The 144,179-nt window shown below is 50.7% G+C and overlaps 1 protein-coding gene across 2 annotated transcripts; it reads left to right on the forward strand.

Moving 5' to 3' along the window:
• Positions 1–13,638: 13,638 nt before the first annotated feature.
• Positions 13,639–107,095, forward strand: plgrkt (plasminogen receptor, C-terminal lysine transmembrane protein). Of its 2 annotated transcripts, XM_072517237.1 has the most exons (6): positions 13,648–13,792; positions 42,358–42,424; positions 43,119–43,206; positions 98,598–98,728; positions 105,060–105,169; positions 106,824–107,095. In XM_072517237.1, exons 3-6 carry the CDS (start codon positions 43,126–43,128, stop codon positions 106,943–106,945), a joined length of 444 nt encoding a protein of 147 aa, XP_072373338.1. In that variant the 5' UTR covers positions 13,648–13,792; positions 42,358–42,424; positions 43,119–43,125; the 3' UTR covers positions 106,946–107,095. The 2 variants fall into 2 exon arrangements, with proteins under 2 accessions (XP_072373337.1, XP_072373338.1); XM_072517236.1 differs by lacking the exon at positions 42,358–42,424 and having other exon boundaries at positions 13,639–13,792.
• Positions 107,096–144,179: the final 37,084 nt, after the last annotated feature.

Consider the following 144,179-nt stretch of genomic DNA (forward strand, 5'->3'; position numbering starts at 1 on the left):
GGATGCCCCTCGGAGGCCACAGGAGACGGAGAGGCCCGGACCCTCCAGCGTGCGACGCCCGCAGGATGCCCCTCGGAGGCCACGGGAGACGGCGAGACCCGCACCCTCCATCATGCGGCGCCCGCAGGATGCCCCTCGCACACCACGGGAGACGGAGAGACCTGGAGCAACAGGGAGACGACACCCCCGTCACGTGCGGGAGCGACCACCCAGCGACGAAGGGGGCAGCCACAGGCCCCCGTCACATCCGAGCCAGGACTCCACTACCCAGGACACCACTACCCAGGACACCACTACCCAGGACACCACTACCCGGGACACCACTACCCGGGACAGCACTACCCGGGACAGCACTGCCCGGGACAGCACTGCCCAGGACACCCCTACCCGGGACACCACTACCCAGGAAGACGAAATACCGGACAGTGACTCAGAGTGGATGGGTGGAGACGAACCCCCACCCCAAAGTGCCATGGACTCAGAGTGGGACGAAGAGCACGACACAACGCCACTGCTGTCACAAACACCCTCCACCATCGCAGAAACACTCACCTCGGTTGGGCACTTTAGTGATGAGGCGTCTGGTACACTCACTGGTGCGCACAACACAGCCATCCCGGTACAGCAGGTGGAGGTAGGAGCAGCAGAGGGGCTGGGCGGTCGGAGGGCAGCCCAGCCCAAGCGAACAGCTGCCGCCCAGATGGATCCCGGGTTCCTGGAGTTACCACACCCACACATAGATCCGATGCAACCACCGACCCGGAGACGAGCGAAGAGGGTGACGGGCGGCTTGCGGCGGCTTCAGTCGCAGGTGGAGGAGTCCACCCACGTCCAGGAGCTGGGAGTGGTGCCGGTCATGCGTGCCACCCAGGCCGACACCGCACGGGTGGCGTCCGCGGTGGAGGCAATGGGTGCGACGGTGTCAGACATGGGGAACGGTTTGTGAGGCCTGGGGCTTTCCGTGCAGGCGGCGTCTGTGGCCCAGGAAATGGCTGCCCTCTCACAGGAGGCCATGAGCCAGTGCCAGCGCCAGATGGCAGAGGCGCTCAACGCCATAGCCCAGTCTCTGCAGGCCATGGCCCAGTCTCAGCAGGCCATGGCCCAGTCTCAGCAGGCCATGGCCCAGTCTCTGCAGGCCATCACTGAGGGCATCGGTGCCAGTGGCCATGTGCGAGCCGGCGTCGCACTGTCACAGACAGGGTTTGCCAACCCCCTGGGCTCCATGGCTGCAAACCTGCAGACCCCTGTCGATACCAGCACGGGCCTCCAGGACTGGCAGCACCAGATGTCGGGGGGGGCGTCAGATGGCCAGTCCGTTCGCATCCCCCACCCATGTAGAGGCCTGGGGGCCATCGGGCACCCCGAGGGAGGAGGAGGTGGTGTGGTCCGTCCCGGCTCCCCCTGTAGGGGAGGTCCCGGTACACCGCGGCACCTCGGACTCCCTCCCTTCCGTCCCAGGTGCATCGGGTGGGCAACGGGCAGGACAGGCTGGCAGCTCGCCTTCCCAGTCGCCCGGGCTGCAGCCTGGCCCATCTAGGCCAGGATGCCCCAGGAAACGGCCGCTAAAGGGATCCAGTGTCAGAGGGCAGGAATCACAGGAGTCCACCTCCAGTTCTGCTGTACCGTCTGGGGAACCACGTAGACGTAGTCAAAGGGCCCGTAAGGCCAAACAATTAGACACTGAGTAAGTTGGCACGGTTGCAGGGCACAGATGAGTTTTAGGGGCTAGGGCACGTGCATGAACTCCTTTGGTTATTAAAGTCAATGTTACACCTACAGAAGCTGCCTTTGTGCTCTGTCCAAAGTGTGCGGGGGTGTCATGTACATTGAGCGCAAGTGTGTGTGTGTGAGGGGTAGTCTTACCTCAGCCCCAGGTGAGTCTGCCCCCTTACCCCTGGGCCGCCATCAACATCCCCCGGGCAGAGGACGGGACCGTGCGCTGCAGTGTCACAGCCGCATGCAGGGATGGTCCGGGTGGATGGTGGTACTGTGGCCATGGGTCAGACATAGTCCAACGATGTAGAGCCAGGAGCTCACCGCAGGGCGGGTTGTCATCATCCTCCATGGCCTGCAATAGACACGCGTCCACCCGTAACTGTGTGAGCCCGGCCCGTTGTGCCGCAGGTGGATCGGCAATGGGGGGGGGGGGTGTGCATGCGGGTGGGGTGGGTGGGGTTGGGGAGGGGGGTGAGGGTGCTGGGTGGGTGGATGGGTGGGGGGTGTGGGTGGTCGGCTGTTGCCATGGTGTGCGGTCTGTGGCCATACTACCCGATTCCCACGCCCATCTAGTCAGTGAAGCGGGCGGCTATCAGTCTGTCCCGTGCCCGCTGGGCCAGCCGGTAACGGTGGACAGCCACCCGCCTGTGTCTACCCCGTCTGCCCTGACCATTACCCCCATCCCCCTCATCTGGGGAGGACTGCGCCTCTTCCTGCTGCTCCTCCACTCCGCCCTCCTCTGCCTGCGGCACATTGCCCCTCTGCTGGGCTATGTTGTGCAGGACGCAGCACACCACAATGATGCGGCCGACCCTATCTGACCGATACTGGAGGGCGCCCCCAGAGAGGTCCAGGCACCTGAAACGCATCTTCAGCACGCCAAAGCACCTCTCTATCACTCCCCTTGTCGCTACATGGGCATCATTGTAGCGGTTCTCTGCCTCATTGCGTGGCCTCCGTATAGGCGTCATCAGCCACGATCGCAATGGGTAGTCCCTGTCGCACAGCAACCAGCCCCTCAGCCGGGGATGGCGTCCCTCGTACATGCCGGGGATGGATGACCGCGACAACACGTATGAGTCGTGTACACTGCCTGGGTAATGGGCGCAGACGTGCAGGATCATCATGCGGTGGTCGCAGACCACCTGTACGTTCATCGAATAGGTCCCCTTCCTATTGGTGAACACGGCCCTGTTATCTGCAGGTGGCCGCACGGCGACGTGCATCCCATCGATCGCGCCCTGGACCATGGGGAACCCGGCAAGGGCAGAGAAGCCCACGGCCCGGGCATCTTGGCTGGCCCGGTCCACGGGGAAGCGTATGTAGCGGTGCGCCATGGCATATAGGGCATCTGTCACTGCCTGGATGCACCGATGTCTGCGATATGCCGGACAGGTCCCCACTCGGTGCCTGGAATGACCCCGTTGCATAAAGGTTCAGGGCCACCGTAACCTTGACGGACATGTGGAGAGGGTGTCCCCCGCCAGTGCCACGCGGTGACAGGTGTGCCAGCAGGTGGCAGATGTGTGCCACGGTTTCCGGCCTCATCCGGAGTCTCCTCCTGCATTCCCGGTCCGTGAGGTCCTGGTATGACTGCCGGAGCCGGTACACACGGGGCGCCCTCGGGTGCCTCCGTTGCCGTGGGGCCACGACGTCCTCCTCCCCCTCCTTGTCCTGACGGTCAGGTGTCCCTCCAGCCTGGGCGGCTGCCGCCTGTCCCTCTGCGGCAGCCTGCGCCGCCTCTCTGGCACGCTCCTCCTCCTCCTCCTCCTCCTCATCCAGGGCAACATAGACATGAGCGGCTGCCACCACGGCGGCCAACATCGCTGTATGATCGGAAAACATGACGGCCTGGTGGGGGGGAGGGGAACGACGACATGACATATCCCCTCCTCCCCCCAGCCAGGTGGCATGGACCGCATGGGTCCAACTGTTGGAGGCTGGCACCTGGCCAGGTGGACCAACTCACTTGCCCTCGCACGGACCCCTCCCCCAACCTCCACCCCGGCACGGAACCCCCCCCCAACCTCCACCCCGGCACGGACCCCTCCCCAACCTCCACCCCGGCACGGACCACCCAACCTCCACCCCGGGAAGGACCCCCCCCCCCAACCTCCACCCCGGCATGGACCACCCAACCTCCACCCCAGCACGGACCCACCAATCCCCCTCCCCGGCACGGACCCCCCCCCAACCTCCACCCCGGCACGGACCCCCCCCCAACCTCCACCCCGGCACGGACCCCCCCCAACCTCCACCCCGGCACGGACCACCCAAGCTCCACCCCGGCACGGACCCCCATCCCCCTCCCCGGCACGGACCCCCCCCAACCTCCACCCCGGCACGGACCCCCCCCCCAACCTCCACCCCGGCACGGACCCCCCCCCCAACCTCCACCCCGGCACGGACCACCCAACCTCCACCCCGGCACGGACCCCCCATCCCCCTCCCCGGCACGGACCTCCCCCAACCTCCACCCTGGCACGGACCCCCCCCCCCACCTCCACCCCGGCACGGAACCCCCCCCAACCTCCACCCCGGCACGGACCACCCAACCTCCACCCCGGCACGGACCCCCCATCCCCCTCCCCGGCACGGACCCCCACCCCAACCTCAACCCCGGCACGGACCCCCCCCCAACCTCCACCCCGGCATGGACCCCCCAACCTCCACCCCGGCACGGACCCCCCCATCCCCCTCCCCGGCACGGACCCCCCTCCCGGCACTCCCCCGGAGCCCAGCCCACTCTAACCACACCCCCCCCGCCGCACACACACACACACAACCCGAGACACACCTCTCCTCACGCATTCAGACTGCAGCCACGCCATCGCCTGCCCAGAGCCAACCCCCCAGGCCGTCACTCACCTCCACGCTGGTCGGCGTGAGCCTGGAGCACCGGGTCACGCCGATGAAAAGGAGGTTTGATTTACGTCGACGTGAACGGTCATCACGTCGACGGGACTTCGGCCCATCCAGAAGGGAGAATATCGGCAGGCTGAAAATCGGCTGCCTTGCGCAGACCCGTGCCATTCTCCGACGGCAGCGGCGCCATTAACGCCCCGCCGACTTTTCTCCCTTCGGAGACTTCGGCAACCGGCGGGGGCGGGATTCACGGCGGCCAACGGCCATTCTCCGACCCACTGGGGGGTCGGAGAATGACGCCCCTGGTTCCCGAAAGAAAAAAGCACTGCACCCCACGCTGTCGTGAACTCGGCCCATCGGAGGTGGAGCATCGGGGAAGAGCCTCAGGTAATGTCTGTGCCATTTTGGAGGGGGCGGGACATCGCAAAAGCACCACCACCCCCGATTTTGGCGCCAACGGGGATTCTCCGGCCGATTGCCGAATGCAATTCCAGGTGTTTTTCAAACTTTTTTTCCGGGGATGCATTTTTACCAATCGGCCAACCTTCGGGACCCAACCCGTCCGACCTTCGAGACCCATGCCGGCCGACCTTCGCGACCCAACCCGGCCAACCTTCGCGACCCATGCCGGCCGACCTTCACGACCCACGCCCAGCCGACCATCGCGGCCCACTCCGGCCGACCTACGACCTTCGCGGCCTACGCCGGCTGACCTGAGCGACCCACCATTTTCTCTTACCTTGTTTGCTGCTGGCAAAAATGGAGGAAATGGTTTTGGGTCCCTTTGGCCCTTGTGCACGCTCCTCCAATCGAACCTGTTGGATGAAGGTGAAGCCTTCCGGTGTCGGAAATTATGGAGTCTCCATCTGTCCAAAGTTCTGCATTTTTTCATGTAAAATTATATCAAATAAAACCTCCCCATCTTGTAAAAAAAATAAAAATAAAATGAATAAAATAAATGAAAAAAATAAAAATAAAATGAATAAATAAATGAATAAAATGAATAAAACACCCCGGAACTTGTAAAACAAAAAGCTGCGACCGTTTTTTAAAAAAAGCGTCCGCACTGCGCATGCGTGCCTGATCATCGGTTTACATATGAGCGCAGATCATCTGGTATGCATGCGCAGTGCGGCCGCATGTTTTTTACATGTTCGCGGCCATTTTGAAGGCCGCTTGCAGCCAACGTTATTAACAGCCGGCTGCTGCGGCTGTTGCGCGCAGATTTGCATGATCGGAAGCGCCGCGACGGACGGCTCTGCGACCCTCCCGACACCCGCCGGTCGCGCCCCCGAGTTTGACAATGCCTGCCCTATACGGTTGGTGCCGGCGTCTTGCACATTATGCCTTCAAGAGAGGAACAACCAAACGCATTTGCTTCATACACACTCTGACCAGCGCGGAAATGAATTATGCTTGGTGTAAGAAGGTTCCACGATACCTTTATGTGCCATTTTACCCTCTTGACGGATCATCGACCATTGACTCCAATCTTTGGGTCGTATAGCGGTATGTCTTCTTTGGCAGATTGCAAAGATGGTCATTGATATTGTCATCGCAGACTTATGATACCCAGGATCAGAAGTCAGAGCAGCAAGCAAAGACTGATGCTTTATCACGATTGCCATTACAAGTCAAACATGACCCTGAAGAAAATTTTGTCACTATTTCGTATTTCTCACTCGTGTATAGTGTATCTGTGATTTCATCTCCAGATCAAAGAACAGATCCAGTGATGGGGAAGATGATGGGCTTAGTCCACAAGGAATACTGTCAGATGTTCAGAAGAAAAATCCAGACATCAAGCCCTTCATCACATGAAGACCTGAGTTGACAGTACAGGATGGAGTTCTATTGTGGGGAATCCGTGTGTTTATTCCTCCAAGCTTACGTAGTAGAGTCCTTGACCAGCTGCATGAGGGATGTGCTGGTGTGTTAAGGATGAAGGAATTAGCATGCCGTTATTTTTGTTGGCCAGGATTAGAAGCTCAAATTGAAAAGAATGTTGGGCAATGTCAATCTTGTGCAAAACTAAGGACCACTCCACCATTACAACCAGTACATCAGTGGGAATGGCTGACTCAGCCGTGGCAGAGAATACATATGGATTATGCTGGTCTACTGGAGGGTCACATGTTCTCGGTGATTGTCAACGTGCTTTCAAAATGACCATGAATCGCAATAATGAAGTCAACGAGCATATCATTGAGAAACTAGGTGAAGTATTCGCAAGATTAAGAACAATGGAGATCTGGGGCGTCATTCTCCGACCCCCCGCCGGGTCGGAGAATGGCCGTTGGCCGCCGTGAATCCCGCCCCCGCCGAAGTCTCCGCTCCCGGAGATTGGGCGGGGGCGGGAATCCGGCCGCGCCGGTTGGCAGGACCCCCCGCTGGATTCTCCGGCCCGGATGGGCCGAAGTCCCGCCCAGGAATTGCCTGTCCCGCCGACGTAAATCAAACCTGGTATTTACCGGCGGGACCAGGCGGCGTGGGTGGGCTCCGGGGTCCTGGGGGGGGGCGCAGGGCGATCTGACCCCGGGGGGTGCCCCCACGGTGGCCTGGCCCGCAATCGGGGCCCACCGATCCACGGGCAGGCCTGTGCCGTGGGGGCACTCTTTCCCTTCCGCCTCCGCTACGGCCTCCACCATGGCGGAGGCGGAAGAGACTCTCCCCACTGCGCATGCGCGGGAAACTGACAGCGGCCGCTGACGCTCCCGCGCATGCGCCGCATTTCCGCGCCAGCTGGCGGGGCAACAAACGCCATTTCCGCCAGCTGGCGGGGCGGAAATCCCTCCGGCGTCGGCCTAGCCCCTCAATGTTGGGGCTAGGCCGCCAAAGATGCGGAGACTTCCGCACCTTTTTGCCGGCGCGATGCCCGTCTGATTGGCGCCGGCTTTGGTGCCAGTCGGCGGGCATCCCGCCTTTGGGGGAGAATTTCGCCCCTTGTCAGTGATAATGGTACATAGTTTACTTTGAAGGAGATGAGGATGACTTGAAAGGGAATGGTATACATTATATCAAATCATTTCCATATCATTCAGCAATGAATGGATTGGCCGAACGTTTTGTGCAATCATTAAAGCATTCTATCAAAGCATCGAAGGACCAGAGGACATTGACAAGAAGGATAAACAAATTTCTGATATCTTATATGAACACTGTGCATGCTACCATGCAAGCGTCACCGTCAATGCTGTTTAAGAGGAAACTACAAACACAGTTTGATTTGTTAACTCCACCTGATACTTCAGAAATTGTCAAACAACAACAAGAAGAACAAAATGCTAGGAGGGAGAAAATCTCTAAAAGACAAGTATTTAACCAGGCAGTGAGAGTGTTAGCTAGGAATTACATCACCCACGAGAAATGGGTACCTGCTCTATTCCTATCGAAGGCAGGCCCAATATCATACACCATGCAGACAGATGATGAAGAAGTTTGGTGACATGATGTTGATCAGTTACTTGCTGCCCGATATACTTACAGAAACCTCTCAAGAGGTTCCACCGTTAGAAGATCCAGAGAGCTATACTTTGGAATGGAGACTAGAGACAGTGACAAAGTCAGATTCCATTTCTGAGGACTTTTCAATGCCTACATTGACAGATACTTAAGTAACTGCTCAAAAAGTACGATCAACTGAAAGAAATGAGGACACTTCTTAGGTCACAGTGAGCCATGTTCAACAACGCTGACTTCTACCAAAAAAGGAAAAGACGTCCACCACAGAGACTGTTTTATTGAATTGTTTATATGTACAGAAATGACATACCAGCGGACCTGTTGTATAAATGTTCATTGTTGTTGTTGCCCTCATGAAGTGAAGAGGAACGGGTATTATGTATCTGGGAATATATTCTAGCTGATTCTGTGTCGTGACGTCAGCTGCATGGACTTTGAGCAGTTCACCATCTTGATTGTATTGAGCAACACCCTTAATAAACCTCTCACCATGTTTTACAAGAATCCAGAGTGTCGCTAGCTCCAGAACTTCTCTCTTTGTGGCAACAAAGAAATATAACAGTGGGGTTAAGCTAATTGATAAAAATGCCAGGAATACATTTATAATAATAATCTTTATTATTGTCACAAGTAGGCTTACATTAACATTGCAATGAAGTTACTGTGAAAAGCCCCCAGTCGCCACACTCCGGCGCCTGTTCGGGTACACGGAGATAGAATTCAGAATGTCCAATTCACCTAACAGCACATCTTTCGGGACTTTAAAAAAAAATTCCACCTAACCTGCACACCTTTGGGTTATAACATAGAATTTACAGTGCTGAAGGAGGCCATTCGGCCCATCGAGTCTGCACCAGCCCTTTAAAAGGGCACCCAACTTAAGCCCACACCACCCCCCCCATCCCTGTAACCCAGGAACCCCACCCAACCCCTTTGGACACTAAGGGTAATTTAGCATGGTCAATCCACCTAACCTGCACATCTTTGGACTTTGGGAGGAAACTGGAGCACCGGAACCGGGTTGTGGGGGTGAAACCCACGCAGACACGGGGAGAATGTGCAAACACCACACCGACAGTGACCAGGGCCGGGATTCGAACCCGGGTCCTCAGCGTCACAGTCCCAGTGCTAACCACTGTGCCGCATGCCACCCTATGTCTTTCGGGACTTGTGGGAGGAAACCGGAGCACCCAGAGGAAACCCACGCCGACACGGGGAGAACGTGCAGACTCCGCACAGACAGTGACGCAAGCCGGGTATCGAACCCAGGTCTGTGGTGCTGTGAAGTGGCAGTGCTTGGAGTTAAAGTTGTGGCATCGGTTGGGCCTGTGGTTTCAATGCTGTCCAGGGGGCAGGGGCAGGGAACGAGCGGGCAGGGTCATGACATTTGCAAATGTTACACTGATAGTCCCCAACCCTTGACCAGGCCTTGGTGTTGGAGGATTACTCTGAGTTACCACTTGCAAAGGCCCAAATGACCAGGCCTGAGGCTGCCCTCCCGTTCTGGCAGAAACTGCAGGCAGTACGGTAAGTCCAACTTTTCAATGAGTACTGAATTGAGGATTTTGATGTGATTTCAGAAATCAGACATTGGTTCTGAAACTTTTGGGCTTTGATTCCTGAAGATCCACTGTTGACTTTTACACAAGTTGTACATCATTTTAAAAAATACATTTATTCGACTAAAAATCATGGGGTCGATTTTTTATACAAGATTGACTTTTTACACAAGCGAACATGAGATTCTCCGCTTCTGGCGCGGGGGCGGAAAATTAACTTTCGCGCTGAAATTGGGCTCGCCGCTGGTCTGGCGATTATCCGGGACCCAAGAAGCGACATATTCATGGAGTACTCCGCGTGGCTGGGGGGCCCATTGCCAGTGGCCCACCCAGCGATCCCCCGCTCCCAACCGGCCGAGTTCCCGATGGCGTGGTTCTAACCCCCTATCGCCGTTCAGGAACCTCACGTGGCAGCTGCGGACTCAGTCCGCGGCCCCCTGGTGGGGGGCGAGGGGGGATCGGGCACGGGGGGGGGCTTTATGGGTTTCTGAGGGACTGATCGGGATGGTCGCTTCTTCCGGCGTGCGGCCGATTGGGGGGGGGGCCTACATTTTCCAGCTGTGTCCGCGGTCCGAGTCCACCATGGCGCTTGGCGTGGACGCTGGAGGCTGCCCCGTGCGCATGCGCGGACTTGAAACCGGAAGTGCGGGGACCTGTATCCGCATCTGGAGCTGCGTGGATCGCCCTGGGTCCCTGCAGGGTTCCTGTTAGCCCCCTACAGGGCATTGAATCGGCTCAAACTTCCTTCAGGAATCTTCGGAGTGAAACACCAGTGTTTTTACGCTGGTGTGGGGACATAGCCCCATTTTTGAAGAATCCAGCCCGATATACTGGAAGGATGGGAAAAAGTCAGAGGTTCAGGCGTTAGAAGCTGTCAGTTAATTTAAATGGTCATAAAATCACATCCAGACCCCTGCTTAAATGTTCAACATTGTCCTTCGATGGCTATGGATTCACCCTCAGCGAAACACCTCTTCCCCATCCTGTTTTATATATGCTCTGATTTTTGTGAACCAATGGGTGGAATTATCCCCCAAAGTGACAAAGTGTCATATCGGCACGAACGCTGGTGAGAATTGTGCGGGCACATACGGACAACCCATGCCCATCACCCTGTTCAGATGTCGATGAACCCTCCCTGTGGGGTGGTGTTTCCAAATGTGTGAACCCGGAGGCAATGAGACGTTCCGTGCTCCTCCCGCACTGGCGCACCCTGGCTGCCGCCTGTCCTCCTTACTCTGTGTCCTCCTCAGACTCTCTCCCTTGGTCTCTGTCCTCAGAGGAAGTAGCAAGTTGCTGCTCATCCTCCGCCAGCATGTCATCCTGCTGCTGCGCCAAATTGTGGAGGGAATAGCACACCACAACAATGTGAGCGACCCTTTGGTGGCTGTACTGAATTGTGCCCCTGGACTGGGCGAGGCCGCTGAAATGCCAGGACCCCAATGTACCGCTTTATAACTGATTGGGTGGCACCGTGAACCTTATTATAATGGGCCTCCCCCTCAGTTTCAGGCCTCCGCTCTGGTATCATCAGCCAAGACCTCAGTGGATACCCCATGTCCCCCACGAGCCATCGCAGCAGTCTCAAAGACCCTGGGCATCTGTGGGTGCCCCAGTATGAAGTTCTGCACTGTAAATTCTATTCTATGAGAAGTTGTCATTCATGTTCCCAGGAAAGCATGCACCGTCGTGATTTATGTTCAAGCGGTGGTCACACACAAGTTGAACATTCAGAGAGTGGAACCCCTTCTGGTTGACAAAGGGTACCCCCCCTGATGCCACGGTGCTCTCAACGCCAGGTGTCCCATCGATGGCCCCTAGGACTAGCGGCATTCCAGCGATGGAAGTGAACCCTGAAGCCCTCTCATCCTGATGGGCCTGGTCAAGGTCAAAGTTGATATAGCCTTCCTCCATCTCAGAGTATTTAGAACACAGAACATACAGTGCAGAAGTAGGCCATTCGGCCCATCGAGTCTGCACCGAACCACTAAACCCTCACTTCCGCCCTATCCCCGTAACCCAATAACCCCTCCTAACCGTTTTGGACACTAAGAGCAATTTAGCATGACCGATCCACCTAACCTGCACTTCTTTGGACAGTGGGAGAAAACCGGAGCACCCAGAGGAAACCCACGCAGACATGGGGAGAACGTGCACAGACAGTGACCCAGCGGGAAATCGAACCTGGGACCCTGGCGCTGTGAAGCTACAGTGATAACCACTGTGCTACCCCTGTATATGGCGCCTGATCCATGTTTTTAAAGAGCAGTAGTAAATCATACACATGTGACATCATGTTGGTGGGCAGGAAGATTCAACAAGACTGAAACATCTGAGCCGGGATTCTCCGAGCACGCGCCAGGTCGGAGAATCACCGGGGGGACGCAAGAATCCCGCCACGCCGCTCCGACGCCGGTCCGAGTGCCCGCCGAATTCCCCCTAGTTCCGAAGGCGTGGTTTACATCTGGTCCCACCCAACGGGACCTCAGCGTTCTGGCTGTGGGGGCCATCCTGGTTGGGGGCAGGGGAATCTGACTCCGGGGGGGGCCTCCATGGTGGCCAGGCCCGCAATCGGGGGCTACCGATCGGCAGGGGTGCTCATTCCTGGGGGGGGGGGGGGGCTGTGTTACTCCGCGCTTGGCCCCTGTAGGGCTCCGCCATGTTGCATGGGGGCTGGCACGGTATAAGTGACACTCTCGTAAAACCAAAATGAGTTGTTGCTCACACTGGGTAACATCAGCAATGAATGAGATGCCAGCCACCTCTGAAAGGTCACTCAAAGACTGGGGGGGCAACAGTGTGTGATGGTCTGGAGGGCAACACAAGTTTTAACCCGTTCAATGAAGACATCCATGTCAATCACGGAAAAATACTGGTCGGTGACTAATGTGAGCTGATAACATGACCGATGACCAAGATATGGGTAAAGAGAGATGTCCAGAACATCACATGGAGGAGGAAGATTGGGGGAGAGAGAAATAGGAAAAGAAAGTGAAATGGGGAGATAGGCAAGAAAGATGAGTCACGAGACAAAAAGATTGGAGAGAAAGGAGAAGAGAGAAAGATGGGGAGAGGCAGACAGATGGGGAAAATGAGAGAAATGGAAAGACAGAGAGTTGGAGCAAGAGATAAGGGGAAGAGAGATGGATGAATTAGGAGAGAGAAAGAGAAATGGGAAGAGAGATGGGGCATCAGGGAAAGATGGAGGAAGAGTGATGGAGGGGGAAAGAGTGATGGAGGGGAAGGAAAGAGTGATGGGGAATGATTGAGAGGGGGAAGATGAGTGATGGGGAAGAGTGGTGGGGAGGAGTGATGGAGAGGGGGAAGAGTGATGGAGAGGGGGAAGAGTAATGGAGGGGAGGGAAGAGTGATGGAGGGGGGGAAGAGTGATGGAGGGGGGAAAGTGATGGAGGTGGGAGTGATGGAGGGGGGAAGAGTAATGGAGGGGGGAAAGAGTAATGGAGGGGGAGAAGAGTAATGGAGGGGGAGAAGAGTAATGGAGGGGGAGAAAGAGTGATGGGGGAAGAGTAATGGAGGGGGGAAGAGTAATGGAGGGGGAGGAAGAGTGATGGGAGAAGAGTAATGGAGGGGGGGGAAGAGTAATGGAGGGGGGGGAAGAGTAATGGAGGGGGGGGAAGAGTGATGGGGGGAGAAGAGTAATGGAGGGGGGGGGAAGAGTAATGGGGGTGAAGTGTAATGGGGGGAGAAAGAGTGATGGGGGGAGAAGAGTAATGGAGGGGGGGAAGAGTAATGGGGGTGAAGTGTAATGGGGGGAGAAAGAGTGATGGAGGGAGAAGAGTAATGGTGAGGGGGGAAGAGTAATGGAGGGGGGAAGAGTGATGAGGGGGGAGAAAGAGTGATGGAGGGGGGAGAAGAGTGATGGGGGGGAGGGTGATGGAGAGGGAGTGAGAGGTCAGGGGAAGGGAGAGAGTGCAGATGTAGTTCTCCCGGGTTAAAACTGGCAGGTCGAGAAGTCGAATTGTGAGAATCAATGCGGGTTGATTTTATGGACGGATTGTAGACTGTGGAAACTCAGGGAAAGCAGGTAGCTGGTTCATTCTCTGAGAAGCAGCAACAGGAAGACGGTCCTCCCCCTGCGCATGTGAACAGCAGCAGTATCCGGGACAAAGGGAGCAGTGAAGCGGACACTGCAGCACCCACACTGCCTCCAGCAGCGCTGCTCACTCACGGTATGTGCGAGCTCCAGTAGCCATTGTCTGATAGCCCACCACCCCACCCTCCCCAAGCATAAACCACCGGTACAGCCGGAGGGCAAATAACAAAGCGGCCCAAATGCTGCAACACGAATACCTTCTGCTCAGACTCCTGCCGAATACCCTTTTGCTTAAAAGAGTGATCTGGGGACTGTTGTAGAATGCTCTTTTTCTGTGGAAATGACCACATTATAACTATCTACGTCCAGTCTACCTTTGCCAAATAACTCCTGTAAATTACAACGAGGAGGCATGCAGTGTTAAGGATCTCACACCCTGAGTCGAGTTGCTGTCTGTGCTCTCATTACTTAACCAGAAGCTGCTCAAAGTACAGATGGCCAACTAATGTCATTCGAGCATTGTTGAACTTGCTGCTCTCATGAGCAGATAGCGAAGGAAAACTCCAAATACACTTTTAAAGCAAGGTGTTTATCTTTGTTCATTTAAAATATGGCCTGGCAACAAAATCTCTTCCTTTTTTAAAAAGAATAATATCTTACAAATAGGGTGGTGTAGTTGTATTGTCAGTGCGAGTAAACCCGAGGCCCAGAGAAATGCTTTGGGGCCAACGCAGCTTCAAATCCCGCCACTGCAGGTGGTGAAATTAGAATTCAATTAAAAAAATCTGGAATTAAAAGTCTAAAGATGACCATGAAACCATTGTCGATTGTTGTAAAACCCCATCTGGTTCACTAATGTCCTTTAGGGAAGGAAATCTGCCGTCCTTACCCGGTCTGGCCAAATGTGACTCCAGACTCCCTGCAACACCCCAGGTCTTTTTTGATCTATGACAATCAAATCACGCAGTCTTATGCTCAGGCAGACAGAACAGGTAACATCATCTCCTCCATACTGTAACAGCTCCCCCTGATGGAAATCATGGTGAAAGTGCTGAGGTTTGAGGACAGCACGGTAGCACAGTGGTTAGCACCGTGTCTTCACAGCGCCAGGGTCCTAGGTTCGATTCCCCGCTGAGTCACTGTGCGGAGTCTGCACGCTCTCCCCGTGTCTGCGTGGGTTTCCTCCGGGTGCTCCGGTTTCCTCCCACAGTCCAAAGACGTGCAGGTTAGATGGATTGGCCATGATAAATTGCCCTTAGCGTCCAAAAAGGTTAGGAAGAGTTATTGGGTTACGGAGATAGGGTGGAAGTCAGGGTTCAAGTGGGTTGGTGCAGACTCGATGGGCAGAATGGCCTCCTTCTGCACTGTATGTTCTATGTTCTACACGTGACTCCAGACCCACAGCAATGTGGTTGACTCTGAACTAACCCCTTAAAGGCAATTAGGGATGGGTAATAAATGCTGGCACAGCCTGTGGCGCCTATGCCCCATGAATGAAAAGAAAAAGTTTGACTGGCTCATATACTTTTTTCCCCTTCTCTATTTTATTTTCCCATTTATACATTTTCAGATTATTTGTTTCTGCAAACAGTATATTGGTATTTTGTTTTGTCCTCTGAAATTGATATTTAAAACAAAGATAACCAGTACAGGAAAATGCAAGTTGTTGGGACTCTGAGAGTGAAACATAAAGTTCACAAATTCCACTGTAATCTTACATCAAAACTGTTGTGTGCTTCTATCATTTATTACCCCCCCCCACCTCCCTTCCTCTGAGAAGTCCCAGAACTATCTGCAACGCCCTTGACAATAGCATTGCTTGGTTACTTGTTTCAAAGCTGAAATGAGTCGGTCAGAATCTCCAACTTAAGTCCAAAACTGTTTTTAAAATATCTTTATTGACCATCTTAAATCTGTGTTCGGAGACTGAGATGGGCAGGCGAGTAATTTTCCATTGTCGGCTGGCACGCCAGTTTGCTAGCATCGCCTTGTCCCCCACAACCCGAGCCATTTTGGAGCCAACCGGATTGTGGTGAGGGTGCGGTGGCTGGGTGGGGTGGGTGGGGGGTGTTGGCTGTCCACATGTTTTGAAAGTGCTGAGAGGAGCTTGCGCTTCAAGATGGAGGTCGCCTCCCTCTCCCTTACCTGAGTGCGGTGTAAAGGTTGGGGCTCCTTATTTAAGAAATACCATAATTGTATTCGAAGCAGTTCAGAGAAGATTCATTCGACTGAATCATGGGATGAGAGGATTATTTTATGTGGAAATGTAGGACACATGGGTCCTAGTAGAGTTCAGGAGAATGTTATTAGTCAAGGACAGTATTACGATGGCAGAAAGGACGTTTGATGAGGACTCGTCTACTGAGGTAGTATGGGCTGAGGTTAGAAACAGGAAAGGAGAGGTCACCCTGTTAGGGGTTTTCTATAGGCCTCCGAAAAGTTCCAGAGATGTAGAGGAAAGGGTTGCAAAGATGATTTTGGATAGGAGCGAAAGCAACAGGATAGTTATTATGGGGGACTTTAACTTTCCAAATATTGACTGGAAACGCTATAGTTCGAGTACTTTAGATGGGTCTGTTTTTGTCCAATGTGTGCAGGAGGGTTTCCTGACACAGTATGTAGATAGGCCAACGAGAGGCGAGGCCATATTGGATTTGGTACTGGGTAATGAGCCAAGACAGGTGTTAGATTTGGAGGTAGGGGAGCACTTTGGTGATAGTGACCACAATTCGATTAAGTTTACTTTAGTGATGGAAAGGGATAGGTATATACCGCAGGGCAAGAGTTATATCTGGGAGAAAGGCAATTATGATGCGATGAGGCAAGACTTGGGATGCATCGGATGGAGAGGAAAACTGCAGGGGATGGGCACAATGGAAATGTGGAGCTTTGTCAAGATAACAGCTACTGCGTGTCCTTGATAAGTATGTACCTGTCAGGCAGGGAGGACGTGGTCGAGCAAGGGAACCGTGGTTTACTAAAGCAGTCGAAACACTTGTCAGGAGGAAGAAGGAGGCTTATGGAAAGATGAGACATGAAGGTTCAGTTAGGGCGCTCGAGAGTTACAAGTTAGCTAGGAAGGACCTAAAGAGAGAGCTAAGAAGAGCCAGGAGGGGACATGAGAAGTCTTTGGCAGGTAGGATCAAGGCTAACCCTAAAGCTTTCTATAGATATGTCAGGAATAAATGAATGACTAGGGTAAGAGTAGGGCCAGTCAAGGACAAGAGTGGGAAGTTGTGCTTGGAGTCCGAGGAGATAGGAGAGGTGCTAAATGAATATTCTTCGTCAGTATTCACACAGGAAAAAGACAATGTTGTCGAGGAGAATACTGAGATTCAGGCTACCAGACTAGAAGGGCTTGAGGTTCATAAGGAGGAGATGTTAGCAATTCTGGAAAGTGTGAAAATAGATAAGTCTCCTGGGCCGGATGGGATTTATCCTAGGATTCTCTAGGAAGCTAGGAAGGAGATTGCTGAGCCTTTGGCTTTGATCTTTAAGTCATCTATGTCTACAGGAATAGTGACAGAAGACTGGAGGATAGCAAATGTTGGCCCCTTGTTCAAGAAGGGGAGTGGAGACAACCCTGGTAACTATAGACCAGTGAGCTTACTTCTGTTGTGGGCAAAATCTTGGAAAGGTTTATAAGAGATAGGATGTATAATCATCTGGAAAGGAATAATTTGATTCGAGATAGATGAGCGGAGAGATCTCGGTGTCCATGTACATAGATCCCTGAAAGTTGCCAACCAGGTTGAGAGGGTTGTTAAGAAGGCGTACGGTGTGTTATCTTTTATTGGTAGAGGGATTGAATTTCGGAGCCATGACGTCATGTTGCAGCTGCACAAAACTCTGGTGCGGCCGCATTTGGAGTATTGCGTGCAATTCTGGTCGCCACATTATAGGATGGATGTGGAAGATTGGAAAGGGTGCAGAGGAGACTTACCAGAATGTTGCCTGGTATGAAGGGAAGATCTGGGACGAAATTCTCCGACCCCCCGCCGGGTCGGAGAATCGCCGGGGGCTGGCGTGAATCCCGGGGCGCGGGGCAATCTGGCCCCGGGGGGTGCCCCCACGGTGGCGTGGCCCGCGATCGGGGCCCACCGATCCGCGGGCGGGCCTGTGCCGTGAGGGCACTCTTTCCCTTCCCCCTCCGCCATGGTCTCCACCATGGCGGAGGCGGAAGAGACTCCCTCCACTGCGCATGCGCGGGAATGCTGTCAGCGGCCGCTGACGCTCCTGCGCATGCGCTGCCCGGATATGTCATTTCCGCGCCAGCTGGCGGGGCACCAAAGGCATTTTCCGCCAGCTGGCGGGGCGGAAATTCGTCCGGCGCCGGCCTAGTCCCTCAATGTTGGGGCTCGGCCCCCAAAGATGCGGAGCATTCCGCACCTTCGGGGCGGCGCGATGCCCATCTGATTTGCGCCATTTTGGGTGCCAGTCGGCAGACATCGCGCCGTTTCCGGAGAATTTTGCCCCTTATGAGGAAAGGCTGAGGGACATGAGGCAGTTTTCGTTCGAGAGAAGAAGGTTAAGAGGTGACTTAATTGAGGCATACAAGATGATCAGAGGGTGGACAGTGAGAGCCTTTTTCCTCGGATGGTGATGTCTAGCACGAGGGGACATAGCTTTAAATTGAGGGGAGATAGATATAGGACAGATGTCAGAGGTAGGTTCTTTACTCAGAGAGTAGTAAGGGAGTGGAATGCCCTGCCTGCAACAGTAGTGGACTCGCCAACACTAAGGGCATTCAAATGGTCATTGGATAGACATATGGGGCGACATTCTCCGAACCCCCGCTAGGTCGGAGAATTACCGGGAGCTGGCATGAATCCCACCCCCGCCGGTTGCCAAAGTCTCCGACACCGGAGATTCGGCGGGGACGGGAATCGCGCCGCGCCGGTTGGCGGGCCCCCCCGCTCGATTCTCTGGCCCAGATGGGCCGAAGTCCCGCCGATAAATTGGCTGTCCCGCCGGCGTAAATTAAATCATCTACCTTACCGGCGGGACAAGGCGGCGTGGGCGGGCTCCGGGGTCCTGGGGGGGGGGCGCGGGGCGATCTGGCCCCGGGGCGTGCCCCCACGGTGGCCTGGCCCACGATCGGGGCCCACCGATCCGCGGGCGGGCCTGTGCCGTGGGGGCACTCTTTCTCTTCCGCCTCCGCCACGGTCTCCACCATGGCGGAGGCGGAAGAGACTCCCTCCACTGCGCATGCGTGGGAAAGTGTCAGCGGCCGCTGACGCTCCCGCGCATGCGCCGCCCGGAGATGTCATTTCCGCTCCAGCTGGCGGGGCAACAAAGGCCTTTTCCGCCAGCTGGCGGGGCGGAAATTCCTCCGCCGTCGGCCAAGCCCCTCAATGTTGGGGCTCGGCCCCCAAAGATGCGGAGCATTCCGCACCTTTGGGGCGGCGCGATGCCCGTCTGATTTGCGCCGTTTTGGGCGCCAGTCGGCGGACATCGTGCCGTTTCCGGAGAATTTCGCCCCTGGACGATAAGGGATTAGTGTAGATGGGCTTTAGAGTGGTTTCACAGGTCGGCGCAACATCGAGGGCCGAAGGGCCTGTACTGCGCTGTAATGTTCTAATGAGAGGTGATCTGAATGAAACATATAAGACCCTGAGGGGATTTGACAGGGTGGATGCTGAGGGGATGTTTCCCCTTGTGGGAGAGACTAGTACTAGGGACACAGTTTAAAAATACGGGGTCTACCATTTGAAAACAGTGGAGGCAGGGTCATTGAAAATGTTAAGGCAAAGGTCAATAGATTCTTGACTAACAGATGAGTCAAAGGCTATTGTGGGTAGGCCGGACGAAGTGGCATTGAGGCCACAATCAGAACAGCCATGATCTTATTGAATGGCAGAGCGGGTCTGAGGGGCAGAATGGCCTCCTGCTCCAAATTCAAATGTTCAAAGCTGCAAAAGCAGACTGCAACACTTTCTGAGCTGGAGGTGGCCATTGCCTGGCACTTGTGTGGCACAAGTGTTACTTGCCACTTATCGGACCAAGCCTGGATATTGTCCATGGACTGCTTCAGTAACTGAGGAGTTGTGAATGGTGCTGAACATCCTCACTTCTAACTTTATGATGGAAGGTAGGTCATTAATGAAGAAGCTGAAGATGGTTGATCCTAGGACACTATTAGTTCCCTTAATAGTCTTAAATACTGCAGTAATCTCACTGCATAATTTTCTAGGTTGAAGGAAATATAAGCTTAATCAATGCAACTTGTCCCGACAATCATCAAAAATACCGCTAACCCATCCTATACCACACTAACTCTTACTTTTCTGTCACCCTTCTCCACGTCAACCATCATTGACTCCCAAATCCACAACACATTGAATTGTGCCAACCTGCAAGTGGAAGGGCTTTCTGCATTCTGGTGCTATGACCTTCTCCAGCATGAGGCAGCTCCTGTTTTATTCAATTCTGCCCTCCTCAGCAATCCTTTTCTTCCAATATTTGGATGAATTACCTTCAGTCTTTTTGACCCTCCAGCTTCTGCACCAGTACACATGCTAAGGCAAAGAACATGCTTTCTCTCTCTCAACCTGCCTCTCTTTTGTCTTTAGGGTACTGTTTTTGTTTAATCTCCTCTTCTTCCCGTTCTCTTGCACCTTTCCCGCCCCCTAACTGCTCGTAAACCTGGCATCTGCAAAATGCAATTCTTGCGTTTAAAAAAAAAAAAAATTTGTCATATAATTCTTTTCATTTTACTTTTGTGTAACCCGCCCCATAATAAATTTCCCCTGCCATGTTTTTGCAAAACCAGGGGCGGGATTCTCCGAAAACTGGAGCGGTGTCCGGGACCCGGCGGCAAAAACGGCAAATCACTCCGGCGTCGGGCCCCCCCAAACAACACAAATTTTCCAGCCCCGAATGGGCTAGCAGCGGCGTGACGCCATTCGCGATGGTGTCACCCGACGTGGATGGTGACGCCGCATGGCGTGACGGCTCAAAAGACCCCCCCCCCCCAACCCCGGAAGATCCGACTAGATGGCCGCCCGCCGCGCAGCCCCGAGGTTCCAGGACCGTGACATCGAGGCGCTCCTGGACGCAGTGGAGGAGAAGAGGGAGTCCCTGTACCCCCGGACACGGCCGTAGCGTCGCCCCACGTCTCACGCCCCACGGCAGAGGCCGTCAGCGCTGTGGCTCTGACACCACGGACAGGCACCCAGTGCCACAAGAAGGTGAACGACCTCGTCAGAGCAGCCAGGGTGAGTCCCCCCCCCCCTCCCTGCCCGATGTGCGGCAAACCCCCGGGTGAAACCAACCCTAACCCTAACCTCTGCACTATACGCGCAACCGATGGCGTGCATTCATATACCTGTCTAACACCCGTATCCCCCATATCCCCCTCCCTGTATCTCCCATATCCCTATCCCCGTATCCCCCATATCCCCCCTCCCCGTATCCCCCATATCCCCCCTCCCCCATATCCCCCCTCCCCCATATCCCCCCTCCCCATATCCCCCATATCCCCCCTCCCCCATATCCCCCCTCCCCCATATCCCCCCTCCCCCATATCCCCCCTCCCCCATATCACCTGATCACCGCCTGCGTGTCTAACCATGCATGCTTCATTGTGTATCGCAGGAGCAAACGTCGAGGCACCCATCCCCGCAGGTGCCGACCGCCCGCAGGATGCCCCAGGGTGGCCACGGGAAACGGAGAGACCCTGACCCTCTGGCATGCGACGCCCGCAGGATACCGCAGGGCGACCACGGGAATCGGAGAGACCCTGACCCTCTGGCATGCGACGCCCGCAAGATACCGCAGGGTGACCACGGGAATCGGAGTGACCCTGACCCTCTGGCATGCGACGCCCGCAAGATACCGCAGGGCGACCACGGGAGACGGAGAGACCTGGAGCAGTAGGGAGACGACGCCCCTGTCTCGTGCGGGTGCGGCGACGCAGGCGTGTGCCACCCAGCGACGAGGGAGGCAGCCACAGGCCCCCGTCGCAGACGAGCCACAAAACCATTACCCAGGACAGCCCTGTCCAGGAGACCCCTACCCAGGAAACCAAAATACACGACAGTGACACAGAGTGGATGGGTGGAGACGAACCGCCACCCCAAAGTACCATGGACTCAGAGTCGGACGATGCGCACCACACAACGCCACTGCTGTCTCCAACACCCTCCACCATCGCAGAGACACTCACCTCAGTTGGGCACTTTAGTGATGAGGCGTCTGGTACACTCACTGGTGCGCACAACACAGCCGTACAGGTACAGCAAGTGGAGGTAGGAGCAGCAGAGGGGCCGGGAGGTCAGAGGGCATCCTGGCGCAAGCGAACATCTGCCGCCCAGATGGATCCCGGGTTCCTGGAGTTACAACACCCACCCATAGGTCCGATGCAGCCACCAAACCTGGGACGAGCGAAGAGGGTGACGGCCGGCTTGCGGCGGCTGCAGTCGCAGGTGGAGGAGTCCACCCGCGTCCAGGAGCTGGGAGTGGTGCTGGTCATGCGTGCCACCCAGGCCGACACCGCACGGGTGGCATCCGCGGTGGAGGCAATGGGTGCGACGGTGTCAGACATGGGGAGCAGTATGCGAGGCCTGGGGCTTTCCGTGCAGGCGGCGTCTGTGGCCCAGGACATGGCTGCCCTCTCACAGGAGGCCATGACCCAGTGCCAGCGCCAGATGGCAGAGGCGCTCAACGCCGTGGCCCTGTCCCAGCAGGTCATGGCCCAGTCTCAGCAGGCCATGGCCCAGTCTCAGCAGGCAATGGCCCAATCCCTGCAGGCCATGGCCCAGTCTCAGCAGGGCATCGGCGCCATTGCCCATGTGCTAGCCGGCATCGCACAGTCACAGACCGGGATGGCCAACTCCCTGAGCTCCATGGCTGCAAACCTGCAGACCCTTGTTGATACCAGCACGGGCCTCCAGGACTGGCAACGCCAGGTGTCGGAAGGGCGTCGGATGGCCGGTCCGTTAGCCCCTCCGACACATGTAGAGGCCTGGGGCCATTAGGCACCTCGAGGGAGGAGGAGTTGCTGGCACCCGTCCCTGGTCCCCCTGTGGGGAGGTCTCGGAACACTACAGCACCTCGGACCCCCCCCCCCCTTCAGTCCCAGGTGCATTGGGTGGGCAACGGGCAGGACAGGCTGGCAGCTTGCCATCCCAGTCGCCCGGGCCGCAGCCTGGCCCATCTAGGCCAGGATGCCCCAGGAAACGGCCGCCAAAGGGATCCCGAGTCAGAGGGCAGGAATCGCAGGAGTCCACCTTCAGTTCTGCTGCACCGTCTGGGGAACCCCTCCTCCCCGGCACTCATCCCCCGCACCCGGCACTCATCCCCTCGTACCCGGCACTCACCCCCCCTACTGGGCACTCATTCCCCCCGGTACCCGGCACTCACCCCCCCGTACCCGGCACTCAGCCCGCCCGTACCCGGCACTCAGCCCCCCCGTACCCGGCACTCACCCCCCCTTACCCGGCACTCACCCCCCCTTACCCGGCACTCACCCCCCCTTACCCGGCACTCAACCCCCCCTTACCCGGCACTCACCCCTCCGTACCCGGCACTCACCCCCCCCGTACCCGGCACTCAGCCCCCCCCCCGTATCGGCACTCAGCCCCCCCGTACCCGGCACTCACCCCCCCGTACCCGGCACTCACCCCCCCGTACCCGGCACTCAGCCCTCCCGTACCCGGCACTCAGCCCCCCCCCGTACCGGCACTCAGCCCCCCCGTACCCGGCACTCAGCCCCCCCGTACCCGGCACTCAGCCCCCCCGGACCCAGCACTCAGCCCCCCCCGTACCCGGCACTCAGCCCCCCCGTACCCGGCACTCAGCCCCCCGTACCCGGCACTCCCCCCCCCCCCCCCCCCCGTGCCCTTCACTCACACTACACCCTGTCCCCGGCACTCATTCCCCCGTCCACGGCACTCACCCCCCCATCCCAGGCACTCATCCCCCCTCTCCCCGGGCACTCATCCCCCCCTCTCCCCGGCACTCATCCCCCCGTACCCGGCACTCATCCCCCCGCACCCGGCACTCACCACCCCGTACACGGCACTCACCACCCCGTACACGGCACTCATCCCCCCGTACCCGGCATCATCCCCCCCGTACCCGGCATCATCCCCCCGTACCCGGCATCATCCCTCCGTACCCGGCATCATCCCCCCGTACCCGGCATCATCCCCCCGTACCCGGCATCATCCCCCCGTACCCGGCATCATCCCCCCGTACCCGGCATCATCCCCCCGTACCCGGCATCATCCCCCCGTACCCGGCATCATCCCCCCGTACCCGGCATCATCCCCCCGTACCCGGCATCATCCCCCCGTACCCGGCTTCATCCCCCCCCCGTACCCGGCATCATCCCCCCCCCGTACCCGGCATCATCCCCCCCGTACCCGGCATCATCCCCCCCCCCCGTACCCGGCATCATCCCCCCCGTACCCGGCATCATCCCCCCCGTACCCGGCATCATCCCCCCGTACCCGGCATCATCCCCCCGTACCCGGCATCATCCCCCCGTACCCGGCATCACCCCCCCGTACCCGGCATCATCCCCCCATCCCCGGCACTCATCCCCCCGTCCCCGGCACCCATCCCCCCATCCTCGGCACTCATCCCCCCATCCCCGGCACTCATCCCCCCGTCACCGGCACTCAACTCCCCGTACCCAGCACACACACGCCCGTCCGCGGCACTCACCCCCCCGTCCCCGGCACTCATTCCCCCATCCCCGGCACTCATTCCCCCATCCCCGGCACTCATTCCCCCGTCCCCGGCACTCACACCCCCCCCATGTACCCGGCACTCACCCCCCCCGCACCCGGCACTCACACCCGTATATGACACTCATCCCCCCCCTCTCCCCGGCACTCACCCCCACCCCCCCCGTACCCGGCACTCACCCCCCCCTGTACCCGGCACTCATCCCCCCGTACCCGGCACTCATCCCCCCGTACCCGGCACTCATCCCCCCGTACCCGGCACTCATCCCCCCGTACCCGGCACTCATCCCCCCCGTACCCGGGACTCACCACCCCGTACACGGCACTCACCACACCGTACACGGCACTCATCCCCCCGTCCCCGGCAACATCCCCCCGTACCCGGCATCATCCCCCCCGTACCCGGCATCATCCCCCCCGTATCCGGCACTCATCCCCCGCACCCGGCACTCATCCCCTCGTACCCGGCACTCACCCCCCATACTGGGCACTCCATTCCCCCCGGTACCCGGCACTCACCCCCCCAGTACCCGGCACTCAGCCCGCCCGTACCCGGCACTCAGCCCCCCCGTACCCGGCACTCACCCCCCCTTACCCGGCACTCACCCCCCCTTACCCGGCACTCACCCCTCCGTACCCGGCACTCACCCCCCGTACCCGGCACTCACCCCCCCGTACCTGGCACTCAGCCCCCCCCGTACCGGCACTCAGCCCCCCCGTACCCGGCACTCACCCCCCCGTACCCGGCACTCACCCCCCCGTACCCGGCACTCAGCCCCCCCCGTACCCGGCACTCAGCCCCCCCCGTACCGGCACTCAGCCCCCCCTTACCCGGCACTCAGCCCCCCCGTACCCGGCACTCAGCCCCCCCCGGACCCAGCACTCAGCCCCCCCGTACCCGGCACTCAGCCCCCCCGTACCCGGCACTCAGCCCCCCCGTACCCGGCACTCAGCCCCCCCGTACCCGGCACTCAGCCCCCCGTACCCGGCACTCCCCCCCCCCCCCCCCCCGTGCCCTTCACTCACGCTACACCCTGTCCCCGGCACTCATTCCCCCGTCCACGGCACTCACCCCCCCATCCCAGGCACTCATCCCCCCTCTCCCCGGGCACTCATCCCCCCCTCTCTCCGGCACTCATGCCCCCGTACCCGGCACTCATTCCCCCGTACCCGGCACTCATCCCCCCGTCCCCGGCACTCATCCCCCCGTCCCCGGCACTCATCCCCCCGTCCCCGGCACTCATCCCCCCGTCCCCGGCACTCATCCCCCCGTCCCCGGCACTCATCCCCCCCGTCCCCGGCACTCATCCCCCCGCACCCGGCACTCACACCCGTACATGGCACTCATGCCCCCCCTCTCCCCGGCACTCACCCCCCCCCCCCCGTACCCGGCACTCACCCCCCCCCTGTACCCGGCACTCGTCCCCCCGTACCCGGCACTCGTCCCCCCGTACCCGGCACTCATCCCCCCGTACCCGGCACTCATCCCCCCGTACCCGGCACTCATCCCCCCGTACCCGGCACTCATCCCCCCGTACCCGGCACTCATCCCCCCCGTACCCGGGACTCATCCCCCCCGTACCCGGGACTCATCCCCCCCGTACCCGGGACTCACCACCCCGTACACGGCACTCACCACACCGTACACGGCACTCATCCCCCGGTCCCCGGCAACATCCCCCCGTACCCGGCATCACCCCCCCGTGCCCGGCATCATCCCCCCGTATCCGGCACTCATCCCCCCGTATCCGGCACTCATCCCCCCGTACCCGGCATCATCCCACCGTACCCGGCATCATCCGCCCGTATCCGGCATCATCCCCCCGTACCCGGCATCACCCCCCCGTACCCGGCATCATCCCCCCGTACCCGGTATCATCCCCCCGTACCCGGCATCATCCCCCCGTACCCGGCATCATCCCCCCCGTACCCGGCACTCATCCCCCGTACCCGGCATCATCCCTCCGTACCCGGCATCATCCCCCCGTACCCGGCATCATCCCCCCGTACCCGGCATCATCCCCCCCGTACCCGGCATCATCCCCCCCGTACCCGGCATCATCCCCCCCGTACCCCGCATCATCCCCCCGTACCCGGCATCATCCCTCCGTACCCGGCATCATCCCCCCGTACCCGGCATCATCCCCCCCGTACCCGGCATCATCCCCCCCGTACCCGGCATCATCCCCCCGTACCCGGAATCATCCCTCCGTACCCGGCATCATCCCCCTGTACCCGGCACTCATCCCCCCTGTCCCCGGCACTCATCCCATCCCCGGCACTCATCCCCCCGTCCCCGTCACTCATCCCCCCCATCCCCGGCACTCATCCCCCCGTCACCGGCACTCATCCCCCCCCGACCCCGGCACTCATCCCGTCCCCGGCACTCATTCCCCCGTCCCCGGCACTCACCCACCCCCCCCCCCCGTACCCGGCACTCACCCCCGTATATGGCACTCATCCCCCCGTACCCGGCACTCATCCCCCCCGTACCCGGCACTCATCCCCCCCGTACCCGGCACTCACTACCCCGTACACGGCACTCACCACCCCGTGCCCGGCACTCACCACCCTGTACCCGGCACTCACCACCCCGTACCCGGCACTCACCACCCCGTACTCGGCACTCATCCCCCCGTACCCGGCACTCATCCCCCCGTACCCGGCATCATCCCTCCGTACCCGGCATCATCCCCCCCGTACCCAGCATCATCCCCCCCGTACCCGGCATCATCCCCCCGTACCCGGCATCATCCCCCCGTACCCGGCCCTCACCCCCCCGTATCCGGCACTCATGCCCCCGTACCCGGCCTCATCCCCCCGTACCCAGCATCATCCCCCCGTACCCGGCATCATCCCCCCGTACCCGGCATCATCCCCCACGTACCCGGCATCATCCCCCCGTACCCGGCACTCACCCCCGTATATGGCACACATCCCCCCGTACCCGGCACTCATCCCCCCGTACCCGGCACTCATCCCCCCCGTACACGGCACTCACCACCCCGTACTCGGCACTCTCCAACCCGTACACGGCACTCACCACCCCGTACACGGCACTCATCACCCCGTACACGGCACTCACCACCCCGTACACGGCACTCACCACCCCGTACACGGCACTCACCACCCCGTACACGGCACTCACCACTCCGTACACGGCACTCATCCCCCCGTCCCCGGCACTCATCCCCCCGTCCCGGCATTCATCCCCCCCGTACCCGGCATCATCCCCCCATACCCTGCATCACCCGTCCGTACCCGGCATCATCCGTCCGTACCCGGCATCATCCCCTGTACCCGGCACTCATTCCCCCATACCCAACACACATCCCCCCGTCCCTGGCACTCATCCCCCCCGTCCCCGGCACTCATCCCACCGTCCCCGGCACTCATCCCCCCGTACCCGGCACTCATCCCCCCCGTACCCGGGACTCACCACCCCGTACACGGCACTCACCACACTGTACACGGCACTCATCCCCCCGTCCCCGGCATCATCCCCCCGTACCCGGCATCATCCCCCGTACCCGGCATCGTCCCCCCTTATCCGGCACTCATCCCCCTGTATCCGGCACTCATCCCCCCGTACCCGGCATTGTCCCCCCGTCCCCGGCACTCATCCCCCCCGTACCCGGCATCATCCCCCCATACCCGGCATCACCCGTCCGTACCCGGCATCACCCGTCCGTACCCGGCATCACCCGTCCGTACCCGGCATCATCCGTCCGTACCCGGCATCATCCCCTGTACCCGGCACTCATTCCCCCATACCCAACACACATCCCCCCGTACCCGGCACACACACACCCGTCACCGGCACTCACCCCCCCGTCCCCGGCACTAATCCCCCCCCCGTCCCCGGCACTCATCCCCCCCGTACCCGGCACTCACCACCCCGTACACGGCACTCACCACCCCGTACCCGGCACTCACCACTCCGTACTCGGCACTCACCACCCCGTACACGGCACTCACCACCCCGTACACGGCACTCACCACCCCGTACACGGCACTCACCACCCCTTACACGGCACTCACCACCCCGTACACGGCACTCACCACCCCGTACACGGCACTCATCACCCCGTACACGGCACTCACCACCCCGTACTCGGCATCATCCGTCCGTACTCGGCATCATCCCTCCGTACCCGGCATCATCCCCCCCCGTACCCAGCATCATCCCTCCGTACCCGGCATCATCCCCCCGTACCCGGCATCATCCCCCCCCGTACCCGGCATCATCCCCCCCCCGTACCCGGCATCATCCCCCCCCGTACCCGGCATCATCCCCCCCGTACCCGGCATCACCCCCCCGCACCCGGCATCATCCCCCCCATCCCCGGCACTCATCCCCCCCCGTCCCCGGCACCCATCCCCCCATCCTCGGCACCCATCCCCCCATCCCCGGCACTCATCCCCCCGTCACCGGCACTCATCCCCCCGTACCCAGCACACACACACCCGTCCGCGGCACTCACCCCCCCCCCGTCCCCGGCACTCATTCCCCCGTCCCCGGCACTCATTCCCCCGTCCCCGGCACTCACACCCCCCCCCCCCCGTACCCGGCACTCACCCCCCCCCGTACCCGGCACTCACCCCCGTATATGGCACTCATCCCCCCCCCTCTCCCCGGCACTCACCCCCCCCCCCCGCCGTACTCGGCACTCACCCCCCCCCCCGTACCCGGCACTCATCCCCCCGTACCCGGCACTCATCCCCCCGTACCCGGCACTCATCCCCCCGTACCCGGCACTCATCCCCCCGTACCCGGCACTCATCCCCCCGTACCCGGCACTCATCCCCCCGTACCCGGCACTCATCCCCCCGTACCCGGCACTCATCCCCCCGTACCCGGCACTCATCCCCCCGTACCCGGCACTCATCCCCCCCGTACCCGGGACTCACCACCCCGTACACGGCACTCACCACACCGTACACGGCACTCATCCCCCCGTCCCCGGCATCATCCCCCCGTACCCGGCATCATCCCCCCGTACCCGGCATCATCCCCCCGTATCCGGCACTCATCCCCCCGTATCCGGCACTCATCCCCCCGTATCCGGCATCATCCCTCCGTACCCGGCATCATCCGCCCGTACCCGGCATCATCCCCCCCGTACCCGGCACTCATCCCCCCGTACCCGGCATCATCCCTCCGTACCCGGCATCATCCCCCCGTACCCGGCACTCTTCCCCCCGTACCCGGCCTCATCCCCCCGTACCCGGCGTCATCCCCCCGTACCCGGCATCATCCCCCCGTACCCGGCATCATCCCCCCGTACCCGGCATCCCCCCCCCGTACCCGGCATCATCCCCCCGTATCCGGCACTCATCCCCCAGTACCCGGCACTCATCCCCCCCGTACCCGGCATCATCCCCCCGTACCCGGCATCATCCCCCCCGTACCCGGTATCAACCCCCCGTACCTGGCATCATCCCCCCGTACCCGGCATCATCCCCCCGTACCCGGCATCATCCCCCCCGTACCCGGCATCATCCCCCCCGTACCCGGCATCATCCCCCCCGTACCCGGCATCATCCCCCCCGTACCCGGCATCATCCCCCCGTACCCGGCATCATCCCCCCCGTACCCGGCATCATCCCCCCGTACCCGGCATCATCCCTCCGTACCCGGCATAATCCCCCTGTACCCGGCACTCATCCCCCCTGTCCCCGGCACTCATCCCATCCCCGGCACTCATCCCCCCGTCCCCGGCACTCATCCCCCCCATCTTCGGCACTCATCCCTCCATCCCCGGCATTCATCCCCCCGTTACCGGCACTCATCCCCCCCGACCCCGGCACTCATCCCGTCCCCGGCACTCATTCCCCTGTCCCCGGCACTCTCCCCCCCCCCGTACCGGCACTCACCCCCGTATATGGCACACATCCCCCCGTACCCGGCACTCATCCCCCCCGTACCCGGCACTCATCCCCCCCGTACACGGCACTCACCACCCCGTACACGGCACTCACCAACCCGTACACGGCACTCACCACCCCGTACACGGCACTCATCACCCCGTACACGGCACTCACCACCCCGTACACGGCACTCACCACCCCGTACACGGCACTCACCACCCCGTACACGGCACTCACCACCCCGTACACGGCACTCACCACCCCGTACACGGCACTCACCACCCCGTACACGGCACTCACCACCCCGTACACGGCACTCACCACCCCGTACACGGCACTCACCACCCCGTACACGGCACTCACCACCCCGTACACGGCACTCACCACTCCGTACATGGCACTCATCCCCCCGTCCCCGGCACTCATCCCCCCGTCCCGGCACTCATCCCCCCGTACCCGGCATCATCCCCCCATACCCGGCATCATCCCCCCATATCCGGCATCATCCGTCCGTACCCAGCATCACCCGTCCGTACCCGGCATCACCCGTCCGTACCCGGCATCACCCCCCCGTACCCGGCATCACCCGTCCGTACCCGGCATCACCCCCCCGTACCCGGCATCATCCCTCCGTACCCGGCATCATCCGTCCGTATCCGGCATCACCCGTCCGTACCCGGCATCACCCTCCCGTACCCGGCATCATCCCCCGTACCCGGCACTCATTCCCCCATACCCAACACACACACCCCCGTCCCCGGCACTCATCCCACCGTCCCCGGCACTCATCCCCCCGTCCCCGGCACTCATCCCCCCATCCTCAGCACTCATCCCCCATCCCCGGCACTCATCCCCCCGTCACCGGCACTCATCCCCCCGTACCCGGCACACACACACCCGTCACCGGCACTCACCCCCCCGTCCCCGGCACTCATCCCCCCCCGTCCCCGGCACTCATCCCCCCCCCCCGTCCCCGGCACTCATTCCCCCGTCCCCGGCACTCATCCCCCCGTCCCCGGCACTCATCCCCCCCCCGTCCCCGGCACTCATCCCCCCCCCGTCCCCGGCACTCATCCCCCCCCCCGTCCCCGGCACTCATCCCCCCCCCCGTCCCCGGCACTCATCCCCCCCCCCGTCCCCGGCACTCATCCCCCCCCGTCCCCGGTACTCATCCCCCCCCGTCCCCGGCACTCATCCCCCCCATCCCCGGCACTCATCCCCCCGTCCCCGGCACTCATCCAAGGGAATTGAGTTTAAGAGCCGCGAGGTTTTGTTGCAGCTTTATAAAACCCTAGTTAGACCACACTTGGAATATTGTGTCCAGTTCTGGTCGCCTCATTATAGGAAGGATGTGGATGCTTTGGAGAGGGTACAGAGGAGATTTACCAGGATGCTGTCTGGACTGGAAGGTGTGTCTTATGAAGAAAGGTTGAGGGAGCTAGGTCTTTTCTCACTGGAGCGAAGAAGACAGAGAGGTGACTTGATAGAGGTGGACAAGGTGATGAGAGGCATGGATGGAATGGATAGCCAGAGACTTTTCCCCAGGGCGGAAATGGCTGTCACGAAGGGACATAATTTTAAGGTGATTGGAGGAAGGTATAGGGGAGATGTCAGAGGTAGGTTCTTTACACAGAGAGTGGTGGGTGTGTGGAATGCACTGCCAGCAGAGGTGGTGGAGTCAGAGTCATTAGGGACATTAGAGCGACTCTTAGACAGGCACATGGGTGGCAGTAAATTGAAGGGGTGTAGGTTAGGTTGATCTTAGATTAGAATAAATGTTCGGCGCAACATCGTGGGCTGAAGGGCCTTTACTGTGCTGTACTGTTCTATGTTCTATCACTAACCGATACATGTTGGGTAAAAAGCTACAAATGTTTCAGTGCCACTTGCAACTTAAAATCTAATTTTCGATCTCAGATTTGTGTCTGGGCAACATAGATCCCTATGAAAAATGAAGAAAATAGCACAGAATATTACAATATGAAATTTGGCTAAAACCCCCATTCACTTTTATTGCAACGTTTACACCAGCAGAGCTGGTTCAGACTTTTGATCCAATTCAACACACCGGGAATTGTGTATCACTGTTATATATCTGACCTCATTGTTGTCATAATATTGTAAAATTTCTTGTTTAAAGTTAGTCATGTAATTGTCTGTCTCTAGTTTTCTGGTATTATCATAAGCAGTAATAATACACAATGTTCTTTATTGAATCTCCTTTATAGGCCACAGTGAGCAGATAACAACACTGCAGAATTTTGTCAGGGTCTGTTGCTTTAATAACACTTTGCATCAGTATGTGACCTTTCCCTTTTCAGCGATCTCTTGTTCAGGTTGAGAATATTTTTTTTTCCTGAATTGTTTCTCTCCGAAAATGTAAGAACTGAAGTCCCTCATCCCTGGAACCATACCCACAAATCTTTTCTGCTCCCTCTTTCTACATCCTTCCCAAAGCGTGGCTTCCAGCATGAGTACAACACTCCAGCTGGGGCCAAACCAGTATTTTCTTCAGATTCACCATCGCCTCTTTGCCCTCTTCCACGTGTAGAGGGGCTGAAGAGGAATTTTCCATTTTATTTTATCCCTTTCCCTTTCAAACTTGTTATCAGGAGTTGCACAAAGGTTTTCGTGAAAGAAAACCTACGCAAGCGCTCTCTCCCATTTTACGTTGTGCACAAGAACGAAGGTGGATTATTTTATGGCCGATTTGGTGCGTTTTGAGTTGTCAGCTTTGACATCTAACGATGGATGAGTACTACGGGACTCATTCGTGACCAGCACTCCCCCATTCTTCCCACTTGCCTTTTTGGCCAAAAGGGGAACAGTTAGGTGTTACATATGAATCTTGTTGAGAAGGCTCTTGCCTGTTCTTCTCACAGCATTTCCAATCCCAGCTGTGTCACCAGTGCGGGGTACAGATCCCTTCTCCAGAGAGAGATAAAATTGGAAAGCGACTCCTGTTAACCTGTGGTCATGCATCCCCAGATTGCAGGCATGAAAGTGGAATTAGCCGGCATGGTGGCACAGTGGTTAGCACTGCTGCCTCACAGCACCAGGGGCCCAGGTTCAATTCCGGCCTTGGGTGACTGTCTGTGGAGTTTGAACGTTCTCCTCGTGTCCGCGTGGGTTTCCTCCGGGTGTTCCAGTTTCCTCCCACAGTCCAAAGATGTGCAGGTTAGGTGGATTGGCCATGCTAAATTGCCCCTTAATATCCAATAGGTTAAGTGGGGTTACTGGATTACCGGGATTACATGGGGAGCATGGACCTAGGTAGGGTGCTCATTCCACGGGTCGGTGAACACCTGAAAAAGTTCAGATGAGGTTCACAAGAATGATCCCTGGGGAATGGTTGAGGACTCTGGGTCTGTACTCGTTGGAGTTTAGAAGGACGAGGGGGCATCTTATTCAAACTTACAGGATACTGCGAGGCCTGGATAGAGTGGACGTGGAGAGGATGTTTCCACTTGTAGGGAAAACGAGAAGCAGAGGATACAATCTCAGACTAAAGGGACGATCCTTTAAAACAGAGATGAAGAGGACTTTCTTCAGCCAGAGGGAGGTGAATCTGTGGAACTCTTTGCCGCAGAAGGCTGTGGAGGCCAAATCACTGAGTGGCTTTAAGACAGAGATAGATAGGTTTTTGATCAATAAGGGGATCACGGGTTATGGGAAGAAGGCAGGAGAATGGGGATGAGAAAAATATCAGCCATGACTGAATGCGAAACAGACTCGATGGGCCGAGTGGCCTAATTCTGCTCCTATGTCTTATGATGGGCTGAATGGCCCTCCTTCTGCCCCCTAGGAATTCTATGATTCTATGACTTCCGTGTCCGTCCACCTGCAGAGCTTGGTCATGTAATATCAAAAAGAGAATCTGGATTAATTAGACAGCGGGATTGCACACTATTGTAAGGTAGATACATCCTCTCTAACGTAAACGCACAAAAGAGGCTTACATGGCCACATGAAAATGACATATAACAGAGGACCTAGTGATTCATTCAGCCTATCCCTTTAACAGTTGTGATGCTTATTAGATCAGAATATATATACCCCACCCCTCCACCCCCTTCACTCACGGTATGTGCGAGCTCCAGTAACTATTATGTGATAGCCCACCCCAAGCATAAACCACCGGTACAGCCGGAGGGCAAATAACAAAGCGGCCCAAATGCTGCAACACGAATACCTTCTCCTGCTCGGACTCCTGCCAAATACCCTTTTGCTTAAAAGAGTGATCTGGGGACTGTTGTAGAATGCTCTTTTTCTGTGGAAATGACCACATTACAACTATCTACGTCCAGTCTACCTTTGCCAAATAACTCCTGTAAATTACAACGAGGAGGCATGCAGTGTTAAGGATCTCACACCCTGAATCGAGTTGCTGTCTGTGCTCTCATTACTTAACCAGAAGCTGCTCAAAGTACAGATGGCCAACTAATGTCATTCGAGCATTGTTGAACTTGCTGCTCTCATGAGCAGATAGCGAAGGAAAACTCCAAATACACTTTTAAAGCAAGGTGTTTATGTTTGTTAATTTAAAATATGGCCTGGCAACAAAATCTCTTCCTTTTTTAAAAAGAATAATATCTTACAAATGGGGTGGTGTAGTTGTATTGTCAGTGCGAGTAAACCCGAGGCCCAGAGAAATGCTTTGGGGCCAACGCAGCTTCAAATCCCGCCACTGCAGGTGGTGAAATTTGAATTCAATTTAAAAAATCTGGAATTAAAAGTCTAAAGATGACCATGAAACCATTGTCGATTGTTGTAAAACCCCATCTGGTTCACTAATGTCCTTTAGGGAAGGAGATCTGCCGTCCTTACCCGGTCTGGCCGACATGTGACTCCAGACTCCCTGCAATACCCCAGGTCTTCTTTGATCTATGACAATCAAATCACGCAGTCTTATGCTCAGGCAGACAGAACAGGTAATATCATCTCCTCCATACTGTAACAGCTCCCCCTGATGGAAATTATGGTGAAAGTGCTGAGTTTTGAGGGCCGCACGGTAGCACAGTGGTTAGCACTGTGTCTTCACAGCGCCAGGGTCCCAGGTTCGATTCCCCGTTGAGTCACTGCGTGGAGTCTGCACACTCTCCCCATGTCTGGGTGGGTTTCCTCCGGGTGCTCCGGTTTCCTCCCACAGTCCAAAGACACGCAGGTTAGGTGGATTGACCATGGTAAATTGCCCTTAGTGTCCAAAAAGGTTAGGAGGGGTTATTGGGTTACGGAGATAGGGTGGAAGTCAGGGCTTAAGTGGGTTGGTGCAGTGGCTCGATGGGCCGAATGGCCTCCTTCTGCACTGTATGTTCTATGTTCTACACCCACCCAGAGTCATTCCCCAGGAAAGGAAAAACAACTTGATTTCTCGAGGAATTAAGGGCTATGGAGAGAGAGCGGGTAAATGGAGTTGAAATCAGCCATGATTGAATGGTGGAGTGGACTCGATGGGCCGAATGGCCTTACTTCCACTCCTATGTCTTATGGTCTAACAGATTAAAATCCCAGAGCAATCAAGCAAAAAAGAGGAAAAGTCCTCTTCAATGCCTTTCGGCATAGACGTTATGCGGGAAGTTGTGGAGAATCTTAACAAAGTGTAGATTTGGCCTCAGCTGCAATATTGTTCTCATTCTGGGCACCAGACTTTAGGAATGGTGTGGAAGAGAGAGAGAGAGTGCAGAAAAGATTTACAAAATAGTTCCAGGGATGAGGGACTTCAGTTACCTGGTAAGACTTCAGAAGCAGGATTTGGTCTCCTGAGAGAAGGGAAGGTTGAGACCAGATTTGATAAAGGTGTTCAGCATCATGAGGGATCTAGACAAAATAATTAGAGAAAGTTTGGCACTGGCATAAGGTTCAGGAACCAGAGTACATCAATTTAATATAAGTGGCAAAAGCAGCAATATGACGATGAAACATTTTATGCAGCACGTGGTTAGGATCCGGAATGCACTGCCTGAGACGGTGATAGAGGCAGATTCAATTGTGGCTTTCAAAAGGAAATTGGATAAGAGGACGAGCAACAACAACTTGTATTTATATTGTACCTTTGCTGTAATGAAACGGCCCAAGATGCTTCCCAGGAGCATTAAGAAACAAAATGTAATGCCAAATCACATAAGGAGATAAACCTCCGGATTGGGATACCTCAGAGATACCCCCAACATGCTCTGCGGGAACATCTCGGAGGTCCCGACGCACTGACCATGCAGCAATTGCCTGGGAAATTTGGACTTCAATGGGCAATATCCCTCTCCCTTCATGTTTGAGCCTGTGACATTTTGCGACATTAACCTCTTGGCCTGGATTTTGTCCACTCATGTGACCCAGTCCCAGGATTTGTGCATGAAATAAGAGGGAAGTAAAGACAGTAAAATTCAGGAAATAATAGTTAGCATTCAATTCTTAATAACAATCGATAAGTTTCTGTCCAATAACTCACTGGCATAACTGATACTGATATAACCTTATGCCAGTTTCACAGTGACTGAGGGGAAAAGCTGAAATTCCTTGAATGAACTCTCTTTGCTGCAATGTTGCACTGTTGTACACTATAGAATTCACAGATTATCCACGTCCTCAGGAACAATATTGCTCCATAAGAGCACTCCATGCTATTCCAGAATTCAGTTCACAACTTAAATTTTGTTTATAATGACAAAATAAAAGACTCTCAGATTAGTGTTCAAATTATTCACTAGGTTCGCAAATAGTGATGTTAATAAAAGTTGTATTTTTCCCTATTTAAAAATGTGGACAAAGCAGTGCCCGTTTTTAAAAAAACTGCACGGGACAACAAAGCAAGGTCAAAGGAAAAATATCCCTGTCGGCAGGAATAAGTATTTTATTTTTTGGTTCATTATAATAATGCATTCTGACACTTAAACAAGCTAATCTTAAACTAAAAACCAAATGGGCTCATAACCAAATTGAATTCTATATGAAGAACTGACTTTGTGAGTTTACATTTGAAGTTTCTCATTTATCGGAATGCATAATTGAATCTCATGAAGTTGTAGCTCACAAATCGCAGTCAAATATTGATCCAGTTAGGAAATTGGCTGCGTGACAAGAGAAAGGACAATATGCAGGTACTCTAATTGGCATCGAGTGACTAGTGCTGCCTCTTAAGCCTGCTTTGGAGCCTCAACTCTTCACTGTATTTAATCACAACTTAGGGATGGAAAGCCCCTCATCCACATTGGCAGATAGCCCAAAGATAGGTGGCAATGTAAACAGTGTATTTGGAAGCATAAAATTGCAAAATCGACTAAGTGACTGAACAAAACTGTGACAAATATATTTCAGAGTGGGCAAATGTAAGGTCACCCCTCTTTGGATCCAACAAGCAAAGAATGGAATCGTTTCTAAATGGTGGAAAACTAGAAACAAAGGGCAGCATGGTAGCATAGTGGTTAGTACAGTTGTTTCACAGCTACAGGGTCCCAGGTTTGTTTCCCGTCTGGGTCACTGTCTGTGCAGAGTCTGCGTGGGTTTCCGCCGGGTGCTCCGGTTTCCTCCCACAGTCCAAAGATGTGCAGGTTAGGTGGGTTGGCCATGCTAAATTGCCCTTAGTGTCCAAAAAGGAAGTTACGGGGATAGGGTAGATACGTGGGCTTGAGTTGTGTGCTCTTTGTAAGAGCCAGTGCAGACTCGAATGGGCCGAATGGCCTCCTTCTGCACTGTTATTTCTATGATCTATGGAGGTCCAGAGTGACTTGGCGGTCCAGATACACAGATCATTAAAATGTCGTGAACAGAAAAAGGTGAATGGAATGTTGGCCTTTATATGCAGAATGCAACCGGGTAGAAGCTATGCTTCAGCTGTACGAAGCCCTGGCTACACCAGACTTGAGTACTGTGAGCAGCCTTGGAAGGCTAGTATATTTACCAGAACTATACCTAGACTAAAAGGATTAAATTACAAGGAGAACCAACCAGGGGCTGGTTTAGCTCACTGGGCTAAATCGCTGGCTTTTAAAGCAGACCAAGGCAGGCCAGCAGCACGGTTCAATTCCTGTGGCGACTAGGGGCTTTTCACAGTAACTTCATTGAAGCCTACTCGTGACAATAAGCGATTTTCATTCACATATCAGGCTTCTAATTCCCAGGAATTTAGACAATTCAGGGGTGATTTTATAGACCTTTTCAAGATATCACGGGGCAGTGAGAGGGTAGATTGGGGGAAAATCTATTTCCTGCTTATTGGGAAGTCGAGGACCAGGTGGCATAAACTAAGAATTAAATCTAGCCCTTTCAGAAGTGAAATTAGAACATAGAACATTACAGCGCAGTACAGGTCCTTCGGCCCTCAATGTTGCGCCGACCTTTGAAACCACTCTAAAGCCCATCTACACTATTCCCTTATCGTCCATATGTTTATCCATGGACCACTTAAATGCCCTTAATGTTGGCGAGTCCACTACTGTTACAGGCAGGGCATTCCACGCCCTTGCTACTCTCTGAGTAAAGAACCTACCTCTGACATCTGTCCTATATCTATCTCCCCTCAATTTAAAGCTATGTCCCCTCGTGCTCGACATCATCATCCGAGGAAAAAGGTTCTCACTGTCCACCCTATCTAATCCTCTGATCATCTTGTATGCCTCAATTAAGTCACCTCTTAACCTTCTTCTCTCTAACGAAAACAGCCTCAAGTCCCTCAGCCTTCCCTCATAAGATCTTCCCTCCAGACCAGGCAACAACCTGGTAAATCTCCTCTGCACCCTTTCCAATGCTTCCACGTCCTTCCTATAATGCGGCGACCAGAACTGCACGCAATATTCCAAATGCGGCCGCACCAGAGTTTTGTACAGCTGCAACATGAAATGAAATGAAAATTGCTTATTGTCACAAGTAGGCTTCAAATGAAGTTACTGTGAAAAGCTCCTAATCGCCACATTCCGGCGCCTGTTCGGGGAGGCTGGTACGGGAATTGAACCGTGCTGCTGGCCTGCCTTGGTCTGCTTTCAAAGCCAGCGATTTAGCCCAGTGTGCTAAAACGTCATGGCTCCGAAACTCAATCCCTCTACCAATAAAAGCTAACACACCGTATGCCTTCTTAACAACCCTCTCCCTCTCAACCTGCGTGGCAACTTTCAGGGATCTATGTACATGGACACCAAGATTAGTAAACATTTCCACATTCAAAGGACAGGAGAAATGTGGAACTTAATTCCGCAAACAGCAATTGATGCTGGATCAATTGGCAATACGGAGACAGTGGGATGGTGGTAATGTCACTGGCTAGTAACCTAGAGGCAAACGTTCATGATCTGGGGACTTGGGTTCAAATCCCACCACGGCAGCTGGTCGAATTTGAATACAATAAATAAAATCAAGAACAGTACGCTCTTCTCACTATGAAACGATTGTTGACTCCAGGTCCAGTGTACTGTGGTTGACTCTTACCTGCTCTCTGAAATGACCCAGCAAGTCGTGGGCAGCAAGGGGTGGATTCTCTGCCACTGGTAGCGGGGTTCCCGACACAGCGGAGAATCGAGCATCTGGCGCCGATCCTGTTCCGATGCTCCGGTCCCCAGTGGAGGCAGCAGCGAACTGCATGCCCTGTGCCAATAGAACATACAGTGCAGAAGGAGGCCATTCGGCCCATCGAGTCACTGCACCAACCCACTTAAGCCCTGACTTCCACCCTATCTCCGTAACCCAATAACCCCTCCTAACCTTTTTGGACGCTAAGGGCAATTTACCATGGTCAATCCACCTAACCTGCGTGTCTTTGGACTGTGGGAGGAAACCGGAGCACCCGGAGGAAACCCATCCAGACACGGGGCGAGTGTGCAGACTCCGCACAGTGACTCAGCGGGGAATCGAACCTGGGACCCTGGTGCTGTAAAGACACAGTGCTAACCAATGTGCTACCGTGCTGCGCTCAAAACTCAGCACTTTCACCATAATTTCCATCAGGGGGAGCTGTTACAGTATGGAGGAGATGATGTTACCTCTTCTACCTGCCTGAGAAGAAGACTGGGTGATTTGATTGTCATAGATCAAAAAAGACCTGGGGTATTGCAGGGAGTCTGGAGTCACATGTCGGCCAGACCGGGTAAGGACGGCAGATTTCCTTCCCTAAAGGACATTAGTGAACCAGATGGGGTTTTACAACAATCGACAATGGTTTCATGGTCATCGTTAGACTTTTAATTCCAGATTTTTTAAATTGAATTCAAATTTCACCACCTGCAGTGGCGGGATTTGAAGCTGCGTTGGCCCCAAAGCATTTCTCTGGGCCTCGGGTTTACTCGCACTGACAATACAACTACACCACCCCATTTGTAAGATATTATTCTTTTTAAAAAAGGAAGAGATTTTGTTGCCAGGCCATATTTTAAATGAACAAAGAAAAACACCTTGCTTTAAAAGTGAATTTGGAGTTTTCCTTCTCTATCTGCTCATGAGAGCAGCAAGTTCAACAATGCTCGAATGACATTAGTTGGCCATCTGTATTTTGAGCAGCTTCTGGTTAAGTAATGAGAGCACAGACAGCAACTCGACTCAGGGTGTGGGATCCAAAATTTAACACTGCATGCCTCGTCATTGTAATTTACTGGAGTTATTTGGTAAAGGTAGACTGGACGTAGATAATCATAATATATACATGGTCATTTGAACCTATTTGCACATACACCCACACGTGTGCACACACACCCACACGTGCGCAATCACATATAATGCATATATATACACACAGACATATTTATATACACACATGCTCAGACAGACATTCACAGACTCATTCACAATCACAGACTCATTCATGGACTCACTCACAGACACAAACTCATTCACTCACACTCAGACTCACTCACTCTCACTCATTCATTCACAAACTCACTCGCTCATTCACTCGGGGACCCACTCACACCCACACTAGGGCCGGGATTTTCCGACCCTCCGCCGGGTCGGAGAATCCCTGGGGGGAGGCGCGAATCCTGCCCCGACGCCGGCTGCGCTATTCTCTGGCGCCATTTCCCGGGGGCCAGTGGGATTTCCGCCAGGCTGGTCGGTGGCCATTGACAGCGCCCCCCCCCCCCCCCCCGGCGATTCTCCGGGCCCCGATGGGCTGAGTGGCCGTAAAGTTTTGGCCAGTCCCGCCAGCATGAATTACTGACCTCACGCACGGCGGGACCTGGCAGGTAAGTGTGCGGGGGCAGTCCTGGGGGGGGGACACGTTGGGATCCGACACCGGGGGGCCCCCACGGTGGCCTGGTCCGCGATCGGGGCCTACCGATCTGCAGGCGGGCTGGTTCCGTGGGGAGCCTTCTTTCCTCAGCACCGGGCCCCTGTCGGGCTCCGCCATGTTGCCCGGAGGCCGGTGCGGAGAAGGGAACTCCCGCGCATGCGCGGAAACACGCCGGCCGGTCTGCGCATACGCGGAAATACGCCAGCCGGTCCGCGCATGTGCGAACTTCCGCCGGCCCTTTGCCGCCGGCTGGAGCGGCGCCAAACACTCCGCTGTCAACCTAGCCCCTGAGAAATTGGAGAATTCCAAACTTTCGGGAGCTGTTGACGCCAGAATAGTTGGCGCCGGTTTTCCCGCCGGCGTGAGGACATAGCCCCATTATTGCAGAATCACGCCCAGGGACTCACCCACTCACACAGATTCATTCACACTCACACAGATTCATTCACACTCACAGTTTCATTCACACTCACACTCATTCACTCACAGTCTCACTCCCTCATTCACTCAGGGACTCACTCACACTCACATTAGGACTCACCCACTCACACAGACTTATTCACTCACTCCCCACCTAGGTCCATGAGGTTTGGACAGTTTTCCTCAGGACAGATCAATCAGGAGTTGTTGGGTGGGACCTCTCCCCATTTGGCTAGCCTGCCTGACCGCTGCCCACTCTGCAGACCATGTAGCTGCCTCCTGCTACACAACCTTCCCAATCACCTCCTGAGTGACAAACACTTGTTGCTTCCTGCTTGCCACCCTTCTCACCACCTCCCTCCCGAGCCCTTGCTTGTTTCCCTCGCTTAGGGAGGCCCCCAGACTGATCAGCACCATTCGCAAGCAGCATGATTTCACTTCATGTTTCCCACCAACTCTGTGTGCATTTGTCTGCAGATGTTTATATTTTATTTGTGTTTTTTTAAAAAGATATACTCGGTGATCAATTAAATAACCAAAGAACAGAGAGAGACAAAGCCAAAGGGGGCATCTCAAGGTAAGGCTGTGGGCCAGCTGTTGTTTGATGATACATTGCACAAAATGAACTCGACTTAAACTACTACATTTGAAAGGAAACTCACTGATTGTGAAGGTGCCAGATTGAACTTCCCCACTCCTCCTGTTGGAGACTCCAGCTGCCCTGCGGGTGGGGGTTGCCGATTCGGCAGGGGGAGTGGGCAAGCGCTGTTGATATGACTCTGATGCTTCTCGTGGCTTCCATGGCCCACGCCGCCATCTTGGCCCTGGGCGGCTCTCGGGAGCTGGAGCCTGGGCGAATCGGTTATTTAAAAATAACCCAAATGGCAAAGTAGTTTCATTCCAGATTAGGTTATATGATTCGCTCTGCCCACTTGCTTATGAATCTTCAAAGCTATTTGAGGGCTGAGTGAATCAGATGGCATGCATCTGTACAATGAATCCCAAACAGAGTATCAACAGGACAGCGAGAGGAGAAAGACAAAAATAAGAACATCGTGCAGCTTGCAGAAGTTGATGTTTTACCTTGGGTTGAATTGCGTGCTCCTCAATATATAAAAAGGGGGGAGGAATATCCCCATTTTTTTCAGCGGGTCAGCCTCTGACTGAAACCTGGTGTGCAGCCCTCAATCTGCGTCTTTAGAGCAAATAAGTGAATGCATGAGATTTGATTTGTAAATTAACTTATATCATTATGTCTTATGGATTTTCAGGTCCAAGATGGGGTTATTTATGTCAAAATCAATGGATGAAAATCTAAAGAAACAGCAAGAGTTCATGGCGGCAAATAGTGCTCTGCAGGTATAACTATTAAATTCTGTGAATGAAACAATACAGAGTCCCCCTATATGCTGTTACTCTTTCAGATTGGGAAGGTGAACTGTTGTGGCTTAAATCAGGTATTGTCAGTCGGGGGCGCGACCCGCAGATGGGTCGCGGGCGGGTTTCGGGGTGGTCGCGGAGCCATCTGTCATGGTGCTCCCGATTGTGCAAATCCGTGCGCAAAATTCGGCTTTTAATAATGCCGGCTGCAAGCGGCCTTAAAAATTGCCATGAACATATAATGAAAATGCGGTCGCACTGTGCATGCGTGCCCGCTCATTGGTGCGCGTGCGCAGAGTTTTGTGCATGCGTACCGATGAGCGGGCACGCATGCACGGTGCGGCTGCACTTAAAAAAATCTGGTTGCAGCCTTTTTGAAGAGCGTTTGTAGCTGGGATTATTAAAAGCCGGCTGCAAAATGTACCGGGAGAATGATGTGATTGGTTGGTTTCTGAACTTTGATGCTCTTGAAGTAGAAGTCTCTTACTCCAAGAATGGTGGGTGATCCAACGATGGTTTCACCGCAGATGTAACTTCAACTAAGAGATGCCAACTTTTTTAATCTTGATTTTTAAAAATTCCAAAACAAAGTGCCTGCAGGTCGTATTTGGAAGCTTTATCAATTAATTGATTTTTAAGTGTCTTTAATTTTTTTACATTTTTAATTGTAATGTTTAGGTGAAATGTGGTGAATCTCCAATTTCTAGAGGATGAAAACATTTTCAGTTTCTGCATTTTTTTCCTGTTAAGCTTTATCAAATTAACCCCCCTCCCCCCCCCCCCATAACTTGTTTAAAAAAAAAGCTGGCTGCTGCGGATGTTGCCCGCGAGTTTGCGCAATCGGAGACGCAGAAGATTTAAAAGAAAATTCTATATAATCTTCCCGCCTGAAGGGAGGCAGAGAGCAGGTCACACACCCCCAGACATTGACATCTCGTGCTTTGGGCGCGATTGCGATTCCTCCATTTTGTCAGCAGCAAACAAGGGATCGGGAAAATGGTGGGTCGCAAAGGTCGGCCGACGTGGGTCGCAAAGGTCGGCCGGCGTGGGCTGCGAAGGTCGGCCGGTGTGGGCCGTAAGGTTGGCCGACGTGGGTCGCAAAGGTCGGCCGGGTTGGGTACTGAAGGTTGGCCGGTTGGTAAAAATGGGTCCCCGGAAAAAAAGTTTGAAAAACACTGGCTTAAATGGTGCCAGTGTATTGATGAAATGGTGCACTTTTGAACAGATTTTTAATGAGTGTAGTGTAACACCATGAAACATGCATTGACCCTTATTATTGGCTGGCAAATTCAAAATGGCATTTACTCATTGATAGAACAAGGATCCTTTCAGTTTGATGTGGTTCAGAGAATGGTTCACTAGGTTGATCCCAGTTGATGTGGAGGGCTTTTCTTATGAGGAGAGGTTGAATAGGTCGGACCTGTACTCGTAGTTTAGAAAAATGTGGGGTGACCTTATTGAGGCAAATAAGTTCTCAGGGGGCTTCACAAGGTTGATGTTGAGAAGTTTTTTCCCCTTCTGGGAGAGTCTAGGAACAGAGGGCCTAATCTCAGAGTAAGGAGTTAAGTCTGTCCATTTAGGACAGAGTTGAGGAGAAATTTCTTCTCTCAGAGAGTAGTGAATCTATGAATTCTTTACCACAGAGGGTTGTGGAGGCTTCGTTGTTAGGTATGTTTCAGGCTGAAGTAGACAGATTTTTAATCAGCAAAGGAATCAAAAGTTTTGGGGCTAATTCAGGAAAGTGGAGTTGAGGATTATCATATCAGATCAGTCACAATCATTGATTGGCAGACTCAATGGGTCGAATGGCCTATTTCTGCTCCTGCATTTTATGGTCTCTCATTAAGCCTCAGTGCTAAACTACCTCAGATATCCTGCAAGCCCGTCAGTAAGACACATGTTAATCCATTTTGGCGTTTTCCATCGGAGAAACTGGCACACAAGAAAGGAAAGTGATGAGACCAGGAGGAGGTCTGCCCTTTATATAGATCCTGACACCAATAGTGGAAGCCATTTTCAACATCATTGACAGGGAGAAGGCGTGAAGCACGAGAGATGGCCAGGCTGGAGGTGGTGTACAAGAGCGGGTGGGCATCTTCCCTTCTTTGTCTTGTTTTACTTAAGACACATACACAAGCAAACACTCAGGATGACACCTGATGGTGCCGTGTATTGCTACACACTTACTACTGCTGTTTACCTTTGCCGCAACATGCTGTTCCATCGCTTTCTTCAATTTTTTCGGCCTTGTAGTTGCCCACATTGAGGGTGAGTACCCCCCCAAAGATGACCCATCACTTGTTCTCACCCGCGCAGAAATTGACCCGCCAGGCAAAATCGATAGTGATCTAAGTGGGGCGGGCTCATTTTATGTAAGTACTTGTCCTTTTAATAGACTGCTGCAGTCCTTTAAAAAAGGCACTTGTGCAGATCGTTCCTTGCCCCACCGCCCCCGTCCCCCTCCACAACCTCTCCTGCCCGTAAATTCACCACCAGGAACAGGTTATGAACATGAAATGAAGCATGACACAATATTAGTACAGAAATGACTGCACACAGCCAGAGCAGTTTAAACCTATTGTGCGCCTTCTGTGCTGTTGGAGCCCGGCTCACAGAAAACAGATCGATACCGGGAATGAACGGGTTGAGGAAAGGTTGGACAGACTGGGCTTGTTCCCACTGGAGTTTAGAAGACTGATGGGTGACTTGATTGAAGTATATATGATCCTGACTAGTCTTGACGAGACGCACGCAAAAATGATGTTTCCTGTTGTCGGTGAGCCCAGAACTAGGAGACACTGTTTTAAAATTAGGGGATGCCCTTAGAGGACAGGGATGAGGAGAATTTATTTTCTGAGTGTTATGCGACTTTGGAACTCTCTCCCTCAGAATGTGGTGGAGGCGGGGGTCACTGAATAATGGGGAGGTGGAGATAAATCGCTAAAAGGCAAGGAAGCCAAAGGTTATCGGGATAGGGAATGTGGAATTCAACATAAACGGATCAGCCATGATCTAATTGAATGCCGAATCAGGCTCGAGGGGCCGAATGGCCGACTTCAGCTCCTATCTCTCATGTTTGTATGTAGAAAATCCAGTTCTCTTACAGCTTTATTCCTATCAGACAAATTGTGGTTTGAAAATGTGCAAAATATATTCACCGGTTTTCAAAATAAAGTTTCAAAATCCCTGCATTCTTGATACGAGTTTAAAAAGTGTTGTACTTGGGCATCAAGTCACATATTCGCCTAGTTTAATTTCTGATCATTTGAGGTTGTTTTGAATCTTTCCAAGAGGGCCATTTTGAATCTGGGCAGAAAATAGGTTCTGAAAGGAGCAGTGCTCTGGCAATCCCCTCCATTTGTTGCTCCTGTGTTGCGGGCGAGTGGGAAGTATTGCAGTCAGACAAAGCGGTCTTCAGATGCACAACTGGAAGAGGTCAAGGGCATTCAGTTTTTTGATATCAGTGTCCACACGCTGCAAATAAATACATCAATGCTTTTTGAGGAATTGTTGTCAAACTAACAGAACACACCGAGGCCAGAAACCTTGTGATATTATCGAATGAATGACCTTTATCGGAAATATTATACCAAAAATAAATGGCTGCCTTTTCGTAATCTCCCGTTGTTGTCACTTGCCTTTTTGCCTGGGACACTGCGCTGCTCAACAGAAGATAACAACGTTTCTGATAAAGTCATGTGAGGCTGGAAATTAAGCTGTAGAGCTGTTTCACGCATGATGATTTGACACATTTGTGCCAGGCCCATTTTAAACAGTTTAGCAGTTAGGATAGTGAATTAAGGAACTTGGCATGAATACAATGTTACTGCATCCAATTCTTTTGACAAAGTGCACAGAATGTATCAAAGATATTTGAGGTAAATTCTGAACAAGCCATCACCTAGCAGCGAGCCACTTCACTATTAGGACCTAGTAGAAGCTGAAAATTAAGAACGAGAATATATAAAATGTATATTGCAGCCAAGGAAAAGCATCAGAATAAAATACAATGAAGTCAAAAGCAGTTGTGCTCAGAAGCTCGAACTTTAGTTTGTAGAGATTGCCCTGGTCGCTGTCTGAGACTGACCAGATCATTTGCAACCTCAACAAACTGTTTCACCTGTACCTGAGCATCTAAACCCATAACTGCTCAACCACTAAGATTGCCGACTTCCACCACTGTAATATTGCCCATCGCCATCCCCTCCCAACTCATCTGCTGCTGAACTATCCCCATAACTTTGTTATCTCTAGACTCAGTGCTCTGCTCGCAGACTTCCACCTTCTACTTTCTTTAAGAATGAGCTCATGCAAAGCTCTGCTGACTGTCACTCGACTCACCCCAAGTCCTATTCGCCCAGAACCCCTGTCCTGCTGACCTACATCGGAACTCCAATACTTTGACTTTAAATTCTTCTTCCTTGTATTCAAACCCTTCCATGGCTTTTGCCCCTTCCCATTTCTGAGGCCTCTTCCAGCTCCACAAGTCTTCAAAATCTTGCTTTTCCTCCAATCGTGGCTCCTTATGCATTCCAGGTCTTCATCACTCCACCGTTGGTGACTATGCCTTCATATTTAGAATCTAGAAATATACCTATCTATTTCTTCCTTGAATATATTCTGTGACTTGGCCTCCACAGTCTTCTGTTGTAGAAAATTCCACAGGTTTCCCTTCCTCTGAGTGAAGAAATTTCTCCTCATCTCAGTCCTAAATTCAACTCTGGAATTCCCTCCTAAGTGTACTTCTCTCTCCTCCTTGTTGACCAAGCTTTTAATCATCTGCTCTAATATATACAACATGGCTCAGTGTCAAATTCTATTTCATAATGCTCTTGGAAAGTACCTTGGGGCATGTTAAAGGTGCTAAATAGATGTTTTTGTTGAAGATTTATTTCCAAAACTGGACTTCTGGCTTGAGTACGAGAGAAATATCTCATGAAGCCCTAAATAAGTAACATACCCCTTTCTGGAAACCCTTATGCTTTGCATGATAGATGGAAAGCTAGTGATCAGCTTGTCATAAATACATAGGAACTAAGAGAAGGAGAAGGCCATTCAGCCCTTCCAGACTGCTCCGCCATTCAATGTGATCATGGCAGATCCTCGATTTCAACACCATTGCCCCCCGCACTCCACATACCCCTTGACATAATTAGAGTCTAGAAATCTATCTATCTATTTCTTCCTTGAATATATTCAGTGACTTAGCCTCCACAGTCTTCTGTTGTAGAAAATTCCACAGGTTTCCCTTCCTCTGAGTGAAGAAATTTCTCCTCATCTCAGTCCTAAATGCCGACCCATTATTCTGAGACTGTGACCTCTTGTTCTAGGCCCCCAGCCAGAGGAAATAATATCTCTGCCTCCATTCTGTCCGGCCCTGTCAGAAATTTAAATGTTTCAATTACATCCTGTTGCTAACTTTTGCCTTAGTTTAATTGCTCTGTTTTATCACCTTTGCTCTTGAGTCGCCAGGTATCTTTATGATACCGCCACGTGGTTCAAGTCCGAGGAACGATCAATAATCCAATACACCGCTTAGTAAGATTTAAATCAAAGCACATTTATTATACACAGTATTCACTACTCATGTATAAATTCAACGTCTAAGCTACTTCTACAACTAACAGGCCAATACTTAACTTGGAACTGGCCCACCAGGTCAGGGAAACAAATGGCCTTTCGTTCGGGTTCTGAGCCTGCGGGATTCGAAGTTGGTACAGATTGGTAGCTAGGAGCGCCTAGTTGAGGAAACTGTTTTGGAAAGGCCTTCTTTATCGGCTCAATGTTATTCAGAAATATTCTGAATGCTATTTACATTAACTTGTGTTTTGTAAGAAAATCTGAATATTTCATGTTGCGTGGCAAATGGGAAGCAAAAAGCCAGGGGAGGGAAAGGGCATGTGAGGGAGAGGCCCAAGAAATTAGAGTGACTCAGGCAGCAACAAGTAGAAGACAAGCAAAGTGAACAGGGACAAGGGAGAGAGTAACTATCAGTAAATATTTAAATCAAATCTATATGCAGCATTAATCTGACGGACATCTGATAGAGGAAAAGCCAGAGAATTGCAGGCTGTTCCATTCAACAGTTGGAAAATTAGTAGCACCAGTATTGGGGTGCAATAACCGCCAGACCCAGTTCTCCAAGGTGCCACAAGCCTTCCTGTCACCACTTTAACATTAAATTCCTCGAACAGTCTACTTCAATGGCAAATGACCTTCCTTGTTACAGTCAACATTTTAATGGCAAGTTGTTTGGATATTATTAATTTGCTCCTTTCCACTGTGATTCTGTGGCTGAACAAATGATTTCAAGGGAATATTACTATAATGTCTAAAATTTGAGCATTTCTGAAACTGGCAATTGAGAAATTTGCAACTCACTTTGCAGAGAAATTGGCTATTTCAGACATTACTTTTGCTTTGTTAATATATATCCCAAAGTTCACTTTCACAGACTGTACTAACAAACACGGACTAAATGATTTTAAACTACAATGTCACTGGATAATGCACAATACGAGGAACTTCAGCTGCTTTGTCCTTGTGTTCTCCTGTCAGACTTGTTATTTTAAAGGGTCAATACAAAATATCCAGTGCTTCATGTTGCCAACTGTTAGTAAACACATCTCGTTTGTTGCTCTTTTCGCGACTTCATTCGATCTAGTGACAGGTTAGAGGCAGAGTTTGATGTGCAGTGTCCTCGTGTTGTATCATGGGTTGAAATTTTATCGCATAGTGGGCGGGGGTGGGGATGGGAGGGAGGGGAGCAGCACAGTGTCACAGAGATTAGCACTGCTGCTTCACAGCCCCAGGGAACCGGGTCCAATTTCGGCCACGGGTGACTGTGTGGAGTCTGTATGTTCCCCCCCGTGTTTGCGTGGGTTTCCCCCGGGTGCTCCGGTTTCCTTCCACAGTCCAAAGATGTGCAGGTTAGGTAGATTGGCCATGCTAAATTGCCACTTAGTATCCAAAGATGTGTAGGTTAGATTAAGGGGTTATTCGGATTGGGGGGGAAGTGGGCTTCGGTGGAGTGCTCTTTCAGAGGGTTGGTGCAGGGCCAATGGGCCATATGGCCTCCTACTGCGCTGTAGGAATTCTCTGATTCTTCTGCGGTACTAAATTTCAAAACAAAAATGTTTGCTTCAGACAGCCTCAAACAAATGGTTCCAAAGACCGCAACATCGTCTGGAGGATTTAATTTTGCTGCTTTGCTGTCTATGACAATTGCAAGATCAGTAGCAAATTAGTAAACAAGGTGCACTAATCCCATTAGGCCTGGTGCTTGCCACCTACAGCAACAATGTTGCTCCATGTCTCAGTGACAGTGCCACTCTGACAATGCATCCTCCGAAGAGATGGTAAGCGGGCATTTGGTTACTGTGGGCTCAGCAGCTGAAGTTCTCACAACCACCTTGTACTGACATTTGGTTCACTGTCCTAAGCTAGCTTCTGCATGTAGAGGGTTGTCTTATGGGGAAACTTTTGATAAGCTGGGCTTGTATCAATTAAGAGTTTGGAAGCGGAAGAGGCACTTGATAAAAACATGTAAGATCCTGAAGGGTCATGACAGGGTGGATGTGGAGAGGATGTTCCTTCTTGAGGAAGAACCTCGGACTAATAAGAGGTCACCCATGGAAGACAAAGCTGAGGAGAATTTTTTTCTCTGAGTGTCGTGAGTCTTTGGAACTCTTTTCCTCAAAAGGTGGTGGAAGCAGAGTGTTTGCTAACGCTGTTGGGGAGGGTTTAAACTAATGTGGCAGGGGGCTGGGAACTAATGCAGGAAGTCGAAGGGTAGTAAAGAGAGGTTAGAAACAAAAGTCAGTAAGGAGAAAAGTGAAAGGCAGAGAAACAGATTGAACTGCATTTATTTCAATGCAAGAGGCCTAACGAGTAAGCCAGGTGAAGTCAGGGCATGGATAGTATAGCTATTACTGAAATATGGCTAAAGGAGGGGTAGGATTGGCAGCTCAATGTTCCGGGGTACAGATGCTATAGGAAAGATAGAACAGGAGGTAAGAGAGGAGGGGGAGTTTCATTTTTGATTAGGGACAGTATCATGGCAGCACAGAGAGAGGATATATCCGAGAGTTTGCCCACTGAGTCTAAATGGGTAGAACTGAAAAATAAGAAGGATGAGATCACTTTGATAGGACTGTACTATAGGCCCCCAAATAGTCAGTGGGATATTGAGGAGCAAATATGTAAAGAGATTATAGGTAGCTGCCAGAAAAATAGGGTGGTAATAGTTGAACTTTAACTTTCCCAACATTAACTGGGACAGCCATAGCACTAGGGGTTTGGATGGAGAGAAATTTGTCGAGTGTATTCAGAAAGAATTCCTCATTCAATATGTGGATGGCCCAACTAGAGAGGGTGCAAAACCTGACCTCCTCTTGGGGAATAAGGAAGGGCAGGTGACGGAAGTGTTAGTAAGGGATCACTTTGGGACCAATGACCATAATTCCATTAATTTTAAGATAGCTATGGAGAATGATAGTTCTGGCTCAAAAGTTAAAATTCTAAATTGGGGCAAGGCCAATTTCGAGGGTATTGGGGCAAACTTTCAAAAATTGATTGGGGGTGCCTATTTGCAGGCAAGGGGGCAGCTGGTAAGTGGGAGTCTTTCAAAAAGGTATCAACTAGGGTTCAGGGTGAACACATTCCTCTTACAGTGAAGTGTAAGGCTGGTAGAAGGAATGAACGGGATATTGAGGCCATGGTCAAAAGGAAAAAGGAGGCATATGACATGCATAGGCAGCTGGGATCAAATGGATCCCTTGAAGAGTATAGGGCTTGTCGGAGTAGAGTTAAGAGAGAAATCAGGAGGGCAAAAATGGGACATGAGATTGTCTTGGCAGATAAGGCAAGAGCTTTCACAGATACATAAAGGGTAAAAGGGTGACTAGGGAGAGGGTAGGGTCTCTTAAAAATAAACAAGGTCATCTATGTGCAGATCCACAATGGATGGGAGAGGTCCTAAATGAATATTTCTTGTCAGTATTTACTGTTGAGAAAGGCACGAATGTTAGGGAAATTGGGGAAATAAAAAGTGATGTCTTGAGGAGTGTACATATTACAGAGAAGGAGGTGCTGGAGGTATTAAAGCGCATCAAGATAGATAAATCCCCGGGACCTGATTAAATGTATCCCAGGACATTGTGGGAGGCTAGGGAGGAAATTGCTGGCTCCCTAGCTGAGATATTTGAATTATCAATAGCTACAGAAGAGGTGCCTGAAGATTGGAGGGTAGCAAATGTTGTGCCCTTGTTTAAGAAGGGCTATAGGGATAAGCCTGAACTGCAGACTGGTTAGCCTTACTTCTGTAGTGGGTAAATTGTTAGAAGGTATTCTGAGGGACAGGATCTACAGGCATTTAGACAGGCAAGGGCTAATTAGGGAAAGTCAGCATGGCTTTGTAAGGGGAAAGTCATGTCTCACGAATTTGATTGAGTTTTTTGAAGGAGTAACCAAGAAGCTAGATGAGGGCATTGCAGTTGACGTTGTCTACATGGACTTTAGCAAAGCCTTTGACAAGGTACCGCATGGTAGGTTGTTGCAAAAGGTTAAATCTCACGGAATCCAGGGTGAGGTAGCCAATTGGATACAAAATTGGCTTGGCGACCGAAGCCAAACGGTGGTTGTGGAGGGTTGTTTTTCAAACTGGAGGCCTGTGACCAGCGGTGTGCCTCAGGGATCAGTGCTGGGTCCACTGTTATTTGTTATATATATTAATGATTTGGATGAGAATGTAGGAGGCATGGTTAGTAAGTTTGCAGGTGACACCAAGATTGGTGGCATAGTGGATAATGAAGAAGGTTATATAAGATTGCAACAGGATCTTGACCAATTGGGCCAGTGGGCCGATGAATGGCAGATGGAGTTTAATTTGGATAAATGTGAGGTGATGCATTTTGGTAGATCGAATCGGGGCAGGACCTACTCAGTTAATGGTAGGGAGTTGGGGCGAGTTACAGAACAAAGAGATCTAGGGGTACAGGTTCATAGCTCCTTGAAGGTGGAGTTGCAGGTGGACAGGGTGGTGAAGAAGGCATTCAGCATGCTAGGTTTTATTGGTCAGAATATTGAATACAGGAGTTGGGACATCTTGTTGAAGTTGTACAAGACATTGGTAAGACCACACATGGAATACTGTGTTCAGTTCTGGTCACCCTATTATAGGAAGGATATTGTTAAACTAGAAAGAATGCAGAAGAGATTTATGAGGATGCTACCAGGACCTGATGGTCTGAGTTATAAGGAGAGGCTGGATAGGCTGGGACTTTTTTCTCTGGAACGTAGAAGGCTTAGGGGTGATCTTTTTGAGGTCTATAAAATAATGAGGAGCATAGATAAGGTAGATAGCCTACATCTTTTCCCAAAGGTAGAGGAGTCTAGAACTAGAGGGTATCAGTTTAAGGTGAGAGAGGAGAGATACAAAAGAGACCAGAGGGGAAATTTTTTCACACAGAGGGTGGTGAGCATCTGGAACGAACTGCCAGAGGCAGCGGTAAAGGGAGTTGCGATTTTGCCCTTTAAAAAAGTTAGACAGTTATATGGGCAGGGTTGGTATAGAGGGATATGGGCCAAATGCGGGCAAGTGGGACTAGCTCAGTGATAGAAACTGGGCGGCATGGACAAGTTTCAGGGCCTGTTTCCATGCTGTAAACATTTGTGACTCCATTAAGGCAGAGCTAGATAGATTCTTGATTAACAAGGTGGGGGGGGGGGGGGGGTGAATGGTTATCAGGAGCAGTTAGGAATGTGGGGTTGAGGTTAAAATCAGATCATCCATGATCTTATTGAATGGCAGAGGGGCCGAGTGGTCTACTCTTGCTCCTAATTAATATGTTCGTATGAAAGCCTCAGGATAGTCATAAACAGCAATTGTGAACAAGTGTGCATGCTTACCATTACATCAGATTATTCAGGACCATAAAAATGTCAACAAAACAAAGTGTATTGTTTCTAGAGAAATGGAACTGAAAAGAAGAAAAGTTATGATAAACTTGTCGAGAACTTTAAGTAGACCAAACTTGGAATGCACAATTCTAATCTCCATAGTGGCAACACTGACAAAGAGGATTTGGAAAAGGTTCAAAAATGTTTTATAAGGATAGCGTCAGATCTGAGAGGTTAAACTTATCGGGAAAGGGTGAGCAGATGGAAGTTCTTTTCTCTTGGCGAAGAGAAGGCTGAGTGAGTGGGCGAAACTTAAAGCGTCCGTTTGTTGTGGATGCAAATCCCATTATGGATACAAATTCTCACGGGAGGGCCATAAGAGAATGTGCAGCAGCAAGATCTCAGATTGATATCTTCCCGGTCCCCTGCCAGCGAAGTAATTAAGTTAGAAGAAGGCACAAACCTGACTACTATTAATGTGAATGCATTTTAATGTTCAAAAACGGCTTAACGATATTGCTCTCGGGATCTTCAGATGTTCCTACCCGTTAGCGCTGGGTGACTCCACCGGGAATCATACTGGTTTCGAAAACGGAAACCAGTCACGATGACCACTCCAGAGGCTTTGCCATTTTGAGCGGGCGGCCCGATAACAAGGTCCCGCGGCTAAGAACAAATGGCATTTTTCTGTGCTGTAAATTCTGTATTACATGTAGAATTGTTCAGATACCAGTGGAAGCCATCCTGTAGTGCAGGCAAGGGAAATCTATCTAGCATAAAATAATCATTTCCTGAGGTAATTGTGCAAATAAATTCAGCTGAAGGGGCATCAGCGAAATATGCAGCTATTAACCACTCTTGTTTAATCCGAGAGGTGGTGACACAGTGGTATTATCACTGGACTAGTAGTCCAACGAACCAGGGTAATATATTCTGGGGACCTAGATGTGAATCCCACAATGGCAGATGGTGGAATTTGCACTCAATAAACATCTGTAATTAAAAGTCTAATGATGACCATGAAACCATTGTTGATTGTCGTAAAGAAAACCACTTGGTTCACTAATGTCTTTTGGGGAAGGAAATCTGCCATCCTTACCCGGTCTGACTCCAGACCCACAGCAGTGACTCTTAAGTGCCCTCTGAAATAGCCGAGTAAGCCACTCAGTTGTATCCAACCGCTACAAAGACAGTGGTTCAAAAAGGCAGCTCACCGTCATCTTTTCAAGGGCAACTAGGGATGGGCAATAAATGCTGGCCTCACCAGCCATGTCCTCATCCCGTGAATGAATAAAAAAAATAATCTGTGATAGGCTGCACAAAATCATGCTTTGCTTTGACACAATTCAGTTATTTAAATTGTTGAAATATATCACTTGCAAAAGATTTTGGTGTCCCTTGGGGCATATTCTTTGCTTGCTTTATTTAGGAAAGCTAGCCACTCAGATTAAATTGTTAAAGAAGTTAACCATAACTTGCACAAGATAATAATCACGAGTACAATTTCTCGATATGTTTGCATGTCATGTCATCAGAAATTAGTCTTCATCCGTGATTTTTTTTATCCGGGTTTTTCATTTCAAATGCTGTTGCTCAGTATGTGGTGTCTCCCTTATCGCACTGTTCTCAAATCTGAAAGGGCAAACAAAATTATTATGCATCTTTTAAATAAATCACCACAGCAGCTCGTCAAAACAAATATATATATATCTAAGTGTCAGTCAGTCAAAAACAGAACAATTAACCTTTCAAGTTATTTTCATATCAGAATTAAAATTGACAACGTAAAATCCTCCTGCAGCAACGTGTTAACCTTTTGGTATCTTTGCCGGAAAGAACCCAATATGGAAGTGCCAGGCAGTTAGCCTCTTTTTAAAAACATTTAGAGTGCCCAATTCATTTTTTTCCCCCAATTAAGTGGCAATTTAGCATGGCCAACCCACCTAGCCTTTGGGTTGCAGGGGCGAAACCCACGCAAACACGGGGAGAATGTGCAAACTCCACACGGACAGTGACCCAGAGCCGGGATCGAACCTGGGACCTCGGCGCCGTGAGGCAACAGGGCTAACCCACTGCACCACCGTGCTGCCCTGGCAATTAGCCTCTTAACAACTAATTTACACTGATCACCAAAGAGGGAAATATCTATGAGATAAAACAAGAAGTAAATTTAGGCATGACAGGTTTAAAAAAAAGTCGAAGAAATCAGTCTATAAAGCAATCCAGAAATTTAGAATATGAAGTGAATATAAACACCAAGAAGACAAAACCAATATTAGTTACAAAGAATAAGCGAGAGTGAAGTTTGAAGTGGATGATGTCACAATGGAACAAGTAGAAATTTCTCTCTCTCAGACAAATGATATCAGAAGGTGGCAGATGTGAAGCCAGGATGGAGATAGCCAGAAGTAATTTGGTGAAGACCATAAGAAATAGAAGCAGAATTAGGCCATTCTGTCCATCGGGTCTGCTCTGCCATTCAATCATGGCTGATATGTTTCCCATCCCCATTCTCCAACCTTCTCCGCATAACTCTTGGTCCTCCTATTAATCAAGAACCTATCTATCTCTGCCTTAAAAACTCTCAGTGATTTGACTTATTGTCACATGTACTGAACTACAGTGAAAAGTATTTTTCTGCGGCCGAGGGAACGTACACAGTACGTACATAGTAGACAAAAAAAGAATAACAGAGTACATTGACAAATGGTACATCGACAAACAGTGATTAGCTACAGTGCGGAACATGGGGCCAAACAAAGTAAATACAAGAACTATGCATAGGACGCCGTGAATAGTGTTCTTACAGGGAACAGATCAGTCCAAGGGAGAGTCGTTGAGGAGTCTAGTAGCTGTGGGGAAGAAGCTGTTCCTATGTCTGGATGGGCGGGTCTTCAGACTTCTGTATCTTCTGCCTGACGGAATGGTCTGGAAGAAGGCAAAGCCTGGGTGTAAGGGGTCTCTGATAATGCTGTCTGCCTTCCTGAGGCAGCGGGAGGTGTATACAAATCAATGTGAGGGTGGCAAGCTTGTGTGATGCGTTGGGCTGAGTTCACCACACTCTGCAGTTTCTTGTGATCTTGGGCCGAGCAGTTGCCATACCAGGCTGTGATGCAGCCGGATAGGATGCTCTCTACGGCACATCTGTAGAAGTTCGTGAGAGTCGATGCAGACATGCCGAATTTCTTTAGCATCCATAGGAAGTAGAGACGTTGTTGGCCTTTCTTGACAGTTGCATCAACGTGGGCGGACCAAGACAAACTGTTGATGATGGTGACCCCCCAGGAAGCTACCGACCATCTCCACTTCGGAGCCATTGATGCTGGAGGGCAGGGGGGAGGTGGGGGGGGGGGGGGGGGGGTCGTGCTACGTTCCCTGAAGTCGATGATCAGTTCCTTGGTCTTTCCGACATTTAGGGAGAGGTTGTTTTCGGTACACCATGCAACCAAGTGATTTATTTCCCTTCTGTAGTCTGATTCGTCTTTGTTTGAGACACGACCCACCACAATCGTATCATCTGCAAACTTATAGATTGAGTTGGACTTAAATCTTGCCACATAGTCGTGTGTGTGTAGGGAGTACAGTAGAAGACTGAGCACACATCCTTCTGAGGCCCCGGTGTTAAGGACTATTGTGGAGGATGTGCTGTTGCCTATCCTGACAGATTGCAGTCTGTTGGTGAGGAAGTCAAGGATCCAGATGCACAGGGAAGGGGTCTGAGAGGCTGCCGTTGATCCATCTCATGACTAGCCGCTCAAAGCATTTCATGATAACCGATGTCAGGGCCACCGGTCGGTAGTCATTGAAGGCTACCTTGTTCTTCTTCGGTACTGGTATTGTGGTGGTCTTCTTGAAGGTGGTGGGGTCCTCTGAGCGGAGGAGTGAGGTGTTGAAGATGTCTGCGAATACACTCGCCAGCTGGTCTGCGCAGGCTCTGTGTGCTCGCCCACGGACTCCGTTGGGGCCCGTCGTTTTCCGCGGATTCACTTTCAAGAAGGCAGCTTTTACCTCTGAGGCTGTAATAGTGAGTGTGTCCAGGGTTGTTGGGGTGGGTGGCACTGATGCATTGGTTGACTGCTCAAAGCGGGCATAGAACTTGTTCAGTTCATCGGGGAGGGATGCTCCAGCCCCAGATATTCCGCCTTGCTTTGTAGCCTGTGATCTCGTGTAAGCCCTGCCATAGACGTTGTGGGTTTGTGTCGTTGGCCTAGGACTCTAGTTTGATGCGGTATTGTCTTTTGGCATCACTGATGGCCTCCACAGCCTTCTGCGGCAATGAGTACCCCAGATTCACCGCCCTTTGGCTGAAGAAATTCCTCCTCATCTCTGTTTTAAAGGATCGTCCCTTCAGCCTGAGGCTGTGCCCTCAGGTTCTAGATTCTCCTCCTCGTGGAAACATCCTCTCCACGTTCACTCTATCAAGGCCTTTCAGTATTCTGTAAGTTTGAATGAGATTCCCCCCTCATCCTTCTAAACTCCATCGAGTACAGACCCAGAGCCTTCAACCGCTCCTCATATGACAAGTCCTTCATTCCAGAATTCATTCTTGTGAACCTCCTATGGACCCTCTCCAAGGCCACCACATCATTCCTTAGATAGGGGGCCCAACATTTCTCACAATATTCCAAATGGCGGCTGCCATCCTGAAAAGGACCCCTTTATCCCATTCTCTGCCTTCTGCCAGTCAGCCAATTCTCTATCCATGCCATTCCCTTCCCCATAACCGGTGAAGGTTTTATGAACAACAAGAAAACACAAGCTCCTAACAAGGAAAAAATACTCATAAGATTCCATTTTTTATCCACTTTCCCAAACACCTCAGAAACCTGGACAGTAAGTAAAGATTTGTGCAAGAAAATCGAGGCCATTGAAATGTGGCTGCTCAGTTGTGTGCTAAACATTTTATGCACAGATCAAAGGACAAATGAAGACAAAATAACTCTGAAAAGTGACATCCAGAAAAGAAAATATTAGCATTTCGGCTATTGCGTTGGACCTGAAAAGCTACAACGATTGCTTCTAGAGGGCAAAATGGAAGGAAACGGAAAGAGGGGTCAACCCAAGTGTAGTTGAATGACAGACGTCGCGGAGTGGTTGCAGATGATTTTCAGAGAGGAGGGAGTAAGACAGAGAAGCCATGACTTACCATGGCAGTGGATCCCCAAGTCGGAGTAGCTACAAGCAGCAGCAGTGAAGTAAAGGGAAAGTACATGGAACCATAGAGTGGCAATGGCACAGTAAGAGGCCATTCTGCCCATTGTGCCTGCGCCGACTGAAAAAAAAAAAGCTAGCCGTCCGCTCTAACTCCACCTATCAGCCTTGCAGGTTACAGAACTTCAGGTGTAGATCCAGGCACCTTTTAAATGAGTTGAGGGTTCCTGGACTGTGAATTCCAGGCACCTACCACTTTCAGGGTGAAAAGATTTTTCCTAATATCCCCTCTGATCAGATGTCGTCATCTGAAAGGTAGAATGCATTAGCAACAAAACTCTCTGGAGTTCAAGTAGGAGGGAAATATAGGGCGGAATTCTCCCCCAAAAAGACTAAGGGTGTGATGCACCGGGCTTCCTGGAAGTCTTCTCTCGCGGGATTCACCCAAGTCCCGCATGGTGTCGGAGTCAGAATCCCGCCCACAAAGGGCGGGACCAAACGGTGCGTGCCGAAGCCGGTTTCAAACCGACTTCGGCGAACTTAATCGGGATCCATCGGGCTCCCCAGCGAGGCCGCAGCCAGGCACCGTTCAGCACTGGTCCACACAAACGTGGACCAGGCGGAACGGCACCCAGGAAGTCTCTCGGGCCATCGGAGATGCGTGGGTGGTCTGGGTCAGTGCAGGGTGGCTCCCTGGCCCTCCCCCTGAAATGTAGACACCTTAATCCTGCCCAGCTGGCAACTTGGCACTGCCACCCTGGCACTGCTCAGGTGGCAGCTGAGAAGTGACGAGTATCAGAGTGGCACTGCAAGGGTTTGTCTTTTATTTTTTTTGGGGGGGGGGGGGGCATGAGATTTGTACGAAAAAAGGGCGCCCCAAACTCAAAGTGACAGTTCAGGCCGATCCCGCCCCCCAACATCGGGGCATCAGTGCCCCCCTCCCCCTCCTCCCACTATCCTCGCTTGCATCAATTCCCTCTCTTCCCCCCTCCACGTTTTGTGGGCACCGGGCCCCTCCCAATGGTCTCCCTGTGATAAAGGAACATCTGTGATTATGGGTGACTTTAATCTGCATATAGATAGGGTGACTCAAATTAGTCACAGTACAATAGAGGAGGAATGTCTGGAGTGTGTATGGGATGGTTTTCTGGACTAGTATATTGAGGAACCAACCAGGGAACAGGCCATCTTGGACTGGGTATTGTGCAATTAAAAAAGGTTAGTTGGCAATTTAGTTGTGAGAGAACTCTTGGGGATGAATGACCATAATATGGTAGAATTCTTTATCAAGGTGAATAGTGATGTAGTTTTTTCTGAGACCATTGTCCTGAATCTCAATAAAGATAACTATGATGGTATGAGGCATGATCTGGCTAGGACAGACTGGGAAACATTATTGAAAGGAAGGACAGTGAGCAGGCAATGGCAGGCATTCAAGGAACAAATGGGTGAACTCCAAAAGTTGTTTATTCCTATTTGGCGCAAGAGTAGAAAGGGAACCATGGCTTACCAGGGAAATTAGAGATAGTATTGTTCAAAGAAGAGACATACAAATTAGCAAGAAAAAGCAATAGACCTGAGGATTGGGAATAGTTTAAAATTCAACAAAGGCAGACCAAGCGATTGATTAAGAAGCGGAAAATACAATTTGAAACTAAAAACTGACTGCAGAAGTTTCTATAGGTATGTAAAGAGAAAAAGATTGATTAAAAACTGATGTGGGCCCCTTACAGTCAGAAAGGGGGCGGGGGGGGGGGGGGGGTGGTGGGGGGGAATTCATAACAGGGAAGAAAGAAATGGCTGAAGAATTACATTTGTACTTTGATTCTGGCTTCACAAAGGAAGACATGAATAATGTACCAGAGGTTCTGAGAAACACATGTTTTAGTGAGGAGCTGAAGCAAATTAGTGTTAGTAAAGAAATAGTTTTGGGGAAATTAATGGAACAGAAGGTGGACAAGAGTCCAGAACCTGATAATCTTCATCCCAGAGTACTCAAGAAAGTGGCCCTAGAAGTAGTAGATCCATTGGTGGTCATTTTCCAAAGTTCTATGGACTCTGGAATGGTTCCTACAGATTAGAGGATAGCAAATGTAACCCTGCTATTCAAAAAGGGAGGTAGAGAGAAAACAGGGAACTATAAACCAGTGAGCCTAACATTGGTGGTAGTGAAGTTGCTGGAGTCAATTATCAAGGATTTCATAGCACAGCATTTGGAAAGCAGTGGCATAATCAGACAAAGTCAGCATGGATTTACAAAACGAAAATCATGCGTGACAAATTTACAAGAATTCTTTGAAGATGTAACTAGTTGACCTGAGAGAACCGGTGGATGTGGTTTATTTAGACTTTCAGATGGCGTTCGACAAGGTCGCACATAGAAGATTACTATGTAAAGTTAAAGTGCATGGAATTAGGGGTAGTGTTTTGAGATGGATCTTGAGAAAGCTGGTTAGCAGATAGGAAGCAAAAAGTTGGAATAAATGAATCTTTTTCTGATTGGTAAGCAGAGACTTGTGGGATACTGCAAGGATCTGTGCTAGTACCCCAACTGTTCACATTATACATCAATGATTTGGGCGCGGGAACTAAATGTATGATCTCCAAATTTTTTATTTTATTCGTTCATGGGACATGGGCGTAGGCTGTGAAAGCATTTATTGCCCATCACTAATTGCCCTTGAGAGGACAGTTAAGAGTCAACCACATTGCTGCAAGTCACTTGTAGGCCAGACCACGTAAGGACGACAGATTTCCTTCCCTAAAGGACATTAGTGAACTAGATGGGCTTTTACGACAATTGACAGTGGTTTCAAGTCATCATTTGACTTTTAATTTCAGATTTTTATTGAATTCAAATTTCACCATCTGCAGTGGCGGGATTTGAACCTGGGTCCTGGGTCTCTGGTTTACTAGTTCAGTGACAATACCACTATGCCCCCCTCCCCTTTGCAGATGATACAAAGTTAGATGGGAGGGTGAGCATTGAGGATGATGCAGAGATGCTCCAGCTGGATTTGGACAGGCTGCGTGAGTGCGCACATGCATGGCAGAAGCAGTATAATGTGGATAAATGTGAGGTTATCCACTTCGGTTGCATAAATAGGGAGGCAGATTATTATTTGTAATATGTGTAAATTAAGAGAGGTGGATACTCAGCGAGACCTCGGTGTCCTCGTTCATCAATTGCTGATAGTAAGCACGCAGGTACAGCAGGCAGTAAAGAACGCAAATAGTTTGTTGGCTTTCATAGCGAGAGGATTTGAGTAATATAGGAATAGGGATGTTTTACTGAAATTGTATATGCCATTGGCGAGGCCACACCTTGAGTATTCTGTGCAGTTTTGGTGTCCTTATCTGAGGAAGGATGTTCTTGCAATGGAGGGAGTGCAGCGAAAGTTTACCAGGCTGATTTGTGGGATGGCGGGACTGTCATATAAGAGACTAAGTCGGTTAGAATTATATTCATTGGAGTTTAGAAGAGTGAAAGTTACAAAATTCTAACAGGATTAGACAGGGTAGATTCAGAAAGAATACTTCTGATGGTGGGGGAGTGCAGAACTAGGGATCATAGTTTGAGGATAAGGGGTAAACTGGGTCGTGAACATGTTCAACATGAATAACTAATGTTGCTCGACAGCTGCCGCCCCTTAACGAACCTCATCTGATCTTCTGATACCACCTCCGGCACACACCCCTCCAATCGCCTTGCCAGCAACTAGGCCAATATCTTCACGTCTGTATATAGCAGCAAAATGGGCCTGTATGACGCGCACTCCAGCGGATCCTTATCTTTCTTTGGAATCAACCCCCCCCTCCCCCCCGCTCAAATGTCTCATTAAACATAGTCAGGAGGTGTGGGGCCAATTCCCCCAAGAACTTTTCATAACATTCGAACGGGAAGCCATCGAGTCCCAGCGCCTTACCCGACTGCATCGATTCCACCCCCTCCACTATCTCCTCCAACCCCAGTGGCTCCTCCAATGCTTGCCGTTTCTCCTCCCCCACCTCCTGAAACTCCAACCCATCCAAGAAGTGCCCCATATCCCCCGATTAAGGGCTCGAGGGCCTCAAACACCTCTTTAATTTGTTCTGGGGCCGTCAGCACTCCTCTCTCTCCCCCCCCCCCACTCACTGCCCTTTCCTGCACAATTACCCACGCCGCCGTCTGTCATCTCAGCTGTTGGGCCAGCATCGCCTTCTCAGCTCACTCATACTGGGCACCCCTAACTCTACAAAGCAGACCCACCGACCTTCCCGCTGTCAGTCGGTCAAACTGACCCTGCAATTCCTTCCTTTCTGCCAAAAGCTCCCTAATCAGGGCTGCTATATACCTGCGGCGTACCTCTACAATATCCTCCAAACACCTCCACCACTTCTCCATCTCCACCTTACACCTATGAGCCTTAAAATAAATCAACCCCCCCCGCACCTGCCATCTGTTCCAGAAACACCCATAGCTCCCTTGCCATCACTGTGCTAACCATCGACTTAGGCCTCAACCTATCCACCCTCGGGTGCAGCACACAATTAAAATCGCCCCACCCTGAACCAGCTTTTGAGGGTCCAAATCCGGAATGGTGCTAACAGTTTCTTAATAAAATCCACATCAACCCAGTTGGGTGCGTACACATTGACAAGAATTACCGACGCCCCGCCAACACGCTACTCACCATCTCAAACCTATCCCCCGTGTCTTGCAGCTCCCTCAAAACTAAAAATGTCATCTTTTTACTAAGGGGTTCCAACCCCCCTTGACTTCGAGTCAAACCCCGAATGGAATGTTTGCCCCACCCACCCTCTCCTCAATCGCATCTGGTCCTTTACCCGTAAATGCATTTCCTGCAGGAAAACCACATCTGCCTTTAGACTTCTTAAATGCACAGATACTCTTGATCTTTTAATTGGCCCATTTTGCCCTTGGACATTCCATGTTACCACCCTCACCCGTGGACTTCTGACCCCCCCACCCCACCACACCCCTACCACCCAAACTAAGGTCTGCCATCATCCCCTATTCTACGGTCCACCCGACTATCTACTCTCCAAACCACTTGAACCCACACAAAATGGGCGCCCCCTCCATCTTCCCCCAGGTCTACCTTGAAAAGCAACTGCGCCACCAACCCAACTCCTCTTCCCCCATCCTTCCCTTTCCCCTGCCCCTCTGGCTACCAACCACTGCCCCTATCCCCGCACTGATCTGTTTGAGCTGCATGCAGAACCATACTTTTCACTGTACCTCGGTACACGTGACAATAAACCAATACAAATCCATATCGTGCGAGCATGGAATCCCAATCAAAGGACCTCGGCTCCATCGCCCATCCCCCCCCACGCCACCTGCTCCATCTGCTCCCCTCTTCAACCCAACCCGCCCCCGCCCTCCTGCCCTGCACACCTACCAAAGTATCATGGTAGGACAAAGCAACAACCCCTTACCACATAAAGAACATCACACATACATACAAAAATCAGTAACATATTACAAATGCAATAGAACATACCCCAGACAAATCGTGAAACATAAAAAGCGTCCCAACCCTAACCCTCCCCCAGCCCATGGTCTTGAACAAAGTCATTTGCCTCTTCTGGTGTCTGAAAATAATGTTCCTTGCCCTTGAGCGTTACCCACAACTTGGTCGGGTATAACACCCCAAACAGAAACTTGTTCCGGTAGAGCGCCGCTTTGGCCCTGTTGAATCGCGCCCACCTCTTGGCTAGGTCAGCCCCAATGTCTTGATATATCCAGTCCTGATTCCCATCGCAGCTATAATCCCAAGTTGCCTTGGCCCACCTCAGAATCTTCTCTTCATCTTGAAACTTACTTGTGTATGTGCACAATCAGAGCCTGGGGCAGTTCCCTGCCCTCAGCTTCTGTCTCAAGGTCCGGTGGGCCCTCTCAAATACCTCCTCACCCACTAACTTCTCAAACAGCTTCATCACGTAGTTGGTGGCACGCGTTCTCTCCATTCCCTCTGGCAAACCCACTGAAGCAGATTTTGCTAACTGGACCAATTTTGCCGGTCGTCAACCCTCACCTGCAACACCTTACAGACCTCACCCAGCATCAGCAAGTCTGCCTCCAGTGATACGATTCGGTCACTCTGGTCTGAGATTGTCTTCTTTCTACTTCTTTAATCGCTGCACCCTGTGCCTCCAGATCCTTCTCCATTTAATCCAAAGACCCGCAAAGCCTCCCTGCATTTCCTTACGCTGTTGTTGAAATTAATTTTTAGTGAAGCTCATAAGCTACTCCATCTGCGATGTGGCCATCAATGATGACCCATCCCCCTCCTGCATTTTTTCCAATGTTGCTGCGCCACGAGGCTCCTCCAACTCCTCAGCTAGGGCTCTCACTGACTTCTGTTTTAGATCCATCGCTCCCATGGACATCGTGTCTTCCGCAGGCAATGGCAATACTGCCAACCTTTGAGCCTGGAGGGGCAACTTCCCCCACCCCCATCACTAAATTCCCACGCAGGCATGAGTGTGACCTGGCACCCCCCCCATCCCACCCACCATCCATCGTTGCTGGAATCGGGGCATTGCACCCACTCCCCATGCTCTCCCTCCCCCCACAATAAGTGAGCGATACCCCGCCATGGGGTCGGCCAAGGCCCCAACCCTTGCCAGTGCCACCCTGGCAGTGATGACCGAGCAGTGCCAGGGGCACTATCCAGGCATTTCCCTGACCACCTAGGGGCTTCAGTGGCTCCTGAGCCAACCGGCATTGCCATCACAGCTAGTTTCCATTTTTGGAAACCAGTAGTGATTTACTCCGAGTTCCCGCTGCCTCCGAGGGTCGGAGAATCCCGGGAGCAGGGAGAATCCGGTTTCAACCCGACAGCATATTTAAATGAGGATTTAAATATGCTAATCTGGTTCCCATTGGGCATAAACCGGATTACGCTTGGGCGTGGGGGCGGGCACAATTCCAAAGTATGGCAACTGTTTGGCCCAAGACCGCAAGAAACTGCAGTGTGTGGTGAACTCAGCACAACGCATCCACAAGCTTGCCACCTGCCCATTGATTCTGTCTACACCTCCCGCTGCCTCAGGAAGGCAGAGAGCAGTCAGTGACCCCTTGCACTCGGGCTTTGCCCTCTTCCAGACCTTTCCATCAGGCAGAAGATACAGAATTCTGAAGACCCGCACATCCAGACATAGGGACAGCATCTTCTCCACAGCTACTAGACTCCTCAACAACTCTCCCTCGGACTGATCTGTTCCCTGTAAGAACACTATTCACGGCGTCCTATGCTGCTCTTGCTCATGCTTCCAAAAAATACAACCTTACCAATTTCATAATTTTAATGCCCTACATACACTTTTGAAGTTTCTAAATTTCCCATTCTCTCTGACCACCTTCCAAAGGAAAAAGGTTTTTGTATTGTGACTGAAATCAACAAATCATTAATCAAACTGAACCAGACCCTCAAACTGCAAAGATGTGATTAACTTGACCTGCTGGAATCAATTTTCACTTCAAAAGTCAGTTGGAAGAATATCCAGGCCGGGTGTGTAATGGACAACAATCCACATCTCCAGCTTTACCCCTTGGTCTAGAATGAAAATTAACCTCACTCCATCTCATAACAAAATCATAGTGGGAGATTTTCAGAATATTCGCAGCAACTTCAGCAACACATCGCAAAGGAATTTAATTAAACTTGTAATCTTTATCGGCAGGAAGGCTTGTTGAATATTTATGCGGATCAAACTTCTATTTCAAGCTGCTTTTCTTGAATATCTCTGCAAGTTTTGTGATATGGGAACTTGGAGTCTTAATGTAGAATAAATAATGTATTATGTTGCCTGTGGCAAAACAAGTTGTTCAGTAAAGAACAAAGTGGACAAAAATAATAAACTATTGATTGTCCAGTGCCTGCCTCGAGTTGGTGGGGCCAGCTCCCAGTGAATGTTAGACTCACTGCTTTGGCTGAAGCAGTGAGAAGACTGTGTTTGGGTGATTTTATAAGCTTTTAAATGGTTCAAAATCGGATTTTCCACCTTTCAGAAGCTTCTTCTGAACGATTTCCCATTTGGGATCCTTGCATTCTCTTCCATATTTTCCAATATACTTTTGAGGGGGAAGCAAATTGACAGAACGATTTTTTGCTCATATGTGTTTGGCCCTGTGTGATTCTGAGCTGTGACCAGCTATTTACCTGTGAGGGCATTGATGCTGATCCGCATCCTGCTCTTGCTCATTGCCGTACATGCACTTTCTATCTATCTGTGGTCACTGGATTCAAATGAATGAAGGAACTTTGCAGGATTTTAGTTTTCAAAGAAGAATAGAATTAAAAAATATATATTTTATCAATTTAAGGGGCAATTTAGCGTGGCCAATTCACCTACCCTGCACATATTTTCGGTTGTGGGGCGAGACCCACGCAGATACGGGAAGAATGTGCAAACTGCACACGGACAGTGACTGGGGGCCTGGGATCGTACCCGGGTCCTCGGCCTCATGAGGCAGCGGTGCCGCCCTGAGAAGTATAGAAATTTACTGGAGAGAATGAGGCCATTTGGCCCATCAAGTCCCTGCCATCTGACAAGGAGCCATCAAGCCTAACCCCGCTTCCCGGCTCTTAATATGTTGGCTACATCACTTCAAGTGCATTCGAGGATTCCTGTCTACCACCTTTCAGGTAGTGAGCTCCAGGTCTCCCTGTATTAATGGAGGTAAAGTCGAGAAATGCTGTTTAAAACGTATTGTTGATTCGGGTGTGCTTTCATTAACTGACAAATAGAATCATCTCCGCTACAGAAATTAGATCTTCCGTGACTCAATGATATCTGCAGCACAGCTGACGTAAGATGTCAAGTATCTGATTCAGTTTTCCTAATGCTTCTGTGCAGATTGTTGGAATCTGTTACCTTCCTGTGGATGAGTACCTTATTTTGGTAAATGTTAATCAATGAGGCACAGTTAGATTCCACAGCATGACGTGTGTGCTGGTGACAAGGCTGCAATCAGGAGGACTGATGGTAGTTGTCACCTCCTATCAGCAATTAGCAGCGTTAGTTTGGCACCTATTTTCATTTTTCTTCACCCTCCGCCACACCCCTCAGCAGGAATTTCTCCATACCGTCAAACTGGTTTTATCTTCTGCTTTTGCACAAAAAAACCCCTGCTGTTTCTGGCCCAATCCTGCCAAGTGTCCTTGATTCCTTCCTCTTGAACCTAATTTTCCATGACCAATGTCTTTCCTTGTTTCCTTCACAAAGACGTGATCAGGCAGCATCAGTCACGTTGCAATGCACGTGGGCGATATTAGAAATGGTAACGAGCTCTCTTCCCACCTAAGTCAGAATAGTTTTGATAAACCTTCCTGTCTCACTGCTGAAGAACTATGCAAAGTACAAGCTCCAATCCAAGTGCAGAATCAAACCAAGATCCAAAAAGAATTCTCTCTTCCAGGTTACAAAGTCTAAAGCATTTTGGGTTATTGTACCCATAGCTGTTACACAAATTTGGTTGGAGATTTTAAAAGAAAACAGAGGTATAGATTGATATAAGTGGATAAACACCTGGATTTTCTGAACATTGTGTTTCCTGCCCATCGAGGTAAGATGAAACTTCTCTCTGTCTGGAATGATGGAAGAGTCTGTAGACTTTCCAAGTGCGGTCATTCTCTTGTCAGATGGTGTCTACTTTCCATGGTGGTTTAGTAGGAAAGTAATATGTAGTTTGGTTCAGTAAGAAGTAATGTGTAGTTTTGTGCAGACAAGCAATGCAGCGACCATTCATCTTACCATATTAATGATAATAGGCTAATAGGTTTAGGGTGGCATTAAAGGGCTCATCATTTAATTCCTGCCATCACAGAAGTTAAAGTGCACCTCATTCCTGTTGTTGTAAAGGAAGGAGGTGGAGGGATGAATATCCACTTTCTCAGCATGGGAAGACTTGCAATCCTGATTGATGTCGCAGCCCAATTCTGTGGAATTCGCTACCCCAGAGTGCGGTGGATGCTGGGACATTGGGTAAATTTAAGGAGGAGTTAGACAGATTTTTAATTTGCAATGGGTTACTGGTGAAAGATTATGCAGAATGGGCAGGACGGTGGAAATGTGACCATGATGAGATCAGACATGATCGTATTGAACGGTGGAGCAGGCTCGAGTGGCTAAATTGCCTACACCTGCTCATGGTTCTTATGTTCTAAGAAATAGCTATTCTGTCTAATTCCAACTTCCAACTCTTAATATACCTAGGAACATAAGAATTAGGAGCAGAAATAGACAATTCAGCCTTTCGAGCCTGCTCCACCTTCAATCAGATCATGGCTGATCTCTTCCTGGTCTCATATCCATCTCCCCACCTCTTGCCACATCCTGTTAACCCGTTTTTTAATCAAAAATATGTCTATCTCTTTCTTGAAAACATTTAATGACTCCGATTCCACTGCGCTATCGGTAACAAGTTTCGCAACGCATTTTTGCAGCCTTGTCACCAGCACACACGTCATGCTGTGGAATCTAACTGTGCCTCATTGATTAACATTTACCAAAATAAGGTACTCATCCACAGGAAGGTAACAGATTCTAACAATCTGCAGAGAAGCATTAGGAAAACTGAATCAGATACTTGACATCTTACGTCAGCTGTGCTGCAGATATCATGGGTGATGTTGGAGAGTTCCTTAAATAATTTTAAAAGGAAGTTGGACTGCTACTTGAGGATAAGGAACATATTGGGTCATGGGCATAGAGGGGACTTGAAATTAATGTGTAACTTCCCTTTCAAAGAGCTTACATACACGCTATTGGCCAAATTGTCACCTTCTATGCGGCAAGTGTTTTGAAATCTATAGAAATCCAAATTTAGTAGCTCACTTCATCAATTCACTGATTGTTCTCCAACGCTGATGTCTTATATCAAAGGTGGACAGTGAGAAAGATTATTGCTTGATTGTTTTGCACAACTAACTTGCCTTAACTGGTGTGATTTTTCACCCAACAGGATACTTCCACAGTAGTTAATTACTACTTTATTTCCATGAAAAATGCAATCGGAAACTAATCCCCACTAGGATAGTGTCAACCTTGACGCATTTCTCAACATTGTGTAAAAATGGGTTATGGAAATTGTTGAAATGATGAAGGTTGTGTTTTTGTACAGAGTTACCGAAATAAGATCAGTTTTTATATAACAGAAGTGGTTTGAGCATTTTTCTTAATTAAAAGTCCAAATTCAATAGACACATTGGAGATCATATTATCTTTTGACACCTATATATGCTGGTATAAAGCATGTGTTTCCACGACACCAATACCATCACTTGCCAGCCTTCCAGAGCTCTGCTCCTTTTCATTCACTCTGGTTCCAGCTTCAGTGGAATTAAACGATATAACACAAATAAATGAAGAATTTGCATTTATCTAGTGCCTCTCACAATCTCAGGAGGTCCCTCAATCTCACAGCAAATTTCTATACTTGAAGTCTTGTTACTGTTGTTTTGTTGAAAACATGGCAGTCACTTGCACACAGCAATATCCCATTATTGATCATGAGAAAGACTAGCTAATCTGTTTTCAGTGATATTCATTGATGGATAAATATTGGCCACTGCAGAGAATTCGCCTGCTTTCTACTTCAACTCGTGTCCTTGAATTTTTTTAATCACTTAAGAGAACAGATGGTGCATCGTCTCCAGAGTGCCATATTCCCCTGCACTGATGTTTCAGCCTAGGCTTTCATGCTGAAGTCTCGAGAGTTCGATTTGAACCCACGGCCTTCATACTTGGATGCTCTCGCCCCGAGCTATGGTTTTCACGTAATACATAGATTACATAGAACATACAGTGCAGAAGGAGGCCATTCGGCCCATCGAGTCTGCACCGACCCACATTAATCCCTCACTTCTACCCTATCCCCGCAACCCAATAACCCCTCCCAACCCTTATGGACACTACGGGCAATTTAGCATGGCCAATCCACCTAACCTGCACGTCTTTGGACTGTGGGAGGAAACCGGAGCACCCGGAGGAAACCCACGCAGACACGGGGAGAACGTGCAGACTCCGCACAGACAGTGACCCAGCGGGGAATCGAACCTGGGACCCTGGCGCTGTGAAGCCACAGTGCTATCCACTTGTGCTACCGTAAGACCATTACAGACACAGTGGTAGGTGCGCTCAATGCATTGCTTAAGGTTGGCTGTCCAAGACATTAGCAGAAAATGTGTGTGCATCTAATGGTGTCCTAACGTCAGTGTGTATAAATGGAGTTATGCAAGTACAAATTCTAAATTTACAAATCCTCAAAAGACCTGGAGTAAAAGATGTTTTCCAGCCCCCCGTGCCACCCCACCCCTGCCCATGGCAGGTTTTCCTGCAGCAGGAGCGACTCTCCATTGGCCGCCGGTAGGAAAGGCAAGGAAATCCTGCCCATTGTCTACTTTAATAATAATCGGCTGCTGCTTTATATTAGGCTGTGTCAGGGTTAAACAAAGCTTTCTGCTTCCAGTTCCAGTGTTCATTCAGAGGCATATGACCCTGGCACTGTTGTGTAATGTGCTGCACACTTTTCCAAAGCTATGTTTCCACACCAAGATAGATGCGCTCACTCTCCTGGGGCTCGTGCACACCCGTATTCTTGATCCCAGCAAAGCTGTCAGCTAATTTTAAATTATTCACCATCTACATTCCCCCCTCCCCCCACCCCCCCACACACACACAATGTTGCATTCCTCCGCATCAGTCCTTGTAAATTTCTCTCCTAAGGCACTTGCAGTAAAAATCTCAACCCCCTCCCACCAAAAAATATGACTTTCTCCCACCATTCACAACACATTTGCATCAATCAATATTTGCAACTAATCACTCACCTTGTCTCCAGTAAAGTCTTCACTCTCTCCCATCCCAGTCATTGCCTTAGTATGCCTCTCATCTTCACTTCCTCACATCCAAGGGTTGCAGACATAAGAGTATCTGACGTTTCCATCTATCGTGAGATCCGGCTGGAGCACATCAATCTATATTAAATATTATTCTCCTCTCGGATTGTTCCGTGGACTTCTGTACTCCATTGCCTGGTGTCTTATTAAACCCTTCTCTCCTACATGCTCAACTCCCAACAAGTAATTAAGAGGCGCTCATTACTTATGGCATTCTTTATCACCAAGGAAGAGACCAGCCATTCAAGGACCTCTTCCACCTTCCACACCCACAGCAACCACGTTTCCGTGTCCTAGCTCTGAGACTCGGTGTCTGGAATTTCTCTTCCACCTCTTCAATAGCTCCTCTGTTCACGCATCTTGTCGGTGAGATCCACCTCCTCCTTTGAATGGATTCTCACTAAACAAACCCGCTACCCATGTCTATGCAAAACTCATTTCCACATTCCTTCTCTGTCTAAATCCTTCGATCATTGGCATGCTGATTTTCCCATGCCTGCGCTGGTGGGCTTGGAGGCGTGTGAGTATTGTTAGTCAATGTTTTCACATGGGTAAGGGAGCAGCAGTGAAGCCTCATGGGTATTGTTGCTTTTCACTTCTTCAGCCCCTTCAATCGCCGTTGTAGAACATAGAACATACAGTGCGTGCTCTCGCACGTCTTTCACTGGCAAATAAGGTGCACAGCTGCACATCAACGCACATGTTTCCACGCAGGCTGTGTACGAGCCAGCCCATTTTAAGATTCCACGTGCGCAGGGTCATGCAAAACACTTAAATGAATCGCCCAAGCACTACAAAAAAGATTTGGAGGTTTCATTGTTGGCAAGTAACAAAGAGCACTGCGTATCTGTGCATCCACATTTAAATTTGAAAATCTGTTAAAATTGCAGTTTATGAACTAACATATTTAAATTGCCAGCCCATATCTCCCGAAGGGTTTGCTCACACACACTGATGGCTTTGCACCTAAATATTGGTTGAAACTTCCTGACACACTGTCAATTTCAGTGTATTTAACCACAGACAGTTCCAGATCCATTCACTCTATGAAGTTAAATCTGTTCAAATTCATTTATGGGATGTGGGTGTTGTTGGCTCGGCCAGCATTTATTGCCCATCTCTAATTACCTTCGAGCAGGTGGTGGTGAGCTGCCTTCTTGAACCACAGCAGTACATGTGGTATAGGTACTGTGCAATTCGGGAGTTCCAGGATTTAGACCCAGCGACAGTGAAGGAACGGCGATATATTTCAAAGTCAGGATGGTGAGTGATTTGGGCGGGTGGGGGATCTGCCAGGTGGTGGTGTTGCCAGAAATCTACAGTCCTTGTCCTTCTGGATGGCAGCGGTTGTGCGTTTGGAAGGTGCTCCCGGAGGTGGCGTTTTTCAATTTTTTTTCTCGGGTCCCACTTTTGCCAGCTGGCCAACCTTTGGGTCTCACACCTGCCGACCTTCACGACATACGCCACGTTCACTTACCTTTAATGTGAAAGGTGAGCCTGCTTGGTCCTCACAATCTCACTCCGAACAGGTTCACAGGAGGAGAGGGCAATGCACAGGGCTGAGTTTACCATTGTTGTTTCCTAAGTCATTCGCCATTGTTGGTGCCTAAGTCGATGGCAGGTGGTCCGCCTAGTTTAGTTCCAAATAGACGCTCTAGCAATGCAAATCAGATATACAACGAAGTGGCTTGCTGGGTCATTTAACTGCTAGCAGGCAGTTAAGAGTCAACCGCATTGCTGTGGGCCTGTAGTCACATGTAGGCCAGACTAGGTACGGATTTCTTTCCCTAAAGGACGTTCGTGATCCAGTTGGGTTTTTACAACAGCCAACAATGTTTTACCTGGTCATCATGTGACTTTCAATTCTAGGGGCAGGATTCTCCGGTTCACCGGCCACATGTTTCTGGGCTGTGCGCCATTTGCTGCCGGTGGAGTTCTCTCTTCCTACCGCTTGACAATAGGATTTCCAATTTAAGCCACCCCATGCCACCGGGAAACTCGCAGCGGGAATGCACTGTCAGCGGAAAAGAGAATCCCAGTGGCCAGAGAATTCTGGCCTGGAGATTCATTGATTTAATTCAAATTTCACGTGGCGGGATTTGAACCAGGGTTCCCAGAGCATTCCCCTGGGTCTCTGACTCGCTAATCCAGTGACACCACTGCCTTCCCCTAATTTTGCCCCCACCCTCCCATGCGCTATTGTATTACATGGTACTACCATTTCAGGGCATTGTTTCTCCAGCGAACATTAGTACTCAGCTGCTTCCCAACTTTCAGGCTTTCATACTTCTATTGAACCTTAACCTTTTATGCTCAGCTGGATGAAGGAAGTTCCTCCACCCACCTCTCACTCCAGCTACCCTTTCAGAAATGGGATTCTGAAAGGGGCCATATCCTTCTTCTTAAAGGGCCAATGCAAGCTCTCAATCCTTGTGCTCTATGTGCTCATACGCAATAATGCTGTACAAATATGTGAAAATAGTTTCCTGAACTAACTTGCGTTACTTCAGTGCTTCATGATGCCATTTTACTCCGTTTTTTGTCATTTACAGCTTTGTCGAACTAATCTTATCTAGATTGACAATGTCGTCTTTTCAAAAGCAATCACAGATGTTTGCTTTCGACCGATTCCTGTCCAATGTCAACTTCATTGGGTAGTTTTTTTGAGCAAAACGCAAACATAATGAGATCTCCATTGTTAATAAAGATCTTCTGCTGTTTCTGTGCGTCAGCCCTTTCTGAACAACCTCATTGGGCTCCACACTTTTCACTTTATATAGCAATTCAGGGCACTTTGTTCATTTTGTTGATCAATATGTTGATTTGAAGTAATGCTATTAACCTGTTCCCTTGTCAATCAGATACCCACCATGATTACATGAAATGTAGCTCAGGTCAGAAAAATTGACCTTTTGAAAATTGTTGAGCTGTCAAATAGGGAACTATTTTCTCTCTGGAGAGTTTTCATGATAGTTATTGTTAGTCTTTGATGCAAAAGGAAGTTAGGAAGACTTGAAGCCCCCGGACTACATTTCAGTACATTATATCTGGCAGACAGTCCATATTGGCCTGCCGGGGTGGAAATCAGAATTGATCTGATTAATATATTCGTTACTGTAGTAGAACTGAAGAACAAAGACAAAGAACAAAGAAAAGTACAGCACAGGAACAGGCCCTTCGGCCCTCCAAGCCTGCGGCGATCATGCTGCCCGTCTAAACTAAAATCTTCTACACTTCCGGGGTCCGTATCCCTCTATTGCCATTCTATTCACGTATTTGTCAAGATGCCCCTTAAACGTCACTATTGTCTCTGCTTCCACCACCTCCTCCAAGAAGAATCATCTTCCACAGGGAAACAAAATCCAATTATTTACTACAAACAACTTTCATTTCACTGACTTATATCAGCTCCTGGGTTTCACATCCTTCCATGGCCTCACCTCTTCTCCACCCCACCCCGACCCCCACATTTCTGTCAGCTCCTCTCATCCTAAAACCCTCTGAGATCTTTGCACTCTGCCAATTCTGATCTCTTACACATCTGCGATTTTAATTGTTCCACCATTAGTGGCTGTGTCTTCAGCTGCCTATGCCCTCAAACTCTACCCTTCCTCCAACGGGAACTTGTATTTATATAGCACTTTTAATGTAATGGCACATCCCAGGACACCTCACTGAGGGGTTATCAAACAGAATTTGATACTGAACTCCAGAAGGTTATACTAGGACAAATGGCCAAAGGTTTGGTCAAAGTGGCAGGTTTTAATGAGCATTTTAATGAAGGAAGAGAATAGGTGAGATGGGCATTCCTTAAAACCTAACTCTTGGACCAAATGTACCCTGATATTTCCTTGGTGTCAAATTTTGGTTGAACAAGTAGTTGTGAAGCATCCTGGAAAATGTTGCTATGCTGAAAATGTGACATAACCTCAAGTTCCTGTTGTTGAAGAGAGTTGGAGGAGAAGAGAGTTTGGTTGGGAGGGGAGCAGATTGATGAGTTGAAAGAGGCTGCAAATAGAAGTGAAAGACGTTTTAAGGGTTTTAAGCATCGGGATCAACAGTTTCAACTAGAGGAGCCAAGTGTAGGTCAGCAAGGGCAGGTGTGTTTTGTGTGGGATTTGGCGAAGTATAGAATATGAGCAACAGAGGTATGTATCAGCAGGAGATTACACAGAAAGAGGAGGATTAGCCAAGGGAGCTTTGGAAAAGTGGGTTGAGGTAGATTTGAGTATGGCGCTGAGGAAAATGTTGAAACTGAGACAGTCACTGGAGGAGTGTGAAGAAAAGGGTGATAGAATCAGTGGCAAGACTGTGGAGTTTGTGATCAGGGGCCAAAGATTATGATTTTGATCTTCACGATATTTTTATTAATTTCCGGATGTGGGCATTGCTGGTTAGGCCAGCAATAATTGCCCAAACCTAGTTGCCCTTGAGAAGGTGGTGGGGAGCTGCTTTCTTGAACCGCTGCAGTCACTGTTGTGTAGGTACACCCACAGTGCTGTTAGGCAGGGAGGTCCAGGATTTTGACCAGTGATGGTGAAGGAATAGCGATATATTTCCAAATCAGGATGGTGTGTGGCTTGGAGAGAAACTTCTAGATGGTAACAGTCATGGGTTTGGAAGGTGCTGTCTGAGGAGCCTTGGTGAGTTCCTGCAGTGCACCTTGTAGATGGTACACACTGCTGAAAGGTCTATGCAGCTGGAGGTTTTATTTGCATTCTCAATATCAGGATGTGCTCCATTGACTAAAGTCCAGTTTCCTCAGGTACACATCAGGAGGATCAAAGCTTTGTGACTGTTATGGGCCAGGGTTTAGAGAACCCAAAGTGTATTATGGAGTTCACCTGACCCACAACTTTTAATAGATTGTGGTATGGAGAGCACACAGCCCACTCTACAGGTGTGGTACAGCAGAAATGGAAAAGTATTTTTTAAAGCAAAACAATGTTTATTCTATGAACTCAAGTCAACCTTTTTTAAAACATACAGTGAACATCTTAGCAACCATTAATTCAAATACAACCCCCAAAGAATACAACACTAAGTAATTCTTAAAGCTTTCCTTTTAACATCCATAGGACTTAAAACACCTTCTACCAGAAGCACATTAGGTTTACATTCACTACTGAGAACATTTATAATTCTGAATTCACCAAATGATCAAGAGATAGTCTTTTCATGGCAGAGAGATCAACAGTGCACCTGCTCTGCCTGGCTTCAGCTCCAACACTGAAAACAAAACTAAAACACACCCTGCAGCAAACAGCCTAAAGCATAAGTAAAAAAACTGACAGACAGCCCAGCACAACCCACACTCTGACATCACTGATAAACACCCATTTCTTAAAGGTATATTTTTTAAACACCCATTTCTTAAAGGTACTCTCACATGACCGTGACATCTAAGTGCCATTGGCCAATGCTGGAGTTTAACTAACTAAAACAATGCATCGACCAAATAAAAGCATTGTTAAACTCCCTGTTGCCATGATCATCAGAAAAACTGTATTTTGTGAGGGCCATGAAGAATCCAGTATGAGTTTGAAAAGTCAAACCGAAAGTAAATTAATTTACGACAATATTTACACGGTACCAGTGGTTCATTACTGGTTCTCTCTCTAGCTGGTACCATACGGGCCAGCTCTATTTATATTGCTGAAAGGTTAACAATTGCCCTGCTCCCACTCCCTCATTGGGGGAGGCCATATTCCCGCCCAAGACTCATGGAGTAATCCCGGTGCGGAAATGGGTCGGCAAGGCCAAGAACCTCCTCGCGAACCTGCTCCTGGGTCTGGCAAAACTCGCCATCAACGGGTCCAGGCAGCAGGCGACCGAGGGGTTCGTCCGGCCGGACTGTCTTCCCATCTTCTGCGGCTATGTTTGCGGCCAGATGTCCCTGGAGAGGGACCATGCGGGGTCCATGGGCACCATTGAGGCCTTCCATGCCCAGTGGGTCTCGTGGTGGCTGGATTGCTTTATGGACTCTTAATCACATTTTGATTTCATGTTTGGCAAGTTTCTATTGCTCTTTGTTTTGTTTTGGCAGTGCCCCTACCAGGAGCGGCCCCTTTCAAGTTGTCCCTGAGTTTGTTTCTGTTCATACATTAAGTTGATTAACCCCAAAAGACCATCATAAGGTAACCAATTATCCCCAGCCAATAGGATTCGGGTAAGTGATAACACTATGTAAGTGTATGTAAAATTTGGCTTGTAACAAAAGACCATGGGCGGGATTCTCTCAGCCTGCGGGGGTTTGGAGAACCTCCGTTCCCGACGGTATTTCGCGCGACACCGGTCCGACGCTGTTTCTCGATTCTGCTAACAAGCAAAAACAGCGTGGTCGTGATCAGCACCGAGAGACCCGGAGAATCACCTGAGGGGGTGCGTTTAGCGATTCTCCAGGGCCCCGGTGATTCTGCAGCCCGGATGGGCCGAAGTACCGACCGCATGACCCCAGGTCACGCTGGCGCCGTTCTAACCTGCTTTAAAAATCGTTAACCAGTCGTGCTGGCTCAAGATGCGGAAACATAGGTGAGGGATTGGCGTGGGGGGATCTACGGGTGGCGGGACGCCCAGAGCCGTGAACGGGGAGCAAGGGGGTGAAGGGGGGAGGGCCTCCAGATTCGGGGGGGTGGCGTGGGGAGGACAGCCCCGCCGGCCAGGAACAGCCCACTATGGCAGGGTGGTGCTAAGCCACGGCCGCCATTACGGCGGCCAGGCTGATGGGCACCGCCCCTGGGCACTGGCTGAGTGCAAACTCCCGGCAGTGCGGTTGGGTGCCGGACACCACCCCCCCAGAGGGTGGCGGGGGGGGCGCCCAGATGGCGGCACTCGTGGTATCCCCCAGTGAGGGCAATGCCATCCAACGGTGGCACTAGCAGGAGGGACGGGCAACAGGAGTCGGGCACAGAGGGTGCAGCCAGGGGTGGGTGTGCATGCGTATGTGTGGCGCAACCGGCCAACTAGGGTGGCCATGTAGCCTATGGTTGTGGAGGGGGCCATGTGCCATGGTTAAACCTGTTGTTTACCCCCTACCCCCCGCAGATCATAATGCTTTGGCACCAGCCTGCGACGTTGGCCGCCGTGGCAGGGGCCACTGCCCTGCATGCAGCCCTGTGGCAGCGTCGGCGCAGGTGGCTCAGAGCGTCGGCGACAGCGGCAGAGGGACGGGCTGCAGAGGGCCAGGTGGCATCCACTCAGGCTGCAGGACCTCCAGGCGCAGGAGGAGGAGGAAGTCAACAACAAGGGCGAGGCACAGGATGAGGATACCATGTGGATGAGGAGGAGGAGGAGTGGTGCCACAGCGCCAGAGGAGACCTCGTGTCTACCGGAGCCGCATGTCCTTCGAGGACCTGCCGGACTTGTCCGGATGAGCTGGGAAACCGTCGCCCATATCTGCCACCTGATAGCACACCTAGCACCGCATGGAACTGGGGGACGACATGCTATCCTGGTAGCCGTCAAGGTTACAGTGGCCCTGAACGTTTATGCCACGGGGTCGTTCCAGTCGCTGAGTGGGGACCTGTCCGGCATCTCCCAAGCACGGTACACCAGTGCATCCGTGCAGTGACGGACGCCCTGTACGACATTGCGGAGTGCTACATCCAGTTCCCTGTGGACCGTGCCCACCAGAACGCCCGGTTATGCAGGATTCGCTGCCGTGGCCAGGATACCCATGGTCCAGGCGGCGATCGATGGGGTGCACGTCGCCATGCGGCCACAAGTGGATAACAGGGACGTGTTCATGAACAGGAAGGGGACCCACTCCATGAACATTCAGGTGGTCTGTGACCACCAGATGAAGATCCTGCACGTCTGCGCCCGGTACCCGGGCAGTGTACAATAGTGTCCTGCACAATAGAGCCCAGCAGAGGGGCAATGTGCTGGAGGAGGAGGAGGAGGCAGAGGGGGAGCCCGAGAAAGGGCACGGCTCTCCAGATGAGGATGATGGGGAGGGGGAGGGCAACTGACAGGAAATGGGGGCTGGATAGAGATGGGAGGCTGCACGACGCCACCGGCTTGGCCAGCGAGTACAGGACGCGTTGATCGCCGCACGTTTCACCAACTAGGTTTCAGGGGCTCGCTGAGCATGGGCACTGATCCCACTGTACGGCAGCACCTCACCACCTCGCATCCCCACCTCACAACACCCATGAGACGTTGTGGTCGACGCCATGGAGGATGATGACAACCTGCTCTGCGATGAGCTGCCAGCTCCAAATCGTTTGGCTCGTGGCCACAGTTAGACACTCCACCTGGATGGTCCCTGTATGCACCATCACATGGCCCTGTTGAATCGTTAGGGGTGGGGTGGCGTGGACATCCGGGGGGGGCCGCATATTACATGCACCGGGGCTCAACATTCCTCCACGCTTCGACCACCGTGGCACTCAGTCCCCTACCCGACCCCGCTGGCATCGGACAGAGCACAGAGGCAGCTTGCACTGGTGTAACAGTGAGTTTAATTAGAAAGGTTATGTACACGTGCCCTAGCCCCCATAACTAAACTGTGCCCTGTACCCATGCCAACCTACTAGGTGTCTAACTTCCTGGCCTTACGGGCCCTACCACTACATCTCTGGGACAGCAGGAGTGGAGGCGGACTGCTGAGACTCCTGCCCTGCGACTTCATAGAATTTACAGTGCAGAAGGAGGCCATTTGGCCCATCGAGTCTGCACCGGCTCCTGGAAAGAGCACCCTACCCAAGGTCAACACCTCCACCCTATCCCCATAACCCAGAAACCCCACCCAACACTAAGGGCAATTTTGGACACTAAGGGCAATTTATCATGGCCAATCCACCTAACCTGCACATCTTTGGACTGTGGGAGGAAACCGGAGCATCCGGAGGAAACCCACGCACACACGGGGAGGATGTGCAGACTTCGCACAGACAGTGACCCAAGCCGGAATCGAACCTGGGACCCTGGAGCTGTGAAGCAATTGTGCTATCCACAATGCTACCGTGCTGCCCCCTGACTTGGCTCCCTGTTGGCACTCTTTTCTTGGGGCGGCCTAGCTTGGATGGGTCAGGCTGCTCCTCGGGCGTCCTGGATGGTGTGGTGCCACCCTGTTCTGCCCGTTGCCCACCAGATGCACCAGGGACGGAACGGGAGGAGTCCGAGGTGCTGCGGTGTTCCGGGACCTCCCCTGCAGAAGTCCCCAGCACGAGGCCCAGCCCCTCCTCCTCCCTCAAGGTGCCCGGTGGCCCCCGGGCCTCTCTATGGGACGAGGGTACAAGCGGAAACAAGCCCCGAGGCACCACCGACACCTGGTGCTGCCAGTCCTGGAGGCCCGCTATGGTATCGACCTGGGTCCTTACGTCAGCAGCGATGGAGCCCAGGGAGAGGGCCATCCTAGTCTGGGACTGCGCCACCTCCCTCTGGGCTTGTGCGACGCTACCCAGCATCCGGAACAGGCCACCGATGCTCTCAGCGATGGCCTGCCGAGACTTGGCCATCACCTGGCAATGCCGCTGATGCTCTCAGTGATGGCCTGCTGAGACTCGGCCAGACTGCGGAGCGTGGCTGAAATATCCAGCTGGCTCTGGCACATGGCTGCCTGTGAGAGGACAGCCCTGTCCTGGGCCTCTGATTACGTGTGCACATGAAGCCCCATGCCTTGCATGACCTGACCCATGGCAGACACCGTTGCCCCCATTGCCTCCACCGCGGATGCCATCCGTGCGGTGTCGGCCTGGGTGGCAGCCATGACCGGCACCACTCCCTGCTCCTGGACACGAATGGCCTCCCCCACCTGTGTCTGCAGCTGCTGAAAGGCGGCCAGCATCCCGTTGTCTAGTCCCTGGGTGTCTAACTGCGTCGGGTCCATGGGTGGGTCTGGTTAGTCCAAGAACCAGGAGCCATCTGGGCGGCAGCTAGTTGCAGGGGCTGGGCTGCCCTCCGACCGTCCGGCCCCTCAGCTGCTCCTACCTTCACTTGCTGAATCGGTATGGTTGTGTGGTGCGCACCAGTCAGTGTCCCAGAAGCCTCATCACTAAAGTGCACAACCGAGGCGAGAGTCTCTGCGATGGTGGAGGGTGTAGGAGATACCAGTGCCGAGAAGTCGAGGTCGCCGTCGGAGCCAAAGTCCTTGGTCTCCTGCGTCGACCCTTGGACCGATGGTCCCTGTGTCACCCCCGTTGCGTATCACTGTCCAGTCTGTCAGTCCTCTGGGTTGCCGTCCTCTGTGTGTCAGTCCTCTGTGTCAGTGCCCTGGGTGTCAGTCCTCTGTGTGTCAGTGTCCTCAGTATCGTGTGCATCTGGGTCCTGGGTGTCCATGTCCTGGCTTTCGGTGTCCTGGGTGTCCGTCTTCTGGGTTTCAGTGTCCTGGGTCTCTGTGTCGGTGGAAGGGCTTCCATGGCGTCTGGCCTCCCTGTCGTGGCCTGGGTGCCACTGGGCCTGACACTGGCCGTGGGCGTGCAAGGCCAGACGGGCCGGGACCACCGGCGGCTGGTCCAGTAAGACACAAGACAGCATGTATCGTTAGACAGACAGACGGCAGTGTGGGGGTGCAGTGGGGCATGGGATGAGGGGGTGCAGTGGGGGATGGGGTGAAGGGGTGCAGTGGGGGATGGGTGGAGGGGGGGTGGAGTCAGGCAAGGGAGTCTCACTTGCTGGTGCGCCTCCGACCTGGTAACCGGCAACCTCCCGGTCCTCGGCTCTGCTGACGAGGTCCAGTGCCCTCTGCTCATGGACGGTGCGGGGGTGCAGTACGGATGGACCCCCTCCGGTTCTTTCCCGCTCCCTGTGGTTGTGGCCAGTCTTATCCTGGGGGCGGGGAGGGGGAAACAAACATCAGTGTTAGGCGGTCAGATGCATACAGTGCAGATGTTGGGTAAATGATGGCATGGCAGCACGGGGCACCGGCCAAAGTGCCTGGCATGGGTGGGTGCTGCCTATGTGGGTCAGGTAGGGGGTTGTGCCGTCCTCCTGGGGGGAGGGGGGGGCAGATGACGGTCGCCTTTCACATGTGTGGGTGATATGGAGGGGTTGGTGCCAGGGGCACGTCACTGTGTACTCACCCTCATAAGGTCATGCATCGTCTTGCGGCACAGATCGCTGGTACGTGGGGTGTGCCCCACGGCGCTGACGGCATTGCCCACCTCCCTCCACAAACGCCGGACGGTGCTGAGCAGGTGGTGGTGCCCCATCTGGGGCACAGGACCACCTTCCTCTCCTCCACCGCGTCCAGCGGTGTGTCCAGGTCGTGGTCCCTGAACCTCGGGGCGGCACGGTGGGTGGCGGCCATCTTACGGGTCTTGGGACTGAGCGCCGTTCGCGCACCTTAAGCGATGCGGGCCAGCGTCATTGACGCGTCCCGCCTATCTGACGCCGGTCTGGGGCCGCTCCGCTCCTAGCGGCGCCCGTGCGAGCCCCTTTTGCGGGCCAGAATCACTACTCTCAGCGACCCGTTGACACCGTCGTAAAACGCTGTGGTTTTTACGATGGCGTCAACACTTAGCCGCTGGATCGGAAAATCCCGACCCATGTCCCCCTAAGATATTTTGTTGTCTTTTTGACTGAACTTCTAACTGGTATATTGGAGGAGCCAAGTGATTGGGTCTGTGGACTGCAGTATTTAGAAAATGTTGGAATCTTCTGTGACATTTCTATCCTGAATATAGTGCTCTTCAGCCAGTCATCACTGCAATGTGCTCTGAAGGTCATCAGTGGAATTTGTCCCTTGTTTTGTTGTTTCCTATCTGAATATTAATTTCTTAAAGGTGGCATTTTGATTCTGTTATCTTAACTGGCGTTTGCATACTGCAGCAAGAGCAGCAAGGAATGTATGACTGATTTGTAGCATTGTCCTTTTGATGTGTGCGATCTGGTTATAAGAATCAATTAATAAAGATAATTGGACACTATGATGTGAGGTTTCAGTGTTAAAGTTAAATATTCTTTTTTCTAACTAGTTGGACGTTTGTTTCCTACATCTGCAATCTCTGTGTGTTACTATAAAGCAGTTCAGTACTTTTGCTGGCTCCCACTGGTGGCTTTCTCTGCCCTATGTGCTTGACTCTTTCCCTGATTAGTTTCCTTTCCCAAATTGATGGCAAGGGAACAGATTTGCGGCAAGGGCCAAATGGTTTCAGTCTTCCTCATGTTAAGCTGAAGGAAACTGCTTCTCACTGTGATGATGGCCAGCAGCCTGATACCACAATGGCAATGGCATGGCCAAGACAAATGGCACTGAGTTGGATATTGGTGTTATCACTGTTGCCATGTAACCCTGATATATATGTCTTCGATGCAGTCACTGAGGGGTGGCATCTAGATGAGAAAGAGGAGGAAGTCAAAGATAGGTCCTTGGGGTACCACAAAAGTAACGGGCAGGAAAGATTCCGAAACCATCTCTAGCCTCTTGACGGAAGAGCATGAGTTCTTACAAATGCAAAGAAAATTGATTTTTTTAAATTACTTCATGCGATCTGGGCATCCCTGGCAAATCGCTTTGACCTGAATGGTTTGCTAAGCCATTTCAATGTGGATCCACACCCGCATACAGGCCAGACCAGGTAAGGATGGCAGATTTCCATCTCGAAAGGGCATTTATGAACCAGATGGGTTTGTACAACATTCGATGATGGTTGTCATGGTCACAATTACTGAGACCAGCTTTCTATTCCAGATTTATTAATTGAATTTAAATTCCACCAGCTACCACAGTGGAATTTGAACCCACCCCAGAGCATTAGGCGGGCCCTCTGGATTGGTGGTCCAGTGACATTACCACTACCCCACCGTCCCCCTGATGCTTATCTTATTGTGATCTAATTCTTCTGAGTCAATAAATATGTTAGTTTTAAATTAGGAGAGGTGTACTGGACGCTTTTTTCAGAAGTTTTAAATTAAACCTAATATCACACTGCACTTCCATGCCTAAACTTTAGGAGCTAGCCCAGCATCTCTTTGCTAACTGGAAGACTATGATGTGAAATTAGGGGCAATATCAATGCATAAGGCATTTGATAATTCTTCTTAATCCATATAATGGGTGGAATTCTCCCCAAAGATGACTTAAGTGTCATTTTGGGCAAGAAAATCAGTGCGAGTCGCATCAGCTGATCCTGCGCAATTCGCATCACCATCTTCCCACACCTTTTATGAAGAGGGGCGTAGATTTGCACTGGCACTGAGAAGGGCAGGACCTAAGCACCCCCCCCCCCCAAGGAATGCTGGCATCAGGGCTCTGCCAAGAGGATATTACAGGATGTGCGCCAGTTGCAGTGAGGCCGGAGAAGCACCCCAATGTCTTAGACTTGCTTTTCAATCGCCCTTCAGAGTGAGATCAGTGGATGCACCTTTTCCATAAAAACTATAGCTACAGAGCAGGTCAGAGGCTAGGAATTCTGCGGCCAGTAACTCACCTCCCCAAAGCCTGTCCACCATCTGCAAGGCACAAGTCAGGGATGTGATGGAATACTCTCCACTTGCCTGCATGAGTACAGCTCCTACAACACTCGGAAAGGTCGCCATCATCCAACACAAAGCAGTCCATTTGATTGACACCCTTTCCACTAACATTCACCCCATCTTCCATTGGCTCACCCTGATTGGAGCGTGCACCATCTATAAGATGCACTTTAGGAACTCACCAAGGCTTCTTCAACCGCACCTCCAAAACCCATATGCTTTGCCACATAGATGAACAAGGGCAGTAGGCACATGGCACCACTATCTGCAAATTCCTCTCCCCAAGACACACACCAACCAGTCTTGGCAATGCAACGCCATTCCTTTTGTGTTCCATCAAAATCCTGAAACTCCCTACCTAATAACACTCTAGGCACACGAGCAGCACAAGGGCTCCAACAGTTCAAGATAGCAAATGGTGATGGACAATTAATGTTGGCCTTTCCAACAATGCCCACAATTCTTAAAAGGAAACCTAGAGTTGCCAAGAGGTGTGCATACCCATTCGGTAAGGTTGGGGAGCAGATCTCTCATGCTAACTTCTGGCAGCTATGTTCGCGCTGTAGTTCCATCCACACTTTTCTGCAACTGCACACAAATGAAATTGAGATTACAGATAGGTAAATGGACCTACTTTGTGTTTCAAACATCTCCGACTCAAAGCTTGCTTTTCAACGTTTTCTACAATTAGTTATCACAAAAGGATATTTAACAAGCTCCATGAATAGTTAATTTATAGTTTTCACATGTGGTGTGCTAACAAAATGAACAGAATTCGACCTAATTATTTTAGTATTTAATGAAGTATAATCCAAATTGTTATAATTGCCCCAGTTAATTATGGAGACAAGGAAATTATGCCATAAATTACTCCATGAAAGAGAATTAAATAGAACCATTCTTGTGATGCTTAACAAAGGTGAGAACAACTGTAATATTCAGCATCGGACATTTAGATTTTAAAAAAATGATTAGTTTCCAAAATTGAGTTAAGTAACTGTCAGCTCACAGAATACCAAAGAGTTATTGAATGATACAGACAGAAGAAGGTCATTTGGATCTTTGTGCCTATTTCAGCTCTTTGAAAGAGCAATCCTGTTCATCCCATTATCCTACATTTTCCTCATATCCCTGCAAACGTTCCTCTTCTGGTGTTTAAACTTGAAATTTGAACAGGATAGACCTTTCCATTGCAATTGATTTTAGATTAGACTTTCTGCAGCAGTAGTAACAGAATTCAGAGTGAGAAGGTTTCACTGGATTCTTACTATGAATTATTTACCATTATCTCTGTAAGAAAGGGGTGCAGGAGGAGACAGGAGGCTGCACCGGGATAAGACTACATTGTTAAACAGGGAACTGCCTGGTCGTGGTAGTTATCTGTCAGTCAGCTGAATGTCGTTGGTTCAGTTGGTGCTAATTAATGCAGCAGGACGCTAAACTAGTGAGTGACTCATCAGCGGGCCATATAAGTGGCAGGCTCCTCTAACCACAAGGTAGAAAGGGATGCACAAGGGGACAGGGGACTAGGCCTGAGTGAAAAGGAGAGATTAAGTGAGTCACAAATTAGGATTGTGTGGTAAGTGTTGGTAAGTCTTTTTCAGGTTTATATATAGATGAAGAGTCACGCTGTGACATAGAACTAGCAAGCTTCAAATACGTTAGAATACCTTGTGAGTGAGATGGAAACCAAGTGAGTAAGGGGATTTGGTGCATGGAGGAAATGAGGTGCTTTAAGTAAGGTTTATTGCAATTCATCAAAGTCTAATAGCTATTAGGCAGATTTATCAGTAATAGTAAGATTTATCAATAGTTGTAAGGTTTATTAAGGTAAGGCTAAGAAAGTAAAGTTAATATAAATTTAAGACATGGAAGAGCAGCTAGGTCATTTGGAACGCATGGCTTATGGTATGTGGAAAGTTGTGGATGTTGCCGGTGACCTAGATGACCACATGTGAAGGAAGAGGCACCCACTGCAAAAACTTGAGTTCCTGGTGTCAGAACATCAGCGGTGCGTACACGTGAGGCTGAGTGCTATATGGATAGTACGTTCACAGTGGTGGGCACACAGCAGGCTAGAAGTATGGAGGCAGAAAGGGAATGGATGACCGTCAAACAGCCCAGGAGAACCAGGCAGCTAGTCGCCTCAGATCACACTCATAAATCATTGTCCCGCCTTTGATGCTGGTGAAGGTATTGGTTCCTTGGAGGAGTGCAGTCAGAGCCAAGTTTGTGGCACCACAGCCAGCTCAGCTATACAAGAGGGGAGAAAGAACCACCTATCATTAGTGATAGGTGATTCGTTAGTAAGAGGAATAGACAGGTATTTTTGTGGCCATAAATGTGACTCCAGAATGGTATGTTGCCTCCTTGATGGAAGGGTCAAAGGTATCACGGAATGGCTGCAGGACATTCTTCTTGGAGAGGGTGAACAGCTAGAGGTTGTAATCCACATCGGTAAGAATGACTTGGGTAGGAAGTGCGATGATATCCTGAGAGCAGATTTCAGGGAGCTCAGAAAGAGAATGAAAAACTGTAAAGCAGTAATATCAGGATTACTTCCAGTCCCACATACTACTGAACACAGGAGTAGGAGGACTGAGTAATTAAACATATGGCTTGAGAACTGGTGTAAGAGGAAAGAGCATCATGTTTATGAGGCATTGGCACCGGTTCTGGGGCAGATGGGACAAATTGGACGGGCTGCATCTTTGCAGGACCAGGACCAACTTCCTCGCAGGGGGACTCGCTAGTGCTGGATTGGCATGGGAATGGGAACCTGAGAAGGAGCTCAGATTTGAGGGAAGCAAAACTGGAAGAAGGAAGTCAAACGTTATAAAGCAAAAATAGAAGACAGTTGAAGCATAGGCAGGCATCAAATAGGATCCGAATAAAGAATAAAGTTAAAAAAGCAGAATTGAAGGCATTCTATCTGATTGCATGTAATATTTGCAAAGAGTTGATGATTTGAATGCACAAATTCAAGCAAATGAATATGATTTAATTGCCATGACAGAGACGTGGTTACAAGGTAACCAAGAATGGGGACAAAATATCAAAGAATATTCAAGATTCAGGCGGGGTAGGCAAAAAAGGCAAAGGGGATGGAGTAGCACTCTTAATAAGGGGCAAAATTACTTCATTGGTAGAGAGAGGAACTTGGATAGAAGGATCAAGATGGGGAATCAGTTTGGGTAGAGCTATGAAACATCAAGGGGCAGCAGCATTGGTGGGAGTTGTTAATAGGTCACAACAGACCTGTTAGTTTAATGTAAATAGTAGGGAAAATGTTAGAATCTATTAATAAGGATGTGATAACTGGACATTTAAAAAGGAATGGTAAAATTAGGAAGACTCAACATGGATTTATGAAAGAGAAATCATGTTTGACAAGCTTGTAGTTTTTTGGAGTAGCATAAAGGCAAACCAGTGGATGTGGTGTATTTGGAATTTCAGAAGGCTTTTGATAATGTCACATTCAGGAGGTTAGTAAATAAAATTGGAGCACATGGTAATAGTATGGGTATTACACAGAAAACAAGAGTAGGAATAAGCCACTCATTCCCAGGATGGCAGGCTGTTATGAGCGGGGTACCGCAAGGATTAGTGCTAGGTCCACAGCTGTTTTCAATCTATATAAATGAATTGGATGTGGGAACCAATTGTAATATTTCCAAATTTTCTGGGAATGTAAATTGTGAGGGGGATGCAAAGTATGCTTCAAAAGGACTGGTATGGACTGAGTGAATGAGCTAGAACATGGCAGATGGCATACAATGTGAATAAGTGTGAAGTTATTCACTATGGTAGAAAAAAAACAAGAAGGCAGAGTATTTCTTAAATGGTGAGAGATTGGTAAGTGCAGGTATCCAAGAGGTGTCTTTGTTCATGAGACACTAAAAGCTAGTATATGGGTGTAGAAAGCAATCAGGAAAGCAAATGGCATGTTGGCCTTCATCGCAAGGGAATTTGAGCAGTGTAAGGATATCTTGCTGCAGTTATGTAAAGCCTTGGTGAGACCTCACCTGGAGTATTGTGCACAGTTTTGGTGCTCTTATTTAAGGAAGGATGTATTTGCCATAGAGGGAGTGCAATGGAGGTTCACCAGATGAATCTCTGGGATGTCTTATGAGGAGAGATTGAGGAGATTGGGTCTGTATTCCCTAGAGTTTCAAAGTACATGAGGTGACCTAATTGAAACTTCCAAAATTTGTACAGAGTGTGACAGGGCAGATGTAGGTCAAATGTTTATTTTGGCTGCTGCGTATAAAACCAGGGGACGTAATCTCAGAGTAAGGGGCAAGCCATTTTGGCCTGAGTTGAGGAGGAATTTCTTCACTCAGAGGTGATGCGTCTTTGGAATTCTCTATCCCAGAGGGGCAAGGAAGCTCAATCACTGAGCACATTCGTGACACAAATCGATAGATTTCTGGAGACTAATTATGTCAAGGGATATGGAAATAGTGGGGGAAACTGGCATTCAGTTAGATGATCAATCATGATCTAATTGAATGGTGGTGTAGTCTCAATGGGCCAAATGGCCTACCCCTGTTCCTGTGTTCCTATCTCAAGTATTCTTGGAATGTAAATATCCAAAAAATGACATGCAATTTGCATTTTACATTAGCTTCACAAAAATGGCATCTCACCCTTCGCCTCATTTTGTTATAGGAACCTTCTGTATTTGCCAGTTAAACTTGCCATAGAAATTGGGTCCAGTAATTTCAAACATGAGTACCCTTTGAATGAGGTGATAAGTGATAATGATTGCTAATCAACCTCTCTGGCATCAAAACGTAACTATTGCAGGCATGAAGTCTCACTTCTTCAAGTTTTGGATTCTTCAGGGAGGTCGAGGGAAGGGCGGATCTTCTCATCCTCTTCAAAGTTCTTGACCATGCTATTGCTTCAAAACGGCACCCTCAATTCTCTTTATTCGAGCTTTTCCAATGTGTATTTTCTTTCTAATCTCCCCCTGTGAACTCTCTACGTCCTAAGACTGTCCTCGTCAAAGATAAACATCACATCCTACGTGACTGTGACTCCCTATCACTCATGAGTCCCCCTCCCACCATCAACACTTTAGACTATTCCAGTTTCTTCTACATCTATTCTCTAAAGTTTATGGCTTGTGCACTGTTCCCTCTCTCCTCTCCCACTCTTGGTTTTGCAGGTATCTGAATCAACAAATGCACTGTTTTGTGGCAATGGTTTATTTACTTATATGGCCAACTCCTTTGTTCTCAGATGTTCATCCTCGGCCCTTGGCCCTTCACTATCCACGAACAATCTTTATTGACCTTGTCCAAAGATATGTGGCCAGTTGCCACATGTATACTTAAATTGTGGTTGCCACATTGTCAAGCTACATGTTTGATATTAAGCCCAGGACGAGTCAGAACCTTCCCCAGTTGAAAGTTAGCAAAAGCTGAACTGATCATTTTGCAAATGGAGCCACACAATGGCCTCAAACCTGGACACTTTGCATCATTCTGCGTGCAAGACTACTGGCTTTCATCTGCTACTGTTTACATTGCCTGCATCTGCTCCATCTCATCCCTTTCACTGCCAAAACCCTTATCCATGCCTTTACCAAATCAAGGCTCAACTTATTTAATGTCCACACTACTAGATTGCCTTCCCAATCTAACCTTTAAAAGCTTGAACTTTAATTCATCAAAAATGCCACAACCATTTTAAGCCCCATGATCAGTGTCCTCTCCAAACTCCACTTGCTGTCCTCTCTAAGCTTAATTTTACATTTTACACTCGTTTTCAGATTTCTCCATGGCCTTGATAACCTTGTTTTCAGAATGCCCTTTGCATATGTAACAGTGCAAACTCTCTTTTCCTCCAACGCTGAGTTCTCTTGACCCATTCACTTTCTACTCTACCATTAACAGTCACGACACTTCTCGGGGTATAGGCTAAACATGGGGAAGAGTGAATTATTTGTGATACATCCAGGGGACCAGAGTAGAGAGATAGAAGGCTTGCCTCTAAGGAAAGTGGAAAGAAACTTCCGATACCTGGGGATTCAGATCGCTAGGAGCTGGGGAACCTTGCACAGACTTAATCTGACACAGTTGGTAGAACAAATGGAGGAGGACTTCAAGAGGTGGGACATGCAGCCTCTATCGCTGGCGGGCAGGGTGCAAGCAATTAAGGAGGGTAAATCAACATCGGACATGTGGGAGACTTTCAAGTGACAGTTGATTCATATTCAGGAAATTCCTGAGAGAAGAACGTATAAATATGGGAAGTTTAGGGAGCCTTGGATAACGAGGGTACTGAAGTGGTAAATTTGGAGGGAGAGGAGGGATCATGCAAATTCCTTGGCAAGTCGGATTAAGGTGAATCCTGAAGGTTTTTATTCATATGTAAAAAGAAAGAGGGTGGCCAGGGAAAGGACCATTTAAGGACAGTGGGAGGAATCTATATGTGGAGCCAGAGGAAATGGGCGAGGTACTGAATGAATACTTTGCATCAGTATTCACCAAAGAGAAGGACATTGTGGAAGGAGATTCTTGGGTAGGGTGTGTGGACAGACTGCATCATGTTAACATCAAAGAGGAGGTAATGGGTCTTTTAAAATACATTAAGATAGGTTTCCTGGACCGGATGGGATTTACCCCTGAATACTGAGAAAGGAGGAATTTGCTGGGGCCTTGACTCACATTTTTGTATCCTAATTGGCTACAGGTGAGATCCCAGTGGACTGGAGAATAGTTAATGTGGTGCCGCTGTTGAAGAAAGGCAGCAGGGATAATCCAGGAAACTCTCGGCCGGCAAGCCTCACGTCGGTAGTCGGTAAATTACTGGAGAGAATTCTCAGGGACAGGATTTATACCCATTTGGAAACAAATAGACTCATTAGCGATAGACAGCGTGGTTTTGTGAAGGGGAGGTCGTGCCTCACTAACTTGATTGAGTTTTCTGAGGAGGTGACAAAGGTGATTGAGGAGGGGAGGCCGGTAGATGTTGTTTACATGGACTTCAGTAAAGCCTTTGACAAGGTCCCTCTTGGCAGACTGGTACAAGAGGTGAAGTCCCACGGGATCAGAGGTGGGCTGGCAAGATGGATACAGAGTTTTCTATAGGCCTCCAAATAGTTCTAGGGATGTAGGGGAAAGGATGGCGAGGATGATTCTGGATAAGAGCGAAAGTAACAGGGTAGTTATTATGGGAGACTTTAACTTTCCAAATATTGACTGGAAAAGATATAGTTCGAGTACATTAGATGGGTCATTTTTTGTACAGTGTGTGCAGGAGGGTTTCCTGACACAATATGTTGACAGGCCAACAAGAGGCGAGGCCATGTTAGATTTGGTTTTGGGTAATGAATCAGGCCAGGTGTTGGATTTGGAGGTAGGAGAGCACTTTGGGGACAGCGATACGAAGATTGGTGGAGTTGTGGATAGTAAGGAGGGCTGTTGTCAGCTGCAAAGAGACATAGATAGGATGCAGAGCTGGGCTGAGAAGTGGCAGATGGAGTTTAACCCTGAAAAGTGTGAGGTTGTCCATTTTGGAAGGACAAATATGAATGTGGAATACAGGGTTAACGGTAGAGTTCTTGGCAATGTGGAGGAGCAGCGAGATCTTGGGGTCTATGTTCATACATCTTTGAAAGTTGCCACTCAAGTGGATAGAGCTGTGAAGAAGGCCTATGGTGTGCTCGCGTTCATTAACAGAGGGATTGAATTTAAGAGCCGTGAGGTGATGATGCAGTTGTACAAAACTTTGGTAAGGCCACATTTGGAGTACTGTGTACAGTTCTAGTCACCTCATTTTAGGAAGGATGTGGAAGCTTTGGAAAAGGTGCAAAGAAGATTTACCAGGATGTTACCTGGAATGGAGAGTAGGTCTTACGAGGAAAGGTTGAGGGTGCTAGGCCTTTTCTCATTAGAACGGACAAGGATGAGGGACGACTTGATAGAGGTTTATAAGATGATCAGGGGAATAGATAGAGTAGACAGTCAGAGACTTTTTCCCCGGGTGGAACAAACCATTACAAGGGGACATAAATTTAAGGTGAAAGGTGGAAGATATAGGAGGGATATCAGAGGTAGGTTCTTTACCCAGAGAGTAGTGGGGGCATGGAATGCACTGCCTGTGGAAGTAGTTGAGTCGGAAACATTAGGGACCTTCAAGCAGCTATTGGATAGGTAAATGGATTACGGTAAAATGATATAGTGTAGATTTATTTGTTCTTAAGGGCAGCACGGTAGCATTGTGGATAGCACAATTGCTTCACAGCTCCAGGGTCCAAGGTTCGATTCCGGCTTGGGTCACTGTCTGTGCGGAGTCTGCACGTCCTCCCCGTGTCTGCGTGGGTTTCCTCCGGGTGCTCCGGTTTCCTCCCACAGTCCAAAGATGTGCAGGGTAGGTGGATTGGCCATGATAAATTGCCCTTAGTGTCCAAAATTGCCCTTGGTGTTGGGTGGAGGTGTTGAATTTGGGTAGGGTGTTCTTTCCAAGAGCCGGTGCGGACTCAATGGGCCGAATGGCCTCCTTCTGCACTGTAAATTCAATGATAATCAATGATGGTCCTCCCGAGGTTCTTATTTGTATTTCAATGTCTCCCTATACTAATCACCAAGACCTTTTTTAATAAAATAGACAGGAGTATCACGAGCTTCGTGTGGGTAGGGAAAGTTCCGAGAGTAAGGAAGGGGGTTCCCTCAGTGTAGTAGGGTAAGAGGAGGATTGGCACTACCGAACTTGGGCAATTACTATTGGGCCGCCAATGTGGCAATGATACGTAAATGGATGATGGAGGATGAGGGAGCGGCGTGGAAAAGACTGGAGAGAAAGTCCTGTAAAGGGACGAGTTTAGAGGCGCTGGTGACGGCGCCGCTACCGATCTCACCTAAAAAGTTTACCACGAACCCGGTGGTGGCGGCAACATTGAATATCTGGGGACAGTGGAGGCGACAGAGAGAGGTGCGGGGAGCCCTGGTGGGGTCCCCAATCAGGAACAACCATAGGTTCGCCCCAGGAAGAATGGATGGAGGATTTCAGAGCTGGTACCAGTTGGGAATTAGGAGGGTGGGAGATTTATTTATAGATGGGACGTTTGCGAGCTTGGGAGCATTGGAGGAAAAGTATAAGTTGCCCCGGGGAAATTTCTTGAGATATATGCAGGGGAGGGCGTTTACTAGACAACAGGTGAGGGAATTTCCGTTGCTCCCGACACAGGGGATACAGGACAGGGTGCTTTCAGGGGTGTGGATCGGAGAGGGCAAGGTGTCAGAGATTTACCGAGGGATGAGGGGGAGGAGTCGGTGGGCGAACTAAAAGGAAAGTGGGAAGAAGAACTAGGGGAGGAGATAGAGGAGGGTATGTGGGCTGATGCCCTAAGCAGGGTAAATTCCTCTTCCTCATGCGCCAGGCTTAGCCTGATTCAATTTAAGGTGCTACATAGAGCACACATAGCGGGAGCAAGATTGAGCAGGTTCTTTGGAGTGGAGGACAAATGTGGGAGGTGTGGCGGGAGCCCGGCAAACCACGCACATATGTTTTGGGCGTGCCCGGCACTGGAAGGGTATTGGAAGGGAGTGACGGGAGTGATTTCGCGGGTGGTGAAGGCCCGGGTCAAACCAGGCTGGGGGTTAGCTCTATTTGGAGTTGCGGAAGAGCCGGGAGTGCAGGAGGCGAAAGAGGCCAACGTTGTGGCCTTTGCATCCCTAGTAGCCCGGCGCAGGATCCTACTCATGTGGAAGGAGGCAAAACCCCCCCGGACTGGAGGCCTGGGTAAATGATATGGCGGGGTTCATTAAACTGGAGCAGATAAAGTTTGCCCTGAGAGGATCGGCTCAAGGGTTCACCAAGCGGTGACAGCCATTTCTCGACTACCTAGGGGAACGTTAGAGGGAAGACAGATGACCAGCAGCAGCAACTCATGGGGAAGTGGGGGGGGAGGGGGAGGGGGGGGGGTTTAGTTTAGTTTAGGTCAAAGATAATGGGGTTTTGTTACTTGTGTATTGTTAAATAATTGCTTTGTAAGATGGGAAAAATTGTTGTTTGGGAAAAAAATTTCAATAAAACATATTTTTTTAAAAAAACAGTCACGACACCTCTGTCCTCTGTGATGTTCTACGCGGTTGACATGGGCAGCACGGTAGCACAGTGGTTAGCACAGTTGCTTCACAGCTCCCGGGTCCCAGGTTCGATTCCCGGCTTGGGTCACTGTCTGTACGGAGTCTGCACGTTCTCCCTGTGTCTGCGTGGGTTTCCTCCGGGTGCTCCGGTTTCCTCCCACAGTCCAAAGACGTGCAGGTTAGGTGGATTGGCCATGCTAAATTGCCCTTAGTTTCCAAAAAGGTTAGGTGGGGTTACGGGGATAGGGTGGGCCGTGGGCTTGAGTAGGGTGTTCTTTCCAGGGACTGGCAGACTCGATGGGCCAAATGGCCTCCTTCTCCACTGTAAATTCTGTGATAGTCTATGATAAGAGTGAGCCACGTTGCTGTGGGTCTGGAGTCACATGTAGGCCAGACCGGGCAAGGATGACAGATTTGCTTCTCTAAAGGACATTAGTGAATCAGATGGGTTTTTACAACAATCGACAATGGTTTCAAGGTCATCATTAGAAATTTAGTTCCAGATTTTTAAATTAAATTCAAATTCCTGTCAGGATTCAAACCCAGGTCCCCAGAGCATTACTCTGAGTTTCGGGATTACTAGTCCAGCGATAATACCACTACTCCACTGCCTCCATGCGTTTCCTACACATGCTCCGGTTTCCTCCCATAGGTCCCTAAAGACCAGCTTGTTAGGTGAATTGGGCATTCTGAATTGTCCCTCAGTGTATCCGAACAGGTGCCGGAGTATGGCGACTAGGGGATTTTCAGTGTTGCAGTGCTCATGTAACCCAATTTGTGGCACTAGTAAAGATTATTATTATACTTTACTTTGGTTTCTTATCTAAGCCAGTCCACATTTTCCCTTTTGCTACAATTTGGTGTCCGCTGTATCTTATTTCTCCCGATTATAACATGCTCAGAGACACTTTATTGCACATGAGGAGCCACATGTAACTGCAAGTATTTATACAGTTGTCAATTTTTGAGCATTGTTTTCATGTCTTTTGATTCTAGCGGTTTTGATCCGCTTAATCAACTATGGTAGAGATTAAAAGGACTTGGTCGAAGAGAAGATTTTAAGGAGATTTTGATGGTGGCAATGCAGAATTGGCAGGGGAGAGAATAGCAGAGGGTGGAGGTATAGGGCTAGGATGAGTGGCCATCATAGGTGGAGGAGAGAGAGAGTGTGAAAAGATTTAATGTGATGCCAGAGGCCTACGAGGTACACCCAGCCAGGTATCTGGAGAGATGATTGCATAGATAATAGAATGGGTGAGGCTGCAGAGGGAGTTAGAATCAAGAATAGGTATGCGAAAGGTAATTCAATGGGATGTGGGTTGTACAGTTGGGTGAAGATGGGGGGTTTTAGGGAGTTTAGAGTGCTCGGAATGCCATCTGTAATGTTTAAGAGGGGTGGTGACAATATTGGGCAGCATGGTAGCACATTGGTTAACACAGTTGCTTCACAGCTCCAGGGTCCCAGGTTCGATTCTTGGCTTGGGTCACTGTCTGTATGGAGTCTGCACGTTCTCCCCGTGTCTGAGTGGGTTTCCTCCAGGTGCTCCGGTTTCCTCCCACAGTCCAAAGATGTGCGGGTTCGGTGGATTGGCCATGCTAAATTGCCTTTAGTGTCCAAAAAGGTTAAGTGGGGTTACGGGGATAGGGTGGAGGCATGAGCTTGAGTAGGGTTCTCTTTCCAAGGCCCGGTGCAGACTCGATGGGCCAAATGGCCTCCTTCAGCACTGATTCTATGATAATATTAAGCATTACAAGACAAACGGTCAGTGGGAAAATAGAGAGATTGGAATCTAATAGTGAGAAATATTTCAACATACAGATGACAATCTTTTTCAGTTCGAAGAAGGGGTCTGGCAAAGTCTGCAGATGATTCTTTCAGTGGGAAGACACAGCAGTATTGTTCCGTCAGTATGGTTTGCAGTACACATTGAAAAACAAACACTCCATAAACATGTACCCGTAACATTTACCCTGCCCTGCCCCCAACTCTTCAGACTTTCTGTTCTACTATTCCTTGAGCTAGAGTGCAACTAATGTACTTTGTACAGCTATTATTGAGCAGGTGAAACTTTTATACTTTGTACAGCCATATCTCGCAGGAGAATAAGAATGAAGAAGATTGGAATGTCTTGTCGTTGAGAAATGAGCACAATTTGGAGATCCAAATTAATATAATTGATCATAAACTGTAACCAAAAAACTGTTTATAAGTCCCCCACTTTGGGTTGCATTGTTTTATTCTGTATTTTCCTACAGAGATGATGGGACATTTTTCTGCCTGAGCTTTTCAGTAGATATGGAGCACTGGTCCCTACTAAAGCAATGGTTTCAAATTTATCAGCAATCCACAAGGAAAAGCCAAGGAATCTCCGTGATGGATCAGAGTTTTTTCCTTTTGTCACCTGATTTCTGGCATTTGTTACATTTACTGACTTAACTGACAAGTTTTAATCCTGATGCAATTTACCAATAACATAAAGTTTCTTAAGCGATAACACCATTTGATCTCATTTTGCAACCTTTTCTTTTGGAATTTTAGACATGAGATGTTGATATTTATTGAGATATATATGTTTACATGAAACTTACAACACAAACACACAGGCCACTTGGTCCAACGGGTCTATGCTGGTTTTCATGCTCCACTCGTGCCTCCTAATGCACAGTCAATCTGAGTAACCGATAAATAATATATCCCCAAAGACAACATCAAACACAATGAAAATTCACTGTTAGAAATAAATGTTGATCACGACTGCTGAGTTTTATTGGGGAAGAACAACATTTTGTTTTAGGATTTGGAATTTATTTTAAAATTTTAGGTTTCATCTGCCAGTTTGCAAATTGTTTCCTTATAAACATATTGAATTGCTTGTGCCATCTTTCACAGCTGCAGAGACAGATTCTGATGCAAGATGAAATGAGAAAGAGACAAGTGGCAATGCAGATCGCATGGTCCCGTGAATTTATAAAGTACTTTGGAACTTTTTTTGGATTTGCAACAATTGGTTTAGCATTAGGGTAAGTATTGTGTTTTTGTTTATGGTGATTGATGGGTTTACCATTGCAACAACATTTTATAGGACATAATGATTGCCTGATTAAATATCCTTTAAAGAAAACTGACTCAGAAGTCTGCAGCATGTGCCAGATTGTTATTGTACTAATTAACATGGGTGCAAAAATAAGCTCGCAAAGTACTGATAGTCACTGGATCAAAATACAAAGTGGCCGGATTTTCATTGCGCGCTTGAAGGTTCTCCCCAACCCGACTTGGCGCTGCTGTGCATTTCTACCGGGGTCTCAGCTTTCTCAGAAATCATAATCCCTCAGGAACTTTTATCAGACAGACCGGAGTCCATGGAACATAGGACGTGCCCCCTTTTTCAGCACAAACTGCGCATAGTATGGTTAAATGTGGAGTCTGAATATTAGTCAATGGATCGGTGGGTGAGGTGGATAACTGCTGTGTTGGCAGCTGAGTAACTAGATTACTGGATAAGATGGTAGGTGAGTGAGTAGTTAGTCAGGTGGTCTCTTACCAATTTTTACAAATGCACCATAGAAAACATCCTATCTGGCTACATCACAGCCTGGTGTGGCAACTGCTTCGCCCAAGACCATAAGAAATTATAGAGAGTTGTGAGCACAGCCCAAAACTCTGTCTACACTACCCACTGCCTTGGGAAAGCGGGCAGCATAACCAAATTTATTCTCTTTTCCAACCCTTTCCATCGGGCAGGAGATACAAAAGTCTGAGACCACGAACTAACAGATTCAAAAACAGCTTCTCCCCCGCTGTTACCAGACTCCTGAATGGCACTCTTATGGACTAAACTGATCTCTTCACACATCTTCTGAGTAGTACTACACTCCGTATGCTTCACCCGTTGTCTGTGTCTATGTATTTACATTGTGCATTAATGTATGTCCTATGATTTTCCAAGTACGGAATAATCCATCTAGACTGTACGCAGAACAATACTTTTCACTGTACCTCGGTACACATTACAATAAATCAAATCAGATGGGGTAGACAAGTCAGGTCAGGTGGTCAGGGGTAACGCAGTTTTTTTTAAATTCATGGGATGTGGGTATTGTTGGCTGGGTTAGGGTTAGAATTAGGGTTTATTGTCCATCGCTAATTGCCCTTGAACTGAGCAGCATTGCTGTGGATCTGGAGTTACATGTTGGAAGGTAAGGTAGGCAGATTTTCTTCCCTAAAGAACATTAGTGCAACAAATGTTTTTTTAAGCCAATTGACAATGGTTTCATGGTCACCGTTAGACTTTGTAATTCCAGAGTTCATTTTTTAAATTGAACTCAAATTTCACGATCAGCAGGGTTTAGATTTGAACCCTGGTCCCCAGAGAATTACTCTCGGTCTCTGGATTACAGGCATAGTGACAATACCATGAAGTGATTGCTTCCCTTATTCATGTAAGGAGGGTAATTGGATGGTTGGGAGGGTATTCGGGGGCGTGAGGGTGGTTGGGTTGTGGGGAAGATAGTTGGGTCATTGGAAGGGTAGTTAGGTTGGAGATGTTGCAGTCCGATCTCGTCGAGGGGATAGGCGGGTTGGGAGCTGAGGGTTTGTGGGTGGTGTGGGGTGGCTTCAGTAGGAAATCCCATTCACAAGCGGGAGTAGAGAATCCTGTCATGTGAGAGTATCTTTAAGAAATGGGTGTTTGCGAAATGTACAAGTAATGGGTGTTTATCAGTGATGTCAGAGTGTGGGTGGAGCTGGGCTGTCTGTCAGCTTTTTACTTTCGTTTTAGGCTGTTTGCTGCAGGGTGTGTTTTAGTTTCGTTTTCAGAGCTGGATAGTTGCAGTCACAGCCAGAAGGTATATGAGTCTCTCTCTCTGTAATGTAACAACTGTAAATCGATCCTTTGGTGATTTAAAACTAATAACTGCTCTCAGTAGTGACTTTAACCTGATGTGCTTGTGTTTTAAAGTTTTTTTTTTAAAGTCTTATGGATGTTAAAAGGACAGCTTAAGGATTACTTAGTGTTGTATTCTTTGGGGGTTATATTTGAATTGATGGTTGCTAAGATGTTCACTGTAAGTTTTAAAAGGGTTAACTTGAGTTCATAGAATAAAGAGTGTTTTGCTTTAAAAAATACTTTTCCATTTCTGCTGTACCACACCTGTAGAGTGGACCATGTGCTCTCCATACCACAATCTATTAAAAGTTATGGATCAGGTGAACTCCATGATACACTTTGGGGTTCTCTAAACCCTGGCCCATAACAATCCTGAGCCAGCAAACGGGGCACCGCCGAGAAACACACTAACTGGTGGACCGGAAAATCCTGCCCTTAATGTCAAATCTTGAATTTGTGCCGACCTTAATCAGAGTGCAATGTGGGATGGTTAGTTGGCAGATTCTCCAACTCTTAATTATTTGTGGGTAAAAATTGTGCTTGGGGCCCATTGCAGGAAGAGAGAATGGTGGGTGTGTTACCTTGCCTGCCCTGGTCAAATCATTGAATTTCTTATGGCACTGATCTTCAATTCTGAGATTGAGAGATTTGCATTCAGTGCTACCTCCAGCCACATGGTACAAGAAACTGTTTTTACCCTTTCATCTCACAGAGACCCATCAAATTTGTCTTTCCTCTGCTAAATCTCCGTGAGGGTTTAGAGAACAATTTTGCAAAAACTGTGTGGGGTCTTCTTTCATTCCTCTCTGCAATGCCCATGTTCAGTTATCTCAGTCAATCAGACAAAATCACACAATAACACAGGGAGCTGGACAAAATCCTGCTTGCCAGCTGCTTCCTCAGGCTCCGACTGCAATTTTTAGCCAGACTGGCATCTCAAAGACCAAGCCTTAGGTTTTGTTGCTATTAATCTATGGCACGTAGGCCAGCATTTATTGTTCATCCCTAATTACCCGTGAGGGCAATTTTTAAGAGTACCACATTATATAGATTTTTACATACATAGAATTTACAGTGCAGAAGGAGGCCATTCGGCCCATCGAGTCTGCACCGGCTCTTGGAAAGAGCACCCTCTCCAAGCCCACACCTCCACTCTATCCCCATAACCCAGTAACCCCACCCAACACTAAGGGCAATTTTGGACACTAAGGGCAATTTATCAAGGCCAATCCACCTAATCTGCACATCTTTGGACTGTGGGTGGAAACCGGAGCACCCGGAGGAAACCCACGCACACACGGGGAGAACGTGCAGACTCCGCACAGACAGTGACCCAAGCCGGAATCGAACCTGGGGCCCTGGAGCTGTGAAGCAATTGTGCTATCCACAATCCTACCGTGCTGCCCCATTACTTTGGACTTGTAGTCACATGCAGGCCAGACCTGGTAAGGATGGCAGATTTCCTTCCTAAAAGGGCATTGGTGAACCAATTGGGTTTTTAAGATATTCGACATTGGACTTTTAGTTCTTTTTGTTAATTGAATTCAAATTTCACCATCTGCTGTAGTGGTATTCAAACCCGGGTCCTCAGAATAGTCCAGTGATGATACCACTATGCCACTGCCTTCCCCTTTCCTAGCATCCTGGCACAGGACTTGAACTGAAGATGCATCAGTGGTCAGGAAATTGAGCTGATCTACCAAATTTGGGTGAATTCAGCTCTGTAGAACACCGCCAGGTCCAGCTCAAATTAACTGAAATCCAGCACAATTGTCCATGTGGAATTTAGGGTATTAATGTTGAACGTTTTTCATGTTTTAAAGATTTGCAATCTCCTGCAGTTTGCACTGGTCATTTCAAGGACAGCGATGGATGGTATAAGAGGAATTCCCATCAGCCGGGAGGAGCTGAAGCAAATAGCTTTGATGTATTTAAAGGGAGGCTTGATAAGCACGCAAGGGGGAAAGGAATAGAAGGCTGTATTGTTGGGGTTAGTTGAAGAGTGGTGCAGCTTGGCCCCTATGACTCATAAACATTGACATGGACCTGTGGGGTTGAATGGCCATTTTCTGTGCTGTTTTTGTAACCCTAAAATGGATCGAACAACAACGAGTCAGAATACAGGAGAACAATCTACCCCTCAATGCCAGCAAAACTAAAGAGCTGGTCATTGACTTCAGGAAGCAAAGTACTGTACACACTCCTGTCAGCATCAACGGGGCTGAGGTGGAGATGGTTAGCAGCTTCAAATTTCTAGGGGTACACATCTCCAAAAATCTGTCCTGATCAACCCACGTCGAAGCTACCACTAAGAAAGCACAACAGCGCCTATACTTCTTCAGGAAACTAAGGAAATTTGGCATGTCCACATTGACTCTGACCAACTTTTACAGATGCACCATAGAAAGCATCCTATCAAGCTGCATCACAGCCTGGTATGGCAACTGCTCGGTCCAGGACCGCAAGAAACTTCAGAGAGTCGTGAACACCGCCCAGTCCATCACACGAACCTGCCTCCCATCCATTGACTCCATCTGCACCTCCCGCTACCTGGGGAAAGCAGGCAGCAGAATCAAAGAACCCTCCCACCAGGCTTATTCACTCTTCTAACATATTCCATCGGGCAGGAGATACAAAAGTCTGAGAACACACATTAACAGACTCAAAAACAGCTTCTTCCCTGCTGTTACCAGACTCCTAAACAACCCTCTTATGGACTGACGATATTAACACGACACCCCTGTATGCTTCAGCCGATGCCGTTTAGAACATTCGGTCCATCGAGTCTGCACCAACCCACTTAAGCCCTCACTTCCACCCTATTCCCCGAACCTAATAACCCCTCCTAACCTTTTTGGACACTAAGGGCAATTTAGCATGGCCAATCCACCTAACCTGCACGTCTTTGGACTGGGAGGAAACCGGAGCACCCGGAGGAAACTCGCGCAGACACAGAGAGAACGTGCAGACTCCGCACAGACAGTGACCCAGCAGGGAATCAAACCTGGGACCACTATGCTACCGTGCTGCCCATAAATGCCCCGTTATGTAGTTACATTGTGTACCTAAGGTTGCCCTATTATATATTTTCTTTTCTTTTTCTTTTCATGTACTTAATGATCTGTTGAGCTGCTCGCAGAAAAATACTTTTCACTGTACCATGACAATAAACAAAATCCGATAGGTTTTGAAGTGAAATACAGAGAACCAACTTAGCACGCATTCACATCAACACTGGGGCTGTTACAGTCATCCTCAGGCCACTGCAGTGTGGTCGGTGCACTCACCTGAGAGAGCTGGCGGTTGGCCCATTGAAAATAGGTTTCAGTTTGCCACTTTCGGACAGTACTCAGCGGTTCAGCTGAATAGGCTCCCGCCAGTATGCCTGTGTTGAGACTTTGGGTCCGGGAGCAATGTAGGGGAAGGGAATCCCCCCAGCCGGGCCACGCCGCCCCGACGCCAGCACGGTTGGCGCGGCACCGGTCACGGGCCGCTCTACGCGGCCGTCCCGCCGATTCTCCGGCCCGAATGGGCCGAGCAGCCGCAGTTAAAACGCCGAGTCCTGCCGGCGCCGACCACACCTGCTCGCAGCCGGCGGGAACTCTGCGTGCAAGGGTCGGGTGCTGGCCTGTGGGGGGGGGGGGGGGAGGGGGGGGCTCTGAACCCGGGGGGCCTCCGATGTGGCCTGGCCCACAATCGGGGCCCACCGATTGGCGGGTCAGCCTCTTGCATCTGGGGGCCTCCTTTCCTACGCGCCGGCCCCTGTAGCCCTGCGCCATGTTGCGTCGGGGCCGTCGCGTTGAAGGAGGCCACCGCCGATGCCGCATTGGCGCCGGCGCCACTGCGCATGCGCGGATCCCTCGGCGCACAGTTCGGGCCGGGATCGGCAGCTGGAGCACCGTGACCCACACCAGCGCCATGCTGGCCCCCTGTCGGGGCCAGGATTAGACGTGGGAGCGGCCCGTTCACGCCGTCGTAAAACGCAACACCGTTTACGACGGCTTGGACACTCTGTCGCAGGATGGGAGAATCCCGCCCAGGGTTTCCAACTCCACAACATTGGCCTGCTGTTTCCAGGATGGAGGATTAATCTCCAGGCCACCGCTGCGTGCAGCCCAAGAGAAAAATAATTGGCACATTAAAAGAAGCTTGTTTTTGTTTCATAATTATCTTTGAACATTTATCTTTATCGGATAGGAATGTTGAAAAACGTGTGGTGGGGGGGGGGTCAAGGGTCATCCCATTGGCTAATGAGCTTTTCGATTGCAGTCGGACGGCTGTATGTCACAAGGGTTGATGTGTTGGCCGGCTAATAGCTGGAGCATGAGGGAAAATTGTGATGAAATCGGCAGGAATACATTTAATCACAGTTAGTAACTCTAGAGGAGCACAATATTAAGTTTCACGAAGCAAATGTTACTCCAATATCAGCAATTTAAATTTGATCTTGGCTATTTTCTGTATAGAGCCATGAAGAGGAAGAGACCGGGGATTCTGGTTCCTGTTGTTCCACTGAGCTTTATTCTTGCTTACCAATATGACCTGGCATACGGAACATTAATGATCAGAATGAAAGGTAAGATACAGTAAGGTAAGGGCAATAGAAACCTAAACCCTTTCCCCCAAAAGCCATTGAGGCTGCTGGTCAGTTTAAATTGTAAAGATTGGGTTTGATATATTTTTGTTGAGTAAGGGCATTAAGGGTTATGAGATGGGAAGAGCAAGTGAAGATAGAGATCAACCTTGATCTAACTCAATGGCAGAACCAGGCCATTAGGTAAATGATGTGTGGCTACTGTGCAAAGGCACCGAGTGACAGTTAACTCTGCAAAGAACAGCTTGGATTTTGCTGGAGAACGGTCTAAACTATCGAATAGGTGAACTGGTGAAATTGCTGCATTTTCCTGCAGATAGAGTGGGAACAAAGCATTTTACATTTCAAAAGGTCAGTTGGATTTTAAGCATTTATAATCATCCCATTTGAAATCTCTATGAATCTAGATTTCAAATTCTCCTCGTTTTTGGGAATCGCCAACAAAGGAAACACATCCAACAAAAATGTAACCATGGTACCAGAGAACAAGGTGGAATTTACTTAGCTGTGTTCACACCCGTCATTAATAGGCTGAGTGGCTTGTTCCCATTCCTGTTCCTTTACTATCTTTGAATTTCTGTATTAAAACAAAGTTCATTCAGGTCTTAACTTTTAGCATAGATTTGGCTTTAGAAAGGCCCTTGATGGCATTTTATTGCTCAATGTAAGTTGTCCTTTGCTGTTCTACTGCAAACATACCTTAAATCCAAAGGTGTGTAGGTTAGGTGGATTGACCATGCTAAAATTGCCCCTTTGTGGACAAGGATGTGTAGATCAGGTGGGGTACGGGGTTAAGGTGGGGCAGTAGACCTAGGTAGGATGCTCTTTCAGAGGGTTGGTGCAGACTCAATGGGCTGAATGGCCTCCTTCTGCACTGTAGGTATTCTATGGATTCAGTTCCCCGTTCCAATTCCCAGTTTTGAGATCTGCCACTTTTTAAAAATCCGTTCATGGGACGTGGGTGTCGCTGGATTGCCCAAACCTAATTGCCCTTCAGGGGCAGTTAAGAGTCGACCACATTGCTGTGAGCCCGGAGTCACATGTGGGCCAGGCCACCAGGTAAGGTTGGCAGATTTCCTTCCCTAAAGGACATCGGTGAACCAAATGGGTTCTTATGACAATCGGCAATGATTTCATGGTCATGATTAGACTTTTAATTCCAGATTTTTATTGAATTCAAATTTCACCCTCTGCAGTGGCAGAATTTGAACCCAGGTCCCCAGAGAATTACCCTGGGTTTCTGGTTTCTAGTGCAGTGACAATACCACTTCGCCACCGCCTCCCCATTGCGCACAGCAGTCTTCCACTGTTGGTTTGCCTTTCAGCCAGACATGTTTGGGGTGCTCTGCGTTCAAGATATAATAATGAATCCTCAATCTTTTGCATTGGCTGGCTCATACCTTACAAAATAATATTGTTGTTGTGTTGTCCCTGGCTTACAGAAATTACTTTGCTGCCACACTCAGACTATATTCTATAGAAACAGAGAGTACTTCAGAAGTAAATCAAAAATAAAAGCAGTGTGTGTACTTTGATATTGTTCCGAAGTACAGGTGTGCCCTTGTTATTTTCAGTTCTTCTGTGATACACATTTGATGATTAAATGGATGGTTATTGGTCTCATTTTGCCTTCCAGACGAAGCAGAAAACATAATGGATGCAGAGCGAACCCTGCTTGAGGTGCCAAAGGGAGTGCCAACCTTTGAAAATATTGAAAAGGCCAGGAGGGCTCTGAATATGTTTTTTAGTCAAAAATAGGTTGCAGGCCTAAAAGATATGAGTCGAAGATAAAGGTCAGAGATCAAAGGGGCAGAATGTATTAGTCGCCACTAATTATCCCTGTATGGATCTTTTTAATCAGATGGTGTGTAGTTGTTGCCTTCAATAAATTATTCACTATTAAATAAAGCCTAACATATTCTGTTTATTTTCTGCATTATTTCAACTTCTTGCTTCATACTGCACCACCCAGAAGGGCACCAGGGAGCAGGGTGCTGACATTTCATTTGTTGAAAGAAAGGCTCGAGAATGCTGCAAAAAACGGTGGCATTGTTCTCGGTGATGTGCATTGACACATTGATTTGGCTTTTTGTGGAATTGGGATAACTCTGCGGACCTTTAAGAAAATAAGTGCCACGGTTGATGTGATGGGAATGGGGGAACATGAGCTGACATGGCGGGTATGAGGGGCCATGGTGATGGGTGTGTGTGGCGGGGGGGGGGGGGGGGGGGGTAGATATGAGGACTAGAGGGCCTAACGATTTTAATGGAAAACAGATGCAGAGAACTGAGGTGAGCCTTCCGCCCACCTGCTTTAGCACTCGATCGTCCCAGTGGCCCTCTGCATTCTCTTTGAACTCTATGCCCCACTGCACCTCCCTTCCCCTACCCCCGACCAATTTAATATTAAGGGGTTATATCCACCATGTGACAGAAGCACTCCAGCAACATGGAACAAGGAGTAAATTTATCCAATTTATAAGTAGACAGCTCTGCCATCCTGCCCACTGCTCCTGTACCCTCGTACTGGCCTCTGCCCTGTCCCTGTATCACCTCTGTCCTGTGACCTTCATGGCACAGTAGAAAATCCTCCTGCCACCAAATTGGCTTCTAGGCCATGCTTCACTAACTGTTGACATTCAAAGCACCAGCCCTGACACTCCTGGATTTGATTTAAAATGAGTTTTTTTTAAAATAAATTTAGAGAACTCAATTACTTTTTTTCCAATTAAGGGGCAATTTAGCCTGGCCAATCCACCTAACCTGCACATTTTTGGGTTGTGGGAGTGAAACCCATGCAGACACGGGGAGAATGTGCAAACTCCACACAGGCAGTGACCCAGGGCCGGGATTCGAAACCAGGTCCTCAGCGCCGGACTTAAAATAAGTTAACCTTGCATTAGTGGGTGATTTCAGCCCATTTATGTATGGGAGCCTGCAAGAGCTCAATGGCGTCCACAGTGGTGGTGCCCTGCAAAGTTTAGATTATTGGCAAGACCCAATTCTGACGCCAAATCGCGGTTCCCCGTCGCCTTGACAGCAGCGTCAATGCGTTCCAGAATGCTCGTACAATAAACACCTTTTGCATAACATTAGTGGGCCCGACATGGTATTCTCTGGGGCCACTGCAATTCTCCACCTCCGATGGGCTGAATTCCTGAGGGTGCGGTTCACTTGTGCTTTTAAAAATCGTTAAACTGGCATCGTGGCTGATGAGGGAGAGAGAGGAGGTCAGAGATTCGTGACCGGGGGCTGCCAGATGGGATGGGGGTGGGGGTGACAGGGGCAACGTGTAGCCCTTTGGACCTGGTTGGGCATGGGAGTACGCACCATGCTAATATTTCAGTATTTCACACACAGCAGACAATGAATTTGGAATTCAACCAGCAATGGTGGGCCTTCCTCCGAGTCGCCGCGACCCTTGGGGTTGCACTGCGGCTGTACAAGTTGCAGCAGTGGAGCGTACCCGAGAGGAACACGAGGCAGCTGCCCAGGATGGACAGCTGCCGCCCAACAGACTGAGGAGGAGGTGCCAAGGAGGCCCGCCTGAGGCCTCTGTGGTATTATCAGGTATTGCAGTACCCGAGAGGCTGATGTTCCATTGGTTAAACCTGGGGGTTTACCATTGGCTGTATAGTATGTAGCTCTGCCCTGATAGGCGGGGTATAAGAGTCAGTGCTGTCCCAGCAGCCCTCATTCTGTACCTGAGCTGCTGGGGAACAGTTCTAGTCTATTAAAGCCTTCAGTTGCGCTACAACCTTGTTTTAGTAGTTATTGATCGTGCATCAATTTAATAGACTAGACTTAAGTAGAAAGGATGGATCTCCGAATCAAGCCGGAGTGTCTGCAACTCAGTCCCCACGCGGCGAACTCAGCGGTGATTTTCAAACACTGGCTGGCGTGTTTCAAAGGCTACCTTGAGACGGCTGGAGGCACACCCTCGGGGGAGCAGAAACTGCATCTCCTGCGCTCAAGGATAAGCCCTGAGATCGACACCCTCATCGAGGAGGTGGAAGACTTTGATGCAGCAATTGAACTTTTAAAAGGACATATCCGCCCAGTAAATCAGGTCTACGCACGTCACCTGCTTGCAACGAGACGACAAAGCCCCGGGGAATCGTTGGAGAAGTTCTACCGCGCGCTACTGGTGCTGGGCAGAAGCTGTGGCTGCCAGCAAGTTTCGGCAAGCGACCACACAGAACTCCTAGTCCGGGTTGCCTTCGTAGCAGGTATGATTCCTCAGAGGTCCGCCAGCGCCTTTTAGAGGCACGGGCCCTGGCAGGGTCCATGGACGTTGCCTCCAGGAACGCACAAGCCTACGTGCCCAACCGCGCGGCGGCTCCCTGGGCAGCGTGGAATGCCACAGCGGCAGCCCCACAGACTTTCCCCGTGTCCCCGCAGGCCTGCGCTGTAAGGCGGACCGCCAACTCCGATAGGCCCAGCTGTTTCTTCTGCGGGCAGGAAAAGCACCCCCGCCAGCGCTGCCCGGCCCGCACATCCACCTGCAAAGGGTGCGGCAAGAAGGGCCATTTTGTGGGGGTCTGCCAGGCATGAGCGGTGGCCGCGGTCTCCAGCGACGACTCCGGACTGCCACAGCGAACTGCTCCTCGGGCCCCAGGCGGCCAGGAGTCACTGTCACCTCCGTATCCTAAGGCCACGGGCGCCGCCATCTTGTTCCCCGGACACCGCGCTGGACGGAAGGGCGCTGCCATTTTGTCCATCTCTGACCACCATGTGCGACCCATGGGAGACGCCATCCTGGATGGGGCCCCAGGACACCAGCCCGGTCGACTACACACTGCCCGATCAAAATTCACAAATACTGCGTCTGGCCTCGGTGACTCTGGACCAGACTCGACATCGACCACTCTCAACAGCAACGACAACGGTCTTCATCAACGGCCACGAGACGTCCTGCCTGATCGACTCTGGGAGCACGGAGAGCTTTATACACCCCAACACGGTAAGGCGCTGTTCACTTGTTACCCACCCTGTAAACCAAAGAATCACCCTGGCCTCCGATTCCCACTCAGTGGAGATAAAGGGGGTTCTGCCTAGCAAACCTCACAGTCCATGGAAGGAAATTCAACAATTTCCACCTTTATGTCCTTCCGCAACTCTGCGCGGCTACACTCCTGGGGTTGGAATTCCAATGTAACCTGCAAAGTCTGACCTTCCAATTCGACGGCCCTATACCCCCCCCCCTTACTGTCTGCGGCCTCGCGACCCGCCTTCCCTGTTTGCGAACCTCACCCCGGATTGCAAAACCGTCGCCACCAGGAGCAGACGGTACAGTGCCCAGGACCGGACCTTCATTAGGTCGGAGGTCCAAAGGCTACTGAGGGAAGGGGTCATTGAAGCTAGCAACAGTCCCTGGAGAGCCCAAGTAGTGGTGGTAAAGACCGGGAAGAAACATCGGATGGTCATTGACTACAGTCAGACCATCAACAGGTTTACGCAGCTGGACGCGTACCCTCTGCCCCGCATATCCGACCTGGTAAACAGGATGGCGCATTATAAGGTCTTCTCTACGGTGGATCTGAAGTCTGCCTACCACCAGCTACCCCTCCGCACTAGTGACCGCAAATACACTGCCTTCGAAGCAGACGGGCGGCTCTACCATTTCTTAAGGGTTCCCTTCGGTGTCACTAACGGGGTCTCAGTCTTCCAACGCGAGATGGACCGAATGGTTGACCGGTACGGCTTACGCGCAACGTTTCCGTATCTCGATAATATCACCATCTGCGGCCATGATCAGCAGGACCACGACACCAACCTCCGAAAATTTCTCCAGACCGCTAAAATCCTTAACGTACAACAAGGATAAATGTGTGTTTAGCACCGACCGTCTAGCCATTCTCGGCTACGTAGTGCGAAATGGAGTTATAGGCCATGATCCTGAATGCATACGCCCCCTCATGGAGTTCCCCCTCCCTCACTGCCCCAAGGCCCTGAAGCACTGCCTCGGGTTTTTTAGCTACTACGCCCAGTGGGCCCCTAACTACGCAGACAAAGCCCGTCCCCTGATCCAGTCCACAACCTTCCCCCTGTCGATGGAGGCCCGCCAGGCCTTCAGCCGCATCAAAGCAGACATTGCAAAGGCCACCATGCACGCCATCGAAGAGTCCCTCCCCTTCCACGTCGAGAGCGATGCGACTGACGTAGCTCTGGCGGCCACCCTCAACCAAGCGGGCAGACCTGTGGCATTCTTCTCCCGTACCCTCCATGCTTCCGAAATCCGCCACTCCTCAGTCGAAAAGGAGGCCCAAACCATGGTAGAAGCTGTGCGACACTGGATGCATTACCTGGCCGGCAGGAGATTCACTGTCCTCACTGACCAACGGTCGGTAGCGTTCATGTTTGATAATGCACAGCGGGGCAAAATTAAAAATGACGAGATCTTGCGGTGGAGGATAGGACTCTCCACTGACAACTACGATTTCTTGTATCGTCCCGGGAAGCTAAACAAGTCTCCTGACGCCCTGTCCCGCGGCACATGTGCCACCGCACAAGTGGACTGCCTCCGAGCCCTCCACGAGGACCTCTGCCACCCGGGGATCACTCGCTTTTTCCATTTTGTCAAGACCCGCAACCTGCCCTACTCCATCGAGGAGGTCAGGACAGTCACCAGGGACTGCCAAATCTGCGCAGAGTGCAAACCGCACTTCTACCGGCCAGAGAGGGCGCACCTGATAAAGGCTTCCCGTCCCTTTGAACGCCTCAGCATGGACTTCAAAGGCCCCCCTCCCCTCCACCGACCGCAACACGTACTTCCTGAACGTGATTGACGGGTACTCCCGGTTCCATTCGCCATCCATTGCCCAGACATGACCGCAACCACCGTCATCAAGGCCCTCCATAGTGCACTGTTCGGTTTCCCCGCTTAAATACACAGTGATAGGGGGTCCTCCTTTATGAGCGACGAACTGCGTCAATTCCTGCTCAACAGGGGCATCGCCTCAAGCAGGACAACCAGTTACAACCCCCGGGGAAACGGGCAGGTAGAGAGGGAGAACGGAACGGTCTAGAAGACCGTTCTACTGGCCCTACGGTCCAGGGCCCTCCCAGCCTCCCGCTGGCAAGAAATCCTCCAGGAGGCCCTCCACTCCATCCGGTCACTGCTCTGTACGACCACCAACCAAACACCTCACGAACGTCTCCTGGTCTTCCCCAGGAAGTCCTCCGGGACCTCGCTCCCAACCTGGCTAGCGACACCCGGACCCATCCTGCTTTGGAAGCACGTGCGGGCGCACAAGTCGGACCCGTTGATCGAGAGGGTCCATCTGCTGCACGCTAACCCCCGATATGCCTACGTGGCGTTCTCTGACGGCCAACAAGATACGGTCTCCCTATGGGACCTGGCGCCCGCCAGAACCCCACGCGCACCCCAACCACCCCACCCCCCCCCCCCCCCCCCCCCCACAGCACCTCAGAGGAGGGTCAGTCCTCCCGCTGCCCCTGCCTGGGCCCTCCCACCCACCGACGTCCCCTACAGGCATCCCCCTCCCAGGTCAACCGCTTTCCCCACCAGCACCGTCTAGGGGTGACGAAGCTGCCATGGAGTCCGAAGCCACGCTCCCGGAATCGCAGACACCTGGACCCCCACTGGAATCACCACCGAGGCCCAGACGATCCCCGAGGGCGACCAGGGCACCCGACCGACTGATTGCTTCATCTTAACCGATCTGTAACTGTAAATAATAAACACTGACTGTATATATCTGCCATGACTGTAAACGTCCTCTAAACACTGTAAGGAGGTATCACGGTGCCTCCATATCTGATCATACCATGTTGAGTACAGTTATAGCCGCTGGCCACCACCCCGCCGGACTCCTTTTTAATAGGGGGTGAATGTGGTAATATCAGGTATTGCAGTACCCGAGAGGCTGAAGTTCCATTGGTTAAACCTGGGGGTTTACCATTGGCTGTATAGTATGTAGCTCTGCCCTGATAGGCGGGGTATAAGAGTCAGTGCCGTCCCAGCAGCCCTCATTCTGTACCTGAGCTGCAGGGGAACAGTTCTAGTCTATTTTTTTTTTTTTAAATATTTTATTGAAAATTTTTGGTCAACCATCACAGTACATTGTGCATCCTTTACACAATATTATAACAACACAAATAACAATGACCTATTTTATAAACAGAAAATGAATAAATAATAAATAACAAAAATGAAAACTAACCCTAATTGGCAACTGCCTTATCACAAGTAACACTCTCCAAAAATATAATGTAACAGTCCAATATATAATTATCTGTAGCAACGACCTATACATATTATACAGTATATATTAACAACCCTGAGAGTCCTTCTGGTTCCTCCTCCCCCCCCCCCCCGATCCTGGGCTGCTGCTGCTGCCTTCTTTTTTCCATTCCATCTATCTTTCTGCGAGGTATTCGACGAACGGTTGCCACCACCTGGTGAACCCTTGAGCCGACCCCCTTAGAACGAACTTAGTCCGCTCTAGCTTTATAAACCCTGCCATGTCATTTATCCAGGTCTCCACCCCCGGGGGCTTGGCTTCTTTCCACATTAGCAATATCCTGCGCCGGGCTACCAAAACATCGGCCTCTCTCGCCTCCTGCACTCCCGGCTCTTGTGCAACCCCAAATATAGCCAACCCCCAGCTTGGTTCGACCCGGACCCCCACTACTTTTGAAAGCACCTTTGTCACCCCCATCCAAAACCCCTGTAGTGCCGGGCATGACCAAAACATATGGGTATGATTCGCTGGGCTTCTTGAGCACCTCGCACACCTATCCTCCACCCCAAAAAATTTACTGAGCAGTGCTCCAGTCATATGCGCCCTGTGTAATACCTTAAACTGAATCAGGCTTAGCCTGGCACACGAGGACGACGAGTTTACCCTGCTTAGGGCACCTGCCCACAGCCCCTCCTCGATCTCCTCCCCCAGCTCTTCTTCCCATTCCCCTTTTAGTTCATCTACCATAGTCTCCCCTTCGTCCCTCATTTCCCTATATATATCTGACACCTTACCATCCCCCACCCATGTCTTTGAGATCACTCTGTCCTGCACCTCTTGTGTCGGGAGCTGCGGGAATTCCCTCACCTGTTGCCTCGCAAAAGCCCTCAGTTGCATATACCTGAATGCATTCCCTTGGGGCAACCCATATTTCTCGGTCAGCGCTCCCAGACTCGCGAACTTCCCATCCACAAACAGATCTTTCAGTTGCGTTATTCCTGCTCTTTGCCACATTCCATATCCCCCATCCATTCCCCCCGGGGCAAACCTATGGTTGTTTCTTATCGGGGACCCCCCCCAAGACTCCAGTCTTTCCCCTATGCCGTCTCCACTGTCCCCAAATCTTCAGTGTAGCCACCACCACCGGGCTTGTGGTGTAGTTCCTCGGTGAGAACGGCAATGGGGCTGTCACCATAGCCTGTAGGCTAGTCCCCCTACAGGACGCCCTCTCTAATCTCTTCCACGCCGCTCCCTCCTCCTCTCCCATCCACTTACTCACCATTGAAATATTAGCGGCCCAATAATACTCACTTAGGCTCGGTAGTGCCAGCCCCCCCCATCCCTGCTACGCTGTAAGAATCCCTTCCTCACTCTCGGGGTCTTCCCGGCCCACACAAAACCCATGATGCTCTTTTCAATCCTTTTAAAAAAAGCCTTCGTGATCACCACCGGGAGGCACTGAAACACAAAGAGGAATCTCGGGAGGACCACCATCTTAACCGCCTGCACCCTCCCTGCCAGTGACAGGGATACCATATCCCATCTCTTGAAATCCTCCTCCATTTGTTCCACCAACCGCGTTAAATTTAACCTATGCGATGTGCCCCAATTCTTAGCTATCTGGATCCCCAGGTAACGAAAGTCCCTTGTTACCTTCCTCAACGGTAGGTCCTCTATTTCTCTACTCTGCTCCCCTGGATGCACCACAAACAACTCACTTTTCCCCATGTTCAATTTATACCCTGAAAAATCCCCAAACTCCCCAAGTATCCGCATTATTTCTGGCATCCCCTCCGCCGGGTCTGCCACATATAGTAACAAATCGTCCGCATACAAAGATACCCGGTGTTCTTCTCCTCCTCTAAGTACTCCCCTCCACTTCTTGGAACCCCTCAACGCTATCGCCAGGGGCTCAATCGCCAGTGCAAACAATAATGGGGACAGAGGGCATCCCTGCCTTGTCCCTCAATGGAGCCGAAAATATGCAGATCCCCGTCCATTCGTGACCACGCTCGCCATCGGGGCCCTATACAACAGCTGCACCCATCTAACATACCCCTCTCCAAAACCAAATCTCCTCAACACCTCCCACAAATAATCCCACTCCACTCTATCAAATGCTTTCTCAGCATCCATCGCCACCACTATCTCCGTTTCCCCCTCTGGTGGGGGCATCACCATTACCCCTAACAGCCTCCGTATATTCGTGTTCAGCTGTCTCCCCTTCACAAACCCAGTTTGGTCCTCGTGGACCACCCCCGGGACACATTCCTCTATTCTCATTGCCATTACCTTGGCCAGGATCTTGGCATCTACATTGAGGAGGGAAATAGGTCTATAGGACCCGCATTGTAGCGGGTCCTTTTCCTTCTTTAAGAGAAGCGATATCGTTGCTTCAGACATAGTCGGGGGCAGTTGTCCCCTTTCCTTTGCCTCATTAAAGGTCCTCGTCAATACCGGGGCGAGCAAGTCCACATATTTTCTATAGAATTCGACTGGGAATCCATCCGTCCCGGGGCCTTTCCCGCCTGCATGCTCCTAATTCCTTTCACCACTTCTCCTACCTCGACCTGTGCTCCCAGTCCCATCCTTTCCTGCTCTTTCACCTTGGGAAATTCCAGCTGATCCAAAAAGCCCATCATTCTCTCCCTCCCATCCGGGGGTTGAGCTTCATATAATTTTTTATAAAATGTCTTGAACACTCCATTCACTCTCTCCGCTCCCCGCTCCATCTCTCCTTCCTCATGCCTCACTCCCCCTATTTCCCTCGCTGCTCCCCTTTTCCTCAATTGGTGTGCCAGCAACCTGCTCGCCTTCTCCCCATATTCGTATTGTACACCCTGTGCCTTCCTCCATTGTGCCTCTGCAGTGCCCGTAGTCAGCAAGTCAAATTCTACATGTAGCCTTTGCCTTTCCCTGTACAGTCCCTCCTCCGGTGCTTCCGCATATTGCCTGTCCACCCTCAAAAGTTCTTGCAGCAACCGCTCCCGTTCCTAACTCTCCTGCTTCCCTTTATGTGCCCTTATTGATATCAGCTCCCCTCTAACCACCGCCTTCAGACCCTCCCAGATCACTCCCACCTGGACCTCCCCATTATCATTGAGTTCCAAGTACTTTTCAATGCACCCCCTCACCCTTAGACACACCCCCTCATCTGCCATTAGTCCCATGTCCATTCTCCAGGGTGGGCGCCCTCCTGTTTCCTCCCCTATCTCCAAGTCTACCCAGTGTGGAGCGTGATCCGAAATGGCTATAGCCGTATACTCCGTTCCCCTCACCTTCGGGATCAACGCCCTTCCCAGCACAAAAAAGTCTATTCGCGAGTAGACTTTATGGACATAGGAGAAAAACGAGAACTCCTTACTCCTAGGTCTGCTAAATCTCCACGGGTCTACACCTCCCATCTGCTCCATAAAATCTTTAAGTACCTTGGCTGCTGCCGGCCTCCTTCCAGTCCTGGACTTCGACCTATCCAGCCCTGGTTCCAACACCGTATTAAAATCTCCCCCCAATATCAGCTTTCCCATCTCTAGGTCCGGAATGCGTCCTAGCATCCGCCTCATAAAATTGGCATCATCCCAGTTCGGGGCATATACGTTTACCAAAACCACCGTCTCCCCCTGTAGTTTGCCACTCACCATCACGTATCTGCCCCCGTTATCCGCCACTATAGTCTTTGCCTCGAACATTACCCGCTTTCCCACTAATATAGCCACCCCCCTGTTTTTCGCATCTAGCCCCGAATGGAACACCTGCCCCACCCATCCTTTGCGTAGCCTAACCTGGTCTATCAGTTTCAGGTGCGTTTCCTGTAACATAACCACATCTGCCTTAAGTTTCTTAAGGTGTGCGAGTACCCGTGCCCTCTTTATCGGCCCGTTCAGCCCTCTCCCGTTCCACGTGATCAGCCGGGTTGGGGGGCTTCCTACCCTCCCCCCTTGTCGATTAGCCATCCCCTTTTTCCAGCTCCTCACCCGGTTCCCACGCAGCTGTATCTCCCCCAGGCGGTGCCCCCCCCCCGCCCATCCCCTCCCATATCAGCTCCCCCCTCTCCCCAGCAGCAGCAACCCAGTAATTCACCCCCCCCCCCACCCCCCGCCGCTAGATCCCCCGCTAGCGTAATTACTCCCCCCATGTTGCTCCCAGAAGTCAGCAAACTCTGGCCGACCTCGGCTTCCCCCCGTGACCTCGGCTCGCACCATGCGACGCCCCCTCCTTCCTGCTTCTCTATTCCCGCCATGATTATCATAGCGCGGGAACCAAGCCCGCGCTTCTCCCTTGGCCCCGCCCCCAATGGCCAACGCCCCATCTCCTCCACCTCCCCTCCTCCCCCCATCACCACCTGTGGAAGAGAGAAAAGTTACCACATCGCAGGATTAGTGCATAAAACTCCTCTTTCCCCCCTTTTTAACCCCCCTCTTCGCCCCCCCACATTCGCCCCACCACTTTGTTCAAACGTTCTTTTTAATAACCCGCTCATTCCAGTTTTTCTTCCACAATAAAAGTCCACGCTTCATCCGTCGTCTCAAAGTAGTGGTGCCTCCCTCGATATGTGACCCACAGTCTTGCCGGTTGCAGCATTCCAAATTTTATCTTCTTTTTATGAAGCACCGCCTTGGCCCGATTAAAGCTCGCCCTCCTTCTCGCCACCTCCGCACTCCAGTCTTGATAAATGCGGATCACCGCGTTCTCCCACTTACTGCTCCGGGTTTTCTTTGCCCATCTAAGGGCCATTTCTCTATCCTTAAAACGGAGGAATCTCACCACTATGGCTCTGGGAATTTCTCCTGCTCTCGGTCCTCGCGCCATCACTCGGTATGCTCCCTCCACCTCCAACGGACCCGCCGGGGCCTCCGCTCCCATTAACGAGTGCAGCATCGTGCCCACATATGCCCCAACGTCCGCTCCCTCCGCACCTTCAGGAAGACCAAGAATCCTCAGGTTGTTCCTCCTTGCGTTGTTCTCCAGTGCCTCCAACCTTTCCCCACATCGTTTCTGATGTGCCTCATGCATCTCCGTCTTCACCACCAGGCCCTGTATGTCGTCCTCATTTTCGGCTGCCTTTGCTTTCACGACCCGAAGCTCCCGCTCCTGGGTCTTTTGTTCCTCCTTTAGCCCTTCGATCGCCTGTAGTATCGGGGCCAACAGCTCTTTCTTCATTTCCTTTTTAAGCTCTTCCACACAGCATTTCAAGAACTCTTGTTGTTCAGGGCCCCATGTTAAACTGCCACCTTCCGACGCCATCTTGGTTTTTGCTTGCCTTCCTTGCCGCTGTTCTAAAGGATCCACTGCAATCCGGCCACTTTCTCCTCCTTTTTCCATCCGTATCCAGGGGGGATTCCCTTCTGGTTTACCGCATAGTGTTTTCAGCCATCAAAATTGCCGTTGGGGCTCCTATCAAGAGCCCAAAAGTCCGTTTCACCGGGAGCTGCCGAAACGTGCGACTCAGCTGGTCATCGCCGCACCCGGAAGTCCTTCAGTTCTAGTCTATTAAAGCCTTCAGTTGAGCTACAACCTTGTTTTAGTAGTTATTGATCGTGCATCAGCCTCGTGTATCATTCGAAGACCTGCCAGCCCTGCATGGCGTCGTAGGCTCCAGCTAAGCAGGGGGACAGTGCAACATATTTGGCAGATCATGGCGCACTTGGCACCGTGGGGAAATGTTGGGTAGGACACCTGCTCCCAGTGGCCCTCAAGGTGACGGTCGCCGTGAACCTCTATGCAACCTCTATGCTTCTAGGAGCCAAGTGGAGACCTATCCGGGATCTCACAGAGCTTGATGTAGAGTTGCATCCGTGCCATGTAGAGGTGGCCCTAAATGCCCAGTCGGCACAATACATCCACTTCAATGTGGACCGATCCTACCAAGATGTCTGGGCAGCGGGGTTTGATGGGAAGTACCGGGTCCAGAAAGTGATAGATGGGATTCATGTCCCCTACAAGCACCTGCAGATGACAGACTGCTCTACATCAACCAAAAGGAGTTTCACTGGATGAACATGCCACTGATATGTGACCATCAGCTGCATGTCAAGCATACCTGCGCCCGATACCCAGGCAGTGTTCACGACACCTTTATCCTGGCACTCCTGAGGATTCCTGACATGTTCGAGACGCACCCCCCCCCCTCGCCCCTGGCTGCGTGGTTGGCTTCGGAGTGACAGGGGTTATCCACTGCGGTCGTGGCTGATGACGTGCATCCAGAGGCCACAGACTGACGCGGAGACCTGCTACTGATGCCTGTGTCTATGTATTTACATTGGGTATTTATGTTTGCTCTTTGTATTTTTCTCATCCATGGAATGATCTGTCTGAACTGTACGCAGAACAATACTTATCACTACCTCGATACACGCGACAATAAGCAAATCCATTCCAATACAATGCCGTCCGTGCATCAACCAGGGGCGTGATTGAGTGGTCCTTCAGCATCCTGAAGATGCTGTTCAGGTGCCTGGGCCGCTCTGGAGAGGCCCTCCAATTTGGCACTGAGAAGGTCGCCCCGATCGTGGTGGCCTGCTGTGTCCTCCACAACATCGCGCAGCAAAGGGGCGATGTGCTGGAGAAGGAGGATGAAGGCCAGGCCTCGTCTGATGAGGAAGAAGAGGGTGAGGATGAGCAGGACATAGAGCCCAAGCAGGCACGGAAGCCACACGGGACACTCTGATCGCCTCCAGATTCATCAACTGCCCTGGCGCCAATGGTATTTCCCTCCTGTAACTGTTCTGTTTCTTTCCTACTCTCTAAGTCTATTTATCAACTATGTTTTTCTATTTGTGTGTCACACAAGGGGCAATTTTTAAAGGAGGTGATGGGGGTCTTGTCTGCCAACTGGACAGCTCCATGTCATTTCATTTCAGGAGAGCCCACCAACTTAAGTGCCAATCAGGCATTTAAATGGCCAGCGGTGGTCCCAAGACCACTGCCAAGTATGCGCTGCTCTCAGTTGGAGGGTGGCAGCTGTGCTAGCTCAGAAGCGGCAGTGGGAGCAGTGACCACAGTGGCCAATGCAAAGCCAGGATCACCAAGGGACCCAGCCACCTTATGAGTGATGGTGGAATTTGAGGAGTGGGGAGCTCTCATGGTCAAGGGTTATTAAGGAGGCTGGTGAGCAGAAAGGGAATCAGTTCCAGCAGAACATTCCATGCCTCCCCCCTCGATGCCCCACCCCCATCCCCAAACTCCGGAAACCTGCAACCAACACCAACAGGGTTCTGTGGTTCTATGGTTTGCTTTCCAGGATTCCTACCTGCCAAGTGCCCTGCCTGCTGCTAAGTGAATACCTGTGGTAGTTGGATGAGGCCCTTAAGTCAGCATAACTTCCCTACTCCAGAACCTCAATTGATGGTGGGACAAGAGGTTTGTGCACGTGTCTCCCCCCCAGCGCCCCCCCCCCCCCCCCCGCCCCAGAGACCCCACCTCTCCCCACCCTGCCATCTCTCACCCATCAACTTAAATCAGGGCAGAGGTGAGAAGGCAGTGGGAAATCTCCAGACCATTTAAATGCCCACCACCACCACCCCTTAACTCACTTCCGATCATGCCTTTTTTTATCTCTCAGTGGCATCTCCCTACTTGTATCCAACACTTCGCTCATTCTTTTTGTCCCTCTTTCTGTAATTCCCTTTCTACTTTTCACCTCTCTGTGTGTCTCTCTCCATCCATCTGTATGACATTCATCTGTCTCTTTGCTGATGCACTCCATTTTAACACCAGAGATTTCTGAAGATTGGAAGCCAGCCTGCCCCCAAAATAACTGGATTGAGCTTCTCAGTCCCAGGATCACAACTGAGAATCAAACTGGAGCCTGAAGGAAATGATGGCACTGGGGTTGGCATGAGGAAATGATTGGACGCAAATGGCAGTTCAGGGAATTAACACCTTAGGATGTGAGTGTGATGCAAGCAATGCTGGGGAGTGGGAATGCAGGGGTGAAAGGGATGGGCAGGTGGGGCAGGAAATCCGGGGCCTGGCTGCATTCAGCAGCAGCTGGGAGGAGGAAGGAATGAAGTGTGGTCATGGCTATAGGAGCAAGCTCTTTTAAACACCTGATATGTATGTAGTTATGAGCCTAATTGATGTGGAAACTCCGAATCCCTCCTGGTAAAGGATGGAGCTGATTTGTTATGTTCTAGGTGTAACATAAGCGGCTTCCTTGTGGTGCACTTGACAAAAGAAGGTTCAGACGTGGAGATAACTTCAACACGTTTATTAAACTATTTACACTTCTATTACTCGAGTTCGACACTGCTGCTAATCCTACTATAGCTACCCAGACTGACTAACCAGTTGCTGCAATCCACGTGGTGGGTGTAACATTGAATCAACCCTGTGTCTGTACTCACTGACTGTCTCCACTGGAAAGAGGAAGATCATGTGTGTGGTGTCCTTTATATATGGGTTGGTGTAATGACCCCCTGTGGTTGTGTCACCTCTGTGTGTATCGTGAATGTCCATTGGTCATGTCCTATCTAACTGATCTATTGGTTGAGTGTGTGTGTGTGATGTCTCTTGTGTTCCCTCTAGTGTCTAGCTAGCTTACAAGTATTTACTTTGAAGCACATCACCACATCCCCCCCTTTTTTATATGTTACATATTTTCTGCACACTTTGAGAAAATTGAACAAAGAACAGGTAGATAAGGTAAGGTATATGTAAGTCATGGGAACAGTGATTAAACAATAAGTCAAAATAATTTGTGTGAGTCAAAAACCCATCAATCATCATGGTCAAATGTCTCTCTTAGTTATGAACGCCATCAACGTCCCTGTGCCACAGGAACCAAGAAATGGTCAAATCACTTTGCTGTCTGATTTGGAGTCCCTTTCTCTTTCGATGTTTGTGATGGTGCCGTCGGATGGCATCTGGTAGCTGATAAGGTGTTGACGTTGAAGAGGTACCATCAACAGTATCATTCGAGGTCATGGGTGTGGTATATGTTGAAGTTGGATAAGACTGTACATAGTGGTTCTGGCCACATGCTGTGCAGGAAGGGTGATCCTGCTGAGAACCGTTGAAGCTTGTCGAATTGGAAACAGAATTGCTGCTCGCATAAATACCTGGTGATGGTGTGAAACTAGAACCTTGCATCTGATAGGAATATGCCGTCTGGCCAGGCTAGGGTGCAGCAGATCCCGGGCTGTAACTAAGGCATCCAGTCTGTAGTGCAGATTGTGCTTACGGTAGTCCTCCTTCGGTCTTGATTCCATTAGTGGGCAATCCGTAGTGCTGGCCTGTTTGAGAATATGCTGCATAGACTGCTGGCTGCTGCATGCCTGAATACTGGGTTTGTCCAGCATGAGCTGTCATTGGCTGCATGGCTGGTGTGGAACAAGTGTGTGGATATAGCTGTGGTGAATATTGGTGTATTCCTCTTGGACTGTAGCCGCTGCTTGTTATTACTGACCCAGTGTAATTGTTAAGTGATCCATCTCCTGTCGTTGTGGCATCTGCTGTCACCCTGAGCGTGCCATCACTGAGGTTGCGGCACTCCCTGTCTGGAGTAAAGTCCGGCTTACGTGAATCAGAGTCGGCTTTTGGTTGCTCCCCATCTGGAGTCTGGTCTGTTTTAACTGAGTCGGTGTTGGTTTGTTGATGCTCCCCGTCCGGAGTCTTAGCAGGTTCACTGGGGTCAGCTGAGATTTCTTGAAGCTGCACGTCTGGAGTCGGAACATGCAGGAATGCATTGACTTGTGGAGAGGTTCGAGCGAATGAGGGTGTCACCGGAGTCACCAGTGGTCTCACAGTGATTGTTGAGTGCTTCTGTACACACTAGCTGAGGTCTGTCACTTTGCACATCTTGCACGGGAAGTGGGATGCCGTCGTCACTTGTCTCACATACCGTGGGTAGAGCCTCAGTAGCTGCTTGTTGTTCACTTGGGTTGGGTAAATTGTCAGAGTCTTCATCTGATGGTGCAAACAATGTGACTGTCATTGTCTTGCTGTTCTCCTTCATTTGGGCTTGGACTGGCATCGTCGATTTGTTCTTTGCTGTAGCATGATAGACCGTCATGGTCGTCCTGCTGTGCACCTGAGCGTGATAGACTGTCATAGTCTTCTTGCTGTTTACTTGAGCATAGCAGATTTGCATCGTCTGCCGCTAGTTGGTCAGAGGAGGTTGCTAGACCCTCATGATCTTGTTCCTGCAAGGACTGTGCATCGGAGTCTTGCATTGTTTCTATCATGGAGGCTGTCCACGAGCTCGCTGCAGAGGCTTGTGACACTAGAATCACTTCTTGTTCATGCAAGGACTGCGGTGTGGAGTCTTGCGTGTCTTATTTCGTAGAGTCGGGAACCCTGAGTGGTGCGTGGACCACGCTCTGTGTGGCAACAGGCCGCTCTCTGTGGGCTTGTACCGCTCTCTGCCTCTTGGTTTCAGGCCGCAGCATAATCCTGCACTCCCGAGTCGGGATGTCATATCTGCTAGGCTGAAGATCCTCAAATCCAAAGAACGAATCCGCGTCTGCGTCGGATTCAGTACGGGGGACGCCAATGTACAATACGTCTAGTTGCGGTTCGGATTTGGTACTGGGGTACAAGGTGAAAGGTTTGTCTGAGTCATTGTCTTCTCGGACCATATCATCACTGTTTGCGTCGAAGCTGGCATTGGGCTAGCGAGGTCCAGAGAAAATGTAAAGGTCGGTTTTGAAGTATTCAAGGTCAGAATCATCGGTTTTGGCCATAGGTAACTGCTTGTTGCAGGGTCCTTCGGAGGTTAATTTCATTTCCTGGTTCAATTTGAGGCATTGTGCTGTCATTCCAGGTGAAGGAAGGTTGTTTTACGGCTTTAAAAGATTTTTTCTTTGATTTGGGACGTTTCCCCTTTAAACGGGCGTGGTCCGGGGCCTCTGACGTCATGACGCATGTGACATCATACGTAGGAAGCGTTGCGCAAACCACTGTTCCTGTACCGGTGGCTGTTTTCGTAATTGTGCATGCGTGAGATGCTGCGCATGCGCAAACGGACCTTCCCATTCTGTGCGCTTCTCGCGCAACTGCGCAAGTGCAGTCCCTTTAGAAAGATGGCCGCCGATCAAAATTGTTCTCTGCTCCGGGATCCCGGCCTTGTGGCGCTTCTCTTACCTTTTCTTGCTGGTTGGAGTGTGGCAGCAGTATTTGCCGAATTTGTCCAGGACTGCCTGGAAGTCGCTCCTGTTTTGCCCTTTGGAGAACTTGAATTTTTAAAAGATTTCTTCTGCTCTCGCACCGGCGATGGTGAGCAGAAGATCTGTCTTTTCAGCATCGGCCACGTCTTCTAGGTCGGCTGCCACCAGGAAGATTTCAAACATTTGCCGGAATACCTGCCAGTTTTCGCGGAGATCGCCGTGGCACTGGAGCTGCTGCGGAACCCGGATCTCGAACATCTTGCCTGGGTATCGTTGCTGGTTGTCACTGTACGCTGAGATATGGCTATCTGGATTGAAACAGTTCACTCTGGGACCATGATTTGTTATGTTCTAGGTGTTCCTTGTGGTGCACTTGACAAATGAAGGTTCAGACGTGGAAATAACTTCAACACGTTTATTAAACTATTTACACTCCTATTACTCGGGTTCGACACTACTGCTAACCCTACTATAGCTACCCAGATTGACTAACCAGTTGCTGCAATCCACGTGGTGGGTGTAATATTGAATCAACCCTGTGTCTCTACTCACTGACTGTCTCCACTGGAAAGAGGAAGATCATGTGTGCAGTGTCCTTATATATGGGTTGGTGTAATGCCCTCCTATGGTTGTGTCACCTTTGTGTGTATCGTGAATGTCCATTGTCCATGTCCTAGCTAACTGATCTATTGGTTGAGTGTGTGTGTGTGATGTCTCTTGTGCTCCCTCTAGTGTCTAGCTAGCCTACATGTATTTACATTGATGCACATCACCACAGGAGCTGCTTGGAAAGTCGATAGTTTGCTCTTCCTCAGAGTTTGTCACTGTCATCGTATTTCCAATTCCCGAGCAGCTATTGATGTCGGAGATTGGGGAGAGTGTCCAGCTTCCTTGAGAAACAATGCCCCACGCAATTTTCCAATGTGCTTGCTTCATTTAATTTTATTCTTTGCTGAAAGGCAGTGGGGTAAAGCCACGAGAAAAGAAGAAGACAGAGCGCAGGGTCTGATGGGAAAAGTCCAGATTCCATAGTTCGTTTGCAATTCAGTAGCAAGAGGGACAACATTATATCAATGCAGCTCGCAGCTGAAATTTTACAGGAGAGACATCAGCCCCAGATAGGTGCACCCTCCTTCACACCATCGTCTGCAGCAGGATCGCCAAATCATTGGTCCTCATAAGAAATAGGAGTAGAAGGAAGTCATTCAGTCCTTCAAGCCTGTTTCACTATTCAACCAGATCATGGCTGATCCACTTCGCAACCCGACACCGAAATTGCAGCCGGCGGTGGGGCGGAGAATCCATTTCCCCGCATGGAATCGGGACCGGCGCCGGTTCCCCGATTCTCCAGGCCTCGGAAAATACGCCGCGCTGCATATCACCTACGTGCGGCCATTGCTGGAGGGCGGCCCCACCATTCTCCGTCCCCAACTGGCCGAAGTCCTGATGGCGTGGATCTAACATGGTCCTGCCGGTCGGGATACTAGTATGGCGGCTGTAGACTCAGTCCGCGGCCGCCCTAATCGGGGGCGGCCGATCGGAGGGCAAGGTGGGCGTTGTACGTGGTCAGGCAAATCTTGGGCGGGCGGTCCGGGTCGGGCGCGCGACCGATCGGGGGCACTATGTTTAAGGTCCAGCTCCGCGGTCTGAGTCCGCCATGGAGCACGGCGCAGCCGCTGGAGCCTACCGCCGTGCATATGCGCGGCCTCTGACCCGGAACTGCGGGGTCTGCAGCAAAAGCTGCTAGTTTGACGCTGGTTCACTGCTAGTCCCCTGCAGGGCTAGGAATATATGGCTCTTTCACGACAGTTTATACAACGGCATGGGGACAGAGTCCCAAAAGCAGAGAATCCAGCCCCATTTCTCTGCACTGTTCCCGTATACTGTAATATTTTTAAATATGTAGAGATCTACCAATCTCAGTCTTGAACATACTCACTGTCTGAACCTCCACAGCCTTCTGGGGACAGAGAATTTTAAAGATTCACCATCCCCCAGGTGAAGAGGTTCCACCTCATCCCAGGTCTAAATGGCCTTATTCAGAATCTGTCGCCTGGTCTAGACCCACCAGCCAGGGAAAATATTATCCCTGCATCTACCTGCCAAACCCTGTATGAATTGTGCATTTTTCAGTGAGATCACGGGTGGGATTCTCCGACCCCCCCCCCGCGTGGTTGGAGAATCGCCGGGGGGGGGGGCGACGTGAATCCCTCCCTGCCGCCCCGATGTCGGCTGCCGAATTCTCCGGCTCCGGGGTCTTGACAGGGGCGGGAATCGCGCCGCGCCAGTCAGCGGCCACTGGCAGTGCCCCCACCCCGGCGACGCCCCACCTCGCGATGGGCCAAGCAGCCGCTCGTTTTCGGACCAGTCCCGCCGGCGTAAATCACAACGTGTCGTTACCAGCGGGACCTGGCTCTGCGGGCAGCCTGCAGAGTCCTCGGGGGGGTGCAGGAGGGCCTGGCCCGTGATCGGGGCCCACTGATCCGCGAGCGGACCTGTGCCGTGGGGCACTCTTTCCATCTGCGCCGGCCACTGTGAACCTCCGCGATGGCCGGCACGGAGAAGAAACCCCCTGCGCATGCGCTGGAATCACGCCAGTGGTTCGGCGCATGCGCCAGAACACGCTGGCGCTCCCACGCATGCACCAACTCGCGCCGGCCAGGGAGGCCCTTCGGCGCCGGTTGGCGTGGCGCCAAATACTCCGGCGCCGGCCTCACCCCCGAAGGTGCGGAGGATTCCGCACCCTCGGGGCGGCCCGACGCCGGAGTGGTTCACGCCACTCCTCGGCGCCGGTACGGCCCGCCTCGCCGGTGAGCGGCGGGAGAATCCCGCCCCACTTCTCAGTCTTCTGGACTCCAGACAATAATGGCCGAGTCTACCTAATCCTCCCTTATCAGACAATCCTGCCATCCCAGGAATTAGTTTTGTGAATCTTCACTGCACTGCTGCTATTTTTTAAAATAAATTTAGAGTATCCATTTTTTTTTCCAATTAAGGGGCAATTTAGTGCAGCCAATCCACCTAACCCACACATCTTTGGGTTGTGGGGGTGAAACCCACGCAGACATGGGGAGAATTTGCAAACTCCATACGGACAGTGACCCAGGGCTGGGATACAAAGCACTCCCGCTATTGTACTGACAATATATCTTACCAAAAACTGCACACACTACTCCAACACTTGAGTGAATTGCGGTTGGACATATTTGCCGCTGTACTAAAAGCCTGTTGCACTAAATGCTGACATGCTATTTGTCTACTTGCTTTACCCACATGTTAGCTTTCAAGAGCTAATGAACAAAGACATTCGAGTACATCTGAAGTTCAACACTTTGCAGACTCTCACCATTTAAGAAACACAGTGGGCATGATTTAATGCTGCATTGCGCTTAGGCGAGAGCGTGATGAGGCCATTAAATCACAGGAGACTCCAAAATTGAGAACCGCCAGGTATTGATCTGTTTGCGATCTAACTCCCATTGGCGAGTTCAGGATCCTGCCATAGCGTGGTGGGAAACCAATAATCACCATTTAAGCCCAATTGCCATACAATTAACAGAAGTGATCTCCTATCTAACAGCCCCCCGTGATCAACCAGCCTCCCAGCAAGTGGTCACGAGGGCACCGATTAGTATTCCTTTTTAAAAATGTGAAGCTGGCAGTGGATTTGCTGCAGAGACCCGAGGAGGTGAGTAGCCATCTTTGCTCACAGGCAACGAGTCCGTGGCACTGGGGCAGCTACCCCGCTGCTCGAAGGAGATTTGGGGAGCCCGCAGCAGGGCCAGCCACTGTTGGGGGTGGGCTGCCATAGGTGGGGGGTTGCAGAGCAGAGGAGCTGGCTGCCCATGGCTTTATTGAGGGTGGGGGAGGGGGGTGTGTGGAGATGGGTGTCTCAGCACCCTTGGATCCACAATGCCAACCGCTGGACCATGCCGCCCCATTTCAGGGGCAACCCAAGGCCAGTCCGCTGCCCCACCGACATTCTATAACTCCCACTGACTGTGGAGGCCTCTGGCCACGCGGCTAAAGGCAATAGCTAATAGGGAATTGCACTCGTAGTAAAGTGCACTGTTTGGGTGACGTTACATGCAGGTGTCTGGGGTCCAGGGTCAAGGGATTGGTGAGCAGGGGCCCGCGCTGCAACCGGGTGTATATGGGCTGGACATGTTGGATGGGGGGTGGGGGGAACAATGAGGGGAATGGAGAGTCCCGGGTGGAAGACTCTGCTGGTTGTCAATCTTGCACTCTCTCCAATTCCTTACAGATATTACGCAAGATGGACAATATCTTGGACCCCGCGGAACCTGCCCGCCTGATACTGCTAGCTCAAGGCAATGACCAATGTTCAGGGCCCTGCCGCAAATGCTGAGGCCCCGGCTGTCCGTCAGGCCAGAGAGAGTCCGAGAGGGGGAGGCCCGCGGCGGCCCAAGGTGGACAGGTGTCGCCGTTCTTTCGAACAGATGATGGACAGTGTGTGCTGTAGGAGGCTCCGTCTCAACAAGCGGACGGTGCGGCACCTATGCCATGTCCTTGCGCCCATGGCACCACGTGGAGGAGGAGGCTATCCACTCCAGTGAAGGTCACCACCTCTCCGCCTCAGGATCATTCCATCAACAGGTGCCCCAGGTCCGGGGCTAGATGACACGCATGTCGCCTTGTGTGCAGCGGGCCTTCTGGAAGTGCTCTACATTACCAGGAAGGAGTTCCACTCTCTGAACATCCAGCTCATGTACAACCACCACATGAAGATCATGCACGTGTGTGCACGCTTCCCAGGGAATGTGCATGACAGCTACATCCTGGGACAGTCGACATCCCCGGCCTCTTCGAGAACCACCCCAGGAGGGCCGATTGGCTCTTGGGGGATAAGGGGCACCCGCTGAGGACCTGGCTAATGCCACCAGTACGGAGGACAGTGACCGATGCAGAGACCTGATACAATGAGGCCCATCTGGTGTAAACTCACCCGAGCGGCCCGGTGGAGGTCGTAGACCTTCTTGCAGCACTGGGTGCCAGTCCTCCTGATCACACTCCCAAAGCTGACTGCCGCTACCACTTCCTCCCAAGCGGCATTGGCTGCCTTATGGCTGACCCTCCAAGACCTTTAGGGGATCAGGGCATCTCATCTGGCCTCGACCGCTTCGAGTAATCTGCCGAGGTAGGCATTCCCGAATCGTGGGGCTGGTCATCTCGGTGACATGGCTGCAAGCTGAGTGGTGTTGGCTGTGCAGGATTGATTTAAGTGTTGGTCTTCCTTGTTAGCAGGGGGCTGGCGAGCGCCATCCCGTCGAATCAGACGGCGGGACAATGATTTGCAGCCCATGAGGCCTCGTTAACTGGACCAATTAACATTAATTTAATTGCGTCGGCGGCCTCGCCACGTCGAGTGTCGGGACGCTCGTGGCACTTCCCGCTCGCTACCAGGCTTGGAAACTCTTTGGGTAAAACGTGCCCTTGAGCCCACTTAGAGATCAGGGCACCTTTTCAAAATGGTGGCCTGATCTCTGAGGAACCGATCTGGCCAGGGATTTCAGCTCTCTATTGCTCCAAAAAATTTGAAGTGTGGGCTAGCCCGGTGAGAAACTCCCCAGGGCCGGAAAAAAATGACTTAAGGGTGCTTAGAGCGTGGTGGGGTACTCACCGACAGAACCGAGGAGAAACACACAGAAAAACCGCTACAAATGACACTTGGAAACTTTTCCGTTAGGTCTCGCCCAACATCTAAAAATCTAAATGTACCATTGATTCTTACTTAACTATCCTCAAAAGTCTGCAACAGGTTTGTTTAACATAGGCCATCGGGATTCTCTTTTCCTGCTGGCAGCTCACCCTCTCTCCCTGGTTTCCCAGCTGTGTGGGGTGACTTCAATGGAAAATCCCATTGACAAGCCAGGGGAAGAGAGGATCCTGCTGCCAGCGAAGCACGTGCTGCCAAGAAACATGACCAGAGAATAGCGCCCGTTAATTTTTCTTTCATAAATTCCTGTTGAATCTGTCCAATCCTGCGATCATTTTCAAAGTGTCCTATTATCACATCATTTATTATAGAGTCCAGTATTTTCCCCATGTGGTAGTCTGTGCAGAAGTATTACGGTACCTAGTAATGCTGGAACACCATTGGTAGATAATGTATGTTTCCCATTGGTCAAGCTGTATGGTAGCTCCGCCCTGCAAGGCGGGGTATAAGAGCCCATGCCGCCCCAGCAGCTTTCTTTGTGTACCTGAGCTGCTGGGGGAAACATCTAGCTTATTAAAGCCTTCAGTTGGACTACAACCTCGCTTTAGTAGTCATTGATCGTGCATCAAGTTAATAAGCTAGATTTAAAGAATGGAGCTCCGAATCAAGCCGGAGTGTCTGCATTTCAGCCCCCACGCAGTAAACTCTGCGGCGACTTTCAAGCACTGGCTGGCGTGCTTCAACGGCTACCTCGGATCGGCAGAAAACACACCCATAGGAGAATAGGAACTGCAGATCCTGCACTCGAGGGTCTACCTCCTCATCGAGGATACGGACGACTTCGATGCCACGATGGAGGTGCTGAAAGGACACTACATTCGCCCTGTAAATCAGGTCTACACACGGCACCTACTAGCGATGAGGCGACACATTCCTGGTGAGTCACTGGAAGAATTCTACCGTGCGCTCCTGGTGTTGGGGAGGAACTGCAGCTGCCTGCAAGTTTCAGCAAACGACCACACTGAACTGTTGATTCAGGACGCTTTCGTTGCCGGTGTGCTGTCCTCTCAGATCCGCCAGCGTTTGCTGGAGAAAGAGACTTTAGGCCTCAAGGAGGCACGGGCCCTTGCCGGCTTCCTGGATGTGGCCTCCCGAAACGCCCGCGCCTAGGCCCCCGACCGCACGGCAGGCCCCTGGGCAGCGTGGAACCCCCCTGCAGCCGACTCCGAGGCATCCCACATACCCCCCACAAGCTTGTGCTGCAAGACGGCCTGGCAACCCCGGGGGGCCCCGCTGCTATTTTTGCGGGCAAGCCAAACAACTCGACAGCGCTGCCCAGTCTGTTCGTCCACATGTAAAGGGTGCGGCAAAAAGGGCCATTTCGTGGCGGTATGCCAGGCCCGGGTGGTCGCTGCGGTCTCTGGAAACGAATGCAGGCCGCCACCACAACCCTCTCCACGGACCCCGTGCGGCCAGCGAGCGCCGCCATCTTCCGCCCCAGGGCCTCGTGTGGCCTCCGGGCACCGCCATCCTGTCCCGCTGATGCCACGTGTGATAGATGGGCGCTGCCATTTTGTGCACCCACAGCCATGTGCGATCAGTGGGCGCCGCCATCTTGGATGGACTCCGAGGACCTCAGTGCCGATGACCACACACCGCCCGGCGAGGACACCCAGCTGCTGCCGCGATTAGCCTCGGTGACCCTGGACCAGTCTCGGCCTCAAACACTCTCAACTGCTACAACAACGGTACTAATCAACGGGCACGAGACGTCCTGCTTAATCGACTCTGGGAGCACGGAGAGCTTCATACACCCCGACATGGTAAGGCGCTGTTCTCTCCCCGTCCACCCCGTTCATCAAAAAATTTCGCTGGCCTCCGGTTCCCACTCAGTGGAGATAAAGGGGTTTTGTGTAGCAAACCTCACGGTCCAGGAAAGGGAGTTCAAAAATGACCGGCTCTACGTCCTTCCCCACCTCTGCGCGGCAACACTCCCAGGGTTAGATCTCCGGTGCAACCTCCAAAGTCTAACTTTCAAATTCGGCGGCCCTATACCCCCTCTCACTGTCTGCAGGCTTGCGACCCTCAAGGTCGATCCGCCTTCCCTGCTTGCGAACTTCACCCCGGATTGCAAACCCGTCGCCACCAGGAGCAGACGGTACAGTGCCCAGGATCGGATCTTTATTAGGTCAGAGATCCAACAGCTACTGAGGGAAGGAGTCATTGAAGCTAGCAACAGTCCCTGGAGGGCTCAAGTAGTGGTGGTAAAGATCGGGGAGAAGCAAAGGATGGTCATCGACTACAGTCAGACCATCAACAGGTTTACGCAGCTGGACGCGTACCCTCTCCCCCGCATATCCGACCTGGTAAACAGGATCGTGCATTACAAGGTCTTCTTCATGATGAATCTTAAGTCCACCTACCACCAGCTCCCCATCCGCACTAGTGACCGCACGTACACAGCCTTCGAGGCAGATGTGCGGCTCTACCACTTTTTAAGGGTTCCCTTCGGTGTCACTAACGGGGTCTCGGTCGTCCAGCGCGAGATGAACCGAATGGTTGACCGGTACGGTTTACGGGCAATATTCCCGTATCTCGATAATGTCACCATCTGCGGCCATGACCAGCAGGGCGACGACACCAACCTCCGAAAATTCCTCCAGACCGCAAAGATCCTTAACCTTACGTATAACAAGGATAAATGCATGATTGGCACCGACCGTCTAGCCATCCTCGGCTACGTAGTGCAAAATAGAGTTACATGCCCCGACCCTGAACGGATGCGCCCCCTTATGGAGTTCCCCCTCCCTCACTGCCCGAAGGCCCTGAAGCGCTGCCTAGGCTTTTTTTCTTACTATGCCCAGTGGGTCCCCAACTATGCGGACAAGGCCCGTTCCCTAACAGTTTTTCCCCTGTCGATAGAGGCCCGCCAGGCCTTCAGCCGCATCAAAGCAGTCATTGCAAAGGCCACGATGCACGCCATCGATGAGTCCCTCCCCTTCCAGGTCGAGAGCGACGCGTCCGACGTAGCTCTGGCGGCCACCCTCAACCAAGCTCAGACCCGTGGCCTTCTTCTCCTGTACCCTCCATGCTTCCAAAATCCGCCACTCCTCAGTCGAAAAGGAGGCCCAGGCCATAATAGAAGCTGTGCAACATTGGAGGCATTACCTGGCCGGCAGGAGATTCACTCTCCTCACTGACCAACGGTCGGTAGCTTTCATGTTCGATATTGCACAGCGGGGCAAGATAAAAAACGATAAGATCTTGCAGTGGAGGATCACACTCTCCACCTATAACTACGAGATCTTGTATCGTCCCGGGAAGATAAACGAGCCTCCTGATGCCCTGTCCTGCAACACATGTGCCAACGCACAAGTGGACTGCCTCCGAGCCCTCCACGAAGACCTCTGCCACCCGAGGGTCACTCGCTTCTTCCATTTTATCAAGACCCGAAACCTGCCCTACTCCATCGAGGAGGTCAGGACAGCCACCAGGAGTTGCCAAATCTGCGCGGAGTGTAAACTGCACTTCTACAGGCCAGAGAAAGCGCACCTGATAAAGGCTTCCTGTCCCTTTGAACGCCTCAGTATGGACTTCAAAGGCCCTCTCCCCTCAACCGACCGCAATACATACTTCCTGAACGTGATTGACGAGTACTCCCGGTTCCCATTCGCCATCCCCTGCCACGACTTGACCACAACCACCGTCATCAAAGCCCTCCATAGCATCTTTACGCTGTTTGGGTTCCCCGCTTACATACATAGTGATAGGGGGTCCTCGTTCATGAGCGACGAACTGCGTCAATTCCTGCTCGGCAAGGGCATTGCCTCGAGCAGGATGACCAGTTACAACCCCCGGGGTAACGGACAGGTAGAGAGAAAACGGAACAATCTGGAAGACCGTCCTACTAGCCCTATGGTCCAGGAATCTCCCAGTCTCCCGTTGGCAGGAAGTCCTCCCGGATGCCCTCCACTCCATCCGGTCACTGCTGTGTACCACGACCAAACAAACACCTCACGAATGTCTCCTTGTCTTCCCCAGGAAGTCCTCCTCTGGGACCTTGCTCCCGACCTGGCTGGCAGCTCCCGGACCCATCCTGCTCCGAAAACACGTGCGGGCGCACAAGTCGGACCAGATGGTCGAGAGGATCCATCTTCTCCACACTAACCCCCAGTACGCCTACGGCATACCCCGACGGCCGACAAGATACGGTCTCCCTACGAGACCTGGCGCCCGCCGTAACCCCACGCTCACCCCAGCCACCAGTCCCACCCTCCCTCCCAGCGGTGCACCTTACACCCACCCCCTTCCCAGGAGGATCGGTTCTTCCGCCGGCCCCGTCTAGGGCCCCCCCCACCGATGCACCCCACAGACGCTCCCTTCCCAGGTCAATCGGCTTCCCCACCACCGCCGTCTAGGGTTGTTGAAGCTGCCACAGAGATCAAAACCACGCTCCCGGAGTCACAGACGCCCGAACCTCCACCCACGCCAGACTCTTTTTTAACAGGGGTGAATGTGGTAGTCTGTGTAGAAGTATTACAGTACCTAGTAATGCTGGAACACCATTGGTAGATAATATATGTTTCCCATTGGTCAAGCTGTATGGTAGCTCCGCCCTGCTAGGCGGGGTATAAGAGCCCGTGCCGCCCCAGCAGCTTTCTTTGTGTACCTGAGCTGCTGGGGGAAACATCTAGCTTATTAAAGCCTTCAGTTGGACTACAACCTCGCTTTAGTAGTCATTGATTGTGCATCACCCCACAACTGATCTTAAATATCAAAAGAGCACATGCTGTCTGCATTGCCTCTGCTATGCCACAGTCATTGATTTTTCACTTTTCTCTCCAGACCACAAGTTCCATAGAAAAGGGTAGCTGTATCCTTTGAAGGGCTAGAACGTTACTGAGTCTCAGATGGGTGTGCTAAGGGCAAGATCACTAGTCTAGCTTTGCAGTCTACCTCCCTTTTGAATTATAGGACATTAATCCAGAATTCAGCAAGACCACCCCTGTGCTTCAGAGCCTATGATCAAAAAGACTTTAAGATTTCAACAGACAACACAAGACCATAAGACATAGGAGCAGAATTAGGTCATTCAGCCCATCAAGTCTGCTCCGCTATTCAATCATGGCTGATATTTTTCTTATCCCCATTCTCCTACCTTCTCCCCATAACCCCTGATCCCCTTATTAATCAATAACCTATCTATTTCTGTCTTAAAGACACTCAGTGATTTGGCTCCACAGCCTTCTGCAGCAAAGAGTTCCACAGATTCACCACCCTGAAGAAATTCCTCCTTATCTCCGTTTTGAAGGATCATCCCTTTAGTCTGAGATGGTGTCCTCTGGTTCTAGTCTCTCCTACAAGTGAAAACATCTTCCCCACGTCCGCTCTATCCAGGCCTCGCAGTATCCTGTAAGTTTCAATGGGATTCCCCCTCATCCTTCTAAACTCCAATGAGGGGCAGCACGGTAGCATTGTGGATAGCACACTTGCTTCACAGCTCCAGGGTCCCAGGTTCGATTCCGGCTTGGGTCACTGTCTGTGCGGAGTCTGCATATCCTCCCCGTGTGTGCGTGGGTTTCCTCCGGGTGCTCCGGTTTCCTCCCACAGTCCAAAGATGTGCAGGTTAGGTGGATTGGCCATGATAAATTGACCTTCGTGCTGGCTGGGGTTACTGGGTTATGGGGATAGGGTGGAGGTGTTGACCTTGGGTAGGGTGCTCTTTCCAGGAGCCGGTACAGACTCGATGGGCCAAATGGCCTCCTTCTGCACTGTAAATTCTATGATTCTATGAGTAGACCCAGAGTTCTCAACCGTTCTTCATACGACAAGCTCTTCATTCCAGGGATCGTTCTTGTGAACCTCCTCTGGACACTTTCAAGGCCAGCACATCCGTCCTTTCTTACGACGCCCAAAACTGCTCACACTACTCCAAATGGAGTCTGACAAGAGCCTTATCCAGCCTCAGAAGTACATCCCTGGTCATGTATTCTAGCCCTGATCGATATGAATGCTAACATTGCATTTATCTTCCTCACTGCCGATTGAACCTGCACTTTAACCTTAAGAGAATCTTGAACAAGGACTCCCAAGTCCCTTTGTGCTTCTGATTTGCTGAGCCTTTCCCCATTTAGAAAATAGTCTATGCCTCCATTCCTCCTTTCAAAATGCATAACCTCACACTTTTACACATTGTATTCCATCTGCCACTTCTTTGCCCACTCTCCTAGCCTGTCCAAGTCATCCTGCATTCCCCCCACCCCCCCCTACGCTTCCTCAGCACTACCTGTCTCTCTACAAATCTACCAATAGAACCCAGGCTGCTACTGTGGGCTCAAATGAACAATTTCAAGAGATGTGGGATAGAATCCCATTTGCTCAGCGGAGAGAAACTGATTAGTGTTTAACAAGCAAAGACGAAGGTGAATTGTATTAACTATTTCAAAATAATCCTTGAAGAGGCGTCTTTACAATCTGGTAAACAATGCTTTTTTTTCACAAAGTAATTAAAATCCTGTCCTTGGAACAGTATTAGAAACAAAATGATTTGGGAGCCAATTCCTCTCACTTTACCTCCGCACACCGCCATCATTTATATTAGGTAGTCCACCCTTGGGAAACTGCCTGAACTGTTGGAGCTTATATTTTGCACGAAGATCATAGAATTTACAGTGCAGAAGGAGGCCATTTGGCCGATCGAGTCTGCACCGGCTCTTGGAAAGAGCACCCTACCCAAGGTCAACACCTCCCCCCATCCCCATAACCCAGTAACCCCACCCAACACTAAGGGCAATTTTGGACACTAAGGGCAATTTAGCATGGCCAATCCACCTATCCTGCACATCTTTGGAATGTGGGAGGAAACCGGAACACCCGGAGGAAACCCACGCACACACGGGGAGAACGTGCAGACTCCGCACAGACAGTGACCCAAGCCGGGAATCGAACCTGGGACCCTGGAGCTGTGAAGCAATTGTGCTAACCACTATGCTACCGCGGATCAAGTTGCACTCTAGGGTGCTTCAATATAATTCTGATATGTGTAATATTCACTGCATTCATTCAGAGTGAGTCATACAGCCCAAGGGATTCTATACAATTAATTCCCTGTCCTTCAGTACACCATGGCTGAAAGGTGGCAGACAACGACCTTTCCCCATGAAATTCTGTCAACACAAACAAACCTGCATGTCTTCTAATAAAGGGAATGCTGCTGCACAGAGAGAGGTGCTAAAAAGTGCACACTTCAGTCTAATGGTGATCAGTAGGAAGGTGCATGGGGAGTAAGAAACAATTCCTGAAGTCAATAGTTGGTGCAGTGCATGAATATGAAAGAACATTACGGTCCCCTAAATGCTCTTCCTTTCAACACACCATGGCTAGTACGGAGATTTCCATGACCACCATAGAAATATATACAAAGAAATTTGGAAACACTGTCAGTTTGGTGACATTGACAACCCTCGTGGCTGAGATTGTTAAGTTATTTCTTGCATTTCTCATGACTGTATGCTTTACAAACATACCTTATAATATTTCCTAATGAACTGGACTCATCCATATGAAATCATTGCTCAGGTCTTGAATATGTATCAGTTAGGCCATGGGATATGCTCATCCAGATATCAGTGAAAAAGATGACATAGAAGCCAAGACCAAGAGCAGGATAGGCCTCCAATGGATCATGCGGTGCCTCTCCCACGTGCCCCTACATCTGCCAAGCTTTCTTCATGATTTTGGATGTGCCAGAGAGTAGGCAAGATTTGCATGCCCCACACATCTGGGAGGACAGCCAACAAGAACACTAATCACAAAGGTTGAAAGTCACCTCACCCTCCAGACATCTTCCAGTCTCCAGCCTTTTTACAGTCTCCAGCCACCTTACAGTCTCCAGTCACCTTACAGTCTCCAGTCATCCTACACTCTCGAGCCATCTTACAATTTTTGGCCCACGTACACTCTCCAACCATCATAAAGTCTGCAGCCATCTTACAGTCTTCAGCCATCTTACTGTCTCCATACTAAGTGCAGTATCCACCAATGTACACTCTATCCATCTTACAGCCTCCAGCTATCTTAGGTCTCCAGCCATCGTACAGTCACCAGCCATCTTACAGCCTCCAGCCATTGTTCAGTCTTCAGCCATTGTAGATTTTTCAGCCAACGTACAGACTCCAGCAATCATCGTCTCCAGCCATCTTACAGTCTCCAGCCATTCTACAATCTCCCACCATCCTACAGTCTCCAGCCATCTTACAGTCTCCAGCCATTGTACCGTCTCCAACCATCCTACAGTCTTCAGCTATCCTACAGTCTCCAGGAATCTTACAGTCTCCAGCCATTGTACCGTCTCCAACCATCCTACAGTCTCCAGCCATCTTACAGTCTCCAGGAATCTTACAGTCTCCAGCCATTGTACAGTCTCCAACCATCCTACAGTCTTCAGCTATCCTACAGTCTCCAGGAATCTTACAGTCTCCAGCCTTTGTACAGTCTCCACCCATTGGAAAGTCTCCAGCCTATGTACAGATCCAGACATCATACAGTCACTAGCCATCATACTGTCTCCAACCATCTTACAGTCTCCAGCCGTCTCACAGTCTCCAGCCATCTTAGTCTCCAGCACTCGTACAGACTCCATCCATCCTACAGTCTCCAGCCATCTTACACTCTCCAGCCATCTTACAGTCTCCAGCCGTCTCACAGTCTCCAGCCATCTTAGTCTCCAGCACTCGTACAGACTCCATCCATCCTACAGTCTCCAGCCATCTTACACTCTCCAGCCATCTTACAGTCTCCAGCCATCTTACAGTCCACAGCGAATGTAGAGTCTTCAGCCATCTTACAGACTCCAGCTACTGTAGTATCCAGGAATCTTACGGTATCCAGCCTTTGTTCAATCTGCAGCCATCTTACAGTCTCCAGCCATCCTACAATCTCCAGCCTCCATACAGATCCAGACACTGTACAGTCTCTAGCCACCGTAGTCACCAGCCACCTTATAGTCTCCAGCCATCTTACAGTCTCCAGCCTTTGTACAATCTCCAGCCATCCTACAGTCTCCATCCATGTTTCAGTCTGCAGCCATGTTACAGTCTCCAGCAATCGTAGTCTCCAGCCTAAGTACAGACTGTACATCGTGCAGTCTATAGCCACCATACAGTCTCCAACCATCTTCCAGTCTCCAGCCATCTTACAGCTTCCAAGCAATTTACAGTCTCCAGCCATCCTATAGTCTCCAGCCATTATACAGACTCCAACCATCGTACAATCTCCAACCAGCGAACAGTGATCAGTCTCCAGCCATCTTACAGCTTCTAGCCATCTTACAGTCTCAAGCAACCTTACAGTCTCCAGCCATCTTACAGTCTTCAGCATTTATAAAGTCCCCAACATTCATACAGTCTCCAGCCATCGTACAGTCTCCAGCCATCTTACAGTCTTCAGCATTTCTCAAGTCCCCAACATTCATACAGTCTCCAGCCATTGTACAGTCTCCAGCCATCTTACAGTCTCCAGACATCCTAGTCTCCATCCATTGTACATAGACATAGAATCTCATAGTGCAGAAGGAGGCCATTCAGTCCAAGTCTGCACCAATCCTCTGATGGAGCAGTCTCCCTCGCCTTATCCCCTAACCCCACCTAACCTACACAACTTTGAATACTAAGGGACAATTTTGAGCATGGACAATCTACCTAATCTGCACATCATTGGACTGTGGGTGGAAACCGGAGCACCTGGAGGAAATGCACTCAGGTACAGTGAGAAAGTGCAAACTCCACACAGACCTATGGCCGGAATCGAACCCAGTCCCTGGCGCTGTGAGGCAGCAGTGTTAACCACTGTGCCACTGTGATGCCCCTACATGCCCAGCGAATGTACAGAATCCAGCCATCATAGAGTCTCCACCCATTGTACAGTCTCAAGCTATTGTACAGTTTCCAGCCATTGTACAGTCTCCAGCCATTGTACAGTTTCCAGCCATTGTTCAGTCTCAAGTCATTGTACAGTTTCCAGCTACTGTACAGTCTCCAGCCATTGTACAGTCTCCCGCCAGTGTATAGTTTCCACCCATTGTTCAATCTCCAGCCATTGTACAGTTTCCAGCCATTGTACAGTCTCCAGCCATTGTACAGTTTCCAGCCATTGTTCAGTCTCAAGTCATTGTACAGTTTCCAGCTACTGTACAGTCTCCAGCCATTGTACAGTCTCCCGCCAGTGTATAGTTTCCACCCATTGTTCAATCTCCAGCCATTGTACAGTTTCCAGCCATTGTACAGTCTCCAGCCACTGTACAGTTTCCAGTCATTGTACAGTTTCCAGCCAATGTCCATTCTCCAGCAATCTTACAGTCTCCAGACATCTTACAGTCTCCAGCCATCGTACATTGAGGGGTGGGAGGTTCACGGGAAGGTAGTAGAGGTAGTAGATGTTGCCTCACATCCTTTAAAAAGTACACGGGCGAGCACTTGGCATGTCTGAACATTCGAGGTTGTGAGTCAATTACTGCCAAATGAGATTAGGATTGGCAGATCAGTTATCTTTCATGTGGCAGTGTAAACTCGATGGGCTGAAGGGCCTTTTCTGCACTGTATTTTTCTGTGATTCTGATTGTGTGATTCATTGTACACTCTCCAGCTACCTTATAGTCTGCAACCATCCTACAGTCACAAGCCATCTTACAGTCTCCAGCCGTCTAACAGTCTCCAACCATCCTACAGTCCACCACCATAAAGCAGTCTCCAGTCTATGTACAGATCCAGACATTGTACAGTCTCTAGCCAAGCTACAGTCTCCAAACCTCTTACTGACTCCAGCTATCTTACAGCCTCCAACCATATATAATCTCCAGAACTCATTCAGACTCCAGCCATCATACAGACTTCAGCCATCATACAATCTCAAACCATCTTACTGTCTCCAGCAATCTTACAGTCTCCAGCAATCGTAGTCTCAAGCAATCGTACAGTCTCCAGCCATTGTAGTCACCAGCTATCGTACAGTCTCCAGCCATCAAACAATCTCCAACCATCTCACTGTCTCCTGCCATTGTACAGTCTTCAGCAGTCTTAGTCTCCAGCCATTTTACAATCTCCAGCCGTTGTACAGTATCGAGCCATCTTAACGTCTTCAGACATCCTACAGTCTCAAACCCATAACAATCTTGAGCCATCGTACATTTCCAGCCAACATAAATTCTTCAACCATCTTACAGTCTCCAGCCATTTTACAATATCCAGCAATCATACAGTATCGAGCCATCTTACCGCCTCCAGTAATCGTACCAACTCCAGCCATCATACAATCTCCATCCATTTTACCGTCTCCAGCCTGTGTACTGTCTCCACCAATCCTACAGTCTGCAGCCATCGGAGACTCCAGCCATTGTACAGTCTCCAGCACCTTACAGTCTCCAGCCATTTTAGTCTCCAGCCATCATAAAATTTCCAGCCAACATACAGTTTCCCACCATCATACATTCTCCAAGCATCAGTCTCCAGCCACCTTTCAATCCACAGCCACATTACAGTCTTTAGCCATTTTACAGTCGCCATCCATCATACAGTCTCCAGCAATCTTACAGTATCAAGCCATCATACAATCTCAAGCCATCAGGCAGTCTCGAGCCATTTTGCCGTCTCCAGCCATCTTTACAGACTCCATCCATCATACCGTCTCCAGCCACCTTATAATCCCCGGCCATTTTACAGGCTCCAGCCATTATACCCCGAACGGGAGTCAGGTGTGCTCATAAAGACCCATGTTAGTATTGATCAGGACTTACATCCAGGATGATTTACCGAGCTTCAGCTATAGATAGGCATTGCTCATGTCCAATTTCATAAATGTACAGCCACTGGCCAATGTTGCATACTGATCCCCAATGCGCAGTAAAGGATAATGGCCCAACCTTGAAGCCATGTTCACCGTCAATTTATAATCTCCACAAAGGCTTCATCATGAGGACCACTGCCGCCTCCCAATCGGTGAAGCGCACAGGCCTAATGATGCAGAAAACTCCCCAAACAACAATTCGATCTTGACCTTCTCCACGGGCTGGCACGGAAATATCGGGGTTGAGCCTCCGGGTTCACCTGGATGTTGGCCACGGTCCCTTTAATGGTACCCAAGCCAGGCTGGAAAACCTCGGGGAACTTGCTCAGAACCGCACACAGACCAGACCATCAGATCCCACTTGAAGGATATGTTGCCAATCCAACTTCAGCTGATGTAGCCAATCACAGCCCAACAGGCTCGGCCCGCTTCCTTGCATAACAATGAGAGAAAGCGAACTGATTGGTGCCCATGACCTACCGGAGCAAGGGTGGACTCCACAATATTCAGTCGTTCCCCCATATAAGTAACCAAACGAGCCGGCGTCAGCCAAAGTCAAAGTATGCACACTCCATTTAACAAGATCGAAGGTGCTCTATAGAAATGGCAGCTGGTGGATCCAACTCCAATTTGAACATATGGTCATTCACCTGTATTGGAACACGAATAGGGGCTTCACGGGGCGATGCCATATAGTTCAGTTGCATCTCAGCCTCAGCCTTTTCTGGGCCATCCAGGTGCAAGACCCAGCCCTGGGGTTGATGCGTACCTCGAGCGGGGTGCATTGAGGGCTGGCTTAGGCCAGTGCCCACACGTTGAATACCAACCGGAATCGCCTTCAGCTGAATCCAGTGACATCACACACCTCGTTAGCCAGCACTCCGAACGGAGGTCGGAGTCGCCGGGGCGTTCGGTCCAGGCCATGGGGATACCACGTGAGGGGCGATGCCCCAAAACGTTTACCTCCATTCCTCGTATCACTTGGATGCTGCATTCCGTGCTTTCCCATGACAAAAAGCTCTATAGAGACTGCTGAAAGGTCTGGGGGATTTCACCCAAAAGATTTTTTTGTGTTTTGTCAGGATACTGTTGTAAAATCTTTGTCTGTTCTGCGTTTCCTTTTCAATTCCTGTCCTGGTTGCCTTTAATCTACAATCTTCTTGCTCGTGCCTACAACACTGAGATGTTTTGCATAATCTACAGATTTTAGGCAAACCTGAAACACCCCCAGTTTAATTGACTTGCCCAGGACTTCCCATTTAGGTTCTGTGGCAGAACCTGTGATGCCAGTTTGATAGACTTGGCAAGCAGCCAATCAGTGTGGCTGGAATTCTGAACTATCTCCTGTTGTTGCTTGCGACTGGTGGAGCCATTCAGAATCTTCCGGAAGAAAGGCGGGTCACATGAAGAGCTCCATGTTGTCCTCAGTTCTGAAAAGAGTTCAGCCAGGAGGCACTCTCTTTCTGCTTTCTCTCTATCTGCCAGGTGATTTTAAAACCTCCTAGTCAGATCTGTAAAGGCACTCTTGTTTAGAAGATAGAGACAGCAATCAGATCTGTGAAAGGACCTTGTGGAATGCCAGAGTGAAAGCAGTTTTCCTCAGGTCTGTAACACGGTTATCCTCTGTCTAAAGGGCTGGGAAAGGTTCAAACTAGGAGTTTTCTTTATAATACAGCCAAAGTTTATGTACAGAGATCAGGCACTGTGGCACAGTGGTTAGCGCTGCTGCCTCGCAGCTCCAGGGACACAGGTTCAATTCCAACTTTGGGTGACTGTCTGTGTGGAATTTGCTCTTTCTCCCCATGTCTGCATGGGTTAGATCATCAAGCTTGAACACATTCTTTAATTTCTGAAATAATGCACATTTTGTGATTTAAAGCAGATTGCCAAAGGAGTTACATGCTGTGTACAAGGGCTGGTTTAGCTCAGTGGGCTAGACAGCTGGTTTGTGAGGCAGAACGGGTTCAATTCCTGTACCAGCTTACCCAAACAGGTGCCAGAATATGGCGACTAGGGGCTTTTCACAGTAACTTCATACTTATGACAATAAAAGATTATTATTATTATTTGCAAGAGGGGAAGTCATACAATGTAAGGGTCCTTGCACAGTGGTAGGTTTGGTCACAGTACCCTGTGATTTATTGCAATGGATAAGAAGATACAGT

This window comes from Scyliorhinus torazame, chromosome 9 (genome assembly GCF_047496885.1).
Source record: "Scyliorhinus torazame isolate Kashiwa2021f chromosome 9, sScyTor2.1, whole genome shotgun sequence".
In the NCBI taxonomy this organism is placed as follows: Eukaryota; Metazoa; Chordata; class Chondrichthyes; order Carcharhiniformes; family Scyliorhinidae; genus Scyliorhinus; species Scyliorhinus torazame.

Bases quoted from the DNA above. Each gene is read 5' to 3' on its own strand.
- plgrkt (XM_072517236.1), top strand. From the start codon at position 43,126: ATGGGGTTATTTATGTCAAAATCAATGGATGAAAATCTAAAGAAACAG. The intron at 43,207-98,597 runs GTATAACTATTA...CATCTTTCACAG, and splicing joins CGGCAAATAGTGCTCTGCAG to CTGCAGAGACAGATTCTGAT. The intron at 98,729-105,059 runs GTAAGTATTGTG...TTTTCTGTATAG, and splicing joins ACAATTGGTTTAGCATTAGG to AGCCATGAAGAGGAAGAGAC.